Source organism: Manduca sexta, chromosome 21 (genome assembly GCF_014839805.1).
Source record: "Manduca sexta isolate Smith_Timp_Sample1 chromosome 21, JHU_Msex_v1.0, whole genome shotgun sequence".
Lineage (NCBI taxonomy): Eukaryota > Metazoa > Arthropoda > Insecta > Lepidoptera > Sphingidae > Manduca > Manduca sexta.
The window spans coordinates 10,730,292-10,852,187 of NC_051135.1; the positions used below are offsets into that span (position 1 = coordinate 10,730,292).

General features: G+C 34.1%; 1 protein-coding gene across 1 annotated transcript; it reads left to right on the forward strand.

Moving 5' to 3' along the window:
• Positions 1-16,207: 16,207 nt before the first annotated feature.
• LOC119190092 lies at positions 16,208-120,572 on the forward strand. Its single transcript, XM_037441147.1, has 10 exons — positions 16,208-16,275; positions 43,584-43,765; positions 69,364-69,549; positions 73,630-73,755; positions 82,706-82,929; positions 86,091-86,246; positions 109,792-109,920; positions 112,014-112,168; positions 120,178-120,295; positions 120,537-120,572. Exons 1-10 carry the CDS (start codon positions 16,208-16,210, stop codon positions 120,570-120,572), a joined length of 1,380 nt encoding a protein of 459 aa, XP_037297044.1.
• The last annotated feature ends 1,324 nt before the right edge of the window (positions 120,573-121,896 follow it).

Below are 121,896 nucleotides of genomic sequence, written 5' to 3' on the forward strand. Positions count from 1 at the left end.
TTTGATTTTGTTCATTTTTTAATTAGTAATAGCAATTAGTACAAAAAACTGAAATCCTTCTGTGAAAACAGCATTAAAATTCGATAAAAAGGAGGTAGTAATTCTAAATTCAAATATTGCTACGTGCAGGAGTGGGCGTGGAGTGGAGATGTTCGCTGACGTCACATGCTAGTATTCCGTCTTTTGTCTGTTTTTTAACACTCACCCTACTACCAAACTTCAATAAATTATAAATTGTGGATTTTTCATCAGATTTCATAAAAGTTATAAAAAAATAAGTCAAATACCCTATAGTTAGAAGCGATTTTGATTAAAATAAAAAGAACTATCACTGACTATACAAAATACTTTCACAAGGACTTTACCAACCTACCGACCGGTACAAGTGTCAATGACTAACCGCCTCGGTCTTTTTTTGCCTTAATAGACAAACAAGTAAGCTGTCCGCCTGATGGTAGGCAGAATCCGCCGCACATAGACTAAATCAATACCAGAAGCACAGGCAAGCCGTCACCTACCTTTCTCGGGTCTGGTAAACGTTCAGTGTTTTTATAGCAAAAAGTGATAAAAAATACCCTCACAATAACATTTAAGTGTTTTTATAGTATAACTGTAAAACTATCATAATGATTTCTAATGTTTACGTGAATGTTAGACATTAAATTTAAACTATTTTTCGGCCTTCATGGTCCCGGGGGGGACGGCTGAAAAGTCTTCGAAACGTCGGGAGAAAACTAAAATATTAAAACCGCGATAAAATCCGAAAAATTGTTTAATTTTAATGTAATAATATCAGTTACTTCAACCAAATTAATCAAAAGTTGATCGGTTGATAGTTGTTTCAACTATACTAAACTAATTAACAGTTGATTTGTTGACAGTTGTTTCATGCATACTAAACTGATTGACAATCGATTGTCGCTTCAACCAAATTCCTAAACTGATCAACAGTTGATTAATTGAAAGTCACTTCTATAGTTCATTAGTTTACGGTTGCATCAATTAAGTTGACCTGCGGCAGCGTTTGACGCTCCTCTAAATTTGGATGAGTTTTATTCGAAAAACAAGCTACGGAAGAAAGGCAGAGTTGAGTAACCAATTCTTCGCCAATCTCTGTATCTTTTATAATTATTTTAATAACTAAAAGACATGAGTATATATTTTAGTAGTAGTCTACATAGCCCAGGCAACTGGTAAGGTCACAAATTAAATTTGCGTAACTTTTACAAACCAAAATATAAACTTCAATTGACTAGGTTTGAATTATTAAATTATAATTTAAATCGTCTCCCGTCTCAGTCTCGTCTCAGGAAGACGCAGCGTAGGCAGGCCTCCTACGAGATGGACCGACTATCTGGTGAGGGTCGCCGGATTCGATGGATGAGGGCGGCCCAGAACCGGTCCCTGTGGCCCTCAATGGGCGAGGCCTATGTCCAGCAGTGGACGATTCCTGGCTGAAATTATGAATTCAAATCGAAAAACTCATAGCGTTCATTCAACAAAACCTCGGGCTCACAAGAAGATCTATTAGGGGCAAGGATCTTATCCTCAATATCACTTTGCCTTCAAGCTATAAACAGCATAACATAGCCTGTAACTCATCACAGGGGAAACTAATCACCGGTAAGTAATTCACATAAAATGTATGAAAGCCATTTCCACGCACTGAAACTCTGTTATAAATAATCGTGTTAGCAGCGCATCCGGCCGTAGTGATGGGGCTGTTATTTATAGAAAAATATAGGCTCCGTTGATCATAATGCGTTTATTTGTGCGTGATTGATTCCTTGTGAAGGATTAGCGTTGTTTATTGTGCTTTTATGGTGGTTTGAAATAACCTCATATACTTCAAAGATTATACTTATATCACATTTGGGTTGTCATACACACACTAACCATTTTTATCCCCGTAAGGGTAGGCAGAGGATCTATTAGTGCACTCAATTACACTACGTCAATTCCCTCCCATCATGTGATAGAAAAATCTTTCGCGCTGTTTTCGGCAAACAAATTCGTGAGGTTTTTCAATCCCTTTGGTCGCCTGGTAACCGCCGCACATTACATCGATTTGAAGTAAATTCATCTGATACAAGATGTATCAAAGCTTTTAGAAGCCGACCTACTAACGATGTTGTTTTGATGTAAGCAATGTTTTTTAGTTATATTTAATTCGAATTTGTGAATACTGGATAGTAAAGGGACATCCGAATAATTACTTTATGGGGAATATATTATATGACGTTAACCGTATTTTAAGAAGCTATTCGAAATTCATAATACTTGCAGAAAAAAAGTTAAACAGCATGTTTCAGGAATATGGTGTCTTTACATTAGCTATTTATATTTTTTATGTTTAATTTGCTTATTGTTTCATTAATTTCGTAATGAATATGCCATTAAAACGTAATTCCGTGCATCTTTTCCTCAAGTACGATCATTTAATTTTGCAACCAATATTATTAGACAATGATATCAAGGAAAATTTTGGTAGTTTAGAATTTACAAAAAAACCTAACATTTATTTTAAAAGGAAATTATTCCTACATTTTTGCATATTCCCGTAACTCGTGCGCTGTAAATATATGGACGAATGCTCAAGGCCATTTGTTCGGGCGAAGGCCTTAATTACAAAATCAGTTCTTCCCTTTTTTATAAAATTGGGGTCACTTTGCCGGTATAAAAAGAATATTTATTCCTCAGAATAATATTACTTTTTAACATTCAAAACAGTATTATTTCTAACTTTGCATCTTGGCCGCTCGAGTTGAAAAAGACATTAACTGACTTTCCCTAAGAACTCCGATCAATAAGGTTCAATTTAAAAGATATTTTTCATAACGCAACAATACATCAACTTCTAAAGTCCAACAAAGCACGGAAGCTAATATTACGTGTTATCAGAAGGATATTTACGAGCACCTATTTTATCAAGGAGGGCGAGCTTGGGCACGGCTTACAATTAACAATCAATAACTTAGGAGTTTATGTTCAATTTGTAATCTCGGATTGACATTGATTATTTGATTCGCCTTACTTTGAGACTTTACAGACAATGTCTCAAGGCGATAAGGCCGCTGTTTACGGACAGGCGTGGCCAGTCGAGCTACCTTTTTCTTACGTTATTTAATTGTAAATGACTAGTTCTTCTCTTTTTATATTATGGCTTCGATCGTTACAAAACTACTTATACATTGTGTCTAGCCGGACACTAGCATACGAGATACCTAACATCTAGTAATACAAAGAATATTTCAATTTACTAAATCAATCAGCCAAAATAAACAGCATCCTTCCCAATGCGCAAATGAATTTCAACTGATCTAATGCGGATGTCCAAGTTTCGGTCCGGTTACATTGCATTAGCGTTGTCGGCAAAGACAAATGGTGTTTGTTCGACAAATTCCCGACGTTTGATACTTTGCTTAACTCTTATGTGAATTGTTTGACTTGGCCAACCGCTCTTAGTTTAAAGTCTGAGTAATTTCTTTGTTCCGCTTAAAGCTTATTATTTTAAAATTGTTATTATCGGTTATAATATTTTTAGATTCTTCAGTTTTTAATTTATGAGTGTCTAGTTAAGACTTGCGCATTTCTCTGTCTGCAGGGTCCTAATAGATCATTTGAGTAGATACCTGGATGATTTTAATTACACCATAAACATTCCCTATTTTAGAGATCGTCATGATGTTACAAAAAGGAAGAAACACAACTTCAATAATATTGACCATTTTTAAAATTATTTTTTGTTGTAAAAAGTAAACATATTTTAAAGTCACACCGTCCACGATGAACTTTCATGAAAATGTTAATATTATGTGTACTGCTGGCTCTAACGTTGGAACATCCTCCAGTCTTAATTTTACTTAGTGGACTTCAGTTAGTTTATTTTTAACGGGAGCTGTGTACTCGCAGGTGCATCTAATTTCATTTATTAAGTTTGCTCTTTTGCTACTACGCACATGTTAAACACGTTATCCTTTAACACAAAAGGCATGAAATCATTTAAATTTTCTTTCTGTGTTTTATTATTAATTTTATAATCAACAACTTTAGTTTTATCAGAGACTATATAAGACTGATTTAGAATTTAACTACCTACCTATTTCATTTACTGTCAATATGTCTAACATTACGGTGATTAATGGTTGATGATGAATTGAACGTGGCATAACATGTTCTACAGTGGCGAAGGGTCCATATAACTGGTTTCCTGCCATCTTCCTTTTCGTAATGTATGTTAAATCTAATTATCATTAGAACGATATGCAGACTGCATTTATGCATATAAGTACCTAAATTATTTTGTGTCGGATTCCCTTTCGTAAAATTTCACCACTCGCCACTGATGTTCTATATAGTGACGCTTGAGAGGCAATCATATGTAAGTGGCAGATTTATGCGGAAAATGAATAATATAAATATTTGAGTCACCAGATTTTTCTGCGTCATTTGATCTAAGTTTTGTAGGTCTAAGACAATTTTAATGTCATTACACTATATGTTTATAAAATAAAAAGTTGAATTGTTATGAATTTTCATAATAAAATAAGAACATTAAAGCACTCTGCTAAACAATTTACTGATTGTCGCTTAGCTTAAGCGTCGATAGGAATATAAAAAATCTTCACAAAATAGGTATGACTTGCCATAATTTATTTATGCTCGAGTACTTAACAATGAAAACATGATATTATTAAATTATTTGAGGAAAGTTAGTTACCATCTTAACTAATACTAACGTTTGACGTAATCCTCTCCGGCTTATTTTCGTGTTACTGTAACCGTGCCTCGTTTGGTGCAAGTAAAATTAGTACGAGATTACGACTTTGGTAATAGTGATAGCTTAGTAAGGAATGCAACAGACTGCCTTGACGGGAATTGGGGTTTCAATATGAAAAGGCACTTATTACTTCTAAATAAGAATTTAAGAAGCTAAATCGATTGCAGATGCCATTATCATCAATCGTATAGATAGAAATGGAAATAATACAGACACGACTCGTCAAGATATATCTGTTCCAGTTGACTAGATACATAACAGTAAGGAAAAATTTGTGCTCCGGTTTGAAGGACATGGTAACCAGCGTATTATTGGGCATTGTGAGGCTTAACATCTAATGTCTCTGGGTGATGAACGCAGTAAAACACCACACAGTACTTTAAAATTAAATGGTCTGGATAGTGTTGCTACTGTTTATGGGTCGTATTGGTTACCATCAGGCGAGCGACATACTCGTCTAATCTTTCAATTAAAAAAAAAACTCCTATAATATTAAGAACTTAATTCTCGTCCGCTGCTCTTCTATAGTACAGATTTCAAAACAAAACCTTTTGGTAATTTGACACATTCAGATATGCAAAAAAGGGTGCTCCAAGTACCAAATGGCCCTACTGAAATAATTATGTGAGCCCGTTTGATGTACTACCTCTGTGCTTGCCCCACTTTAACCCAGATTAATGGTTGGATTTGCGACATCAATATTACTTTTGGAGTATAATTTGGATTTGCGGATTTATATTTTAATCAGTTATTTAGTGTTTTTAACTTCAAAGTTATTTATTTTAATTTAGCAATGAAACGAAAATGTTGTTCGCTTGATGGTAAACGACACGACCATCATTATCAGTAGCAACACTGTCAAGCACTATAAATTACGGAATACTACGTGGCCTTCTATAGCGTTTAACACCCTGAGACATGAGATGTTAGGTCAAATAATGTCCAGTGAATAAGCTGGCTACTAAGAGTAGAATACTTAACATTGGATAAAAATCTTAAATTTTTATTTGTCTACTCCCACACATTTCCTTTGTGTTACTATTAATTTCACTTTAAGCCTCCTTCTGAACATTATTTGTCCATAACAATATAGTATTTTTTATACAATTTTTAGATTGTCATTTACCTAATGTATATTAAAAATTATCCAGCGAGAGCACAGTATGATTTTATGTTTTGCTATAGAAGTAGACAAAGCCGTTTATCCTATTAACACTCCTTCCACCTGTTCTTATCGCACTCCGATGCGGGCTGGACCCCCTTTTTCAATCATGGTTCAGAATCGTTTTAGCTCAATGTTTCTGACTGACCGTTAGCCAGGGTAACCTCATTTATAGATCTAGCTAAAGGTGAATTATGTTAGAAATACCTACTAAAATAAAAAAAATAAAAAAATTGCCACTTGATCTGAGATTTGAATCCAAAACCTCTTTATTCATAGCCATATTTTCTGCCACTGGATTTGGCGGCGACAGTTTCATATTGAGAACAATAGTAAAATATAACAACCAAAAATTCTTATATAGTCGTAGCAACAACCAAATATGTGTTTATCTAGTGCGCTTAATCAAAAAAAGAGTTTTAGTTTCAACACAATATAGTTAAATTGACATTAAATATGGCCTCAGTAACATGAAGAGTTATATATTTCTCCCAAGGGCAAGGAAATCCTAAATCCATCACCGTACCGAAACTCGGGCTAATCGTGCGTCAACCAATACGGGTCAAAGGTCGTTCATACTTAATCGAGGTAATCCATTTGGCAGACAAGTTTTATACCCTGTCCAATATACATTGACCTCCCGACCCCCCTTGGAAGTAAACACGACACGCGGAGAAGGAGCAAACCGATTTGTCGCGGGAGGTCTAACTATCCGGTGATGTTTTATCAGGTCGTAAATTTGAGCGTATCTGGCGAGACGTCAACTTTTGAAAGGTTAGTACAGAAGGTTAGTTGAAAGACGTAGTTGGTGAATATAAAGAGGATTACGAAATCTATAGTATCTATAGTACTATAGGAAATACTAATAATGCGAAAGTTTGGATGTTTGTTACTCATTCACGCCAGAACTGTTGGACAGATCTCGATGGGATTTGCTATAGAGATGGATTATAGTCTGGAATAGCACACAGGCTAATTTTTATCCAGGCAAATTGTAACGGCAATTTTATCCCGCAAAAACTTATTCACGTGGGCGGAACCGCAAACAAAGGCTAGTGAAAAATAAAATATCTAACAAGATACCACCAACGTAATTCTGTGGATTATTAGATATATTTTCCTTTTTCAATATTAAAGGAAAGAAGCTTCTTACCTACGTCTATGTTTTTGCTATTATCCTATTTAGAGAATCTGCGGGTGGGGATGTGGATTTATTGTGTTTTATATGACTAAGAATTCCTAAAATAAAAGAATCAAATTTTCTCAAACATAATATGATATTATGGTTTTTTATTAAAGAAAAATAAAATACAACATAATAGCAACAGAATAAGCTCAAATTCAATGCAAAAGAAATATAAACACTCGGTCGAAAATTCCTTTGAACAGAGCTCAAGTGTAAAATAAAAACTGAATTTACACTAACTAAAAATCGCCATAAACTGCTTTGGCTTGGTCGAAGCGGTGAAAACCGCAGAGGGCGCTCGTCTGGCATTTTATACCTCAAAAGGGTGTGAAAATTAGTGCGTTTCACCGCACTAGACAAAGTCTAAAGTGGTGCTTATCTTCATAAGAGTGTGAGGGTTCGAAAACACGGTAGAGTGTTGTGCGCCGGCGCGCTTCTAAAAATTTACGACAGTTGGTGTTGTTTTACAAGTTTTATTTAAAGAATTACGGGCTTAGTTATGCTTTTATTTTGAAGTGGAATATGCAGAGATTTTATAGTCAACATTTTTGTGGAAATTGTGTTCGAATAACCGATGTGGAGGCATAAGGCTACCCAAATATATTACTTCATCCGCTACGCATTCACAATACAAACAATATATTGTATTCTGTATGTAGTGTAAACAATATTGCTTTAACAGAATAATGTCTATAACATAAGCTCCTTCATAAACATAATCTGATGAATATATTATTATGAGGCACAATATATTGTTTGTTCGTTACTGTACTAACATGTTTTGACTAGTTGTATTCTTGTATAGAGTAGCGTAACAATATTAGTACAAAGTTTGTATGTTTGTGGCTAAACTCCTTAAACTTTCCTAAAGTCACTATGGCGTTCTAATCATACGTAAAATTATCACAAATAGCTGCCACTTTGATTCAATTTTATCATTAAATTAAGTTTAAATAAAATTCACTGATTTTTAATCAGATATTTTTACATTATATAGTCTTTATTTTAATTTAAAATTTGATAGAATAAAACATATTATGAAACGATTAAAATATTCAAATTTATTTTTATTTCAGTACTTACAATAACAATTTGCAATTACCAAAGTGACTTTAACTTTATTCATACAGTTTGGAGTCTCTATATGCTAGTTGAAGTTCATTTGACCAACTAATTATACAACTAGAGCAACTACTCTGCACTATAACAGCCAACTAGCAAAGCCATCTTAATGCTCTTACTGAAACAAGGAATTTAGTTATTCCCAACACAAACTATACTAAACGTAATTGACATGAATAAGTGAATATACCTTCTGCAGATAGGATTAATGATTTCTTATGTTACAGGAGTTTCTAATGTTGTTATAGGACTACTTAAAGATGGTAGAACCGTGGTTTAGCCAGTTTTTTTACAACACTAATAGCATAACCGCGAAGTGACACTTATTACCACTGAGCACTCCATATTTCAGTTGCTTATTCTTGATTACCATAATGACCCATTTGCGTACACCTTTTGTCATAAACAACACAGCGTCTTAGAAACTTTAAAATATATACACCTGCGGCCATGAACATAATACCGACCCGTATGTTTCCATGTGTGTATTAAAGTTTGAGTGTGGCGGCGCATTACGGCACCGAATGCGCGGCCTAGTTTTTATTAGTATTCACACGTCCTCAGCGGAATTCGTAAAAGTTTTAAGGTCTTCGGAGTTAATAAAATATAATTAGGTCAAGTGGTTTAGTGGGTAGTTTGGAATTTTAAGTTTGCAGGCTCATTTAACATTAGTATGCTTTGGTGGTGAAACGTGGTAATCAAGGTATTTCGAGGTCTCAAAATATTAACTGAGTTTTTCTCGTCATTCCCAAATGAAATCAGTGAATTTTGGCACTCAAAATAAAATCAATGAATAGCATTAATGCAATATATTTTAAAATGAAAGAAAGAAACAAATGAAGAATGAAAGAAAAACGACTTATTACTAATGCCATTTAATCCCAAGGGCGTTATTAAAGATGTAAAAAGATTAATTTCTATTGAGGCCACTATTAAATTTATACGGGGTTTGGCGCGATGTAACCATTCTTCATTACGATGAAGATAAATCAAACCATAATAGAGTTAAATCTATAGAAAATTTAGAACCTTACCGAAGAACTCTTCTTAAAATATAACCCACCATTTATCATTAAAACATTTTCAAATTAGCAATTACGAAAAACATCAACACGCTGACAACAAATTCCGTTTTTAACTTCAAAGTTACGGAACCATTAGGCGGAGAGGCAAGAGTGCTCGTACTCCGAGGGTCGGCTCTCTCAGCTAATTAATAAAAGTGTCGCAAAAAAGTTGTCTCATAAATTGCGACACTGCCGCTGTTGACTTTACAAAACGTTGCCTTAAGCAATACATAGAGATCATTGTTTTATTTGTTCATGGTGGTAGGTCTCTGAAATGTGAGAGTTTATTTATTTATTTATTTGTAATAAGGTACACCAACAGCACTACATATTACATCAATCAATATTATAAAAAACTATAAGGTACAGCATCTGATATGTGTGCTACTAATAGGTGAACACAGCATTTACCACTAACAACATTATATACTAAATAATTTGTCTATAAAAACTATTGTAAACTATTGAGAGTTCGCTTGGGTTGGTGTCACCGCAATGTCTATTTCTGCCGCCAAGCAACGGTATGTAGTGTCTGTTGTGTTTCGGTTTGAAGGACATTGTAGGCAGTGTAACTACTGGACATAATAAAACTTAACGTCTCATGTCTGAGGATGGCATGCGCAGTGGAATACCAAACAATACTTTCTAATTCTAGGTTTTGGATTGTGATTCTATTGTTTATGGATTGTCGTACCACTTACCATCAGGCGATTGCCTCTCATCTCGTCATTTATTTCAATAAATAATGTGCCAACCTCACAGTTAAGCTGTTTAACCTTTTCCATTCGGCCTTATTCCTCTCCAAAATGGGGTCAACGCAACAGTTTTCAAGCACATTGTAGCAAGGATTTTGCTTTAGTTTTACAGGCCACCTTGCAGAAGTCCTCTGGAGGAATACAGTCGCAATATACTTAAATCAAAATCAAGACCCCGGAGGGAAAGCTTGGAACAAAACTGAGCATTTGCGCTCTTATCTCGCTTGTACATGGTATTGAGTGACCCAATATGGGAATTTATGATGTGCAGTATCGAAACTGAAATACCCTGAGAGCCCTGTGGTAGTTTCGTCATTTATGGGAACGTGTAGAATATTATTTAGTTTTTGCATCGCTCGCATCATTGCTCAAAATCATTTTATTATTATTTTACGGGTACAAAATTGAAAATAACAAGCTGATACTGTTTTTTTAAATAAATGAACATTTTTAAATCCTTATTTATGTCGTAAAATTAATCTAAATCCATTTAACGATTGTAATCAGTCGAGAAACATCCAAACATCCCGAAAACTTTGTGTATGTTAAACATGAAATTGAAAACAAAATTCTCATTAAACTTCTTACAACGGAAACCGTCAAGGTCTCAGACATCCTGCGTCACTTTTCCTGTTCTGAAGTAAAAGTAACCTATCTATTTATTCAGTGAATGGTTTTATGCCGATATTAAAGTAAATATAGTTCTCTATAGGAATTTCGAAGGTGTGTGAAGTCTACCAATCCGCACTGGGCCAGCGTGGTAGACTAAGACCTAATCCCTCTCAGTAGTAGAGGAGGGCCGTGCTCAGCAGTGGGCAAGTATATAATACAGGGCTGATATTATTATATTATTATTATTAAAGAAAACATAAGTAAATGTATTGTATATTTATTATTTCATAAAACTTGATTTACACTAAAGAGTTTAAATAAATAAATAAATCAACGTACGACCACGAAGTGGACAGATGATCTCATAAAAGTCGCAAGAGGTTGCTGGATGCGGGCCGCTTACAATAGTCGATCTGGGAATCTTTGGAGGAGACCCATGTTCAGCATGACATTCTGCGGTTGATGATCATTGAAGTAAATCAATTCTACAATTTTAATTAGTTGACATATTCAAACATCTCCATTCTGCGGCTAGTGATGATAATGATTATAGTAAATTCTTTCCACAATTATAATTAGTTGACATATTCAAACATCTCAATTCTGTGGCTGATGATGATTATAATTAAAGTAAATCCATTCCACAATTATATTTAGTTGACATATTCAAACATCTCAATTCTGCGGCTGATGATGATTATAATTAAAGTAAATTCATTCCACAATTATAATAAGTTGACATATTCAAAAATACCTCAACAATGTTACGAGTATGTTTAACCATTAAGAAGCTTTGCCTCGTAAGAAAACATTCAAAACAACGAAACAAAATTCTCATTAACTTCTTACAACGGAAACCGTGAAGGTCGAAGAAATCCGCTTCATTTTTCCGGCTTGTTCAGAACAGTGGAATATTCACGTCACGGCGTGGTCTTTGATGGCCTTGAGCTTTTATTCTGACAAACGTCTTAAGCGCTCGCTTATTCTAGAGTTGCATATTTGAGATGTTTCTGTTTTTTATATAATGGTGTTTAAAAGTATTTATTGTCGGCTTTTTCGATTTGGATCTACATTACGATAGTGTTTTAGGAACGTAATGTGGGTATTGCGAGGAAAATTTTCACTGGAAAAACCATTGAGTTTGGCTGGCTGGCCGTTTACATAAATTGCATCAATTTCGAGGTAAATTGTAATAACCAAATTTATAATTAAAATCTGCCAATAAAGATTTTATTAATGCCGCGGTATACCAATTCACACGTACATGTCTTGAGCATTATAGATTAAAATTTGAAATAATAAAAAAAACGATTTCTACAAAAAAAACAGAATAAGTACAAAATAAAATTTCCCCAATCAAGAAATTCTCCAAATAAACTCATTATCCAAACATTATAAACCCAAACACCATATAAAAACATTGCAAGAAAGATGGCTTAATTAATTATCTTTTCATGACTCCACAGTTACCGCTGTATGGACGCCTTATATCCTGGAACGTAGCGAGTAAGATCCCCGGGGCACGGACCCGCACAAATTAATACGCGCAATAAATTTTATTGACCGACCCTAATGTGTAGACGGAATATCTTTGGACCTTACCGAAGGCTAATTTTGTGTTCGCCTTTGCTGTATAGAGATGTCGTAATATTAGTGAAAGACGAAACAGGTTAACTGTTTTTTCTATGTTAAATAATTTAATTATTAAATAATAAAATGCCCACATAACTTCTAACTAACCTCTCTTCCATAATAGACTATCGCCAAAACAGCAATAAGGTCATCATTAAATGTTAAAAATCATCCAAAATACCACAAAAATCACGGATCAAATAAAATTATAATGTCATTGAATGAAAATACAACAGCAAAATCATTACGTACCGTGTTTTGACATGTAAATGTTTATGTATTCTCGTACAAACTAGTTAGGGAAATCAATCTGTAAACAATTTTGTTACTGCGTTGAACTGTCACGTGTTATTTATCCATAAAATATTATTATTCAGCAATATTCTGTATATTTAATAATGTAATATAAGTAGCATAATTAAATAAAAATAATTTTATACCGCCGCATTACCCTTCAAGAATACTTCCTTAACATTTTTTTGTTACTCATCCAAATACCCAATACCATAAATTACTTGAATAACTCTCGCAGAAAAAGAATTGGGTCCCCAAATGTTGATTACGGCCCTGCCGCGTCATTACTTTCACCCCGTAGGGTACTTTTGTAATATGTGTCCTCAAAAGGGGGCCGCAATTTATGTTTTACCTGTCTTGCACAGCTGAGCGCGGCCCCTTATTCAAATCCTTATATTAGGGACCTTAATCGTTTATCACCTATGTGCACTAGGGTTAAGCATGTTTGGGTTAGGGCTTTTTTGCTTGTTTCTTTAGCGAAGGGTAGAAATTTGATTTTTTTTTGTGTAAACCCGTGCTATTGAAGTTTTAATCGTGTGTTAAAGTGTTTATTTGTTAATTGGTGTATTTTTTGTGAGGGGAATGCTTTTTGTACTTAGTTTTTTTTTGGTATAGAGATTGTTATTATTCAAAAATAGAAGGAAATCTAAGGACGTATGGAATCAAATGGAACCATCATAGCGGATTAAGAGCTTGAAATACGTAAAATAATACTTATTATTATTGTTATTCATGTAGATACAAAACCCAAATTAAGTCTAATATAAGCTAATATTATACTTGCGAGGGAACACTGTCACTCAATAAAGATTAAACCTAGTTTGGTTGCCAGGGACCAAAACTTTGTTAAGTAAAACATTTTTGTGAAATAAAAAAGAAATTAATGAATTAATCATTCTTAATAAGTAATTTATGTGAATTTTGTTTAGATTAATATTCAGGTAGAACCACATCAGGTTTAGAATGTCTAAAGCTATAAAATCTATTCTACAAAGTAACTCTAAATTATACCTTTTATAGAAATTAACTTGATACTAAACTTTATAATGATTTCTTATGTTACTATACCGCGAATGTCAGATATTAAAATAAAATTATTTTGCGGATTTTATCGCGTTTTTACATTATAATTTACTCCCGACGTTTCGAAGACTTTGCAGTTTTCGTAGTCACGGGGCGCACTAGACACTGTGAGCTCATTCTACGTAATTAGGACCGCCAACAGTTGAATTTAAAAAAACAATATTGTGTATTGTAACTTTTGATTTTTTGTACGACCAACGCTTTAATCCGTTTATAAGTAAGTCAATGTAAGATTTAAAGTAAAAGTCACAGGAGTTACCACAGGACAGCCATCGCTAAAGTAAAAGCCGTAATTGCCACAACATCATAATTAGACAAAATAATCGTAACATCACTGATTGATTAACAAAGAAAAATGACCGCTACACAAATATATCTAACAACGTAAATCGTATGAAGCGACACGATAAAACGCAATTCTAACCAACAATAGAACTAAATCCCTGAAAAGCGATCTAAATACAAGCGTCCTTTCAGATTGCACTGTATTATCTTTCTTCTAATACAATGGACAGCTAACAATTCCAATTAGACGTTCTCTACAATGGACCCGTTCGATCACAAACGTTCGAGCATTGTATCGGGTCTACCTTAATGGAGTGAACTACACTGGTTATCCGAATGAATCCGATTTGGACGTAGTAATCTATTGTGGACTAGAAGTATTTGGAAGGACACTTTTCTATTGAGTTTGGGTTAAGTTGTTTGGAAATATCTATTTTTATTTTTTGGGATAGGCCGTTTACATTTTATATTAATATGAATAACAGCCCTGTATTATATAATGTCACTTTGCTGAGTATCTCTATTGGTTTTAGTAGATTATTTTAATACTACAAAAATATGTCAACACTTATGTTTTGTATAGCTTTTGTTTTTAACACACCTCTCTGCTGTCATGTCATGAAAAAAATATCAGAAAACGCGACGCTGTATTTGGCACGCGGCAGACTTGGAAAGCTTGCTTTGCTATTTGGTTGATTTTTATCTGGTTACTAAAACTGCAGTAGTATAAAACTAAAAAATAAAACTTTAAACCACCAAAAAAATAAAACCTACGAAGCAAACATGAATTATGATTAAAATTAATTATTTTTCGGATTTTATTGCGGTTTTTATATATTATTTTGATTTTCTCTTGACGTTTCGAAGACTTTACAGCCTTCGTGGTCACGGAGCGGACTGAGGTTTTGGACATCCGCAAAGTCTAACATTCGCGTAAACATAAGAAATCATTATTAAATACAATTGCCTATAAGATATCCAGTGTAATGTTTACGACAAAATTCCAATTAACATAGGCTCACACCACTTCACTATTAATGTAGGTATTTCACCATAATATATTCTAATTGATTTTACGTTGTTAATTACAAAAGGCTTCCACAACTAACCGCTTCATACTATCATAAATCGAATTTGTTAATTAGCACAAACATTAATGAGGAAATCGCGAGGGATTCTTGTTAATCACTGTTTCCTGGTGATTGTTTCTCCCTCCCGCCCCCCCTTATTATCCCCTGCTACGGTAATTTACACCGAACCTTCTGTAACTTTACCCTTTTTATGTCTTTTTTACAACGATTACTCAAAACTTCCGAAGGTACTGTCCCTTAGATGCCTTGGATCTGATGATTTAATTTTCAGTAGTTCAAGAGTTTGAGTTAATTTCCTTTTGGGATGAGCTTATACTGTATTTTTTGAAGGATACAGTCTATTATAGAGTACTTCGTACATATTAAGGACCTGTTTCATAATGTCCAAATGAATGTTTTTCGGGAATAAGTGAATAAAACAGTAAGAATATTCTTTTGTTTACTATTTATCTGGGAGCATGGCTTTTGTATTTGGTCACCTTATATTATTATTCGACGATTAGCGATTACTTAGACATCATGGAACAGGCCTAAAGATTTTAAGAACCGAATAATTGTGTCGTAATATGTAAATTGATATTTATATGATCCATCTGAGAAATAAAAAATCCAATAGGGTATTTGACTTATGTTTATTTATAACGATTATAAAATATGTACATCGTATTAATTCTAAAACAGAAGAAGGCATTGAAATTTGGTGAAAAATCTATAAGTTAAAAACCATTGAAATTAGGTAGTAGGGGTGCTTGTCAAAATACAGAAAAGGGACAAATACTTGCATGTGACGTCAGCAGGCATTAACCTGCGTGTGAAAGAAAGAGATGGCGCGAAATCCTCACTCCACACCACTCCTTCACGTGGCAATATTTGAAATTTTAATTATTACTACATATCTCATCGATTATTAATTCTGTTTTCACAAAAGGATTTCTTTTTGTATGAAATAATGCACAAAATCAAACATAGTCATACCTATACCTTATTATAATTTCAATAAAATATTACTCACATACAAGTTTTGCATATCATGTAGGTACGGACATAAACACAAGCCACAACTAACCGACGTGCTTGTTACAGATTGCGGCTTGACGAGGCAATATCCTGCGTGTAAGGAAATGCGCTGACCGTTCACATCATGGCTGCGGAAACGCTGATACTCCTTGCTGTGCAGCTGGCGTTGGCCAGTGCCGGGAAGTGTACCACGTAAGTATTGTACTTAGGCCGACTCAAATAATTATAAAATGTATTGTACACTCACACAACACCACGCATTTATCTCCGAAGGGATATGCAGAGGCGCAACCAGGGCACCCTTTTCGACAAGTGAGTTTCGTACCATGATGAGATAGCGGGCGAGTCTATCGCCAAATCGGACACAATTCCAGACTCCGGGTTGATACTAAGCAGAAAAACCCAAATACCACTTTGCCCGACCCAGGATTCGAATCCAGGACCTTAGAGTGCTGTCGTACCACGCATGCAGTACAACTACGCCACCGAAGCAGTCAAAAAATTTCTTGTAAAAGTAACAAAAATGTCAATAACAGCCTAGGTCAGTTTTATACAGTGTCATTTTGACATTGCGTTACTAAATGAAACTATAAACTCGACTTTACCTTTGCTAAAATTGTTCCAAAATCATTTATGAATAACGAATATTATTACCAAAAGTTCCAGTTTTACTTTTCCGTTTTTTTATTATTTTGTAGTTTAGTGCCAATACCGCGTGTGCCTGAGTGTATTTCTGAATGAAAATGTGATTTTTCCCGTGCAACGAATTCTCTTAGAGCATTAGTGGCATTAGTGCGTGTAAAATTATTATTTATTTTGTTCAAAATTGATCCTTTTTTGTTTTACATCTATAATTCGAGTAACTTATTTTAAGGCGATACCTCAAGGTCCATTTTCATACATTTTGTTTCACCTTTAATCTGGGTAACTAAACAAGTATTGGCAAGTAAAGAATTTAAATTCACGTCTAGTTAGTGATTAGTTCTCGCAGTTGAAAGAAAAACGTAAAAATAATTAATAATCATGGATATTTCGGCCTTTAAAATTTCGTCATATTAAATTTTAGTTTAGTTACCGAGATTTAAGGTGAAACAAAATGTATGAAAATGGACCTTGAGGTATCGCCTTAAAGTACTATTTCAAGAAGATAAGGAAACGGTTTCATTTAGTAACGTAATATCAATTTAATTGTGACTTTATATATATATGCCATACTCTAACTAATCGAACGAAAAATGTGATCCGCACGCAAACATACAAAATAACATCACGTGTCATGTGAAAAAATAAATACAAACCTCAGTTATTATTTTAAGGTATGTTAATTGTCATTATTATTTAATTTGAATAGCTTTTATTCTATTTAAATTATTAATACCCGTCCTTAAATAAGTCATCTTAAATCTATTTGCTGTATTCTTACATTAACGTTCAAATTCCAACAACTAAGCTACACTAAACTTCTACAGCAACATAAACTGTAATTAATATTTGAACTGCAAGATTGCTATAATGTAGGTAGCGATCATACTAAAATAACTAAGGAAGAGATTCAGGTCCGTTTGAAAACGAGGCCATATTGTGATCGTCAAAGGAAACACCTCGATGTATTCCAAAGCATCGTTGATTCGCTGGCGTAGAATTTTATCTGCAATATCAATCATTATTGTAAGCATAAACTACAACGCAGAACTTTCGTGGGTTTTCTAGTATTATTTGACTAGGACTGGATCTACGGGGAGTTAAATTTTGGCGGCCATTCGAAAAACGTAGCCAAAATCATTCTGAGCATGCATAAAAAATATGTGTTGCGTCACATCGAAATTTGGTAATGGTAAGTTGAAAAAGATTACAACTAACAAAAGCAGAAGAAGATTTCTATTAAAAAAATAACAAACAACTGCTAGGCACAGATTTCCTCTACTACAGAGAGGGATTAGGCCCTAATCCACTACGCTGGCCTAGTGCGGATTGGTAGACTTCACACAACCTCAAAATTCCTATAGAGAAATTCTCCAGATTTCCTCACGATGCTTTCCTTTACCGTTAAATGGTGGACAACGCACCCAAAATTCCTCAGTCAGATTACATATTCGTAAATGATCATTCTCCAACAGGTCAAAGAACACATCGACAATTCTGTCTATAAAATTCTCTTACCTTTACAATCAATAAGTTGATCAGCCAAAATAATTTGCGCTCCGTACATAGAATTAGCAGTTAATTCAACCAAAAATGCAGGAGTGAAGACTAAAAATATTTCATAGATGGCGCCAGTAAGAAATTCATAAATATAAAATGTTTCCTGTAAAATTAATTAAAGAATTTCTTTAATTCCTTCTTTTCTTCTATTCTCTCTTATTAAAGAGAATTCTTTTATTAAAGAGATATTTACAAAAACAATATCTGCTCTTAGTTAATCTTAAACATGTTCTGCATATGGCGGAAAGGGTTTTAAAAGAGTTTAGAGCAATTTTTAAAAAATGAACCTGATATTTGTAACCAATATAAAGAAAAATCATCAATCATTAATAACATTAAGTGTAAAATATGATTAATACCAAGTATACTATCAAATGATTTGACAAAATTTCGAATATCGATGCTAAGAATCTATAAAATAATACTTCATTAGCAAAATGATTACTTACCGTACTTAAAACTTCTGTTAAAATAAAATATAACCATAAATAAATCCTTAAGTTTAAAAACACAAATGGAAAGATTATCTGCAAAAAAATATACAATTATTAGTCAAACGAAACCATTCAAATTAGAATTCCTATAATTCATAACATACCAATAATAAAAATTAAACTATTTTCGGATTATCGCGGTTTTTATATTTCCACTCCGTGACCACGAAGTCTGCGGTCTTCGAAATGTCAGGAGAACATTAAAATATAAAAACTGCGATCATAAAATCGCTTAATTTAATGTCTAACATTCGAGTAAACATAAGAAATCATTATACATACCAATAATTTAAGCATTTTTGTTGATCTCAGCGAGTTATATAGATATTCATAATCGTTTATAAATGTGGCAACAATAGCAACCTTTTCTTCATCTAGCGCAGTTCTATTTAAACCGTTCTTTAACGCATTTTTAAACTTAAGGGTGCTAAGATATATCCAATAGAATATAAATATTATCGGATATAAATTTGCGGGAATTGATAAATAAAAAAGGAATTCACCAAGGTTTTTTACATGGAAGGTTTCAACGAACGTATCATCACTCGAAATATAGAAAGCAATAACCGTTCCCAAGAGCCAATATATGAATATTAATGCACTTCTCGGTTCTTTGCCTCCAAAAATGTTTTTAACATGCGAATGGAATTTGAAAACATAGGTTTGCTTAGTAATTAACGAAATACTATAATTTACTAATATTTGTAACAAATTGCACACACACTCTATTACGTCAATAATGGATTCACCGTAAAACATTAGCCATATCCACAACATTACCACATGAACGGATAAATAAGCAACACAATACATTTTTGCTAGAAATTGAATTGTTTTTGAATCGCTAATGTCGTAGTAATAGCCAAAAATAAATCTATAAATCATTGTAAATTTTAATGAGAATAGAGAATTGATTATTTTCTTCATAATATTTCTGTCGCTGTTGTTCGTTTCGGTAAACATCGCGCGTCCGATTAATATTTTTTTTAATCTTTATTTAAGGTGCTTGGTCGTTGTTTCACAGCTATATCGCTCCGTATGTCCACTTTTACCCGTGCCTACTAACTTTTGATGAAATCAAAATATTTTTTTAATAAAGCCTCTTCTGATACAGGAACCGACAAAAACTATTTATGCTGCCCACATTAAAGCTCAAAGTATGAGGCCCACTCTTCACACACTCCGACAAAACATGACGTACGTCATCTCTTACTCCACAGTCAGAGCAGTTTGGGCCGCTTGATATTGACTGCAATAGAAACTTACACATCAAGGTCTACCGCTCTATTTTTATCTATAAATAAACCCATAATTTCTATTATATTTCTTATTATATAACACTGAAGTAAGTTTGTTTGTTCTCTAACGTTATTTAGTATGAAACGTTTTTTATACTTTTTTATTTATTCTACCTAATGGAGTATGTTTGATTTTGTAAAGTTTAATCTCTGAATTGAACTTGATGTTTGATATTTGTACATCTTTATTTTGCTTTGTGTTTAATCAAAACGAATTTGATATTATATTTACTTGTCTAAAAGTAGGAATAATTTGTGTAAAATTAAGGTATGTTACACAGGTATTTATGTTAATTTTATTTGATTGTAATAGAATTTAACAGCTAATGTAGATAGTAATCATTTATTACCATTCATTTGGAAGCATAGATTAGCATGTGTATTTCGTATTTGGTCAGCTTATACATTTGGCATGGCATTTGCTCAGAAGTTGGTATAATAATACCAGCCCTGTACTATATACTTGCCCACTGCTGAGCACGGGCCACCTCTACTCTACTGAGAGGGATAAGGCCTTAGTCCACCACGCTGGCCTAGTGCGGATTGGTAGACTTCACACACCTTCGAAATTCCTATAGAGAACTTCTCAGATGTGCAGGTTTCCTCACGATATTTTCCTTCACCGTTAAAGCGAACGATAAATTCACAAAGAATACACACATTATGATTTTTTTTAGAAAAGTCAGAGGTGTGTGCCCTTGGGATTTGAACCTGCGGACATTCGTCTTGGCAGTCCGTTCCACACCCAACTAGGCTATCGCCGCTTACAGAAATTGCGATACAGGGCCATTATTAAATATTCTAATTTTAATCACTTTATACAATATCTCTCAGAAGTCGGGTCGGGAGAAGTTATATTGGGTACTCTGGAATTCGTGCCCGATGTGGCGATAGGCTCCTGTTCTATCATGGGATGGAATATACATCATAAAGAGGATGCACTAGTAGCTCCACTGCCTACTCCTTTGATAAAAGGCGTGAGTGTCTATCGTCGAGTTACTGCAAGGACTCACTAATTGCAAAAAATCAAGTACAGTTTATAACGCCCTGAACATAATATAATATTTAACATACTCACTCGATTTTCAGAATAAAATTTTTATCTAAGATGATATAGGGAAAACAATATAACTAAAAGTGGCTTAATTCATACTTTTGTATTTGTCAGTTAATGAGTTCTTGGAGTAAGCCGAGGTGTGTACCTACTGTCAGAAGTGTTTTATGTCAAACAGGCTTTTCTAAAACATTCTTCAAAAACTAACCCGCATTATAAGGCGGACTGCGGGAAAAACTTGTATCTAATAATTAAGTTGTGTTGTATTTCTGTTGAATATTACAGCACTAATGTATTGAAATAAAATTAAGGATAATTGCACGTATATTTTTATGGAGTCGATAGTGTTCTGTTTATAAAACCTTGAACGGTTTCTGAACTAAATACCAGTTATTTTATTGAATAATTTTGGCCAAATTAAGCTTAAAATTATAGTTTCTTATGTTTATGCGAATTTTATGCACTGAAATAAAACAAGTTATACAGATTTATACATTATTTTGTCATACAAATTAATTGTTGAGTAATCTTAACCGTTTACTTAGCAGATAGCGCACGCAATGGAGGCTCTCATAAGAAATAAATTTTCCCCGTTTTTGCAACATTTTTCATGAATGCTCGGCTCATATTGGTGATAGCGTGATGTTATAGAGTCTACAGCGTTCCTCCATAAATAAGCTAACTGAAATATTATTTATCAATTCGAACAGTAGTTTCTGGGATTAGTTCAAACATTGAAATTAAACTAATTTTCGGATTCTATCGCGGTGCTGGTATTTTATTTTCTCCCGACGTTTCGAAGACTTTGCAGCCTTCATGGTCACGGGGGGGACTGAGGTGTTGTTCATCCGTAAAGTCAAAGTTACAATATCTACCTACATTTTACAGTTATACAACTTTTTTAAATTTTTTAAAATTTTAGCTGTTGGTGGTCCGATCTACGCAGAATGAGCTCACAGTGTCTTGAAGTCTGGCAGCCGGTCTTTTGATAAAATACCAGCACCGCGATAGAATCCGAAAATTAGTTTAATTTCAATGTCTAACATTCGCGTAAACATAAGAAATCATTATTAGTTCAAACATACAAAAAACAAACTCTTCAGCTTTATATAAAAGTTTAGATTATATAATGTTATTTCGAAAAAAATTTACAATAGAAATAAAATTACTTTAAATTATAAATCTTTTCACACACGATCTAATCATCAGTTTAGAACAAATTCATTTGTTCGAATAATGGGAAATTTGACGCAATCTGCAATTATCGAACAAGAAGTAATAAATGCGTGAGTTGAAGATGTACGAAGACCGTAGATGGTTTCATGTTTGTTAGTATTAAATGCAGAAATACCCGAATTTGCTAATTAGAATAGATAGACCACATTCCGAATAGTCTAATTGGAAGAAATAGACACCGTTCCGAATAGTCACATTTATCTTTGATTTTTTTTACGGGCACGCTAAAATATCCCCTCTGTACCAGATAATAAGGAGTGTGGTATCCATATCGACGGTTAAAGGCTACCTAAGCGACATTATTTGCGACACTAAATTTCATACATATTCAAAATCAGCTCTTTTTGCTTTTTTAACTTAATTAAAATTCTTCGAAATTAAATGTCGCTTAAGTTAATTAGCCTTTCAATCGTCGATATAGTGTTAACTAACGAGAGATCATTACTCCTCGCCAGTAAACTCAATTATGCTGACCTGTTTGAGACTGGATAAACTCTAAGATCTCAGAACGCGACACATCGATGTTACATCTTGTATGATAGTAACTATCTGCGTTTACAAGTATCCTATCACCAAATATAATTATATTTTTTAATGCTTTGAATCACAAGACGAGCTTGCCGTTCGCCTGATGGTAAGCGATATGACCGCCCATAAACAGTAGAAACACCATTCAACACCTTGAATTATAAAGCATTGTTTGGTATTCCACTGCGTTCGCCATCCTGAGACATGAGATTTTAAGTTTTATTATGTCCAGCTGTTACATTGTCTACAATATCCTTCAAACCGGAACACAACGGCGACTACACACTGTTGCTTGGTGTCAGAAATAGACATTACGTTGGTACCAACCCAAGCGGACTCTCACATATGGAAGACCTGCCACCAGTAATTATATAATCGGATTTTTATTCCAGTAAAGCTTTTCCACGAAAGCAACTCTTACTGCTTAAGCCCTAAAGATTAAAAAAATCTAAACCGTATTCACTTTCGTTAAAGTCGAGAATAAAACCCACTTGACCTTTGTCGAATGCGGAACACCTACGCGTGCGGTTTCATTTGGCCAGTGGGCCGCGGGCGTGGTGTGAGGAAAGTGAAAACGTGTCAAGCGTTGCCGGTAGCAAACACTGCTGTAAGTGCAGTTATGCAGTGGTATATACTGTTTGCGCGTTTTTCACTTCTATTATAAGGTAAATTGAGTTGAATTTTGTTTGTTTTGTATTGGTTTTTGGATTGTTCTGCCTGTCTTGGACCAGCGTGATGGACTAAGTCCTAAACCCTCATAGTAATATGATCATTGGCCAGTCTGTAATATAGATATAGTTTTATTAATTATTGCAAGCCTGCTATAGGAAAAATATTTTAGATTACTTAATGTAAAAATATTTTTATCACAAATCATAAAAAAAATATTCATCTGATATGGATATAAATCAAATATCTGGCTAATATCGAATCTGAATATGAATCTGAAAAACTCAGAAAACTACTGAACGGATTTCGATGAAATTTGGTATGGAGATAGTCCCTTTAATGGAGATAGATTATTTATTCCGAGGAAATATATTGCAGTACTTTTATACCGGGAAAATCTACGAAAGCGTAATTATTATATACATGAACATTGAACAGTCGTAACGCGTTCCACCAGGCGAGCCAATTACTCGTCTATTTAAATATAAAATAACTCTTCTACCTTCAATCTAAATACCATCACAATATAATTAGACCACTGAGTCAATAACACAATACCATAATACATTTTTTCATCAACATTGTGTAAAGAACACTACTGTAATTAAACAAACAGTTGATAGTGAACAGTGAATCCAGTTTCGGTTGAATCATTTCGGATTATAGAGTAGCCGTTTATTTATCTGATATGTTATATTTGTTTCCGGTCATCTTTACTGTTTATATAATACTAGCTTTTGCTCGCTGCTTCGCCCGCGTGAATAAGTTTTCCGGGATAAAAGCCCGGCTATATATTTTCCCGGGATATAAAGTAGCCTATAACCTTCCCAGGGTCAACTATTTCCATACAGACAGCAATTTTTTTCCGAGTTATTTGATATGTATCCTTGTATAAATTGTAGCCTATGTATTATACTGATATATAAAAAATGTTAGTGTAAAGTCTCATCCAACCCCGTTTAGTAGTTTTTTTGTAAAAGAGGAACAAACATACATATATACATACTTTGGGTCTTTACGATACAGGCTTGCTCAGTATGAAGACCATGGGTATGAGTTCAAATGTAAAAAAATGTATGAACTGACGATTTCATGATGAGGATGATAAATGATATTGGAATATATGATATACAATCATTGAATAATGTATCAGTAAAAAAATATTTAAAAAGCCAATTCTAGCATCAAATAGGTGATCGTTTCAAAATCGGCAAGTTGAGAGTACTCATTGAAATTAAACTAATTTTCGGATTCTATCGCGGTTTTTAGTATTTTAATCCCCCCCGTGACCATGAAGGCTGCAGAGTCTTCGAAACGTCAGGAGAAAAATAAAATACTAAACACCGCGATAGAATCCGAAAATTAGTTTAATTTCAATGTCTAACATTCACATAAACATAAGAAATCATTAAGAGTACTCACCGAAAATGCATGAATGTGGAATAAACAAAAAAGCTGTGCTAGGATCTTTGTAGGTTATGGCATTTTGTATTTTGTATAATTTTTGACAAAAACTGACTGACCAATATTTGTCTTCCTTTCTCCTTCCCTTCTTCTTTTCCTTCGCTTTCTTTGACCACATGTTCTCTTCTTGTATATCAGTATTTTGCAATAATCATAAAAACATGTTCTTCATAAAACAGAGAATCATTTTATGCCTTATACATTGCAATAACCAACGACGTATTTTGTTAGCAAGGATGCGATTATAGGATAAAATTACAGCTTATGTGTCACAGATTATGCCAAATTTGAGATTTTGCATGAAATCAAAGCCTATAGGTTTCCGTCGATCCACTGTTATAAAATTTTGCTAAAAACTATGTCAACAACAACTATTCTTCGAAAAGTTGGTAGAAAATTATAATATAAAAACCGCGATAAAATCCGAAAAATTGTTGCCTCGGTGGCGTAGTTGTATTGCACGTCCGGTACAATAGCGCTCTGAGGTCTTGGGTTCGAATCCCGGGTCGGGCAAAGTGATATTTGGGTTTTTCTGCTCAGTATCAGCCCGGAGTCTGGAATTTGTGCCCGATATGGCGATAGGCTCGCCCCCTATCACATCATGGGACGGAACATACTTGGCGAAAAGTGGGTGCCCTAGTTGCGCCTCTGCATACCCCTTCGGGGATAAATGCGTGATGTTATGTATTTATGTATGTTTTATTTTAATGTTATCATTCGCGTAAACATAAGAAATCATTATAGAAACTATGTCTTACAGAACGTGTAAGGGGCAAATCTGAAAACCGTAAATATGTACTTACATACTTCTTACCTACAAGTTAGTACGCGAATCCAACTCGCACTTGTCCGGTTAAAAAATCTTATAGTACAAATTTTGTAGCTTTCTTTAAATTTGGGTTTTTAGAATCGGTATAGTACAAAAAAAATAAAGCGTTCAAACTCAACATCAACAGGTTTTGAAATAACAACTTTATTCAGCTCTACAGGGTCATTGTGACATTGCGTTACGAAATGAAACCACATATTTATCTACTTGAAAATAATTACAATAGGTTAGCCGTAGATGTAAAATAAAAAAGTGTTAGCCACAAACAAAATAAATATTAATAAAAAGTAATTTTAATTTTACGCGCTGTAATGCCACTATTACTACTCCAAGACAATTCGTCGCAGCGGCAAAATCATACTTTCAGTCAGAAATACACACACGTACACGCCATATTTGCATACTATAAAATGGGCAAAAAATCAGAAAACTAAACCAGGCGAACCAACCATTTTTGGCGAAAGTATTCTTTATTAATGGATTTTTGGCACAATGTCAATACTGAAGACGAGTATGTGGCTTCATTTAGTAACGCAATGTCCAAATGACCCTGTATAATTAAGATAACATTATTTAGTTTTTATGTTTGTTTCGCGAACGTATCGATGTCCTAGTTAACGTTACGCCGTGATTGATGGATCTCGCGCTAATGATTTCGCTGCGAATGTTACACAGTGAATCCAGTAAAGTAATAAAACATGGATGGGTTGTTACATTGCAAAGAGATCGCTGGCTTAATGAAGTTGTAAGTATTCTAAAGTTGAAACATAACATTGAGATAGATATAGGCGGTAGTGACCTAAGAGGTAGACAGAATTTCGTAGGACATAAATGTAAAATTAGAGATACATTTTCATTTTATATTCTGGGGCCCTATTCGGTCTATGGGGTAATCCGTCTTTTTGCAAATACATAAAATTCTAATCGAAGTACAGCTTAAATAGTCATAGAGGTATAAGAGACAAAAAAAACATGTTTACCTAATTTGTCAAAACTGTCCTTCAAAAGACGAATTTAACGGAATGGATTAGTTGGAATAGGGCATTGACGGAATAGCGCCTTCTGACTATATTTACTACTTTATGTAGCTTCATAAAGCTTCAATAAACTCGTAACTAAGAAAATAATAAATTTATCTATTATAATATATGAATTTCTATAAATAGTTCTTATAGTTATCATAGTTGGTTGCTATGCATAATTCTTATAGGAATAAAAAATACAGGATCCTCAGCGTTGTAATCTCAAAAATGTTGCTAAAATAAACCTGACCTACCATTCCAATCAGTACTGTGTCAAGAGAGGACAATTTCTCATCTGCTAACTCATTATGATAAGTCCATTTGATATTTGCTTCGAAATAAACGGAATTAAGAAAAATAAACGACGCCCTGACGAAATAAAGGAAGAGAAAATCGAACTAGAAATTTTCTTTTTATGATTTTACAGGTCACGCAATTACGAGGGATTTTTAAATAATCTAAATTGTCTAATATTTGAATTGATTGTTTAAACCTGATTGGGAATGATTTTTAAGATTTTAGAAAACAAAATTTTCTTATAATTTAATATAATTTTACACTTAATTAATAATTATATATATTATCGAACCTATTCGAAATATTTTGATGAGTTTTAACTGACATTTTCTTTAAAATCGATTTACACCCGTTTTCTAAAAACGATCATAATCTTGATCTTTAATCTGAGTTCGGAATTAAACCAAACGAAATTAACCATTTGTAAGCAAAAAAACTTCATTCTGATTAGTCAATTTTTGAGATAGATCAAAAAGCGAATGGAATCGTATATTGAAAAAGGCTGATAGTAAAGAAATGCCTTTTCTCCTCATAATATAGAATTATCGATAACAGATGAATTAGTTCCACTTACCTCTGGGAATACACGGACTGAACAAAGGTTAATTACATAGAAAATTAAAAAAAAGTAATTAAAACGAAACTTTATAAATAATAGGCAATCCAAGAACACGCAGAACCATTTATACGAGTCGAAATGGAAGTTTATTTCGCTCACTATAAAACGAGGTCAACGCGAAACCGCGTTGCTTTTGCCCCTTTAAATAATTTCTAACAATTCAATTTACAACGCTTGAGCACATCTCGTCTATGGAATTTAACAGATAAATTAATTACGTCAGAATAATTAGAAAATTAGATGAAACACTCAATTAATGTCTTACGTTTAATGGAAATTTAATTAATTGAATATCTTGGAATAGGTTTTTTGTAGCATAAGGTTCTTTCGCGGGTTTATTTTGAAAATTCAAAATTTCAGAAATTTTAGTTTTAGGTCAGTGAGGAAATCCAAACGGATTAAACTTAGGCTACATTTTCATTTAAATAGAGCTGAGTTGTGAAAGCGTTTGCTGTTTCTACAAAGGTGAAGTAATGTGGAGTGGATATGTGGTTATTATAATGCAAAATTGCTTTTAATTTGCACATCTCGATTCCATTCAGAGGGTCTACCTTGGTCACCTTCGTGGCGATGAAGGCTGCAAAATCTTCAAAACGTCGGGAGAAAATTATTAAAAAAAAAAACGATAAAATTCGAAAAAAAAATGTTTTATTTCAATGTTATTATTAATAATGTCAAATAACTTCGCTTCACTCTGCTAAAACTGATTCTAAATTGAGAGCGAAGTGGGTGTAATTTTCAAAGGAATCTTGTGTATTCTTACGTATTTCGCATATGCTCTCAGCTACAGCGAAAAGTGATTGCAATTTATATAAAATTTTAGAGCAATTGTTACTCAGTCTTTGTCTACTATGATTGTTCGGAAGTAAAAGAACATTTTGTACCATCAGTAATTATAATTTAATCTACCTACTAAACATTATGAAGTTACAGAGATTGTATTTTCGTTTATAATCTCTAGAACTGAACCAATTATATATTTTCTTTTTCATTAACAAAATATTACTTTCTAATCCCGGGAACTTTTAAGCGGGAGAAATCACAAGGACATAAAAATATTTTAGAAGCAGTAAAATGTACACATAGTCCCTACTAAAAAACACACTGTCATCTCATCTCTAAATCATCCAGAAAATGTTGTTCGTCATTACACGCAACGCCTCAACACATAATATCGATTAATCATTTCGAAGGCGCTAATAAAATTTACTACTCGACGTCACCCGCTGAGGGCTTAGAAAACAGGATTTATTTTACAAAGTCATCTATTTAATTGGGGGAACTTTGCAACTTTGCGTAAAGGGCGGCAGTAAGACCCTAACGCGATTGCCGGGCCGCTCCATAAGTTTTTTCAACAGGATAACCCTTTTCGGGTTTCGGGTGTAGACTTCTTTGATCATGAAATGTGGTTGCCGGAGTGCCATTCGCTTTTTGCTTCGTTGCACGCACATTTTCTTTCATTAACTTATTTTAGTATACATTTGGTTGTGGGTTATGAACGGCGTGTAATTTCTACTTGGCTTTTAGGTTTGTTATTTGAGATTTATGAGTTTGGGGACTGTGTTCGCCTATCGATACATGTTGCGGAATGATATTCAGTAGTTTGCTGTGAATATTGGTGTAAGGGTTTGGTAATTTGGGAACATAATCAAATTATAACCAACTAATAACTTGCTTTCTATTCGATTGCATCTATTATATCGGAGATAAAGTAAACATCATATTATAATTCTTATTATTTATCTAAACAGGAATTCCCTATTTCAATATTTATTAAGATAAATTACTCCAAGATATATACATGATAGCTTACAGCTGAAGTCAACAAATACTTATAAAGCAAATATTAAACTTGTATGTATTAGGACTTAATTCCCTTTCTGCATTTCATCCCGTGCTACTTTAGGGAGCTGGATGTGGGCATGTTTTGCTTGAAAGGTGGTTACAATACGTTCCGCAAATAATTTTGTAGTACCCTCTAATGCTCTCAGCAGTCGATAGAACACGGATGGACAAACAATTATGACATGCTTGGATATATGTAAGTTAGATCGATTATTTACTCATTCGGAGACATAGGATCAGAATCACGAAAAGTAACAAGTGAGTACAAAAATCCATTTTCATTTTATAAATTATATTTCATACTTTTATTCAGACAAAAGACTCAGCTTTTTATTATCATGAATTAAAACGTAACTGGGAATTTCTAAAGTAAAAAAAAAAACAATTATTTTTTGTTTTTTTGTTTCGAAACTAGATACAGTCGGTATATATATGTTTTTTTTATTATATATAATAATACCGAAGTTTAGAGGGTAGTATTCTGAAATAAAAGTAAGAAGGAAATATAGGTGCAATTTTTATTTTAAAGTTAAGTAGTTAGCACTTATATTATATCTTATGTAAGAGAGAACCAATACTTAAATTATATTTTCATTATTACGCACAAAAACGCCATTATATTTTCACAAAACTTTCTGAATATAAATCTATAAAAAGCCTTTACATTCACACAGTTTACCCGTCGACTTTTATGATGTAAAAAATTGAAATATTACATATAAAAAATCGGCAGACGTCCGATCTAAAGCCTTCAGGTCACTGGGCTTGAAAGTAACGACGTGGGAAAGAAGGGCCTAAGATGACAGGCAGGTACCGAGGCCTTTGTGATGGGATATTGACCTCACCAACTAGTTTTTATTAAAATGTATTGAGTTTGCGTCCGTGACTTTGTCTGCAATCGCTAGCCAGTTTTAATGAAGCAAAGCCTATATTCTGCTCCCAATTATACTCTGTTCACCTGTGAAAACTACATGAAAATTGGTTCAGTGCTTTCGGACATGTGCGCTTACAAACAAATAGAAAAACAGATAAATTGACTGACAGAAAAAAATTCCAATAAAATTGCTATTTTGTGTTCAGTTACTCTTCTTTTGTCACCCACTTTTTTTATGACTGACTTTCAATATACGGACACACCGTGGTTTGCTGTTTTATTATATTGTATAGATATGCTTATAATTTTTAAATGTTATTAAACATTGTGGGACGTAATTCATTCTGAAAGTAGTCTATTAATCTATAATGAATATAACTGTTCTACAGCAATTCCTCAGGGGTAGAGTATAGTGAAACGGTGAGGCTCTTTATGTATTTTGATACCACTATGCGGCTTCAATTCTAATTCTTAATAAATCGCGTGTAAATAGAATAAATATTTTTGTCACTCAATAATTATGTACTTTTAAGTTACGGTTAAGTTATTTTGTCAAATGTATAGGTATGTACATCCAATGTATACACATGTAACATTAAACTGTATCCACACATTTACAAGTACATCCAAAATTTCAATTAATATGTATTTATAAAAACCTTAAATATCGGTATATAAAATAATTGCAAAACATTAAACATTTCAACATGAACATAAAAGACTTATTCAATCGACAAGTAAGTCTGAGTATAATTTTTGGCCCCGGTCCAACGCCTCAGTCCACCCCTGTAGCCGGCGCATGAATAATTCATTACAACGTAATGAGCCGCTGGCAAGCATTCAGTCACACTACAGCGAATCCATGGAAGAGCTGAACAGGCGACCTTAATGATTTTACGAAAAAAACCGTTGTCGCCTAGTCTTTGGTTTTTTAGTAGAATTCCAATTGTTTGTTCCTTTCGCTGTTGTTTTGATGTTTGTTTTCGCTTTACATATTGTTATGCCTTTTACGTAGAAATGAATGGATACAGACGGCTAGAATTTATATTTCTACTGGATTGTATCGTTTTTCGCCTCATTAACTTTCATTACTTTATCGTTTTGACTATTTTGTTGTTTTATGTTGATTTGATTTATACGTGTTTTTGAATAATGAGAATCTTCAATTTCTGTTTTCGATCACACAATGATCTATATAATATAATATATAAAAATGAATCCCTATTTACCTTGGTCACGCCATCACGCGTGAACAGCTGGACCGATTTAACATTTTTTTTTGTTGTGTTTGTTATTGTCAGAAGTATCTTATGAAAGAAAAAAAATCAAAAAATGACGCGGAAAATTAGAAAATTTATGAAAACTTAACGAAACTATTAATTTTATATAACTGTCAATTGTTTGAAATAACTGTCAGCGAATGACAGAATACGCGCTGCAAATTCGTAGTTAAGACGGGACAACGTCTGTCGGGTTAACTAGTCCTTAATAAAAATAACACTATACAAGGCCAGAAAGTTGAATACATTCGAACAAGTCAAGTGAGACAAACCAAGCACTCCACGGCAACAGTGAATTCAGTAATGCAACAGCTTTCCAGAATTAGTTGCGTCGTTGAAGCCAGCTTAATTGCTGGGCATTATGAGGCTATATCTAATGTCTCGCCGTAACGGGTACTCCATGCAGTATTGTATAATTCAAATGTGAGTATTGCGACTGTACACAAGGTGTATAACCAACTATAGTTGCCGTAAATGTTGCTTTCCAGGTCCATACTGTGTACAGTGAGCCACATGTGTTTGATAAATTCCGAATTTCAGAGTACGCGGGAATTTATTTTTTTATGTAAAGTAAAGCCTTTTTTATTTATCGAAATAAAACTGGTATTCGGATTTTATCGTGTTTTTTTATATTAAAGTTTTCTCCCAAAGTTTCGAAGTCTGCAGCCTTCATGATCACGAAGCGTTACGACTTACAATATCCACCTACATTATATAATTATTCACACAAATTGTTTTTTATGTTAATTTCATAACTTTTATTTAATTTTTGTGAAAAGAAAAAAAAATGTTAAATAAACAAAACTGTATTAGTGTTTCAGAGTTGCGAATTTGATCAGCTACTTATATGGCTGACTACATGATATTGTACAGACCGGCAGTTTGTGTCTATGGGTGAGAGATGATAATCATCTATCGTCAGCGAATACTCTATCTGGACGCCGCTCCATTTATTATTAGATGCAGGCAACTTTGTTATGGCCTATAAAGGCAGCAGAAGCAGCAATCAGGGACTTACTTATCTGACCATTTTTTTATTGCTTTTAATGACGAAACGATTTTCCCGTTCGTCTGATGCGATGCGACCGCCCATAAACAGTAAAAACACCATCCAAGACCTTTAATTATAAAGTATTATTGGGTTGTCCACTGCGCTCGCCATCCTGAGACATGAGATTTAAATCTTATTATGTCCAGTAGTTACACTGGCTACAATGTTCTTCAAACCGCAGCACAATAGTGACTACACTCTGCTGCTTAGCGTCAGAAATAGACATTGCGATGGTACCTACCGAGGCGAACTCTCACATATGAGAGACCTACCACCTACACCTACTACTTCACTGTATGCCATTGGGATTGAAAAGATATCGTGGATTCATCCCTTACACAATCTTGATTCTTGACATACTTGGTTTCATCTACTTTTATGAATCACCTCGGGCATTTTTCTCGTCGTCATTCAGTTGTAGAATGTTTCAAAGAACATTTTGTGTAATACAGGTCATACTGCATGAGATTTCTAGAATTTCCATTTCCCACTTGGCTTAACCTCAAGTCATTTAAATATATTTTAAGATCATAAAATGAAATGAGGATTAACACTTTACTACTCGAGGTATTAGGCCACGTATTTTTTAGGTTCTGACACACAAATATATTGTGAAATAGAGAGCATACTGTGTCGTATATGGCAATAGGATAGCTCCTTGTAATGGAACAAAATACAAACGGGTGAGTTTACGAATTGCACCTCTGCCTACACCTTCGGGGATAAAAGACCTGAATGTACATTACAAACTATAGTGTAATAAACTATAAAGCAAGTTAATATGGCCGTTCAGTTAACGGCAAGTGATTGAGTTATTAACCGTCAAATTGCTAATATTGAAGCGGCGGCGTGAGCAAAACCGTGTGATATTTGAGTTTCTATTAGCCCTCGGTCAGATTATGCTTGTTGAGCGTTGTCAGACAAAATAAGGGTAGTGACTAATTGCTGCTGTGTTTCGCCAAATATATCCAGCAGCTCAAATACCTGATAGGAAAGAAATATGAATAATAATAAGTATGTCCGCTTTAAGAACATGAACTCTTCTTTCATTTAAAGGCATGAAGTTAATGATTTAACCTACTAGTAAAGACGAACTTTTCGTCACAGTTACACTTCTGCAGCTCTTCTCGTAGAATAAGCGTAACAAATACGAGATAATAGCATATGTGACTGGAAGACAGTAAAGCATTCTAAAAATCTAGTACATTTTCCCAAAAGTGATCCAATTGGACCTCCATAGATCCACGGGAGACTTGACGGGGTATACGTTGGCATGACCAAAAAATGGTGGTCCACGAACTTTTATTGGTTTGATAGTAAAGTACTAAAATTTTAGCTTGAATTCACCTATCAATGTGCCTACATTGATAGGTGAATTGAATTGAATTGATTATTATTGAAGCTAAAATTAAAGCAGATACCATTGATAGGTGTCGTAAGAGGCACGGTGACTTCAACATAACTGTCCGGACGCCCCTCAAAACCTAAAAAAAGGTCCACCGGAACCAGAAAAAAATTGAAAGGGGTTAATGACAAAAAACAGTATTAGCTATCATCTATATGGTTCACAAACCAAATAATTAAGTATAAATGAAGACGCAAATTCGGTGATATTAATTTACCAATACCATAGATATTCGGTGGCAATTGCAGAAATAATGGTCTGGTTTAATCAGAGAATTTGGTGCGTACACCAGATGGCACCACGTGTTGTCCCGCATTATTGTATCGTACTCGATACGCTTCTAATAACACTCTCCCCCTAGGGGAAACGATATTAAATCGAGGAAATATTAGAGCTGCGCGTCGTCTGAGTAAATTATTCTATTGTAGTATTCGAGGGAGTTTTGTGTGTTCGTGCAACAGCGTGAATCGGAACATGTTTAAAATATTAGACGATGTTCAATACAGTTTGATTATTATTTTTTTTTTATTTATTTATTACAAAATAGTTTATGTACAAAATGGCGGACTTAATGCAGAAGCCATTTTCTACCTTTAGACGGTGTAGTGACTAAGGTAAGTAGATCTGCACGAGATAAGGTACCCAGGGAACAAAGCAATAACATAATAGACACTAGTATAATTTATAAATATAAAACTTGATCAAATTTAGCCTTTGATCTATCTATAATTTTTCTTCGTGTATAATAAGGCTACAGTTATTATTATTGTAGACTTCGACTTCAATTTTACAATAGATGATGTAAGTCGTTATGCGTTGCTAGAATAAAAAAATACAAGATATTAAATCCTTTGTATGCGACTATATGTATAGCTATACAACTGATTTTTATACATCTGCGATCAATTAGTATACATGTTCTAAGTTCCGTTTCGAAAAACATTGTACTATTGAATAGTAAAATATATTTTGCTGGCATTGCTAACGGTTCATCTATGGTATAAATAGGGTTGGCATAAACAAATATGTCTATATCTATCGATCTCATGGCCGACATAGCGTAAGCATCTCACGAAAGCAACCCTACATAAATAAGACGCCGCATTACATACGGTTGACAGGAGTGTTGCCCAATTGGGATATCACGTATGAACCATTATCATTTGTATTTATTTGCAGCTGGGGCCGTTTCGAACTGAATCAAGTATAGGGCTCACAATGAAGTCACGCGCGGAGACCACTTCTCAACCATTCCGAAGGGTTTAAATATAAACACAAATATATTATTTCACATACGTTTGATCGGTTAAGGAAGTGTTTTGTCCTGCAGTGACCGAGTCCGACCTACTTTTTTAAATAGGGTTGTCACGCATGTTTTGAAAATTTATTGTGTTTTATTTCTCAAATAATATGGCTAAGGTAATTTTATACTTTTAATGAGTCAAGTTAATTCCTGCTTCATATTTTGTCATTTGTTTTTAATTTTTACATTAATGTCTGACTTGAAACTTAACTATGTTTTAAATAATAAAATAATTTAAATTCTACTATTAGAAAATTCGTGAACCGTTAATTGAAGAAAAAAGTGCAAATATAACAGCTTACAGACTCAAATACACAATATATCTTACCTTATTTTATTTAAACTATTTGGCCCAGTCTAAAAATAAGCCAACAGAAGCAACATAAAAGACCCAAATAAAAACACTGGCGTAAGCCTTAAACAGGCACAATACAAGTCCAGATCCGCGACAAAAACAAAACCGCTGGAGAAAGAGACACACTTTTTACACAACACGCTTTGTCACGTGTTCCGTTTAGCGTTGTAGGCTCGCTCTCATTAAACGTTGCATGTTGATTTATCTTTTGAAGCTAAGAGTTAAGACTATTTCTTACGCATTTAGCTATATTATTATTTTTCTCTAATTCTTTGTAATACAATGGAATATGTGAAATATATCTATTTACCTTTATGTAGATAGCTTTGTTATTTCAATGCATACTATGATTTTTTTTTGCTTTGAATTAGACAGATACTGTATATTTGATAAAACCGTTAAACTCAATAAGAGAATATTAAAATAAATCGACTTTTTACTTTGGCACTTAATAAACGACATAAAAAATACTAAGTATAACTGGCATAAACCATTATTTATATTTATACGAGCATGGGAAACCCTGTACTGCACCGAATAGTAAGTTGAGTGGGGTCCAGATACCAGTGGCGAAGTGTGAATTTTTTCAAAAGGTAACCCGAGGCAAAAAGAATTAAGCCTTAGTTAATATATCGCGCCGAATTTACCAGAAAACAAAAACTAAGTCCATCTATACTTATAATAAATCTGTAGGGAGGTCAATTCTGTACATGAAATATATTTCCAAAATAACTATCAGGGGGTTATTAGGGATCGATACTGATGCCAAAAATGCAATTAGTAAAATTTTTGTCTGTCTGTCTGTCTGTCTGTCTGTCTGTATAACCGTTATAAAAACAAAAACTACTCGACGGATTTTAACGAAACTTGGTACAATTATTTGTCATACTCCTGTGCTGGTTATAGTATACTTTTTATCACGCTACAATTAATAGGAGCAGAGCAGTGAAGGTAAATGTTGGGAAAACGGGAGAAGTTACTCCATTTTTTAAGCTTCCGTCGCGTGTGCAGCCTTAATGGTTAAAGCTACACAGAAATCATGTATGACGGAAATGTTCTCCTTAAAATTATGTAAAAAATATCCCACGACAGCATCTGTCTATCTTTTATGGTTGACTCACAATAACACGTGTAACTCTCGATAGCTTAGCAGTTCGAAGCTTTCTCATTATATTTGTCTACTCTTACGTTTATAAATACTCTCAGTCATCCCTAATTAAAAAAGTTAACATTATTAAATATTCCATAAAAAAGAATCATAGAAATCGGTATAGAAACACCAAAGTTATACATGAAATACGCTAATAATAAGCCATCATGCGTGAATACTGAATCATGCTATAAGGATTATTTTTGTATATATATAAGGTCGCGAAAACACAGGCAGGCCGCTTGCTTGGCACCTAGAGGCTAGCGAATCACCTAGCGAGTAGCTTCGTAAAACGAACATTCTCGAACGTTCGCGACCGGCTCCATTTTTGAAGTCCGAAATCCACGCGGGGAAGCTACGGGCGGAAGCTAGTCGGAAATAAATCTAAAAGGGAAGCCGGTAGGAATCGGGTTATATGGACGCTTCGCCACTGCCAGATACAGCATCCAACGATGAGATACGATTATATCTGCGACACAATTATGCCAGCCTGTTCGTAATTATTTTGATTTTTGACCATCGCTTATCGTGACGTGTGCGCTGTTTGCCGTGACCTTCGTCCCGTCCGCCATATAGGACTAGTCTAAGCAATCTTTTCTGGAGCGTGTAGTATCGATTGAGCCAAACGAGCTTTGGCAAGTGGCCATTTGCAAGCCTTTTGTTATGCGAATATCTTACAACGTAAACGAGGCCGTGTTTATTTTACTGGCTGTGAGGAGAGATGAGTTTTTTTTAAGTCTATTAAGGTGACGTCTTATTTATTGTAACATTTTGTGGTTTCAGGTCTGTTTTTATCGGGAGTATAAATATATATTGTTTAATATTGTTTTACTGGTAGGTCTCTCATAAGTGAGAGCCTGCCTGGGTAGTGTAATTTGCAATATCTATTTCTGCTGCCAAGTAGCAGTGTGTTGTTTGTTGTGTTCCAGTTTGAAGAAAATTGTAGCCAGTGTAACTGCTGCACATAATAAGACTTAATACCTCCAATACCAAACACACCATAATAAATACCATACAATACTTTATAATTCATGTTTATAGGCGCTAATAATAAATACCATACAATACTTTATAATTCATATTTATAGGCAGTCGTATCGCTTACCATCAGGCGAACGGCAAGCTAGTCACGTCATTTAAAGCAATAAAAAAATTACAATGAGCCTGTCTAGGTTTCGATTCCAACTTTAATATCAAAGTCTTTTTACTGTCTCATGAAATAGGTAAGGAGTAAGTAGGAAATAATAGTGAATCTATTTTGAAAACATAGACTATGATCCACGTAAATTAATAAATTACAAACTATGTTATTACATCTTACCTACCATACAACCTTATTAATGTAAATATTCTCCATATTTGCTTCCCCCAGACTAGAAACACAACTAGAACCACAGAAAACAATGAAAACTAATTAATTATTTGAAACTTCACCTGTGAGGAAACCTTGCAATTAGGTTATTCATCGCATATGCAATATATCGTGTTTCAGTTGAATTATAGTTTGTTTGTTTCATCTAAGGATGTTGATTTTATGTGTTTAAATGTTTCTTTAAATCTAACCTTTTTTGGATATCACCATAGACAGTTACTTATTACTTGAAGATAAAAATAAGTCCATTTTAATTGTATTTCTGACGATCAGAAAATAGGGCTCACAATTCGAATACGAAAACATTCTGAAATAGAAGCTCTACTTTTCAACTTCTTTCTTAAAATACATATACATAACGAAATAATTTTTACGAAATATTCTGTCTCATTTGTTGTTGTTTGTTTTAATTCATTTATTCTTCCAAATAATATAAAGTATGACTGAATAACGAAAAATAAAAAAAAATCGTGTTAATATGTTGTAAGAACTATTTCGTTAGGCACATTTATATTCGGAAATACTCATCTTCGACACAGGCCTAAATTTTTGTATTGAGATTTAAATAAAAATATACTTTCATTAGCTTAGTTTACGCTAGCGAGTTCTTGAAGCAACACATTGCTTTATTGTAGATGCGTTTGCACTTGCTGCAATATAATCAATACACGTGTGACTTGCCGCAATATAATCAATACACGTGTGACTTGCCGCAAGCCCTGCAACATTAAAAAATTGCAGAACTCAGCTTGCGCTGATTGCTTACACGGTAAAAATAGCTCGCGAGAAACGGTTTCTGCAAGTTTTCTTGTAATAAAACCCCGCTGTATACCGATACAGCGTGGTTTTCCACTCCGCTCGCCATTCTAAGTCGTGAGATGTTAAGTCTCAGTAGTTACACTGGCTATAAGTTCTTCAAACCGGAACATCACCATGATTACACACTGTTGCTTAGCGGCAGAAATAGATATTGCGGTGGTACCTACCCGGGCGGACTCTCACATATCAGAGACCTACCACCAGTATACGTTACAGATTATAATAAAAAGTATTTGTATCGTATTGTATTGTAAATAACCATAAGTAAGGCTGACAAGTCAATATGACGTAACAGCTCACTCCCAACTGCTACAGCAAACTCACTTTGTATCCAATGTATATATTACTCCAATTACAATGTAGCACATCTCTGAACCGTCGTACAATTATATCGGTCGGTTAATTACTCGGTGTTGCAAGGAGCTAATACACGAACGTCTGTACCGGAAGTTGTGTAGTTGAGGACGCAATACGATTAATCTAGGTTCAATTCCGGGTCTACATCTTTCGAGTAGTTGTGTAATATTGTAATGTTATATCAGTCCTGTATTTCTTATCTGTGCCCTCGACTTACTTCTCGTGAATAATTTATTTTAAATATTGGATTTATGAAAGCTTTTATTCTGCTCCCAATTATAATCTGACAACCTGTGAAAACTGCATGAAAGTCCGTTGAGCAGTTTTCAAGATGGCGCAACAAACAAGCAGAAAAATACTCAATACGTCTGTACTCCTCTTGAGTGACCCAATGACTTCTTAATACTTTTCTCTTAATATACAAACTCACTGGGTTTTGCTATTTTATTATATGCATAGATTATCCCATAGCTGGTCAAAGACCCCATCAACAAGTGGCGCATTTTATATGAAACATAGAAACAAGTCTGTTTGTGCATTACGGAAAAATGGAAGGAAAACACCGTGAGGAAACCTGCATACCTGATAAGTTCTTTATAGAAATTTCGAGGATGTGTGAAGCATACCAATCCGCACTAGACCAGCGTGGTGGACTAAGGCCTTATCCCTCTCAGTAGTAGAGAAGGCCCGTGACCAGCGGTGGGACAGTATATAGTATATGGCTTATATTATTTATTATATTAATGAATAAAATTACATTTAAATACGCTGCATCACGTTATATAGAAAAATTGTGTAAATATTTTCTTTCAGTAAATAACACCTTAAAACTGGCTTTCTTTTTTTTCTGAGCATTGTCAACATCGTCACAATCATACCGCCTGCTTGTGACTTGCAATCAATATTTTTATTTTTCAACATCGAAACACAGAAGGCAATCGGCACAGTCCAACACTTATAAAGCTTTGTGAAGCTTCGCACAAAGCTGCAAGCAAATAAACCGGGCAAGTTGTCCCGGAAACCGCGCCACTGCCTCCAAATAAGTTGCTGCCCGCTAGTTCGTTCTAACTTGGTTTCTGTGTATGGCGTTTGATGTGTTGTTTGACGTATATATTGGACTTTATAAGTTTGTTTCTAACTAACCTATTACAGTTTCCTGCTGCTGATTTGCGGTTTTAACTATTAGCTTTAACTTTGTATTGTTTTTTGTATAAATGGTTAACGAAATGAATGCGATAGTGAAGATATTTGGAAAATTGTTAGTAATCGGTGTACGGATTTGAATAGGATTTAACATACGGATACACCGTGTAAAGGATTAAGTTATACCTAAGCTACTATTTTTATAGATAATTTATTCCAGTAGATATTTTTTATATTATAATTTTTGAATAGGTGATACTCGCGTCGTATAGATGGCGTTTTAGGTAGCGCCGTCGTTTAGCAACTTGTAGCGAGGAAGGATTATCATCTGGATGAATCCACAAGTAACAGTTTTTTTATATATCCACCGCTAATGCACATTATCAGAGGATTTTTAATTCTAACTTTTATAAACTAGAATGAGAATTTAAAGGCCTGGAGCGTGCTTTGATTTCCAACAATTCTACATCATAACTCAAAACTATAAAATCGAAACCAAATAAACTAAATATTTTTAAAAATAAAATTTTCTCCAAACTTAATATAGCCTAATAAATAAATATATTATATATAAAATATAAAAGTGAACAAACAGGATCTAATGAAAACTAAAATAATATAGATAACTTAATATTAAGAAAGAATAATATAAAGCTTATTCACCTAGATCAAAGAGAATTTACACCTTAAACACTAGATTACGTCAGCTCCACACAAATCTCTAGATATATAGACAAGTCTTACACTTTGATGGAACATTCGAGAATAAAAGATTCGAGATGGGTAAAATCCTCAGACAGATGTGCATTGGACACATCGACTTACCCTTCTCAAAGTAGACATTATGGAGCCATTTGTCTTGTAAATAAAATACGTAAAATAGAGCTTCAATACGTCTATAAAAGTTTATTTTTATTATAATGTTTAGTGGTGGAAATGAAACTATTTTTCGTATATTATCGTGGTTATTAATCGAAGACTTTACAGTCTTCATGGTCACGCGGGGACTAAGGTATTGGACGACCGAAAGTCAAAATTACAATATCTACCTACGTTTTACAATTATACAACATTTTAAATTTTAAGAATGAAACACCGGTGGAAAATGTAATCGAGCCACTGACAAAAGTTAGTGTAACATATTTCTTTATATAATAAAGAATATCGACAACGTTTTACAACTGTTTGACGATTGACATTACATTAAAGATAAATAAAAAAATAAACAAAAAAATGTATAAAATTTCACATTTAGATCACTTGTTAATTTAATTAATAATCATAGCTCTTTAACGTCTCTTCTATAAATTTTACAAACTCTATGGTTTGAATTATTATTGTAACCACAAACTACACACCTATACAGGGTTATATAGTAAGTATAGTACCATGAAATCTGTTGTGTAAACGGTTATTAGTTAATGAGCTAACCGCTAATCTATTATTTGGAGTTATCGTTCATCATTAAACGTAATAAAGCTGGCTAATGGATATTTCTAATTATGATAATTGTTTATGGTAAATTCTAATGCATAAAGAACCAATATTGAATTAAAAATGATTATTAATTTAAGTGAATTTATGGTTTGATAAAATTTATTATCTATGCACATGACTATTCTTAAATGACTTACGACGTACTTCAAAAGACAATGAAGACGATGTAGTCGAAAACTGTGCACTTACACACAAACGTGCGCCTAGAAAATGCGACGAGACAGCGCGTATCAAAAACACCGTCTGCATAAGCCCGACGTTAGATGCAAATTATTATACAACTTAATTATGGGATAAGCTATACCGCTAGACTGATGGTTAAATCACTGTCCATAAAGAGTCTGAACAGAATTTGGAATTACATATTACTTCTATGAACTCAATACAGCGGTTATTCTGACTTTTTAATGTTAAGTAGTCACTCCATTCATCCAACCCCATGTTGATATAGACTTATCCCATTTCGCCTTACCTATTTAGTTTGGTATATGACCAGCTACAGATTTGCCATCATTAGGGACATCTATTCCCACTAAAATCGTATAAAATATACAAAATCTTCCTCGTTGGCAGAATAAAGACCAAAACTACCCCCCAATGTATGTTGCCTCGACAAAAAAGTAAATAAAAATGTAATAACAAATTCAATTTGAGCGGTAAAATAAAACAAAACGTGACCAGCCACAGACGAGTATTCTAAGCAAACAGCGCTCGACCCCCTCCAGGCTCAGTATTCACTTCACACGTACGAGAATACAATAATTCGAACGTGTCCAAACGATTTGTCGCACTGCAGCCACGCTTTGGAAAGATTTCAATTTCCACGCTTTGATGTTTTGCTTATTCTGCGAGTATTGCACTCTCTTCATAAATATTTTGACATATAATTTGCTTTTCCTATGAAAGGCAATGTGCAGATAAATTTTAGGTTCAGAACTCGCGAGATAGCTCAATACTTATAAGTTACTTATGGAGTAGATTTACGTTTAGACTGGTGACCTTAACCTATTATCACCGACGTCAGAAAATCCAGAATATTTGTGGATATGATCATTTAGAAAAAAGGGTAGGGATTAGGAAGGGATAGGTTTTTGTTGGACACCTCGAAATTTTGCTGATCCCAACGTATTTTAAGATCAAACCTGTGACAATGGTTTCAACCTGATTGATTTAGTCCGTAATCCATTGAAGACGTTGTTACTCACTATAATTTTGGCTGTACCTCACAAATGCTACTAACGTCGTTTAATAATAGTCGAAATTCAAGATGAATTCTGAAATAATTCTATATAAATTTTATTCGAGTACGTCATTAATAGCTTCCTTTCTATTCCCAGGGGATTCTCAGTAGTGGCTCCAGAGGTCGCTGTGCCTGGAAAGACGACAGCTGTACTAGTGACCCTTCATGGCAGAGCTGGTGATGAAACTCTGGATCCACTGAACGTCACCGTCAGGTTGGAGACTCAAGATGATGACAACGATGTCAAACTGCTGACTACTGCCAGCCAGATGATTACTGGTAAGTTTGATGAAATAGATATTTAGTGAAAGGAACATGAATTGAATGTAGACGTATAGGCAAAAAAGGATGTACGATAACTAAAAATTTTAGCAATATCTTGGATTGTTGAGAAACACAGAAATCCCTAAAAAATGAACATTCGATAGACAACAATATTTCAATAATTTTTGAATTGCATTAAAAATTGTACCCTCATTACCGATTATACCTTTTGACAACTGTAGCAAGCAGCAAAAGTAGACTTCAAACGGGAGTATAATTTATCTAAAAAGTCGCCTGATTGGCGTTCCTTAAATAGTTGCTACAAACATTGCTGTAACGAGAAAAGTTACTATTTATTACAAACTGGAAACATTTGGAGACTAGTAAAAGAATGACACTAAAAACTGTTTAGCAACTGAAATACCTCTTATGTTACTAACTGCTTATCTTCTGTCAAATCAATTTCAACACACATCAAATCAAATAAATGATATAAAAAAGCCTCTAATACAATTTCAAAACTCCTCCATCCGGCGAATCGCGCTCCAGATTCGAGTTATTACTACCGTAGTAAAAATCTCATTTCGTGCGCCCAGACGGCACCATTGAAAACTCGACTTATTTCCAAACAGACAAACTGTGTTCAAAATGCACGTAATAGGAAGAATATTTCCTTGCAAGTATCGAGGGTTGTTCGCCAAGAAGCTATGCAAAGCCTTTGAAGATAAATTGTGTATTTTGTGAAGTGGTGAGTTTTCGAAATTGCGAAGTCATCTGAAGATGCCGTTATATTGTTACAGATATTTATTGTTTCCTATATGTAGTTTAAGGCGTCGACGTGTTTTACGAGATCATCAATTTCTGTTCTGTTCGTAGACTTTCCAATTTATATTGATGTATTCAGATAGTGGTGTAGCGGAGTTTTAGAATTATGAATACAGTATATTCATATTGTAAGTCACTGCAGTGAGTAGACTGTTGTCTTCCAATTTAAAGTATTTTGAAGGTAGTGTAATTATGAGGTTTAAAAATTCATTTCTATAAATTATGAACGCATTTCAGTGACATCTGTGGATACTGACTACATCGATATCTTTCACCTTTCTCTATTCCAATAGAAAAACAAAATATTACAACTACATTTAATAGTATATTGAGAAATTTTAAGGATTTTTATTATTAGTTTCTGGGTGTAGGTACGTACTTATAATGTGCCCCTCCACCTTTATTTTTATATACATGATATAATATGTGCAAACAGTTGTGTGTAATGTGTTGTTTCATTGTTTTTAATCTATAAGTGTTATGCTTTTTCTGTAGTTTTCCAAATAAAGTAAAATAACAAAATATGTTAGTTGTTCAATGTTTTGAATATTGTCATAGTTTGTCAGACACTTATCATCAGGCAAGCTATTAGCTCGTCTCTACATACTTTTATATAAGAGTATAAACTAGTGAAAAATTGGCAATATCTACGGGTTGTTAACTCAATCGTTAAGTGACACGCATTGCGACTGCACAACAATTTTTATATCACAAGTCGTTAAAGTAAGATCATATCAACTCACTCAAGTTTTAATACGAAAACTTTTATATAACGATTGTATACTACGAGCTAGCGGGAGTATAAATAGATGTTATTTTTGCAACTATTTTTAGGTAACAACTGTGGTGGAGGTGGGAATCCGAATGAATAACAATTTATGATGTCTCCGGGAATCATAAGATATTTCCGGTATACGAAACTTCCGGAGCGTTATTCTACCAATATATAATAGTTACTTCCCCCAAGTTTGCCTGAGTGAAGAGATATAATATAAATTATATTGCTGTAATGACAAACAGTTTTTTCTTTTTTGTATTTCATTTATCCAAAGTAAAGGAAATGCACTTAAACGTAGAGAAACTTTAAAAAAAATTTGGTGGGAATCAATTTTGGTCTAATGACGTTAATTAAATACGTTTAAATCAAAACTATTTACTACGTCACGGGAAGAGCAGGGTTGGACGCTCACCTGCAAGATGTATGGATGACTTGATAAAGGTTACGGGAACACGCTGGAGTAGACCAATTTTGCTAGATCGTTCTATTTTTAGGAGGGGAGGTCTATATTCAGCAATGGACTTCACGTGGCTGATGATGTTGATGAAAAGTAGTGAAAGAATAGGATATTATGAGACTAAAGTACCTATCAAGGTAACAAGTTAGTACAACGTCTCTTAAATACCAAACAAATTTCCAAACATCTTTTTAGACGTTCTTGAAATATCAAATTTCCAATCATTGATTCTAGGCTAAAACTAATTCAATAATTAATGTAATTATGAGCTGGTATAACAAAAATAAGAATATATATATTTAATAAAAGGAAAAAAATAAACAATTGTCTTGTTTGTCTGCCTCTCCTTAATAAGTAACGTTCGTGACAAAGTTCAGTTAGTAGGGCTGACGTGCAAATATAAAGAGTAGTAATTTTGCGCCATTCGCCGTGTCGTTTGTTAACTGCTATGATATTTAATGTTTGTAGGTGGGTAAGCTTGTTGAAATGTTGCTGGTTGCTTCCTAACTTAACTCTTCAGTCTTATGTCAGAGTCCTTTGATGTTAAAAAAACTAAATACCTATCGAGATAATCTAGGGCCTTTTAGAAAGCCTAAGACTCTTTACTGTCTGATACTGTAAGTCTAGATTAGACATATTTGTTCTTATATCATTGCGCTATATTTCTTAGCTTTTTGGCCAAAAAAGCGCCCGACTCTAATTATACCGTTTCGAGACTAGAAAAAGGAGGTTTCTTAAATAAAATATTTTTATTGAAGAATATGAATGGTTTTAAGAGAAAGAACAATATTATTGAAACAAAAATAATTTATTTCTGCATTTTCTTTATAAAGCAAATAATCAAAATCAATTTATAAAAATCCGACAATCATTTATTCACTGAATTCCATATTCGAAAAGAAATACAATTCTGATGACGTATCCGATCTAGCCAGCATGAAATTAAACGCGGCAACCGTCACGGTGAAACAATCTCGGGCGGCACATTCATCCACGTCGAGATAGCCGTCACTGCACCGGCACGGTTTTGTTATTACCCTCGGACTAACTTTTTAAATTCTATGCTCTTTACTGGTATATTGTCACGTTTTTTCACCGAAGTAGGTTAATAAACGGCTAGTTCCTTTTTTAAAAAGGTTGGTTGCATAATGGATATTGTTTTTCTTTTTTATAGTGGCCAGTAATATTATGATTTATTAATATCATTAGACGAATAACATTTTAATACAATGATCTTTACTATAAAATAATGTATCTCACTGTTGAGCAAGTCTCCCTCTGTTTAGATCATGAGTGACCTTGTCTATAGGACCTTATATTTCAATAAAACATATCCTACAATTAACCTCGTTAATAATTACCATTAAATTATATTTATTATGCACGCTAAATTGTACGTTACGTACATCACACCAAAGCGCTACATTAGTTTCATCATCTGAATCATTACCCTGATTAGCGTCTAGTTTGTGGAACAGATTTTCATAGCATGTTCGCATTCAGAGACGCTTTACCTTAACTAGGTTAGGCTGAATCTAGATACGGAGCGTCCTACATTGCGTTTTACGTTGCAAAGCTTTATGGAACCACATTGTATACGAGGTTAATGGTATCAAAACAATATAATCTTATCTTAGTAATATTATGAATAATAAAGTTTGCGAAAATGTCTATTACATTCTGCATCAAATGTAGTAGATATAAGAATATATTATTATGTGCTAATTGGTCAAATGTTTATTTGAGAACATATTTAATACTATAAGGAGAGAGCCTGGATTAGACTCTCACCTTGGACAATATGTGAGAAAAGTCACTTTTTATAAAAGCCTTGTAAATATATAAGGTCATTTTAACATTTCAATAATAAATCAAACTGCATAGTCGCCTTTACCTCTGCTTACATTATACCAAATAGTAAAGAAGAACGAGAAAGTAAATTAGTACTTTCTGAATTTTTGATAATTTTGTATTTTAGTGGGAATATGGCATGTGCGTGTATAGTGTGTGTGTGTGTATATGCGACGAATTCTCTTAGAGTAGCAGTAGTGGATTAGGGTGCGTAAAATTAAAACTACTTTTTATAGATATTTGTTCAAAACTTAAACATTTTTTATCTTACATCTACGATTCGAGTAACTTAATTTAAAGTGTTATTTTGAAGACGATAAGTATGTGGTTTCATTAAATAACGCATTGCCAAAATGATCTTGTATAACAGGGAATGAAAACATACATAGTAAACATCAGATTTGATAATAAATATTAAATACAAACCACTAATAACGCCGTCTAGTAATATTGTAACTGCAATCGTGAATATTCCACATGTATTAATTTGTATTTATTATCTGTGGCCACTCCCTCACTAAAAAAAAATACTATGTAAGTAAAAGGCCTAATATCTTTTTAAATTATATTTGTCACACTGTACATAGTTCATATAAAATAATAATACGATTAAACAAGTAAGTGAAGTTCTCATCAAGCATTCGGAAATCAGTGTTAATAGCTCAAAGGGATCGCCTATCCCCTCAAAGATATCGGATCTTGCCTTAATGAATCGTTTTGGCTGGATGCTAGTGATGGAGGAATGTCGATGTTAATACTGCAGGATATTGATATTAAGTTTGGTTATAATTTTAGTACGATAAATTTAAACATTATTCCATAATGTTATGTTTCCTTTCTATTACTTTCATATTGAATAGTTATAAGAATGTATTTTATTAATTTAGAACGGAAAATATAATTCAATCAAAAATGAGTAAATAATTAAACATGTTTAAAGTCAAGTAAAAAGGAATCAACAATGATATTTTTAATCACCAGTTTCTTTGCCTAATCGACTGGAATTTTGATGTTCCTTCTTAGCCATTATACCTTCTTTTAATAAAACTATTAACGACATATATTAGCCATCTACTTAACAAGTTTACTGTCAGGTATAACAGAACTTACAGCGTTAAAATAAATAATATTACATAAAAAAAATCTTATAACTTAATTCATCAATAAAGATATGCTTTTGAACACTCATCACCTAAAAAGTAAAGTTCTTTAGCACATGGATAACCCTGATAAATAATTATCTAAAATCAGACCGTTTGCAGCTAAACCTCATTTGCAACATAAACATTTCAAGATAACCGTCAGGTGTTAATGGTACAAAGCTGCTAATTTTGTCTCAAAGAAATCCGATTGCCCCTCGCCTAGCTGAATTTAACGAACCATGCAGTCGGCATCTGCGCCGTCTCATCAGATGAAACGGAAAAATTAGATCTCGCACTACGTAAAAGGAAAGCGTTCCTGTTAGTCACCTCGTTATGTTGGTAGGATTATGTTTGTTTTTTTATGTTAAGGGAAGCGTGGTGTGGTTGATTGTGGCATGTATGCCTGGCTGATGTTCTTGTTTATTAATTATCGTTTTGTTATGTGCTTGTTGTGATTGTGCTATGAAGTTTGGTGGATAGCCGTTTTAAATAAACAATCCCAATCTCAATCTTTAATCCATTCCGATAATGAATCCAACCAACCAAATAGATTTAAGTATTTTGTTTTTATAATTATTATGTAATTTTGCTTATTACAAATAAATATTTTCTTTCTATTTTCTTTCAATCAAAATGACTCAGTTGTAAACATGTCAAAAAAATCTAATTGGAACATTTTTGGATTAGAACGAAAATAGGGATTGCGATCGTTTATTGAAAATGGCGGTTAGTTTTTCACTATCAGGGTAGTTATTAAGATTTTAGATTTTAAATTCATGACACATGATATGGTCTGTTAATAAAAGTCCCTAAATTCTTATTTATGTATTTTGCCACTTTGATTTTAGATATTAATATAGACACATCTTAGTTTTTGCGCCCTAGGCATTGCCGACGTCCATAGTCGCTGGTGACCATTTACCATCATATGGACCGTCACCTCGTCAGCCTTTAGAAGCAATAAAAACCGTCATATAGGCCCATATAAAAAAATTGAATACCAAATCATTTTCAATTCTCTTTCAAAATCCAAAACTGCGTTTTCACTGCAAATAGAAGACTCGATTAAATCCACAATGACGGTAACAACACTGTTCTAATTGACTCCGAGCCCCAAGTGAGAGGGACATTAACATACAGAGAGTCAGGGGTCCCTAATTTCAAATGAAAATATTTCACTGATTACTGCGAAATATTTTTTTTTCGGAGCTAGTCAATTGGCATTGTTATTCCTTTGTCACGTAAATTCTGTATTTTGATATCCGAATTGCAGATAAAGTTTTAAATTAAATAAGCGATGGATTTCGACTCTTTTTTATTGTATGACATTTTTTATCTTGATTTATTGTGACGTCATTTTTTTTTGTGACTGGCTTGATGGCGTAGTTGTACTGCATGCGCGTTACGACAGCGCTTCGAGGTCCTGGGTTCGAATCCCGGGTCGGGCAAAGTGATGATGATTTGGGTTTTTCTGCTCAGTGTCAGCCCGGAGTTAAGAATTTGTGCCCGATACGGCGATAGGCTCGCCTTCTATCACCCTATCACATCATGGGACGAAACACACATGGCGAAGAGTGGGAGCGCTGGTTGCGCCTCTGCATACGCCTTCGGAGATAAATGCGTGATGTGCGTGTGTGTGTGTCAAATTATTCTTACTACAATAAGATTATAACTCATATAGAACTATGTTAAATTGTGAAACTGCAAAGTGCAACAAACACAAAAATTTTAATGTATCTATGCATAAAATGTCTTTATTTGTTCAATCGAGTGGAAAAACGTAATAAATAATGATAACTATAATAAACGATCATGAAAAGTCATAACTCATTTACCGCGTAAGAAATAACCAGCGGAGGATATAAACAAACGCTAAACAATAAAAACAGAGCGGACGATAATCCGCTCTGCATGATTCTCGGGCTAAAATAGGCTTTCATAACTTTCATTCATTCAATCCAATCGTTTCCTGTATTCAGTGGATGCCTTTGAATTCAAACTCTGGTTGTTTGTGCCTCGGTACAAAGCCAATCTCTCAGTCTATGCAAAAGACTTGTCCTGAACAAAATATTATTGTATATTGTTACTTTGTGCTTTGATATTTTTGTGTCGCCTTGAATAAGAATTGGGACTTGAAATTTTATTCCCCTAATTTATGCTGACACCTTCAATGAGATTTATGGTGTTTGAGGGGTCGGGGAACGAAATTTGAAGAAGTTATGTTGTTGTTATTGCTTGATTGTTATTTTAAATGGATAAATTAATAGTTTTTGTTCAGTACACTATTTCAAGAAGTGTAATACATTGCATTTCGATTCTCAACACGCGTTACAGTCAACTATAAAATGTTATTACCGATAAAATAATATATCTATTAAAACATCGTTAAACATACCAAGAAGTATTGAAATAAAATTATTTTTCGGATTTTATCGCGTTGTTTTATATTATAATATATTCTTCCGACGTTTCGAAGGCCTTGCAGGCTCAATGGTCACAGGGGGGTCCGAGGAACACCTCATTAAATTCGACTTTCTAAACGACCAATAAGTCGTCTGAAAAGTCGAATTTACAATATCACCATAATTTTTCAATGTCTAACATTGCATAAACATATAAAATCATTATACCAAGACGTAATAAAAAAACATTTTCCCCAAATCCACAAAACGCAACCCAAACATTTGCGGTCGACCAAACCCTTTGCAGACAAGCTGAAAGTAGCTTTTCAATTTATATTCAATACTCGAGTACTTTTTGTGCAATGTGCAAAATCTTGCTGAAATGTAGTAAATAAAATTCCCCTCGAACGTACCAATTTTCCGCGGCACAGACGGATTCGTGTTGTATTTTCCAATGAAATCTTGGCACCAGTTGTAGAGTGGGCAATATTTTTCACCCTAAGAGTTGCGTCACTTCAATGTCAATAGGGGACGAAATATTTTGTATTGATCAAAGGCGAAACGTCGTGGCGAGGAAGTGTGAAATTTCCACTTGTGCAAAACGTTTAAAAAAGGTTTATCGAAGGACTGTTAAGTGGGTTTTGGGACAAGTATTAGAAACTAGGATTCGCTCGTGGCTTTACTCGCTTGTTTTTTCAAGCTTCGTAGACCCCTATGTTCCTTAATGTTCGAAATGTCTTCCTGTTTCCCTGTATAAGCTAAAAAGGGATTCGCTACGCAAAATTTCAGCGTTCTAGGCTGCATGTTGATGAGTTCGTGAAACTTTGGATTGTTCTTTTTAAATATAGATATCGCAATGGGAACACCTAGTCATACAATCTCTTCAAGAGGTAAAAACATCGAAAACCATCTCCAATGGTATTGAAATTCACAGGCAAACCTTAGAAAAAAAAAATGATTATTTGCAAGTATTCGGAATCACAGAATCTTCAGCTTTTCCATGATTTACGTGTACAAAACGTGAGGAAATCCACAAAAATTGTTTTTACATTTTGGCTGAAACAACGAAATAAGAAAATATCGCAGTGTTTTAATATGACTGTCTCCGTTTTAATATTATGATCTTCATAATACTGTCGTCGCCTCGCTGAGATTCCATTCTCGACAAGTTATGTATCGCTGTATTAACTCCTTTATATTATCTCTCATACGAATATTAAAATACATTTGATAGTTATATTTTGGCGCTCCAAAGAGTTTCTTGCGACATTGATTGGTCTACGAGTAAACGAGTCTAGTAAGATGATGGTTTAAAAGTAAATAATGAAAATAAATTTTTAATGTTCTATTTGTTCTGACATTAAATACTACATCAAACATTTTCTTTAGTAATTTATTTTTGTTTATCTTATATACCTTATAGTGTACCTTATATACAGAGAAGTATACGGGCGGACTTAATACCAAATTTTCTACCAGTCGACCTTATGATGGTGTAAGGATAAACAAGGCAGGTATATTTATGTATCTATAAATAGTTAAATAAATATATTATAGCTTATTATAGTATTGAATAATTCGTTAACATTAAACTTAAACAATCTTCATTTCTGAAAATCTGTAGGTAATTTCTTGCTATATATACAGAAATTAGTTCTAATAAAATAAAGCATAATTCTCAGCTGGTAAAACGAACTGGTCCGCCCCGTGACCACGAAGGCTGCAGTCTTCGACACGTTAGGAGAAAACTGTAATACAAGAATCCGCGATAAAATCCGTAAAATAATTTTATTTCAATAGTAAAACAAAGTCAAATAAATAGAATGCATATACAATCTCTGGATATAACGTAGCACGAAACGTATAAATCCAGTTTATCTGAATTGAGACGTTAATAAACTGAAGATAAGCTTTATATTTCAGACGCTGAGCTTTAAAACTAAATATACTTTACTGGACGAGAAATTTTAAATTTCATTTTATTTTGTTTACCATTTTCCTCGGTGGTGTAGTTGTACGGTAAGACTGTAGTGCTGAGGTCTCGGGTTCAATTCCCGGGTGGGGCAAAGTGATATTGGATTTTTCTATTCAGTCCTGAAGTTTGGAGTTTGTGCAGGATTTCGAGATAGGCTCAGCCGTTATCTCATCATGGAACGTAAATACACATGTCAGAAAGTGACTGCGCCAATTATGCCTCTGCCTACCCCTTCCGGTATTTGATTTATATATTTTATTTATGTTTGTAGCATATCAGAGTTTAAGATAACTTACGTCACGCCTTCTACCTTATGACATGCCAATATAGGGTCAGCTGGACACATTTATTTAAGCGTATTGTAAAATGAACATGGCATAGTTCTATTTTCTGATCTTAATCCCCTCTCGAAGATAAAGATGTCAACTCCTAATAACTAGTAACTACATTGGCTACAAGTTCTTGAGACCAGCACACAGTTGCTTGGTGACAGGAATAGATACGGATAGATCCTCTACCTACAACACATATTAAGCCAATAATTAACTTTGAAAAAACAATACTTGATATAAGCTTAATAATAAATATTCCATACATTGAATGATATTATATTTATTTAATTATTTATTGTACACATCTACAAGAAGAAAACCACATACCTCCTTATTCATAGACGTTTTTTTATCTAAGGACGGAGCATTGCTGTGATAACAAGTCTGTTTCTTAGCTTTGTTTATCTGATGGCTTGCTGTTTGTTCAGTTTTGTTTATCTGACAACCTACTAGATTCAAGTTGTATCTCAATATTAGTCAATCACAACAGCACTATATCTACGCACCGCGAAGGCTGCCATGCCGTCAGCACTGAGAAACAGATTTGTTATCACAGCAATGCTCCGTCCTTAGATAAAAACGCCTACGAATAAGGGGGTTAGTATATTCACTTATAATTAATAGAGTACTGTAGAGTTGATTGTGTATTTGATGTAATGTATGGGAGTCGCAACTCTAGCTATAATGAAACTCCAAAGATGGCACTGTATATATTGTATATTTCAAAACTCCAGAGTACGTTTAATACACAGAGGCGTACTTAGATGGTAATAGTAACAAATCGTAAGACGTACTAATTAAACAAAGACGCGCGTTGCTTTTATACGGGAGGTATGGTGTGACACAGCGTTCTCGCACAACTACGCACGTGCACTTACATAGCTGCGCAAGTGTGTGTGTCCCAACACCATTCCCCCCTTTTACAAAAAAATAACGCAACGCATAAAATCAATTTTATAAAAAGAAGTAACTACACATAAGTACAATAAAAACAATATGTGACGAGTACAAATTCATCGCTGACTAATAATAACGCTAGACACTGGACACTGATGCTGTTGTTGAACATTGCGATAAGTTCGACGCGTCAACAGGATACAGCTCGTATTACGCGTAGCTGTCTGCAGGTGGCGAGGTATTTGTTTTCGTTGCAGCGATTGATACCTCTTTTCTTAACCACTTTTTAACTTTGCGTCGACATTGCAACCACACTGCAGTAACTAACACGATGACTAGCAGTGATGCTGTGACGATCAATGTTATGTTAAATTGATTAACTTGCGTTTCAACTGCGCTATTCTGGGCTATAACTACTTCTTCTTTGCTATAAGTTTTGCCCATTGTTACGATTATTCGTAAAGTGTGGATTGTCCGCGAGGTCTATAACGTATGAAGTTATAGCGCTATAAATGCTTCTTATACCTTATGACAATGTCCAAGTAAGCAAATAAAATGTTACAAATAATTTAAAATCTAGGTCATCGTTACGCAGTTTGTTCGCGATGGGTAACATTTGACAAAGCAATTTGTTTTAAAATAATTCAAAGTTATAACGTTAATATTATAAAAGACATAAAATGTGTACAAAAACTGTCCATCGCGAACGCTTTGCTGATCGAGCAGAAACATGAGCAGGCATGTGCTCGACTCGATACCGTGCGTTGTTTACGATCTGATGCAATAGTAATGATTCGAAGAATTGTTTTGCACATGATAAATTTTGTAAAATATAAACACTGTGTATATGAACAAAAGAAAAAAAAATGTAAGAATAAAGTAAAAATATGTAAAAAATGTATATGCTTATATATAATGTGAGTCCTAATGAATCCATAAATCTTACAGGAATATTGATTACTCGACCACTTGTAGTAATATGTTGTTGCCTGTCCGGAGGTTGTGCCAAAAAATAGATGTTATAACTTCCTTGGGCATGTGTCGTCGCTCACCTTCTGCGGTGCTAAGGTGGCCTCAATCCGGATGAACCAGGCGCGAGGTTCATCTACCCAGAAGTCAGGAATACGCGCCTGAACGGATACTCCCAGTAGATCCGTTTCTTTTGTCTGTGTATTTGGAGCTTTGTTGCCATCTTGAAGATCACGTCGGGTGAATCACGTCTTGTGTATCGCGTCGGATGAATCACGTCTTGTGTATCGCGTCGGATGAATCACGTTTTGTGTATCGCTTCGGATGAATCACGTCTTGTGTATCGCGTCGGATGAATCACGTCTTGTGTATCGCGTCGGATGAATCACGTCGGATGAATCACGTCGGGGTCACCAATGTAGAGTTGTCTGAGTTTTTGATGTAATGTATGGGAGTCGCAACTCTAGCTATAATGAAACTCCAAAGATGGCACTGTATATATTGTATATTTCAAAACTCCAGAGTACGTTTAATACACAGAGGCGTACTTAGATGGTAATAGTAACAAATCGTAAGACGTACTAATTAAACAAAGACGCGCGTTGCTTTTATACGGGAGGTATGGTGTGACACAGCGTTCTCGCACAACTACGCACGTGCACTTACATAGCTGCGCAAGTGTGTGTGTCCCAACAAGTACAATTGGCGGTTTTATCCCTCGAGGCAATATCTTACAGACTACCATATAGCATGGATATTGATATAGTAAGAGTTTCAACAAGATTTAAAACCATAACTATTTCAAAACATAACATAAATGCAACTAGAGCGCCATCTATTGTGTTTTTTTTTCATCTACATGAGAAACGACGTCGTGCACTGGAACCGGGTTTAGAAGTATTCCCTGCAGCCCATAAGATTAATGACAGCCTTGTAAATGCGGGAAATGTTTGCATCCTTTATATATGCACGAATTCTCATAGCATGGGCAGTGCGACGGTGAATATAATTTTTTGATTCAAAACTTTTGTAACAAAAAAAAACATAAAAAATAGGGCAATGAAAAAAAAAGATTTACTTTTCGTAAGGGTTATTAAAAATAAATGATAGTAATATATGTTATATATAATTGCCATGCGAATATTTATATATAATAAATAAATATAGAAGATCTTTTTTTTTGTCGCTTAAAATCATATGATTTTAGGAAAATAATTATATTATAGTACATAAAAATATTAAGAGCAGTACATTACCTCTGGCATTAAGTCCGCCACTAAATGTTTTGTATGAAATGCAATAAAAAAAAAAAAAAAACAAATAAATTACGACAACAAAAAAATCATCAGTATTACAGAATGGATGGGGAGAAATACAATCAGAGCATCGATGGCTTGCCGATCTTTTTTGCACTCCCATGCAGTAATATAGGGAATAACTGCGATATTAGCGAATCGAAGAACAGACATTTTAAAAGACAAACCAGGTTATTAAAGCCAAAACTTCCTTCATACTTTACGGATCAGAATAGTCCACTGTGTTTGTATAAGCCGACCCTTGTCAGGCTTACAAACGTGAAGTCATGTTAAAAAAAACGACACTAATGATAGAAAAAAGGTATTTAATGCATTGAATGAATGTTTTATTATAAAGCATTATCTAGTTAAATCAATTTTATTTTGATATCATAAAATATTTTTTTTCCGGACTTTAATAATAATTATTTGTATCTATTATTAATTTATTTGTACACTTACCCCCTTATTCATAGACGTTTTTTTTTATCTAAGGACAGCGCATTGCTGTGATAACAAGTCTGTTTTTCAGTGCTGACGGCATGGCAGCCTTCGCAATGCGTAGACATAAGGCCGTTGTTATTGGCTAATATTGTTATGCAACTTGAATCTAATTAGCTGCTGGATAACCAAGCTGAGAAACAGACTCGTTATCACAGCATGCTCCGTCATTAGATAAATAACGTTTATGAATATGAGGGTTATTATATATTAAATAATAATGTAATTAATAATAAGTGACTAACTAATTTCATGATGTCGGTTTTTCGTGTTTACTCTCAATTCAAAATTTACTCTCAATTTTTCCCTAACGTGCAAAAATAAGTATAACTTCAAAAATTCATAGCAAAATATGTAATTGAAGTCTAAAAAAATAAGGCTAAAACCGACACCGAATTTATTTTCTCAAAATCTTCACTACGATCAGCCCTAGTTATAGTACATTTGCGTCTAGATTTTCATAAAAAACGACCGTGCTGGTTATCAGGCAGTCCGCTCGTTCCATTGTGGTTTGTCTTTTTTTCGTCCGAGTGCGGTCTTCAAACGTATAATTTGTTACGTTCATCTCCCGAGGATTCTCCTCTGTCAAGTAAAAAACTGTGACTTCATTATTTCAGCGACCTTTTTCTTATTCTGAATGAGAATCCTTTGTGTAATACGGTTTTGGTTTGCTGGTTTCACTTGTGCAGTTTAGAAATATGATGTGTAAAGGATGTGAATGTTTTGATCAAGCAGAATAGTGTCATTTTTTAATATTTTTTTTAAAATTTGTGGTTATTGAAAACAATGTATACCGAGAATTGAAAGATAAAATAAATTAAAATTTAGAATGTGTATTTTTTTTTTAATTATTGAAGTAAAACAGCAATGATAGAAACAAAGTGCGAATAACACATACCACACAAATGTAAAGCTCGCGACATTACTATAAGTTCTCACAGATGACATCGCACCTACGACACCCCTTGCCCCCCAGTGCACTGAGGGATGCTTGACAGCCTTAGACACACAGTTCATGGTTGTAACGACACATTGAGGCTTATGAAGGCTCGCGAAAATTTCTTGGCCTTCATCCCTTCGCCGATCCTTTCAGGAGGTTTTCTTCTTTAAATGAGCGCTCGTTTCCTTCCCCTACTTTCTACCCCCAGCTATCCCGTCCCAACTTACCTCCAGACCCCTGCCGTCGCTGAACTGATTCTAGTATTCCCATTCACAGAATTCTGGTGTTGCCGGATACAATACACAAAAAAAGCCACGTACGGGAAATTCGTCGTATACGAGCCGTACGCGTTACAGCAATGCGGATACAACGGTCCCGCAGTTTTATCTGTTAAACAAACCTAGTTGTGGAATCAAGTTCCGTACATCAGACGCGTTGATAAATCGCCCGATTAATCTACCGCTGGCAAGTTTCGTACGAAATAAACTTTTATTTCCGACTGTGGTAGATGTATTCTCGATTGACAACTTGTACTGATAGGGAGTTCGGGAAATAAATGAGTGGCGCGGACAGTGTGGTTATTTTTTTTCGGAGCTGTCATTAACGAAGGGAATATTGTTGGCAGTATCATTATTTTTCTTTTTTATTGCGCGGCCATTTGTTGCCAGTTTGTTCTGTTAATTGCCTCTATGTTTATGAACATGTGGAATTGAATTGCTTATCTTTTTGTTTCTTTCGGGTCGTATTAGAGGCAGCTCTGTTTCGCTCAGAAGTACGATATCAACTGAGACGCTGTCAAATTACTTCAGCATTTTAAGGTCATCGCTTTTTAATATATACATAATATCTCATATGAAATCTTATGTCATATGACGGAGTTTGTTGAGAACCTACTCAAAGGTGACATTGATTTACTAATATGACCCTAAAATACTAAGTTAAGATGGTCGATATTGGGCTGTAACACCGGTGAAACCAACGTAGTTTCACTCACTGAGTCACTCCCCAAGTGGTGGTAACGAATGCGTTTTTCGCCGAGAAGAAAAACATACCGTAAACAAACACAATATTAAATCTCACCTTTTTCAGCCTGAAGCCTGAAACCTAAACCATAATGGGAGAAAACCAAATTTAATTCGCCCTCACGGGAAACTTTTAATTGAATCCAACTTCCTGATACTTTTTAATTACTCTGTGTATCAAGTTAAGGCATGACATATGCAGACATATTTGGGGTAAAGAAATTCTTTTAATATTTAATTTATAACTTGAGAAGTTGTTTGTCTTTGAAATTTTTGACGGTTCAATTTGAATCATGCGATGAACTTTTTTCATTATACCTGGCCTACTTAAGTATATATGTGGATATACTAAAAATGTTAAATATAATATTGTTTTAACACTTATTTTGCATAAATTAAGTGTGGTTTTTAAACTATAAACATAAATATTTTTAGAGAATGAATACCGTTCGTGACGTCATTATCGAATCAGCCATACTGTCTTCATAACTAAAATATTCCTGATTCAATAAAGAAAATATTTTTTTCACAGGTCTAAATTCAAATATATGTAATTAGGAACACTAATTCTCAAACTTCCGGATCCTCTTCCCTTATTTAACAATATGACTCGGCATATTCAAGTCCTACCTCAAGCCCTAAACGAGGTCAACAATTTAAATTTCGAACCCACGCTAGTACTTAGTAACACGAGCCGTACTCAAACGGCACCCTCATTATTTTATACTAGCTTCCGCTCGCAGCTTCGCCCGCGTGGATTTCGGACTTCAAAAATGGAGCCGGTCGCGAACGTTCGAGAATGTTCGTTTTACGAAGCTACTCGCTAGGTAATTCGCTAGCCTCTAGGTGCCAAGCAAGCCGCCTGCCTGTGCGTTCGCGACCTTATATATATACATAAATAATCCTTATAGCTGCCTCGGTGGCGTAGTTGCACTGCATGCGCGGTACGGCAGCGCTCTGAGGTACGCATGATGGCTTATTATTAGCGTATTTCATGTATAACTTTGGTGTTTCTATACCGATTTCTATGATTCTTTTTTATGGAATATTTAATAATGTTAACTTTTTAAATTAGGGATGACTGAGAGTGTTATAAACGTAAGAGTAGGCAAATATAATGAGAAAGCTTCGAACTGCTAAGCTATCGGGAGTTACACGTGTTATTGTGAGTCAACCATAAAAGATAGACATATGCTGTCGTGGGATATTTTTACATAATTTTAAGGAGAACATTTCCGTCATACGTGATTTCTGTGTAGCTTTAACCATTAAGGTTGCACACGCGACGGAAGCTTAAAAAATTGAGTAACTTCTCCCGTTTTCCCAACATTTCCCTTCACTGCTCTGCTCCTATTAATTGTAGCGTGATGAAAAGTATACTATAACCAGCACAGGACTATGACAAATACTTGTACCAAGTTTCGTTAAAATCCGTCGAGTAGTTTTTGTTTCTATAACGGTTATACAGACAGACAGACAGACAGACAGACAGACAGACAGACAGACAGACAGACAGACAAAAATTTTACTAATTGCATTTTTGGCATCAGTATCGATCCCTAATCACCCCCTGATAGTTATTTTGGAAATATATTTCATGTACAGAATTGACCTCTCTACAGATTTATTATAAGTATAGATTAAAAGGAAAATATTATGAAAATAAAATATTTAAATGAAGTCGCAGTTTTGCTCACAAATGACGCGATTCATCCGCACTCTAATGAAGACGTTAAAGGCTCTAATTTGCTAAATTGTGCAGCTTGAAATAAGGCAACATCTGCATCCAGGACAATTTAGCTCGCATAACGGCATCATATGGCTATATACTGAAAGCATTTTACTCTGTTTTAGAACGTGAGATTAAATGAGTATTTTTGTATCATTTATCTACTATACTGATGGTTGGTAGACTTTTATTATACGTGCATGGTAGTTACTTTATATTTAAAGCTGGGCTCTGACGTACTCACACAATATTTTAATTTTATTTTTATTTTTTAATAAAATTAAGACGCAAAACAGATTACAATCAAAATTAAAGCTAATTATAAAATACACAAGCATAAAAACTAGACTGTATTCCTAAACTAAATTGTAAGTACTACAATATGTAGAAGTAACAATTTAGTGAACGTATTGTTTTTTTATACGATATGACAAAGTGACCCTACTACTACCTCTAATGGTAAGTAAAGTGGGGTCCAATATAATGTCGACTGACAAGAGATGTTTCCCCCTCGGCAGTATACAATAATGTCGGCCTGTTGGAACCAGATATACACAGGCTGATCCCGGAACGCGTCACACTTACGTGGGCCACTATGACGAGTTTTAATACCTTGTGTACGGTGGACGTTATCCGGGCGGATATAGATATGTTGTCAATTATAAAACGGGAGGACAATTCATGTTATGAATATTTAGTAGTAGATTTGCTCGCGGCTCCTTTTGTGAAAAAAAAAATGTTCTGCCACCAGCATACACTTTTTACTTTTCACAATAACTTTTTATAACTCAAAAATACTGACTTAATTTTAATAACATGAAGACCAATTACAGAAAAAAGCAAAATTAAATAACATCTAATAAACCTTAATTTAATTAAATGTTGTAAAACCAAGGCAGCGATAAATTAGACAGGGCTTCATCAGAGGAAGTTGTACCTAAATACGACGAAAATGAGTGGACTGCCGGAAGAATATTCAAGGTGATTTAATTACATCTACTCAATGGTACGAGATTAGCTCCGGGATTTGTGACAAAAATTTTACTTGATTAGTTTGTCTTATATTTAATTCGAAATGTAGGTTTTACTTTATGGTGTTGTGTTTAGTTTGCTGTTGGTAGGATATATTGTGTGTCCGCTCGGATAGCGACCACCGTAATAATTATATCAGCCCTGTATTATATACTTGCCCACTGCTGAGCACGGGCCTCCTCTACTACTGAGAGGGATTAGGCCTTAGTCCACCACGCTGGCCTAGTGCGAATTAGTAGACTTCACACACCTTCGAAATTCCTATAGAGAACTTCTCAGATGTGCAGGTTTCCTCACGATGTTTTCCTTGACCATTAAAGCGAACGATAAATTCACAAAGAAAACACACATGATTTTTTTAAGAAAAGTCAGAGGTGTGTGCCCTTGGCATTAACCACCGTAAACATTGTGTTAAAACCCAAAGTTGTCGCGTTTCGGGATCAGCCTGTGTATATCTGGTTCTAATAGGCCGGCACAATTGCGTCGATTTCTGTCGGTTAATCAGCTCTCGGCAGGGGTTTTTCTATTGGACCCCACTCCACTGACGATCAGGTGTAGTGGGGTCACTTTTCCATTTTGAAAGAAAGATGGTGTTTTCTTATTGTTTATGACGCATATAAAGAATCGGAACCATACTGTTAAAGGAACGAAACAATAAAATAATAATCAATCAAATCAATTTAACATTCTTGGAAATCTCTAATACTTTATACGCAAAGTAATACAATTTTTCTCCCGAAAAATGCAAGGTTCATATTAAAATTCCGTTCTCAGAGAATACTTTCACACTCCCGAAGTTCTAGAAATATTAAGAAGCAAACTACTCCTGAATATTTCTATTGAAAATCTTGGTACTTGCTGTACATTGTACAACTAAGTTAAAATCTTGCTCGCTCGATATCAGTTCACACTCGGCTGCGTTTTGCCAACATGCTTTGAATTGCTTCAGTTACAGTTGTAACAACTTCACTTGTGAACTCTTATTGTAACATAATTGTAACATTTGTATTGATTTTAATTATTAGCTACGTAGAAAAGATTATATCCTACAGTTGTCTGGAAGAGATCGTTCTTAGCGACAATACCGCTTATTGTTACACTAGCTGTAGTTATGCTTCAGTTACAGTTGCAACAACTCGTATTGTAACATAATTGTAACATTTTGTTTGATTTAAATTATTACTTCTTTAGAAAAGATTACATCCTACGGTTGTCTGGAATAGATTGCACTTAGCTACAATACCGCTTATTGTTACACTAGCTGCAGTTAATAAGTATAGGTTGCTTTTACTTTTACTTATGTGGTGTTCCATATAGAATTATCGATCTATTAGCTGTTAGGTTTGGTTTCAAACTTTTTATTTTTATTTTCGAATTTTTCAAGACAAAATATTCTTTACGTCGTATTTATAAAAACACACATCACGCCTTTATCTTTGAAGGGTTAAAGTAGGGATGCAACGACACCCATTTTCTACATGTAGGTTCCGTCCCATGACACAGAACGCATAAACTCAAACATTCATAACAAATCATAAAGAAACTTTTTCATATATTGCTAGTGATTTATATATAGGTTGATTAATACTGAATACCTTTAATGTAAGATTATCTTTTAATTCAAATGTAATTTTAAAGTTAACTACTTCAGTAACGTTTATAATAAAAAGAGAAAAAGCTTTAATTTTTATGAGGTTTTTCCCCCATTCCATTAAACAGCTAACCTTATAAAGGTTATAGATGATCTACGATTATATGTAACTGCAGAAGGCGTAATATTATGAAGAATAAATAATATCATGGTAAAGGAAATCAAAAGGTATACCTTTCTTATATAATACTTGCTGAGGATTTGACAATGATACCTATGTATTTTTTTGTAGTGTATGATTGTGACATAAATGCTTTGAACTTTTTTATATTATACTCTTGAAGAAATTGTAATTTTGCATACCATCTTTTGGTTAAATATGGTTATTTACCCATATTTGCAGAATAAATATACCTTTATGTTTACTATATTCAGTTTTTTTAAGCCGAATAAATTTAGATATCAATTAGCAATAGAATAGCAACACTACTCAAAACTGTTTATAACAAAGCATTTTGTACTATGATATCAAGCCATCATGACCAGTAAACTAGAATTGACCTGAACATCGTTGGAACACCATGCAGTGAAATTCGACGCTTATTTAAAAATATTGAGATATCTTTAAGAACGAAATTAATCAAACGGAAAGCGAGTTGGATATATAAATTGTAAACACTATCATAAACTCATAAAATGTTGTGTTAATTTAATATCAAAGATCAAACAAGTCCAATTATTTTAACGGAATCCTCAGTTTCTGCCTCTATTGTTTTGAAATAATTTCACAACAGTTAGTTGGAGCAAACATTTCATAGTTTCTCGAAGAAACAGAACGATGCCGCGGGAATGGCGTCTCGTTAAAACTCATAAAGCTTTGTTCGAATGAACTTGTTTTTAAATGTAATCTAGAATAGTGTTATCTTTTGTTTTTAAAGGTTATTGTTTTGTTTATGTATATGCTTTCGATTTGTTAAATTATAGTGTGAAGTATAAATTTTATTATTTATGGCGTAGACACCTTTCGAAAATAGTTTAAGGTTTTATGACAAATATAAATTATGAATCGAATACCAATTTCTTATGGCGGTAAAATAATATTAACTAATAACAAATCTTATTATAAGTTACCCTTATAGGTAATAATAGCGGCGATAGCCTAGTTGGGTGTGGAACGGACTACTAAGACGAATGTCCGCAGGTTCAAATCCCAAGGGCACACACCTCTGACTTTTCTAAAATCATGTGTGTATTCTTTGTGAATTTATCGTTCGCTTTAACGGTGAAAGAAAACATCGTGAGGAAACCTGCAGATCCGAGAAGTTCTCTATTGGAATTTCGAAGGTGTGTGAAGTCTACCAATCCGCACTAGGCCAGGACTAAGGCCTAATCCCTCTCAGTAGTAGAGGAGGCCCTTGCTCAGCAGTGGGCAAATATATAATACAGGGCTGATATTATTATATTATGATTATAGGTAATAATTATGATGATGTGAAATAAACCCTATATAATCAAAATCAGCAACCGTAATCCAGTTACAAAATCAAATATCAATTGTCAATACAAAAATTTTCCTCATGCGTATTTTTATGAAAAAGAATCACAACAAAGGGGAGATAGTGCAGTGAGCCGGAACCGGAACATTCCGTAGCACCGCACGTAGCGACCGTAGCACGTGTATTCACCTACGCCGTAGCCGCGTAGCGCCGTGAAATATTTTGAATAGAGATTGTAAAATATTCTAACAAACGATTTCTGCTAGTTCTCTACTCAGATATTTTTATTTGAACGTATGAATAAAATAAAAATGTCACAATGATAATTCCATACCGTTTTATTACAGTTGGTTCCACACAGTATTATTATAATTGGATGTGTTAATATTATCCTGGGATAAAATAATATTTTATATCTAATTTATTGTTATTTTATTCAAACAGGCCTTAACAAATAGAGTTCGCTTTCGTTCTAAATCATTACATTGTATCACGCTAACCCTCTTTTTTAATTTAAAAGCCTCAAGAAAACAACTAAAGATATAAATAAGGTAGTCTAAACCATTTTTTGTTTCAGAAGGTCTCCCTGTTTATTTTATTACTCTATCTCGCGCCAGATTACTTCCACTTTTTGTTTAGTTTTTTAGTTTTCAGAAAAACAGTTTCACCGAGGATTAATGCACATTTCTCTTAATTATAGAATGTTTTAACAGGGCGAGTTTGAAAAACCTATTATACAAAACTATTTTAAAAACAGTTTTATAATAAATACTACAATGAAATACAATAATTGATCTTTGAATTTACATACATACATACATAACATCACGCATTTTATCCCCGAAGGGGTATGCAGTGGCGCAATTAGGGCACCCACTTTTCGCCAAGTATGTTCCGTCCCATGATGTGATAGGGGGCGATCCTATCGCCATATCGGGCACAAATTCCAGACTCCGGGCTGATACTAAGCAGAAAAACCCAAATATCACTTTGCCCGACCCGGGATTCGAACCCAGGACCTCAGAGCGCTATTGTACCGGACATGCAATACAACTACGCCACCGAGGCAGTCAATCTTTGAATTTGCCAGACAAAAATCGAACTTAGCTAAAGGACCTATAGCACATAGAAAGAAAACACTCTCCTTACCCGAACGTTATAATAACTCTTACCTTTTAATTGTGTCTGGTTCTTTAAGTGCTTGCTTGGCGAAGTCTGAGAATGTTTCTTCTACATCTTTTCCATTTGGATTTGGTCCAAACGGTTTTATTGTCAGTATCGAGGACTCGCTGGCGATTTGAAATGGAATGCGCAAGTTACATTTATATATATTTTTTATTTCTCGCTGTCCAACGGATTACGAACAAATTGCTTATTAGTTGTAGCATATTTATGTCACATGTTTAAGCAGAAATATATTTTAATAGTCTTATATATGGAAAGTTAAATTGGATTACGATCGAATCTAAATTTTATTCATATCTATAGCTATTGATTTTTATATTTATTTACATATATTTAATTTTAATGTTAATACTTTGGCAGTATACGTATAATTTTATCATTTAGATAATTTTGATGAATTTAAAGGCTTCATTGATAATACTTCGTGCTTAGGTTTCTAAATTACTTTTTTTGTTATTAGGTTCCAGACTTTTATCTTCTTAATATATTGTTTTTTATAGCTTTCAATGATGTTCGCCTGATAGTAAGCGACCGCCCATAAACACCATCCAACATCCTTGAATGACAAAGTATTATTTTGAATTCTACTGCGCTCGCCATCTTGAGACGTGAGATGTTAAGTCTTATTACGTCCAGTAGTAGTATACTGGGTAAAACGTTCTTCAAATCGGAACACAACAGTGACTACACACTGTTTCTTGACACATGTATATAGCCCTTATTGAGTAAAAACTTTTAACCACAGGTCCAATGCCATTTTATGATCGGATTGATTTATTTGAAAACAATCATTATTTTTTATGGATTGATAACTTACAAAATATTTAGGTATAAAAAATGCTCAATTATATTTCAATTTCACCTGATTTTTATGAATTAGTAAATCACAAAATATTGAGATATTTAAATTAAATCCTTGTTCATATTCAGCTTAACTTTTCTCTAACTGAATCTCGCTTACTTGCTTTAACCAAACTGTTACAGAAATTCCCCTTTAATTCCATAATCGATCTAGTACATACCAAGACCTATTGTATCTGTTAACCAAGCCCAATTAGTAGTTCAATATGCTGGAGATAATGATGATCTAAACACTATACTAACATGACTGTTTACTAACACAATAGACGTGGCAGTTTGTTGATATTATCATATTTACTGTTAATTAATTAACGATTATGCACATACAAACATAAACAATCATGCTCTTATCCCATAGGGGTAGGCAGAGATTATTCAGCGTCATATGCTACGATATTGACACACCTTTTTTGTCGTCTATATTCATAGTTTTCGCCAGTTAAGCTGGTGGTAGGATATATTTTATATCCGCCTGGATAGCGACAACCATACCATAAAATCCCAATAGTGGCCCACGTAAGTATATCGCGTTCCGGGATCAGCCTATGTATATTGAGTTCCAACAGACCGGCATAATTGTGTCGACTGTCAAGGGGTAATCATCTCTCGTCAGTCATACTCTATTGGACCCCAATCCACTAACCATCAGATGCAGTGGACTTACTGTAACATGCCCGTATAAAAAAAAACCGATACAAACAAAAAGACAACTAATATTTGTCATAACCGCGATATAAGTGAACGTCGTAATCAGAACAATACCGACTCTTCAGCGTCTAGAATATCTACTTCTTTATTACACAAAACGTAATCGACTTTACAAAGAATAGTTAAAAATTCAAGCACATTACGCGAGATAAGCGCCGTGTAACAGCTAGAATCTGTTTAAATGAAGGTAGTGGAAGTTTTCTGTGTTAGCACTGGAATGCTCACACGCCGAGATCTAATAGGGCAGCGGTGTTGGCAATCCGCACTGCTTTAATCGACGTCATTTGTCTGTTCCAAAGTGCTTTACTTGATTATAGAATTTTATGGAGTTGGATTTAAGATTGAAAATGCAGTGTATATTTTTTTTTCTTTTACCACATCTCTTAAGTGATAGATATTTCGTGTGATAAAATTAATTCCTCGGTGCAGTTTTCCATAAACATTTATTTGTTAATCCAGATAATTATAATCTATTTGTCCTTCAATATTCATACAAATACATATTATTTATACCTTTGCTTCTAATAAATATTCGCATAACTTCAATTTTTCAATGTATAATATTATTTAGACAGTAAAATTTAGTTTTTTAATCTCTAACGTGCCCGTTGGGATGGCACCTTTTGGGAAATGAATTTTCAAAACTCTAAGACCCAACTATGTTATATAAGAAACTCTCGTAGGTATACTTTATGCTTTTAGATTGACTTGTATGAAAAAAATTGTGGACACTATAAATAACTCCAGATAGTAGATCAGATTAGAGGTAAATATGTAAGTATAATACTGTTTTAGTATTTCATTTACTTACTGTAAACCTATCTATATACAAAGCGGCTGGAATGATTTTAATGAAATTTGGAGGTAATCTTTAAGCAGTCATCCTGTGTTTGGTGGCGATTGGACGACTAGAAGTCCTCTAGGTATATAGCTAATACTACCCGAGCGAAGCAACCCGCTAGGAAATAAAAAAGTCCGTATTTTCTCGTTAGATAACTATGGCCATTTGCTGATAATTGCTGAAACTGCTATAGTTACTGACTATTTCACAGTAGAGTAACAATTAGTCAAATGACGACGTCTACGCGACGCCTAAGCTGTAACAACAAAGTTGTTTTGATCCTATTATAATGATATGTGTGTGGCCTCGGCGATGATATATGTTACTTGTCATCGGCTAACGGAAACATGTCTTCGAACTGCCCTGACCTCTGTCATTTATTATATATCCCAGTATCTTTAATAAACAAGAATTTGCGGATATCGAAATAATTTTTTATGATATTTTTGTCGTAAGACATCGTAGGAACACATTTATGGATGCCTTTGCTGGTAGGCTAACAAATATATTCGTTGTTTTTTTTAAGATGGATATTTTGTTTTTCATGTCATAAGTAAAATATAGTGAATACCTTCTGGGTCAGTAGCAGAAATGCGATCGATTTTGGATTTATTCTTTCTTTCTCATTGAATATTATCCTAAATTAAATAATTTGTCACTTTTAGAAAAAACTTTAAGAGTAACCTCATAAAGTATAAATTCCCAAAAATCAGTCTATCATTAAAGCTTACAACGAAAATTCGTACTTAGAACGCAAATTCTATACCATTAAATTTTGTTTCAGGTTACGGCATCATTCCTCTCAAGATACCGTCGTCCCCAGCGACTCACTGCACGCTTCACACGACAGTCGGCTGCGTGGGGAACGACGACTGCACTGCGAAGAGCCACAGCGTCATCCGACTTCTGGGACCTGTGAGAGATGTCATCGTGCGACCTGCCAGGCATTACTATCGACCTGGCGAAACAAGTAGGTTCATTTATCAATATTATATTTATTTAAAACTTTATTGTACACCATATTACGTTTTCTCATTGCAAGTTTATAGGAATAACATCTCATTCCATAATCCGATGGTTCGTAAGTGCTGTTCGTATAATGACTTGGCAAAAAAACACAAAAACCTTGACATTATGAATGGCAGATTTGGATCATTCTCAAGAGGTCTAAAACAATTAATATTTACCCGCAATAGTTAGTCATATATTTTTAAGTTACACTTATAATACTTTCTTGTTTCAATTTTTTAACTATACACAGTACTTAATTGTCTTAATTTATTTTAGTCCGCACTTTAAGTAATTAACTAGTATAAGGGCGCAATGTTAGGAATACAGTCTAGTTTTTATGCTTGTATATTTTATAATTAGCTTTAATTTTGATTGTAATCTGTTTTGCGTCTTAATTTTATTAAAATAAAATAAATATTAAACAAAATACAAATATATTATATATGTCATAGGTACACTGTCAAAGCCGTGATATTACAATGTCACTAGTATATGACTGCCTCAGTGGCGTAGTTGTAATTGTACACAGTACGAATAGGACTACTGCGCTGACGTCCTGGGTTCGAATACTGGGTCGGGCCAAAATAATTGTGACTGGGTTTTTCGTTGGATTGCCGAATTATAAGAGAGAAGGAACAGACAGCGCATCTGTCTATTGCGCACACACTTATGCAATATAATATCCCTTGCGTACCTGACTCATCTCCATTAAGTTTGGCCGCAATGGCCGAAATCCTACCAAGAGCGATTCATTAATTTAAAAAGCAACGTGAACAAAGAATAGTTTGTGTTGTTTCTGTTGGCCTACAGATAATAAAATTAATAATTCAATAACATATGTATTGGCAAAAACATAATAATAGAATGGTATAATAGTTAAACAATTGCGAGCTTAGGAAATATTATTGCTAAGGATCAAATAAAGGTCTTTGAGACCTAATAAAGTTATTACGGAAAGTCAAATTAAAACAATATTCATTTAAAATATTTACTTTCTAATAAAACCTAATAAATATTTTATTTCTATGAATTATATATTAGCTTATGGATCATTCAGTATCTCTTCAAGCAATAACGGAACAAATATCTATTCTGTTTAAGTCCAAAGTAAGTTCTTTGAGTAAATAAAAATAAAATACGGGTTTATTTAGTCTTCATTCAGTCAGATAATTAATTTGTGCTATTTTATTTAAAGTTTACAACCTATAAAACGGAGGAACGTAAACATTTACGTTTAACGTTTAATCCGTCTTTGTTAGAACGAAGGAGCAAGGTACCAAGTTTATTTCAGTTTTCGAAGTATTTTTTATAAGAGAAGGTAAACTTTTAGATAGATTACCTGACGGAGTGATCATAGATTATCTATAAACATCAACAATATTATAAGAATAAAGGTAACGATATGTTTTTTTATTTATTTATTTATTAAGTTTTCCAACAGACCTAACACTACGATTAAAATAATTTAAATATTATAACATATAGCTATAATGTAAGCACAAGTAAGAAAACTCAACATGTATATAATTGTTTCTAAAAGTGACTTCAAGCGCAGCAAATTAAAGACAATATAATAAGGAGACGGTCAAGCAATAAGTTAAACTATGTCAGACTATATATATTCATTTAATACCTATGTATATACTTTTATTTGTAGGTAAATTTGCCATTAATTGACACATCGAAAAAAAAAAGATTTAATTCTCCACCCCTCTTCAACTTCTTACTCCCTTGGGATAAAGATCAAATTAACCATAACAAATAGAGATTCAAATGCACCTTACAAAAAACGGTCAAAACCGTCGCCAACTACAAACTTACTGTCCAACTTGTTATTAATTACCACCCATACATTTCACTAACATCTGCTTCAACCCGTATAAATCTTCGAATTTACTTCAGAACCCTTTAAGTGACATTCCTAAATTGATCATTAGGGGGACTAAGGTTTCCATTACCTAATGTTACACTTGACTTATAACCTCATGCCTATATTATAAGTGAAGACGACGTATTTGCAATTAATCGCATTATCTTAAGTCGTGGAAGATAAACAGACACAGAAAATAGCCTTAAAATAAAAGCTTTACTTTTGCTTATCATACTATAAAAGATGTTGTGACTGTTGTAGGTAAAATAAATATTTCTTTCCCATATTCTTTAAATTTTAAGGTCGAAAATTCTCTTATTGTCTTGAATGACGAGACGAGCTTTCCGATCGCTTGATGGTAAGCGATACGACCGCCCATAAACAGTAGAAACACCATCCAACACCTTGATTTACAAAGTATGATTTGGCAATTCACTGCGCTCGCTATCCTGAAGCATGAGATGTTGAGTGTTATTATGTCCAGTAGTGACACTGGTTTCAATGTCCTTCAAACTGGAATACAACAGTGACTACACACTGCTGCTTAGCGGCAGACACAGACACAGCGGTGGTACCCATCCAGGTGGGGTTTCTCATATGAGAGACCTACCACCAGTAAACTCTGGCAATATTATTGAACGGTGGTGATAACTTACCATAAGGAGACCTTAATAGTCTAGTTATCTCCTGCCATGTACTCTAAAATTCAATACAAAACTGCATATTCTGAGCTTTTCAATATCATTTTCATACCAAAATAAATAAACGGACGCAAAGTTTATTTCATTAATTAATTTATTAATGCTATTTCAATTCAATTAACTGTGACACAGAAAGCTTTAAAATACTACAATTCGAATATTGTACACAAAATGAAACAAAAGCTTGTGCCGACACAATATATCTTATTAATGACCGGCCATCGTAAATAGCTCAATACATAAAACCATAAACCTTTGTTCACACTTACATAACAATGGCGTGCGGTTTACAGTAGAATACATATCCTTTCATATTTTCGTTTAATATTTGTGTTAAATAAGTTTTCATTTTAAAGCAAATAAATTTAACATTTTTATTTGGGAATAAGTTATAAAATATATTTTGTAAGTAATGATTTGTATTAGGTAGCGTACCGGACTCAAATTTTCTTATTGAGTGAATTTCTGACCCTGCTATATAAAAATCAACACATGAGTCATATTGCTCCCGAATAACTAATTTAAAATTATTGTTGACCTTTATTGGCCTGCTTTATTTTAGTTTAGCATAACATCATAAATATTTCTCATTGACAAAACGCACTACGCATTATCATTTACAACGTAACCATTGCTAGAAATTCCAGATTTATTTCGCTCCAATAAAACTACCAATAATAGAACCGTATGATTACTCGTCGTTCGAAATCGCGGCGTTTGGTCCCTTAAGTGTGGACGCCGCTTAACGACCTGTACCTGTATCGAATATCTCTGTTTTATGTATTTTCTCGAGCCCATTAATTTTTACGGAATTCTGTATTCGCTTTACGATTTTGTTTTATGTTTCCGCGACCCTAAAACCCAGCTTACATGTTTATGGTGGCCCAAATTAATGTAGAACGGAATTACTTTTTGGAATTCTAATTTCGAATTTTTATTACAACGTTCATTAACAGTTCCGTTAAATGATCATTAATTATGTGGTTGTGTTTTCTTATGAAAGAAAAATAAAATTTCTTTTCCCATTGAAAGTTGTGGGTGTAACAAACAATTTATTTCTATATTGTCCAACATTAAATCAAAATAATAAAAGTGACGTTGAGTTTTTAACATATTGCATCACATTTTATTTAATTACACTAATTTCAATACCTAAATATAACTAAAATCCAATTGTTTATAGGTAATTCATTTTAATGGCATATAAAAGCCACAACAATTTGATTACTTTACGTCTCACAAATTATAAATCCCTAAAGGAATTCAATTCGAAACAAATTAATCGAGTTCCAATTTTGAAATTTGAATATGTTAATGGCCGTTCCACACCGTCCGTTCGGATCGCTCAGTAGCCTCAAGAGACAAATCGGTTGGTGTGGACATTGACTTGTTTAAACTGTCGATGGAACTGTTTTAGAAATTAGAACGTTATTTTACATTAATTAAATGTCAATATCAATTGTTTCAGTAACTTTCTGGATCCTGGCTCTCGACCACGATCTCAGATTAGTTCGGGGCGAATTAGCGTATGTTGCGCTGAGTGACCCCGCAGGCACCAAAGTGGCGATATGGGAGGAACTGTCTATGGATGAAGGTGAGTTTAATTGGTTTGATTAGTATTCCATAAAATGAAATACCCGTGGGATACACATATTATTAAAAAAAAAGAAATATACTGTATCATAAACCATTTAATATAACTTGTTTTTTATGATAATGTTATATTCAGTTTCTCAGTTCGAAATTTTTGCCTTATTTTTCATTGCAAACATTGCCCTATACATTAGACATATTGCTAAGTAATAAAGACCTATGTATATAAAATGATTTTGTAGGTCGTTGTGTCTTAAAATTATATTTCAATGTACTGTCCATTTGTATTCCAATTTTAAATAACCAACGGTATAGTTCTTAACAAACATCAAAGGGCTTTGTAAACCAAATGCTTATTCCGCATCTTGACATTTGTGCGTCTGTTAAGTTTCCTTTCAAATCGTAGTACATTGATGACGTCACGCAAACAATGCCGACTGTTAGGTTATATTTCCACTGAAGCAGAACGAGGTGACGCGGAAAAGTTTGGATTTTAAAAGGAATTGTTAAGGGAAGTCATGTGGAACAGTAATTCGAATTTTAAATAATTTATTCATACATTTCTGATTTTTGTAAATTCTTTTGGTCATGATTGAGTTGTTAGAATTGACTATTTAAATTTTATAAAATTATGCTCAGTTGGAACCATAGGTCTAGGAAATAGATGGACACTCCTATACCACTGTCAAGCAAATACTAGTAAATAGGTAATAAAAAGAAAGTAATCGTGCATTGTCTACAGGAAACCGCCACATACCGCTCGCTTAATCGCGTTGTTTGTACAAAGTAGTCAGCAATGTAAAAGCATTCAGTCATTTTTACAGGGAAGAACATAGACATTTTACTCATAAAAAGGTCTAGTCCTATCTCTTTTCTCACAAACTTGGAACGAAACAAAATCTTGTTAGTTCCTACGGTTCATTTCTCAACTTCAGTGTAGAAGCACCTTTACATGATCCGTGAGAGTATTCTCCTGTTACGTCACTTTCGGATTAGACCTCATTTCCTGTTTGACATTAAATTTTCATATACAAAAAGTGGCATTATGTGATGTAATGTTCTGTACTTCGTACCTCTGCTTAGTAATACGACGTAACGTGGAAAATTAAATTGTATGCTAATTGCGTAGGTTGATTGTATTTGCCGCATTCAATTTCTTCATTTAGTGTCTTGGAGCGTTTAAGCAATTTAGAGTTCAATACATAAGTATGATAATTTTTAATATAATTATGAATAGATATATAAATATTTTTATTAATTTGATGAACATCACAAAAAACTTATTTTACCAACAAACGAATATAATCTTGTACGTTTTTTCAGTCATTTAACTAATTGCGGATTTCTCTGAACTAATAAGAGCTTGAAGTGACTTTGGTAATTTCGTTTTAGCTCCGATTTCTACTAGTGCCCACGAGCAGATAACCGCTTCTCGTTCTAAATTTAAATTAAGATATAGATAAGATAAAGATTTCCTTTTCTTGTCTTCAGATGAAATGTCATGGTCTTCAGTAATCAACGACTTAATTCCAATTTTAAATTTAGCAATTCTTTTTTTATTGGCCAGTATTAATTATTTCCATAAAATAGTTTTATTTTGATGTTATATTACCAACTTGCCCTTTTTCGTAAAATATTTTTGAACAAATTCTTAATATCAATTATCCACTTTTGGAATAATTTAATTCCTTAAATTAATATCGATTTCAATCATGCTTATAGTTGTAAGATTTGACATACTTAATTTTTTCCACGATCTGCACTCTTTAACATACTATGAAGCTCTTGCATTTCATCTACAAGGTATTTATGTTGTTACAAAACTTATTGTATGTAGACTTAATAGAAAGGAAGGAGAATACGAACTAAAAAATATATGGCAAGTCTGCAGACGTGTGGCAATTCGTTAAAGAAAAGTAAGCGAATACGACTAAAAAAGATGATTATTGATAAAATTTAAAAAGAATAGTGATAAAAAAATAAACATAAATAAAGGCACATTAAGAAAATGACAAGGCATTTGACATGAAAATAATAATGTACTCATAAAACCAAAACCGTAACAAATTACAACAAAGATATGAAATTTTAACAAGAAAGCAAATGCTCCCAGAATTCCTATCAAAGCTCGAAGTTAATTAACCCAGCGTTCATTAACTTTGGCGCTCCGCAAATGAGCTCGCGAAGTTTAAGTAACAATTTAAAGTAAAATAGTTTTGTGTCACACTTTACAATACCTTTAGGTGTGAACTTAGTTGCATTTCGTTTTGCGATGTCACTGCGCTTGCTCGAAATTGAGTTTACTTTCCAAAAACTTTTTTATAAGTAGATAAAATGCTAGTCAATATATAAAGAGAAAACATAAATAATAAAGAGATAAATAATTATTTAAATAGTAATACGAGCAGTCTAATCTCCATTTTCAATAAAAGATCCCAATCCCTTTTTTCTATCTTAAAATGGACTCATGGATATAGATCAACATATGGTAGAATCCGAGCTGATGATAGAAAAAGCCAACATCACTGCCCTGTATTCGAACGCGGGACGACAGATTGGTGTTGTACCGGCCATATACTAGTAGTGTATTTACTGATGGTAGGTCTCATACGTGAGAGTCCGCCTGAGTAGGTACCACCGCAATATCTATTTCTGCCGCCAAGCAGCAGCGTGTCACTGTTGTGTTCCGGTTAGGAGGACATTGTAGATAAACTGGACATTATAAGACTTAACATCACATGTTTTAGGATGGCGAGCGCAGTGAAATACCAAACGATACTTTGTGGTGGATGGGGTTTCTACTGTTTATGGTCGTATCGCTTACCATCAGGCGAACGGCAAGCTCGTCTCGTCATTCGAAGCAATAAAAAAATACAACTACGCCACAGGGGCAGCCATAACTTTGGACGAACAAGAAACCGTTCAGTCAAACAAGACAAGACATAACGTGATTCCTATTACGGAATCATGTTAACATCATCTGAAACTGGAATTAGTTCTGGCCGAAATACATGTTTGACCGGTTAATTAATGTTTATTGATAGTATTACATATCTAAAATGACTTGTACTATGCCATAAGGTTGATTTATGCCTATTTATTCATAAGAGCCTAGGTCAAATAAATATTATTTCTGGATTTATCTCCAAATTAATGTTAAAAAATATATTTTAGATCTCACAATAAATCGGATTTTAGAGATAATATAATAGGTATTACTATAGATCAGTAGCGAAGGATGAAATTTTCTGAAACGGAATCCGTCACAACCTATTAATTTCCTAATATACATTAATGCGGTCTAGAAATCGTACTAATGATAATGAGATTTAATATAAATTACAAAAGGAAAGCCGACAGGACGAGAATTATACCAACCTTTCGCCACTGCTATAGATTTATATACCTTATAATAATGTAAAGTTCAGTCATACATTGTTAGGTTCAATATAGATAAAGCCTAAAAATACATCAAGAACAAATAAGAGCGAAATTGCCACCCTCCATTATTTGCATCTCAATTCGTATGCATTTAAAGATGAATTGCAAGACAATCATAGTATGACCAATATAAGTTGAACTACATAATTATGAAGCAATTTCCCAGTGGCTACGATGTACAAAAGTGATTCGCGGGTGCGAAGATCAACGTTAACTGGCCGTTCGTGTAACAATCTCTAATTGCGAAGTTACTTTTGTTGTTGTTGCTTTTTGACTTGATAAGAGTTATGACTAGACGAAAATTTCTTTTGTAGAAAATGGATTCGCTAAGTTAAGTGATATAAAAATATGAGTATGAGAGTAATTACTTTGTTCTATATTTTTGGCATTTCGCCTGTACGTAATGCAATTAGTGTCAATTAGTTATGGCCGTTTATACCAATATTGTGTCTGAACAATTTGGTAGCGATGGAAGCGTTCATATCATGCTCTCTTAATGTGATGGTTGTGGTGAGCGCTGTTAACTGCGTCACAGTTAGTTTAACTCAAACACCATCACGCATTTTATCCCCGAAGGGGTATGCAGAGATGCAACCAGGGCACCCACTTTTCGCCGAGTGTGTTCCGTCCCAGGATGTGATAGGGGGCGAGCCTATCGCCATATCGGGCACAAATTCCAGACTCCGGGCTGATATTGAGCAGAAAAACCCAATTATCACTTTGCCCGACCCGGGAATCGAACCCAGGACCTCAGAGCGCTGCCGTACCGCGCTTGCACTATAACTACGCCACTGAGGCAGTCCTCAATTAGTCCTCAGTAGATTAACTCAAAGACATTAAACTATATAGTTAGTTATAGACCGCAGAGCCAAATTTTTGCTCCAAAAGTTATTACCAATTAGTAATAAGCCTACCTTATTTGAAATGTCCGTATGACAAGATGTCACAGCGTCCTTATATATTAAAAAAATATATATATATATTTACAGAAAATATAATATTCGCATTAAAAATGTGCAATTCATGATATGAAAAAAATATTAAGTATTTTACATTGATGTTTTGCTGTTTCACGGTTGATTGAGTTACCATTGCATAAGCGCAAAATTTTTGTATAACAATCTCCCTAATGTCCGCTTTATATAATCGTAGAATTCTTTGAATTAACTAAGTACTGCAGTAAGCAACTATCGAACCATTTTCATATATGTTTTGTACATTATAAAGATTACTATTATTTTTTGTATCATTACTGAATCTCAGCTCATAGGCCAGGTTGCAGGATACGGACGGATTCAATTCTGCACCAGCGTAAGGCAAAATATTGGTTGTAGCATGAAAGGCAATATTATGTTATTGAACGTCCTTCTAAAGGTTCTAGTCTACTGGCTCCTCAGGATTTAGACCTAGTATTTGCTGATTCTATTTGTGTAATGGGGTAAAAATTTTCCGATCGTAAGTCAACTTATTAAGTAATCCATACCAACCAGACACAAAAAAAAATTGCGAGCATAGCAATTACGAGCATTATAATTAAATGAGGGCAAATAATTTTAAATATATCAAATGTCACATAAAGTAGTGTGGAGGAGAATAAATAAACAGATGGTACATAAGTAATTTTGTGTCTATAATTGTAAATAAATCGGCGCTTGAAAGGGACATATCTAAGCGACAATCGGTAAAATTTTGAGTAGAGTTCTTTAAAGTTTTGATTTTAATTTGAAAATTCATAACAATTAAACTTTTTGTTTTATAAAGATATAGTCTAATGATATTAAAATTTTCCTATACCTACACAACCTAGATCAAATGAAGCAGAAAAATATGGCGATTCAAAATATTTATACAATTCATTTTCGGTATATTTGTCGCTTAGATATAATTTTCTTTCAAGCATATAAATATTACAAATCAATACATAATTACATAATTCCACCAATACCTATATCAATAAACACAAACAAAGTAACTGGATAAGCAGATTCCAATTTTTATCTATTTTGAACAACGGCCGACAAGCGCCACAGAAAGCCTTTCCATGTCATATCGGGCTAACCCGCGTCAAAATTTGATAGATTGGATTCGCAGTTCGCGGTTGATTGGCTTGCAATGGACAGTTATTATTTAGTTGATATACTGGATGAACGATGATTTACATGCTTTGTTACATATGCAACAATTTTATTTCAATATTCAAAAACAATGCTGAACGTAAAATTATACAAATTACAAAACGTAATTGTAATTGTTATTATTTTTCAAGTAATTTGTAATCGTAATTCTAATTACATATAGTAATCGTAATCAGTAATTAGTAATCGAATTACTTTTTGCTCAACACCGATTTGTAGTTCAAGCTTAATTTTACTCATAATTATGAGCTGTCGTAACACTTACCATTAAGCCAACGATAAACTATTCTCGTTATTAGACGATATAAAAAAATTAAGACTAATGACGTATATTTCTTGAACTATAGTTAGCGAAGGAATTAGCTGTATAATGCCGGAGGAAATTGTGGGTGCTTAGACGATCCTTAACGAAAGGAATGGAATTTAGCGGAGGTGGCGTAGGTTTATAGTTAAACGAAACAAATAACAACACATTAGCCACCTTAATTTGCTATTTCTTACCTACAAATGGGATTAGGTATTTACTAGTCAAGGTAATACTATACAAATGATATTTTTTTTATCTGCGTATCCGACAACTGCCTGAACAGTTCAGTTAAATATTCTTTTGAGAAAACTATTATTCCTGATTTTAACAATATTTTATGTACAGTTGATCTTACCTTGAAAAAAAATAAGGTGAAAAATTTTATTATTCACTTTTATAAAAGGACGAGGTCACAAATTGCTTTTGCTGCAGAACATTTAGCTTTCATATTAATATTTTTCTCTTTGAATTTCTATATTTTCGATCGTAACTGTTCATACACACTTAGGTCTTTATTTCCCGTAGTGATAAGCAGAAACACAAGTGCATCTATTTTTTCACCAAGATTTCCCATGATGATATAGAGGCAAGACTATATCATAATTATTCACTGTAAGAAGTAATCTAACTTAGTTTCCCATCGGTTCAAAATATTTTCGCAAAACGTTTTCATCGAACTATAAATCATGCAGCCGGGGAGACATGGAAATTCTTTTAAGGAAAGATGGTTTAACTTTACCTGACATACCCTTTCCGACGACAAACTTGCCCTATCGATGATTGATTCGTTACATGACAAATTATTCTTGCAAATGGTTGGGGTGATGTGGAATTTTTCAGCGGAACTTTTGATGGATATTGTATGATATATTTATGGGTTGCTGGATATCGAATATTTCAAACAGATTCATCCATGTTTTTGTGAAAACAAAAATGAATAAGTGAAATAAATGACTGGTGAAAATGCGAACAAAAATAATTTTATTCATATCGAAATAACAAAAACACCAAGAAATTTTCTAATGGAATATCAAATGGAAATGTTTAAAAATTATACGAATTTCAATTTAATTACAATATCTTTAACTTTCACAATAACACTTCGTGAATTATTATCAGTTTGAACGCTAAAGTATAATCACTTAAGTCATGTTACAAAGCAAAAATTTTCCAATTCTATATTGTACAAATCTTTAGTCAAACGGAACGTGTTTCGTTACTCTCAACAAGACTTAAGTACTAATCTCAAATGGAGGAGCATTTCTAAACATTGGGCCTTCAACAACTCGGCTTTAGCAGAAATGAACTTCTGAATTATATTGAAATGTAACATCAAAGAGAAATTATTTGTAAAGATGAAGTTTAAAAGACACGACCATGTGAGAGATTAATGCTTTGCTTTCATTAATTTCACTGTAGTTTCAAAGGCGGTCGTGTAAAATATTTCTTTCTATTTTTTATTTAAAAAAGCCCGATGTTTAATCAAAGGACAACAAGCTAACACAGAGATTCTCTTTAGTATTAATTATTATAAGTATCACGGTACCGGAGTATATAATAATAATATCAGCCCTGTATTATATACTTGCCCACTGCTGGGCACGGGCCTCCTCTACTACTGAGAGGGATTAGGCCTTAGTCCACCACGCTGGCCTAGTGCGGATTGGTAGACTTCACACACCTTCGAAATTTCTATAGAGAACTCCTCAGACGTGCAGGTTTCCTCACGATGTTTTCCTTCACCGTTAAAGCGAACGATAAATTCACAAAGAATACACACATAATTTTTTAGAAAAGTCAGAGGTGTGTGCCCTTGGGATTTGAACCTGCGGACATTCGTCTCGGCAGTCCGTTCCACACCCAACTAGGCTATCGCCGCTTTTTTAAAAAAGCGGCGATAGCCTAGTATTTTTTTTTTCCGGAATATATATAACAACAAAATCCTTTTTAAAATTCATAAACATAAACTACGCTATATATAATCATGGAAACATAGTATAATATTTCTCATTTCTAATTTCCTTCATAACCACTAACACCCAAAACACGTAAGTCATCTCGACTTTCGCTGGCCAAAAACCTCGCAGACGTTAAGAGAAGTTGCGGCAAAGCCTGTCAGCCATGAGTCGGGTTTCACATACGACATTTGATTAATTACATAGCCCGACCCTCTTAAAAGTCAAATGTCATAACCGTTGACAAAAACTTGTGGCAGATGTACCCTTCAACTGTCCTCTTATATTGGATAAGTTGTGAAGAAACCGGGCTTCAGATTTTGCGCGATTCGCTCGATTCAAGTACGATAAAGTTAGTTATTTATCGGTACAAGGTTTTGTTGGAAGATTTATATATGTTATAAGCAGTCGTAGCAAAAATTGGGTGCCTTGGTTGCACCTCTTAAACCCTTCAGGCATAAACTCATGATATGTGTTTTTTATGTATAAGCATTATAAGTATGAAAATATTCTTGTGACGGCATTTGTGACCTTTTGCTACAGAAATACTGAGCGTTTGACAAACCGAGGCGGTTGGTCATTGACAAGTCATAAAAGGCGGTTGGTTAGCGAAATATTGGTGAAAGTATTTCTGTACTCAGTGATATTTCTATTTATTTTAATCAAAATCACTTCAGTTTCTAAATGTATAGTGAAACTTGGATAGAGAGTTGGAGACCAGCTGAGATATAACAAATATTCTACTATATCACAATGAAACAATAGCAGGGAGCTAATGATATCCAAACCGAAACTTAACAATAATAATAATTTTCCAAGTTGGGCAACTGAATGCATTAACTAGCGGTCCCTGTTTTGTTCGCAACTAGACTATCATTTTCTAGGAACATTGACAGAACATCATAATATTGTTCTTGGTGTTTCTTCTGTGGTTAGTTGGAATAATGAATCAACGGTTGATACATTTAAGAATGGCTATAATTCCTTCAGCGACATAATTACTAAATAAATCATTTAAATTTGAATAGTTCCTGGTTCGAAAGAAGCGTTATATCATTCCTCTTAAGTACAAATTGACTTAAACCAAAAATCTAAAAGTAATATTTTCTCCAGGTGTTCGCAAACTCAGCGCAATTCTAGCGACTGGCGCTCGTTCAGGCACGTGGCGTATCGAAGCTCATTGTGGTGGGGGATCAGCTCGGGTAGACCTGACGGTTGGGTCTGGATCTGTGGGCTCTGCAGCAGCAGCGCCGGCGGCTGAGCAGCACTATGTGGAACTGAGGTTCGCTGACAGCATGAGGAGACGGTACAAGCCTGGACTGCCTTTTGTTGGACGGGTAAGATTTTTTTATATAGTTTAACGTATGTTACTAGTTTTAAATTAAATGGATAAAAAATTACCTTGGTAATTATCGTTACAAATTGAACAACAAAAGATTTTATAGTTAGCTAGTGGGTTTGTTCTGGAACTGGTGAACCAAAAATAATTATGTTACATATTTAATTTTGATCAAGAGATCACTAAAGCTTCGTCTATTACCAAGATAGAGAATTTAAAGAAAAAAAAATTCTGACTTCACGAATTGATGATTTTACTATCTGACAGCTAGACTGATTTTCAGACTTTAGCAATTTGAAATTACCTAAGGCATCACTGCCTTAAGTACACTAAGGACACTTCGTGGCTGACATTTTAAGTTCATTATATCTCTTGAAAATGTCTATTCGAAATCATTTCTAAAGTAATTTGATCGAAGACCCTCATTTCTAAAATACGATAATAGCATGACAATTTTGATAAAATAGAATGATCTTAACAAATTACCCTCTATAAAAACGTGCCATACTACATTTATAGCATAGTTCTTCCATGACGCGTTATCTGAGGGTCGATTTTGAAGAAAGAGCTATAAATGGTTCCTCGTTAACTCATATTTCGAATGGAACGTTTTAGATGTGTTTTTCGGATAGTTTATACGTGTAGTTAGAACTTGTCCTTAGTCTTTTTTAGTCGCTATTAAGATTTATTATAATTGTAAGTTGTAAAAGATGTAGTAACAATGAAGTAGGGTAATTAGAAGCATAAGTTGTACTCGTGGTAGGTCTCTCATGTGTGAGAATCCGCTTTGAGAGGTACAGTGTAACTGCTGGACATCGTATCGTATCGTATCAGCCTATAATGTCCCAATGTTGGGCAAAGGCCTCCCCAAGATCCTTCCATGAATCACGATCCTGCGCTATAGTGAACCAGTTATTTTTAAATGAATCCAGTTCGTCCCGCCATCTCTTCTTTGGTCTGCCGCGACGCCTACGAGCAGTGTCAGGGCTCCATAAGGTAGCAATCTTGGCCCAAAATTCGTCAGGCATACGACGTACGTGACCAGCCCAGTTCCATTTAAGTTTAGCGGCTTTCTGTGCTACATCGGCTATTTGAGTTTTGGAGCGCAATTCGGTGTTTCGAACGCGATCAGTTAATTTCACACCTAGAATACTGCGCTCCATTGCCCGTTGGCAAACCTTGAGCCTGGACTTCTGCTGTTTGGTGAGAGACCAGGTTTGAGCACCGTAACTGCTGGACATAATAAGAATTAATATCTAATGTCTCAGGATGGCGAATACTATGGAATACCAAACAATACTTTGTAATTCAAAGTGTTTGATGGTGTTTCTACTGTTTATGGGCGGCCGTATAGCTTACCATCAGGCGGAAGGCAGGCTAGTCTCGTCATTCAAAACAATAAAAAAAAAGTTGCACCAGCGTGAGGGCATAAAATACCAACTCGACTATCCCGTGTTAATTATAAAAGGAGAAGAAAATTCATGTTATCAATATTAAGTAGTGAATTTATACATAAATTATAAATATATAAATAGTTTATACATATTTATAAGGTTATTAAGTAGTGAATTTACTGGCGGTTCCTTTTGTGACATAAAATATAGTTTATACATACATAAGGGATTTAGTTCGTGTTTGTGCCAAGTTTCTTCCAAATCTAAGAAAAATTCTGCAGTTATTGCGTTTGACTTTTACAAAATTCAAAATATGTCAACACGTTATTTTCAAAAACTGTCGCATTTACCATATCCGTAAGACAAATCCCGTCTCCCTTAATTCACTTACTAACGATTATTGTTGACGTTGACGTTTGCTTATTTTTTAAAATAATTTTAAGAGAATATTAATTAACATCTCCAAGATCCACAGTAACGTAACTAACAAAGTCTTGCTAGGGTTTTCCAGTATAATAAATTACGGAGCCGATCTAACTGAACACTCCATCGACGGGCTTCTTTACTTTTTTTATTTTCATCACTACTTTTTCCCTTTTAAATATTCCTGCAGTTAAGAGCAAGTAATAAAAGGAAATATTAACAAACGGTCTTTGTTTCAGCTCTGTATTTTGTGTTGTCGTTAATTTCAAAGCGAAAGATGTAGAAATGAAGGATAATGTTATTTCTCTGGTGAAAATAATTGTTTAACTTATTACATTAAAAAATTCAATATAATAGTATTTTTTTTATAAGCTTTATCAATAACTCGTTCTTTTTAGTCAGAATTAATAATTTACAAAATTACAAAAATAACTTACATAATGCTGACTGTAGTTCATTCAATTTAAATCTTACTATTCGGAATTAAGTAACATTTTGCTTAGATACAAAATGGCGTTTAATTACAACAGTATTTCATATCGGTTGGCTCTGTCAGCAGGTTTGGAGTTAAGCCAGGTCGGGTGGCTAAACTTAATGGCTTAATTAAGCCTTAGGTCGATGTCGCGACATTGCTCTCATTTCGGCTTATAGTGAATCTTTGTTACAAACTTACTACGCGGTAACTGTTTAAATCTAAAATACTTTGACTTTAGGTTTATCGTGGTTTAATTAATATGTTATAGAGATGTTTGTTACAGTTTTTAAATGTACTAACTTGATGAGATAGAAGCGGCGATAGCCTTGTTGGTTATGGAACGGACGTGCGAGACGAATATCCGTAGGTTCAAATGCCAAGGGCACACACCTCTGACTTTTCTAAAATTATGTGTATTTTCTTTGTGAATTATCGCTTGCTTTAACGGTGAAGGAAAACATCGTGAGGAAACCTGCATGCCTGAGGAGTTCTCTATAGGAATTTCGAGGATGTGTGGTCTTCCAATCCGAACTAGGCCAGCGTGGTGGACTAAAGCCTAATCCCTCTCAGTAGTAGAGGAGGCCCGTGCTCAACAGTGGGACAGTATATAGTACAGGGCTGATATTATAGTCAAGAATGGTAATGTAGAAAAATAATTTTAGCTGATAAAAGATTTCTTTCACCCATAAATCTAAAATATAGTGAGAAAAATGTATACAAAAAAAAAACACATTTCATTTTGCGGCATGACATTGAATTATAAAAGCTTTTGAAAAACATACACATACATAAATATATACTAAGCAACCTACATCACATTAATCTTTATTAGACATTACATTATCTAATTGCCTACTTTTCTAACAGGTTGAAGCAATGAGTACTGAGAAGCGAGTCCGTGTTCGAGTGAAGTTGTATGACGACAAAACAGACATTTATAGTCAAGATATTGACATGTCTACTGGAGAAGGTGGCTTCATCGTTCCAACTGTGATGGCGAATGCTCCATATGTTAATCTGCAGGTAAGTTATAGGATTATGATCAAACAACTAATACTCCGTTTATTTGGTTGAATTGTTATCAAATTGAAGACTTTACTGTAAACAATAAGATCAGGGAGGATATGAAATGATATAGTAAAATTGCTATTATTGGGAAATAATAAAAATTCTGGTTTACAAATAGCAATAAACTACGGAAACATAAAGAAAATCAAAATCATAAAGCGACTGAAATTTTGTCCCTATTTAAAAATAATAAATGTATTGTACGAATTCAGCGTTTGGTTTTCGAGTTGACATACATTCATTGCTCCCAAATATTGCGAAACTTTTCAACATCACGTAATTGCAAAATTTTAACCCATTTCCTTTGTATTCCAACTTTCTCTAGACTAGTTCCGTTTGGTTTCATTTTAACTTATTCTACACTAAATCATAACGTTTTGCACACATTTTACGTGTTAACTTTTAAAATAGCTTTAGTAGTATTGATGTTCCTTTTAATAAAATGCTATTATGAATCTAACTTTGTAATATTTTTTAATTTAATACCTAATATTTACATATAAATAAATTGTCGTTATGCAGATTGGTAGTCAAATAAAAAATAATCCAAATCTATTTGCAACATACTTATAAAGTACGTTGCCTTAATTCTACATTTGATTGAACTGAGGTGGAATAGAATCTACAGATTAGAAACATCATCAGAGACTATTCCATCTATATTTTTTTGTGTAACATTAATCATTTCAACAAACGTCGCACCAAACTTAAAACCTATCAGAAACAACGAATAATTAATCAAAAACTAAACCAGGGGACAATAGCCCTTGATACAATAGAACGTAACTTTTTTATTCATACGGGAATGTCGCGTACCAGGACAAATTGCAAATTTTTAGCAGTTCGTTCGGGAGTTGAGTTCCGGGACGGTTTTAAATTAACTACACATAAAACTGGCGCGGAACTACCGTCTGTATTTGTAGGTACATTTTTTTAATTAATCGTCGGTGTGGGTATTTTAAAAATTTGGAACAATGGTGCGAAATAGAATTGTGGGTGTTGCAAATTCACATGAGTTTTTTCATGGACACTTGCATTGAAGTTGGAATATTTTTTGCATGGATTTATATTAATATATTCTTCAGAGTTTGGAATAATCTTCTGTGGAAAGATTATGATATTTCGTATGTGTTTTTGCATTTACTGCTACTTTAAGCAAAAGTAATTAACGTTACCAAAACTCCAGAGAAACGATATACAAAATGGCTAATACCTACATCCAGTTTGTCACATTAATACTTATAATCCAGCAAAAAATTACGAGCGAAACCTACAGAAAAACTTCATTACCAACTTTACCGACGCTTTGAGGGACGTGGGGTTCTCAAAGTAAACACTACCGAAATCTAGCCATTTGTATTCGAAGTTCGAGCAACGATTGGCGTCCCAACGGCATCGAACTTTCCCAAGTTTCTAGCCCAATTAATGAGCCGATTAAACAGAATTAGCTCTGAGGCGCGAACGGCCTATTTAAACAGTGACGGATCTGCAGATACTGCGGTCCGACATTGATGGCTTGTGGGATTTACCAACTAAATTTAAACAGAATTAGAGGTTATTCATCGCTGGATTCTTGGTTAGATATCAATTCAATCTCAACGAGTTGAAGAGAGAAAATTCCAAATATGATGTTTATTCCAACTTGAATTAAGGTTGAAGCCGTATATGTTTTTAAAACAAATCTTATTAAAAAATAACATATCAATATTTTTCACTGTTAAACAAATTATCCAAACTCCAATTAAAACTACTCGTACGATAGCAATTACTAATAACCCTAGAGATCTACGAATCAGAATGAGTTCAACCATCGTCCATTCTGTATTAAATATGATCGCACCCGAGGAAAGCAATTACAAGGCAACGGGTGGTTATGACAGCGACTTGATGCAAATACATCTCGCGGCGGATTGCCAATCCGGCCAAAGTGCTTTTAGGCCCCTGATAACTATCTTATGAATTATGTGCGCAAACGTGACCGGTGACACACGGATGATTAGTTTTAGAAGTTGCTCTTTCGAATTTGTATCTTAATTAGATAGATTTTTGTAGTAGTGAATGGAGTATGATGGTTAAGTTGCTCTTCAATTTGGTTGTCAATCGAAATAGATTTCATGATTAAATTTATTTATGTGTTAGTTTAAGATTTTTACAACGCCTTTTAATTTTAGGTTACATAAATAGAGTGACATTTCCCAAAATTCTTCTTTTACTCTAATTCCACTCAAAAGCGCAATCAGCTAAAGTTTAGTTCGGCCAACTCGAAGAACAAAACTGGGATCTTCTGATATCTAGTTTACATAACCTACTAAGTGCCACTAAACCAACATTGTCCCAAAACTAAGCCCAATAATTCGCCCGGAAAATCCCACGCGCAACAAAATATAGTGGTGAAATTTTTCCCGTTATTTATCTAGCGTAATCTATTGACACAACGTCATGTCATATCTGTCACATGATAATCGCAGGCCGCTTGAATATTCATGGATAGAACACGAACGGGATTAACGAGCGCTGCTGACGTAAAATGTACATCACTTCCTATCACAATGGCCTAGTGTTGTATTTACTATGCAAAAAAGGGTTTAGTATGACACAGTGGTTGGTAAAGAATTTATGAAATAAGATTTTGAACTTTATGGGAGAAACTAACACGCAGTAGTTAATCATAAATACTATCTTTCATGTTTTTTAAACACAGAAATATTACGATTTTCGATTCATTAAGTAATTTCACATATGTTTACAGCTTTTTAACAATGCGAGCAGTGATAAAAACATTTAAATTTAATTTAATTTAATTCAAAATTTATAAATACATAAATTCACGCCTTATATCCCTGAAGGGGTAGCTGAAGGCGCAACTGGTGTACCCACTTTTCACCGTGCAGTATTCCGTCCCATTATGTGATAGAAGACGAGCCTATCGTCATATCATCCGAAAAATTCCATAAAAATTGTACATTAAATATATGAAAATCAAGCTGCAAATGCACTTATTGCTGAAATTTGTCGAAATTCACATCTGTGTGTAACATTTAGTGGCTAATGGCTTTGTACTCATCCCGAATTAGTCGGGTTATTGCTTCGTGAACATGTGGCAAATTTTAGTTTGGATTCAATTATATTGAAACTTTAGGAACATTATGTTGCGTAAGTAATCTCATAAATGTGGAAAACTTTGTTATGTAATGTAATTTGGCCGAGTGTGTGACGCGGGAAATGTTACGTCCAAAATTTTAAGTTGAAATATACACGTTGTTAAGTGGTTCTTAAATTAAGGTGTTATTAAAAACCTTATAATAAGAGCTATGCTCTCTCAGTAGAAGATTCTAGATGATGTTCATGACCGGAATTAGGATATTTTATTATATACAGTTATATAAAATAAATTCAGTACAAAACTTTTCCTGTCACGGTTCCAAAATTTTAAATCAAATTTATATTTTTATAAACTAAATTAGATATATACTAAAAACCTTTAAATCTACGTCATTGAACAAACATTCAAAACCGCAACGATTTACAAAGGGAGCAAACAACTTTCAAGTAATCAATACGTTTGATAAATGAAATGAAAACACTAGTTAACAAAGCAAATTCAGAACCAACCTTCATACTGTATTAACGGTTATCTAAACAATCCTTTACAAATATCTTCGCTGTTCAGTAAGTATTTGAATCAAATTCATCGACTGTAACACGGGACCAATTCTTTCACACATGGCTTCAAAACAGTTCAAGCGGTATTGAACTGGTATCTCACCGATATTTCATCACATAACTCAAAAACCACTTATTCAGCATCATTGCCCCTATTACATTTGAAAGCGTCTTTGTTATTTTCACAATGATTTTCATTATTCATATCCCGATTCTTTTTGTTGCTTTGTCGCCAAATGCCTCTTTTATCGGTGGCCATTTTTTGAGCGAGATTTCGCCGCCTAAGCTTAATTCGGGGAGATAAATTATGCCCAGATAGAGGGACAAATAATCCGGCACTCCATTAAATCTATAAAATGTGAACGCTTTTAAGAAATTAGCCAACTAATCCGCCCACTGGTTTTAGGTGGCTACGGTTTTGGGAAAAATTAAAAGCTGTGTGGTAATAAAATTTGGAAAATAAATTATATCCTGTTTAAGTAATTACTTCAAAAGCTCAAAGTAGGGACACTCGTAATCACACTACGTTCATTACTCTTCGTGGCGGTTTCGTGGTGAATTTATTATATCATATAAAGTATGCTTTAATTAAATTCTTTTGAAAAAACAAACCACATAAATTCGTATGAAAATTAATCATCTAATGTGCAGCAAGTAATAAATATTTCAATAGCAACTATTTTAATAACTATGAGCCAATCTATAAATTGCTCTTTCTCAATCTATTATGGGCCAATCTTATTGACGAATTCAAAACAAATTACAGCATCACCAATTTCAATACTACATATAGTCTCTCCAAATTAAACTAAACTAACCTTCAAATACAACCAGCATCATGTCGGATTCACAAACAACCTCATTCGGTAATGGAGTTTAGACATTCGGGTGGGGCTTAACTAAGATCGTTGCCGTTCCTGTCTCGTCAGATTACCGAGTCGACCATCCACCATCAGTAACTCTACGACTAATTATGGTAATCACTTTTACTGCACCATCGACATCGGATATACGGGATTAAAGTTCGCCGAGCGCAGCTTAAGTTCGACTTGATTGGCTAATTGAATTTGTACTGTACTTAAGAGATCTTGAGGAATTTGTAAGTTATTTTAATTAAACTGTTGGGTGGGAATTTGTTATATTTATTTTTCGATAATTAATAAAAGAAAAAAATTCGTCCTTCTTACCTATAGCTTAAATATAAAATAATTATATCTACGTCAGCTGTACGCAGGGTTCATATTAGCTAAGTTGTAACATGTTTAATTCAATCGCATAAAATTCATATCCTTGTTAACATTTAATAATTATAAAATTATGCAATTAAAAAAAATAAGAACGCTAGGCACATCCAAGACCTAAAAGTTAGATGCAACACCATCACGTAAATGTAAAGAGCGTTAGCAAATCAGAAATTTAGCTAGAAACCGATTCATTTGGCAGATTTGCTGTCTGCGGTCCGACTCCAGATCATTAATTGAAGTTGAAGTCTTGTTCGTCTAGATAGGTACTGGTGAACCTGTTTGCGGTTCCCATGATGGAAATAGTTGGATAGTTTGATTTGATTGGTGTTCAGTTTTGATTGCAAAAGCATAACTAATCTTTGTTGCGGTTAATGCTCTGATGGAGCATCTGTTTCATTAACTATGTTAGTTGTTCGTACCTCGAATTTTGAATAGTTGGAAAATTCATGATTAATACTCTCCCATATCAAAGTGATGTTGGTATGTTAAAGGTAACACACATTGCTGGACCCTTTTCATTATATCAGTTTTGATTAAAAGGGCCCTTCTTATATCTATCATGTTATATGCCTAGATAACCTATGTAAGACCTCACCTCTATAATCAAATAATCCAATAAAGACTTTGACGTAGATACTCTTTTTCACGCAGCTGTATAACTTATTCAATTTCATTTAGTTTCCAATTTTCTAAATTCATTCAATAGCAATTTGGCGCATCCATTCTTAAAAGGTCATTAACTCCTAAGTCCTCTCACCCAACCGCTATGTAAATAAGAATTTTTAGATAACATTTTCTCAGGCCAAACGAATGTTTTATTCATGTTTTGTCACAAAGTGATTCGACGTCTAGGCACGTAATCCTTTGAGATAAAGTACCTAAATCCGCCAATCAAACTAGCTGCGGTTTTGCCTATCGTTGTGAACCTAAGATAGTCATATCTCTTTTACACTATGGGTTATATAAATGTCATATGAAATACGGGTGGGTTGTGTTACTTAGATTTGCGGAAAGGTAGTTATTTTCATAATAGATAAATATCGTCTAGTCTGTCTGCCTATTGGTATAACGATAACATATTTAGACTTCGAAATCGGTCGGACTAAATTCGGATCTTCACTATTATCACAATTAAAATTTCTATGCGTTTCGTTCGAACAATAATCTGGTCTTAAAAGAAACCGATATATACAAAAAAAACGCTCTAAATGCGGTATATTCAATGACAACCACGACCCTCAGTCATGAGGGACCGACTATACACAGAGAGAAAGTATTTTGTGTTAGAAATTATTTAATAATTCTCCCTCAATCATATCATGATACGGAAATAAGATTATCAATTTATCGTGCATCAATTGTTTCTCTACCTTCCACTATAAAATAGAAATTATATTAAATTATTAAAATAAATAAATGAATTAAGGCTACCGTTTGCTAAATAACAGTGAGCAATCACTAGCTTTAATTCATTTGTTTATTTAAATAAGGTAGTAAATATGCATTTACGTGCTTGTACTACGTTCTAATCTTACTTAATATCTTCATAAAGTTAGGGACCTAGTTGATTTGAACGAATTTTGTAGCCTAATCTCGTTCCTACAATCTTTTATTCATTTATATTCGTTTTCAAAAATCAGATGATTCGTCGGGTAAAATATATATTGTAATAAAATTAAAAATGGCAATTGTAAGAATAAAATAGATTAACAGTGTTACTTCTCTGTCAAATCAGGTTTTAATTTACTTGATAGACAATTATTTTCAAATCAAAAATGGGCCACAATTTAAATATTTACCACTCTGTTAAATTCATTGGTGATGTCATACACCGTGGAGATGAATTGGAACCTGAATCAACACGGCATACATTTTTATCCCGGAATTGAATCTCGTTCCCAAGAGATAGCGTTCAATTTCAGCGAATTTTTCACTTTGTTGATTGTAAAAGGATTTTAATTTGGCCATGTCGTTTCATTTAACTTCATTTCTGTTCATATTAAGATTATTAACTGAACAATATACACATCACGTCTTTATCACTGAAAGGGTAGGCAGAGGTGCAGCCAGGCGCCCAATTTTCGGCTGTGTGATCCCTTCCATGCTGTCATAATGGGCAAGTATTGCCATATCTAAATAAAATAAAAATAATTTAATATAAAACTATAATTATCATATTTCATATCCAGGTCGATAAAAAAAAACATTCGTTGTTTAAAATTTTGTGAGTTAATGAGTTGGATAGGTAATAAGAGACCATTCAAACATAATAAAAAAATATCGCAAAATAATAAAAAAAAAACTTTGTTTTACAAAACATTGATTATTTTTATTTCGCTTAACGCATTTCTTCGCAACTCTAAAACCGTTTAAGGTGGTTTTCATCTAAAGAGCGATTTGCTCGTCTCGGCACTCAATTGTGTAAAAACAAGAACGCTCTGTAATGTAAATTAGATTCAGTTTCCAATCGTCTTCAGCTACAATAGTAAATGCATCGCTGTGGTCGAATATTTTTCATATTACCAATTTAGTTACGAGCTTCTTTCAGGCTAAAAGAAACCGAGAACCAACTTTCATATTACTTAAATAAATGCAAACTTGAAGTTTGTTCTACTTTCCGACCTCCGGTTATGAGGTGCAGAAATATTGAAACTACAAATTCTTATTGGCATAATATTTTGCAGTTCTTTTCCAATTATAATATGGAATAAAAAATTACCACCTGTCTTAAAGCGATATATAGTCACAAATCCTCGATATATCTAAGTGTTCAATGTTCATCACCTGTACTACTTACTCGATAGACTATCTTTTACCTTCTTTCAATCTGCTCTCATCACACCCGAAAATGCATCAGCTGCTACTTCATCCAGAATGTCGTAATGTTTTAACTTTAATTTACTGCGCTAACTCTCTAACACTAGCTTCTTCTGGGAGAACCCATCCTGTTTGTCTATCTCCTGCTATGAAACGTCGATGTTCTTTCCTTTTTCACTCAATTACTCATTCATTTTGTCTTGTCTTAATTATTGCACTATCTTCTACCTTCATTCCATCGGCTCTCACCGCACATGAAAATGAAGCCATTACTATAAACTTCATCCTATCCGTCTTTCATCTACTATAAAAAGTCGATATTCTTCCCTTTTTCAGTCGATTACTCATTCATTTTGTCCCAAAGGTCATCATATTACAAAAAGTATGGAACGCAGTCCACTACTCTATTCCAATGACCATTACTGTTATGAATATTTAATGTACCATGAAATTATGTTTTCCACGTGTTACGCACTAAAAGGTTTCTAGCTAATATTGTTAGCGTTTTTTTGTTATTAGATAAGTTGATATTGTATATTAGACTTTTTCTAAGGTACAATGTTGGGTTTGTTTTGCTGTCCTAAAGAATATTTAAAAGCAGAATGAATACTGAGAACTAAAAAGGATGAATAGTTGTCCCGAAAAAATCAAAATATCTGTAACTAGAATTAGAAGCAGAATTTTCTTCGTAATAGTACTAAATACACTAATTGCTATCAAGACTTATAATTATTACTTCATAGCCAATATTTTTTCAGTAATCAATAGAGATTTAATTTTACTGATGTTTACCTTAATTGAACTGAGGAACAAAGTAAAAATGATTACTTTTAAAATATTCTATAACGTTTTAGTCTTCTAACTGCATTATTTCGATATTCTACATCAAAAACCTTATGAAATCAACGGATATCCCATAAAGGCGCTTTAACATGACGTCTCGTATTCTCAAAGCTTTGGATGTCATGTATATTATCTGAAAAAACGCTTCGTATATCAAAAGCTGCCGAACCATATAATCTTGCATTGATAGTGAGGGCACAAAAGATTTCGAAGATCGGATAGGATTATGATAGAGTATGGCTCTTTGTTATATGAGAAGGTCGAAGTGATTATCATTACGATGTAGGTGTTGCTAAAAGGGTGGAAAGTTTAGTTCCTTGCAGAGACAAAAGTAATGCTAGCTAGTCTATGATTTTGAGATGACATGTGTTAGTAGCTCATCTAACTCTGATGACGAAGTGTATATGCTCATCATTTTTAGGCATCAGATGTTGATTATCACCAAGCTCTGTAGTTTCAATAAATTTGAAGTCCTTCAAACCTTTGGTGTGCTGCTTAACGGCATAATTGTAAAGAGATGGTGATAATCTGGGTAGACAGTTAGTAAGTAACTAACTGTCTACTCAGAAGGAGTGCATACGTAATTTACCGTGTTCAATGTATGTAGTCTTTCTTCTGACGTCGTTAAAATAATATAGATTCTAGATATAAGTTGGAAATATTAAAACCTCAATTTTCAAGCTAATCATATTGTATAAGCCGTAATACTATGGAAAATTGCATTTTAATATATTAAAGAAAAAATATTAAAATTTTACATTATACTTGCAAAGTAATAGAATTTGGAAATTCAAAACTGCTTAGCAACGTAACTTCTACTCCTACGACCTACGTATTAAGATCTAATATCCTGTGGTCATTTACGAAACTAAAAGCCAAGAAGGCAACCCGAGCAAATCCAATCAATTGGGAGATTAATGAAATTAGTCCGAAGCTGACTCCACTGAACTTGCTTGCGGTGATCTTCGGCACAAAATCGTTGCATGGTTAGAAGTTTATTTCTCGAACACTATGTACTTTCATTAAGTTTAGGTTTTGAATGGGAACGGTAATCTCATGTGAACTCGACTTAAACCCGTTTTCTCATTGACAGTAAAAGTCATATTTGCTATTATGGACTATTAAAGTTAACGAGGATGTAAGTTGTTAATGTTGGTCAGTTACTGTACTACCTGGTGTAGCGTATATTTTAGACAACACAAAACTGTTATAACCTATTTCTCAAACCTCATTAATATAATAAATAAGGTTTGTGAAATTATTCTTAGTTTTACGTTTATTTCTTCTTAAAACATTCATAATATTACATGGGTGGAGCCACATTAAGGCTATTTGTTAATAAGACTGTCCTACAAAATTTTCTCGATACCAAGAATCATTTTTGGTGAATTACGCTGGATATCCGACTCTCACGGCAGCCATTTCATGAAATCCAAATTTGCAGGAGCCTAATAATGCTCTGGGAGCGGCTCATAAATAAATTACTAGAATAATAAGCAATATAGTGTCAAACGTTAAGCACATCAATGATTACTAAGATACTTATATGAATTATATTAATACATCACACTCGTACCAATGTTATGTTGGAACGTTATTTATCAAACTTGGTATCACACGGCCAAATAAAATCCCTTTTTAATTTAGGATCGGAACGCTCAATACTAATCTAGTGGTTATTTCCTAGTCAGCAAGGACCAATACGACCCATTGAAAACTTAAAGTCCACAAGATATTAGTCGAATACCTTACCAACTAAACAAAAATATTTCTAAAGTTCCTTTGCAGAGATGCTTGTTTAAACATAATTATAAGTGTGACAACAATTTCCAAAACACATTAGCACAAATCGATTAACACTTAGCGAAACTAAACGGGAAGTTTGTCAGTTTTACAAGTTCACATCGGACCCGTAAGTTGAGACACCGGTCCGTAATGAGACTAATAAATCTTGGTGATTAGAAGATTTTGCAGATTCTGTTGTTTAAGATGGAATACGGATAATATCTTTGCAAGGTGATTATAATAGATTAAGGAATTTAGTAAATGATAATATTTTTGGCAAAATTGCTTAATCTATTTTCTATGCATTAAAAATCAGTGGAGACCAAGATGAAAAAAACACGAAAAATGCAAGACAGTTGCAATGCAAATACAACAGGTCCCAAAAAGCAACTACATATTCCAGGGATGATTTCAATAAAGAAAACGATGTTAAAATATAAAATGGCAATAGCATCCTTATTTACATATTACATAAGAAAAATAACCTGATCCACACTAAACAAAACACACTAAATAAAATCTCTAATTCCAATAAAGCCGTGTCACCATCGCGGTCTCGTCAAATTGTCAGTTTGGCAGGCGAAATGAATATTGAGTAGGCACGAAGAATCTTTGGAGCCGATGTATCTATCCATCTTCGGTCTCAATGTAAGCAACCGCTTAGGACAGGGCCCTTTGTTTGTATTCATGCTATCAATTGTGGAATATAAATTGATCACTTCTTTCTTATTTGTGGTTCCTTTTTTTTTCTTTTGTATTTTAGAGGTTTTTGGCGATAATTCCACCAGATCCGTCGTATCCTTTATTTGTATTTGTGGTCGGCAGATTGATAGTTTTTTTTTTGCTTTGAATGACGGGACAAACTTGCCGTTCGCCTGATGATAAACGATACATACGACCGCCCATAAACAGTAAAAACACCCTCCAACACTTTGAATTACAATGTATTGTTTGGTAATCCACTGCGCTCGCCATCATGAGACATAAGATGATAAGTCTTATTATGTTTAGTAGTTGACATTGTAGCTAGGGAAAACTTTTCACTTGCTACAATGTTCTTCAATCCGGAACTCAAAAATGACTACATATTGCCGCTCGGCGGCAGAAACAGACATTTTGGCATAGATATTTTGGTGTTATATTTTGATTTGTAATTTGTAAGTTTAATTTTACTTATTGAATCAAAACGAAAGGGTTCGTTTGTTTTGTCTATGATTACAATATTTTTCGTGTTTTTTTTTTATTAAAATCTAATAATTTCAGTTGTTAACTTCCAAAATAGCTTTACAAAATTTGTTCTAATTACTAAATTGTGCCTTGAAGTTCATATAAAGTTCGTAAGGAGTATCAAATTAACCGAAACTCAAATTTATATAGACCGTTTACCATTAAACGTACTCCGATTTGCAAGACACACTAATATTAGAAACTGCTGGCGAACAAAAACCGCAAGGTTCCTAATGAATATTGTAGGCTTTATTAATTGCTTTTACGTGTTAGGGCGAGCTCACATTGACACATTTAACGTGACAAATTTGTCGCTAGGGGACTATTTTTGGTCGAGGCTTCCACTATGCAATATTTCTTGTTAGCTATGCATAAATGAATTAATGTTTAGTTATTGAAATTTTATTATTTATATTTCATACATGATGACTTAGTCCCATAGGCAGTTTCTACGAGTCAATATAAAGTGGAATTTGATGCATGGACTATAAATAACCTTCATAAAACAGTGTTTGATCGCTCTAAATCGTTTACCCGTCAAATTTGATGTCCACACAAAATTTAAATTCACGAACATTTTCTAAAAAGCATAAATTGAAAATCTATGGTTTATGAGGTGCATGACTCGAACTGTGTGTAGACTGTGACTATGTTATAGGCCGTTTTGGACATATACAGATTTCTATTTATAACCGAAAGGTGTTATAAATATGGAAATAAACGAATGTGGGTTGACCTGTGTGAAAACTTTGTCATGTTCGAATAATACACGTTATGGAAAGGTTGCCTCTAAAATTAGACACCGACCACGGCTTTTGTTGATTTTTTCACCTCTCTTCTAAACAAAACGTTGTTGAACACTTTTTCAATTTATATGATATTTTTAATATGAACATTTCTATCCAGGAAATTGGGCGTTTTTTGTGAGATTTTTATTTGGAACATATTGCTCAGGAGGAACTGCGAGCAAAAGATGTTTTAAGCTATAAATTTGACACCTATAAAATAATAAGTATGCCCTACACTTAAAGTGTATCGCGAGTCAAGTGCGCCTCGCTTCTACCGAGAAGCAAACTTCATTTGTAGTTAAAATGAGCCTTAAAGATTCTTGACGGGAAACCTATATTGACGTTGAAAAGTTTCGTTACAATTTAATGTACGCCTTTATTAGAGAATATAGGTCAAGCATAATTTTGTTTGAATATAATTGATACAAAATTTGTAATAACATGATTATTTTTAGAATTTGGTTCTTTATCAAAAGCAATAGAATTACATGATAATATTATTTATACAGAGTGGAAAACATTTTTTAGTGTTTCGTAGCTTTTGAAAAGGAAATTATTCACTGTCGAAATACAATGCATATTCGCATAAACGAAACATGAAATATGTATTTTTTTTTATCTAATAAGAATAAAATCATCAATATTCACGTACAGACTGTATACATTTTCAAATGCCAAATATTTAATCTTTATCTAAAGACAAAATATCAAACCGAGCGTACCCTAGAGATATAATTTAGGAAAACTTTTCCCCGCTAGGATAAGCATGTTAAAGGGACAAGATGAAGGAACAATAGAAAGCAAATGAGTTGTAAGTTATTCACCGTCCGCTGCCGTAATGGCTCCGGGAAGGGCGGGTTTAGTAAAAAAAATAGGGAAGATATGGTTCCCTTTTTAGGGATCAGAAAATTGTGGCGCAGTTGACAATTTATGTAGAGGATTGATAATAAAGCAAATTCATTATTTTATATTGAAATTTCTGTGTCCTTCCTTCTTTGAATGGTTGCTGATAGTATGGCTGAATTGCTTTAACCTTAAACATGCGTCTCATTCTACCTTCTATCTACTACGTCTAGTTGTCCATTTTTTTGGTAATTATAGAAAGCTTCATAACCATTTATTACATAGTTACTTATAACAGAATATTTAATTTCAATAAGACGACTTTTATTCCAAGCGAAAATTGTTATCCATTTAGATCCGTTAACAACATCTAAAAATGTTTTTCCTTTTTTTATAAATTAAACATCGATTTATACCATGTTTTAGCAAAATAAATTGATTTTGATTTTTGATTATGAATAAATCTATTTAGACCACTAACTTAGTAAGCAGGTTACCTAATTCTATACAACCTTTCTATGTATGTATGCAATGTCGTAATAAGTTTGATTACCTAGCATTTCTAAACACTTTTGTGTACTGAAAATCACCTTCTAATATGTGCAAAATCTGTTGAATACAGCATCACAAAGCAAACATCAGCATCATTACAATTTTATAACCTAAAACCCGTTTTATTGGCGCCACATATAAAAACAAAATGGCCGCCGTATTACAGTTAAAGACATAATTCCATGTTTATGGGACAATCTGGTCACTATGGTATTTCACGCTCTGTATAAAATCCAATGATGTTTTATATTAATACTGAGAACGCGTTATCAAAGAACACGTAATTGTCCTAATTGGGACGAATGCATAGTGCATGTACTTCGTGTAAATGACAGTTATTAGCTGTCATTTTTTATTTTTAGTTACATTATTTAGTCTAGTTAGGACAGTTGTGATAAAATAATTAGTATAAAATTATGAGTTACTAGCTTTTGCTCGCGGCTTCGCCCACGTAATGGAGTTTTCCGGGATAAGAACCCCGCTATATATTTTCCCGGGATTGAAAGTAGCTATTTCAAAACAATCCTACGGTACATTATCTTTGTCTAACTCCAATGGTTTAGTCAGCGTACGCCAAGATAGCATTTTTTTCCGACTTACTTGATATGTATCGTTATATTGTGGCCAATTTACACAAAATCATTATAAATTGTAGCCTATGTGTTATTCTGATGTATAACCAAAATTACTGTAAAGTTTTATCCAACTACGTTCAGTAGTTTTTTCGTGAAAGAGGAACAAACATACATACATCCATCGTCTCAATTTTTTTTGCATTTATAATATTAGTAGGATAAAAAATTGCAAAACAATAGTAACTGCGAACCAAAATCATTTACTTAATTAATAATAGCAAGTGGTCTTGGATAATCCGATTCCGAGAATGAACCAATCAAAATAAGTCATTTTTAAACATGTCAAAAATACTTTGTTCTGGTTGGTCCATTTTGGAGATAGATCGAAATAAGCAATTAGGATCCTTTATTGAAAATTGCGGTTAGTTTAAAGCTTGTTTAAATGGATTCATAAATACAGTTCTGTTTCTGCACTTCCAGGCTCGTAACTGCAATATTATTAAGGGTCTCTGTGGTTATGGATTTTAGTTCGCTATAATTCAGTTTCTTTTAGAATATCTTGTTTAAGTTTACTTTGAACATTTTCATAAATAAATTAGTTTATAGTAAACTAGCGACCCGCCCCGGCTTCGCACGGGTGCAATGCTGATACTAAATACACTACAGAAAAACTGTGAACGTTGTATATAAAAACATAGCGGCCCGCTCTGGCTTCGCACGGGTATAACATAACAAAATAACAGTATTTCTCCACTATTTAATGGGTGTTATTATTATATATATAAACCTTCCTCTTGAATCATTCTATCTATTAAAAAAAAACGCATCAAAATCCGTTGCGTAGTTTTAAAGATTTAACCATGAGCATGTGGTCAAAAAATGTAACAAGAAGTATGAGGCAGGGTATGACATACTGGGCACGCCACGATAGCGGCGGTAAGTCCCCTCTTCGAGGTGTGGCTGACGAGACGTCACGGCGTCCTCTCATTCCGGACGACGCAGGTACTGACCGGTCACGGCTGCTTCGGCAGGTACCTGTATCGGATCCGGGTGGAGGATACGCCCGCGTGTTTTTACTGTACGGATCGGCCAGAGGACACGGTGGAGCATACGGTGGAGGTGTGCCCAGCTTGGGCTGAGCACCGCCGTGTTCTCACAACGGCCATCGGTGGCGGAGACCTCTCGCGTCGGGGCCTGGTAGAAGCCATGCTCCGGGGCGAGAGAGGGTGGGACGCAGTCACCTCCCTCTGCGAGGACGTGATGCTCGCAAAGGAGGTGGCGGAACGGATACGGCGCCAAAGCGCCCAACGTCCCATCCGCCACGGCAGACGCACAAGACGCGGGCGTCGAACGTCTGCTGAGGATCGTCGGCCTCCATAGGCGCGGACCGTCGGGTGACGAGCATTGGGTAGCTCGTCGCCCGAAACACCCCTAACGGCCCGTGTGTACGGCGCGTAGTGTTCCACGCGCGCCTCGAAGAGCAGTGTCAGCATAATTTGCGGGGCCCTTTAGGGCCGGTGCCTGCCTAGGTCTCAATGCCACCGGATCTTGGACCTAGGCACATAGGCAAAGGATGGGAACACAGTAGGTTCTTAGTCAGTAAAAGTCTGACACGCTCTCCCGCCCATCCCAAGGCGGGAGATAGTCAACTGACGATTTACCTACGTAAAAAAAAAAAAAAAGGGTATGACATACCCCTTAAAAAAATTGGCTGTAAAACTTGTTTCTGAAGAAGTATTATACTATTTATTTTTTGGTATAATAAGACAATACCATCATAACGCATTGGAAATAAAACAATCGCGCCATTTTAACAATTTTATTTTTTTACCTCGATGGAAATAAGTCACTTTGAATTTCAAACAAACACTTTCAGTCTCTTAAAAACTAAAAGAAACTAAAGTAAAACCAGTTTTATGATAAAAAAAAACTTAATCGTATGATAGAATATGAAATAATTTTCTTTATAAACTAAAAAAAATCACAAAAAAAATTAGGAACATCTTAGGAACTGGAGATAAAATCTGTGCAGTTTTTGCAAAAAAACATTGCATGCTCCACACTAATAGCCTTTCCTCAGCTTTTTCATGAGTATTTTGTCTTATGATTATTTTTGTTGGGGTAATCTCTACATCTAATAAAATGACCAGGAACATTTTGAGTCGATGAAAGTGATTCGTTGATCTGGGAAGAAATTCTCTGACGTATATAAATCGAAATATATATTTTTGTCATTTCACATCTTCAGGTGTTCGTAAACTAAAGCCAAGCCTAAGTTACGGATGAAATCGGTCCATTTAGTGTCTTTGCCCTGATTTTCACGAAACATAGGACCCCTGGGGGCCCGTGGGCCCCTCTCAGGGGATCCGCAAGTAAAATAAAAGTTAAAAGAAAAACTATAAAGTGCACGCTTTTGCACTCTTGTATATCTAAAAAATAAATACAGAAGTAAACTGCTAGTAAAAACAAATTTAAGAATCCAACTGAACAACATCAACCCAAACATTACGACTTTGGTCGCAAAAAAGGTCGCATAAGGTGGCATTAGTGGTCCGCACTAAATAAAAGTTTGCGAAACCTTGTTCTAGTAAGTACATCTTCTATCATAGACCGAAGTTGTTTTTTTCTATTTTCAACATCCATTTTCTATTAAAATCTACAATTACACAAAGGAAATAAGTTAAAATAGCAGAAAAAGCAATTTTAGTTTTTGTCACACCAGCTATGAGGCGGGGTATCACGTACCCGAACTCAGTTTGCAAGCGTGTAACTCGAATGCAGGTTGCCGCGACACTGTGATCACCCCACTATTACCTTCCGCAACCCTGTAACTCCAGCTACTCAAAGAGACTATAAGTTTGAAAGTCAGGCACAAAAAATATACGCCAGTAATTAACATGGGGGGTATGACATACCCCGCCACACGCTCGCCGGGTTAAGCATACATAAGGACAGAGAAAGCGACTTTGTTTTATACTATGTAGTGATTATTTAAATTTTATTTAAATTATTAAATTAGTTTATAGTTTATAGATCGGACCGCCAACAGCTAAAAATTTAAAAAGTTGTATAATTGTAAAATGTAGATGTTGTAACTTTGACTTTACGGATGTCGTATACGCTATTCTCCGAAATCGCCTAAACGATTTCAATGATTTTTTTACGAGAGTTTAATTCATTCTATCTTGAATTATGGGATAATTTTGGAATCGATAGGTGGCGCTGTTGTAGAGAAGTAGAAGATTAAAGGTAGTCTACATAAAATGCGACTTACGTAGTAGAAGGGTGGAAGGACATCTGCCGGCCTCACTAGTAATATATAAAAAGTCTAATATCGGAACTACTATAAGTTAGGTACTCAATTCCAATTAGGACTAAGTTTTAATAAACTTAAATAATCCATAGTGTAATGTACTGGATTCCAATTATATCACATATAGTTACCATATTATGCAAATAAAACCAAACAAAAATAAACTTTAAAACGCACCGCGACATCTTCCAGAACGTTCCATCTTAAACTTCCACCATACACGAACTGTAGTTCGAAATGAAACCCCGTTACACTGTAGTTTTATCTCGCATCGCGGAAACTTCCGTTGTTTTTACAGCTTCCGTTTCCGAAATGACCGTCGCACATTTCCTGACGTGGCCGCACCAAACAGATTTCTTTCGGAGTAGCTTTCCAGTAAATTTGGCACAAGCTCCTTACTGATGCGCTTTGGCCCAATTTTTGAACTGTAGCGTGGTTACGTAACATTTGAATTTATTGAATAAAACTGATTGTGTAGCACTTGGTGGTATTTGAAAACAGTACGTAACATTATATGTACTAAAAAATATGTTTCGATTACTGCATAGCACTTGATGGTATATGGATACAATGTTACTCAATCTGCCTTCGAAATCTAATATGGAGTCAGCTCAACATTCTTTTACAGCCAATTTGTAGAAAGAATTATCTTTTGTAGATTATAATACCAATATAATGACCAAAGATAAAGATGACACTGCGTTCCTCGAAGGTCCTTAGGTGACTTTAGAATCAGCTGTCGTCAAACTAGCTGTTCTTGTAGAATATCTGTCCGTATGTAATATGGTAGTCGCTGATCAAAATGCAATATTTCTTTTCACGAATTAGTTGACTTAAAGTAATAGCATTAACCTTATTTTCAATAAACAATCCCAATCGCTTTTTTTATCTATCTCAAAAATAGACCAATCCAGAACAAAGTGGTTTTTGAAATCCTTACAAATGACTTATTTTCATTGGTTTACAATCAAAATCGGATTGAAGATTCAGATTGAGATCATTTATTGTAAACGGCCGTTAATAGCTTAATATTATGATTATATGAATGCTAACACATAATAGAAGAATTAACTTCAAACCAATAGCAATAAAGTCAAACCCACAAAAATAAAATATTTCCTCGCTAATGCTTACTATTTAAGCAGAACTCATAGCGAAAGGTCTCAATGCCGGGACCTTTTCTATTCAATAATAATTGTAGCAAGCCTATCGGAAATTGTTTGGCTAAAATATTATTATATTTCGGTAAATGTAACTTACGATATTGAATCCAATAAACTAGGCAAATACACCGACCGGTTATATTTTTCATAATAAAAGGCGAGTTTATATTGAAGCTCGTTTGTGGAAATATTATGTGTATTTTTGTTGAAATTTTATTTTGGATGATGTTATCAGCTTTATCTACATTTATAAATGAGGTAAAGTTTGTGAGATGTTTGTAGAACAGAAGAGTATGAAAAACCTTTCGCTATCAGAAACAGCGGTAAACATCAGCTGGATGGTTTTTGTGAGTTTCTTTATTGTTCTGAAGAAATAATTTGATTTTTTATATGTCCCTGATACCGTCATGGACTTGCTTATAATTTCGATTGGGCCCATTTGAAATTTTGATCAGTAAAATGAACTCTATGAACCTGTCTAAAACAATTAAATACATGTCGGCAATAAGGGCGGGATAGTCTCAAATTTGTTATACTTTTTCTTTATACGGGCACGTATTAAGTGGAGAGAGTCCAATAAAATGTCGACGGACGAGAGATGATTATCCCTTGGCAATTGACACAATTATGCCGGCCTGTTGAAACGCGATGTACACAGTTAATATATCCATTGATATGGATATATTCATTAGTGCTACAGTAATATTAGAAGTCATAAAAAAGGATGATATGTCAAGCGTTATAAAGACGATGTACTTGCTACCAAAATAGCTATTAATCGAGCAGAATATATTGAATACAAACAAAACAACGTTTATCAGAACCGAACACGCCGTATTCAATATTTATGACACGAGTTGAGAATGGTTCTCATAATACTCTATTCCTTATTGGATATAAGTTTTATAACTCATAAAATAACATAGCCCTGTATATAATAAAATTATCAAAATACCGCATTCTTGGGTTATATAGTCGAAGTCAAATCTTTGCTTTGTCTAAAGGCAAGTTTCTTGAGGCAAGTCTCGCCTGTCAACGAGCAAGAATTGTCTCAACATTATGTTCAGACTGGGCAATTTTTTATGTCCTTTCTGCGAGGCGAGAAAATTGCTGCAATTCCGGGTTTAAATAGTTCACATATAGATTGCAATGAGCCAAATATTGAGACCGGTGGCTGCTGAAGTACGTATAGTGAAAATTAGATAGGTTTGATGATACACGTATCTGGTTAAAATTAAACCCATTTATTTATTTATTATAAGAATAATACGAGGAATGCTTACAATATATTGTATCTACTCGACTAAATTTTAAGTTTGATTGCGAGACGCGTTCGTTTTCAGTAGTATTCTACTTTAGGAATACAGAAATACAAATATTTGATTTTTGAAATATACTTGAAAAAGTCATGCACTGACGCTGCAAGTGGGATAACAGTGGGAGAAGCAAGAAGAAATTTTATAAAATCGTACAGGTCTCCTAAAGGATGAAGCCTTTATCTCCCAGCAATAGTCCTGAGTCGAACTCCACACCGCTGTAGATTGATGCCCTCGGCATGGTTGTCCTAATTCAAAGGCCAGGTTACCATAAAGTCAGGTATAGCTGAAAAAGCTGACTCTCATCAAACAAACAACGTACAGGGCTTGCAACGAAGAATTCACTTCATGGCATTAGACTAGTAACAAGTCGCCTGAAAGTCCTTTAAGAATGCCTAGGTTCACATTAAACATCATATAACAAATAAAAACTGTATAAAATGGATAAAATGCCTCTAAAAATAAGCACTTATTTCATACATGTAGTTAATATAAAAAAAATACACGGCAAAATTTAATCATCTACGGAAACGCAAAACCAATATATTTTTGGCAACAACTGATAAATCACGTCGCGATTCTGCGTATGTATCACATTTTAACATAAATATTATATACAACCAAAATATTTGAATATCAGTGATTTACGTAGAATGTAAGTTGAATGTGGTTCTAAAATTGCCAACTGAGTTTACTGTGGTGTTATTACATACTATTATGGAAATGTGTGCAGTCTAGACGAATATGTTACGTTGTGTTTGGAGCTATTTAGACCATTATTGCTTAATGTTATACTGTGAAATGTATCAGACATGAAGCTAAAATTTGTCTTTCGGTAATATAAAAAAATATACATCAAATTTAAATATCGTCAAATAGTCAAAACATTAATTACTACCTTACATTCGAAGATAATGTTTTATTAATAAAATTACTAAAATTAAATAATCTATAAAAAATAATAATTTAATTACAGTTACTCTTTTATACATAACTATGAGTGTAGTTGTAATTTAATAACAATATATTTTATTCCAACGAAATAAATTCTAAATTGCTTTAGTACTCGAACATACGACCAATTTATCTGGTATTCTATAAATCTAGAAATAAACATGTCACACTTAAGTGACTACCTAATTCCCCTTTTAATGTAAAAATAAAATACTAGCATTCATTTTTATAAAATACGAAGAAAAAATGCACCAGACCTGGTACAAATTCAAGATTACAAACCGACACTCTTGTTTCTATAAAAAGGTCCATTAAAGAATTTAACAAAGAGGGATTAGAGAAGGTTAAAAAATTCATTAAGCTTCTGTAAACGGGGGAAACGGTTTGCTTTTATAAAAGAAAGAAGATTGTATTCATCGTCTGACTAAATGACTTAAGATTATAATCACAATCTTTAAAAATATATCTTGACAATTAAATGAAGGGCCAACAAGGAGACCATGAAGGCTGCACAGTCTTCGAAACGGGAGATAATAACAATATTAAAATCCGCAATATAATCCGAAAATTAATTTTGTTTTAATGTCTAACATTCACCAGAAACGAACCAAGTCCGAAATCTTACAAGCATAGATTTAAAATAAATGAAACCGAAATTGTCTCATTTTAGAAAAATTTTCGAATCACAACTTTTAGTACACTTTGTGGACCTTCATGAAGCTAAATCGATATAATATAAGATATTTGCTTTATTCTATAGGTACTTAAATACCGTAAATATAAAATCTATTTTCAGTACAAAGATATCGCTATTGACTCAAGAAGACTCGATAACACGATGATAGATCGACCCTAGCTTACGAGATTCTTTGTAATCTGCTAATGCTTTTTATATCAATTGTGGTGATGGATCGGCTGTATTATTCTTTTGAGAATTTTCTTTTTTTTCTGGCACTTTAATTCGAAGTGATTAATGGATGCGTTATTGTGGTATCATTGGGTGCTAATTAAATTTTATGTTTTCGTTTTGTATCTAGTGAATATTCTGTTTTTGCTTTGTTAAAAATTTCTGAATCAATTATTCCGCCGTTTGGTGTAATATTTTCAATTTCAAATTTAGATATGACTACTTCGTAAGTTACTTGTATGAAGACTATAAAATATTTTTTTTTATATAGCTTTGCCTTCATAAAAACCTCACACATACTGACAAGTTTTATTCCCGAAAGGCTAGGCAGAGACACAACTAGTTCAGCCACTTTTCGCTATATGTATTCTGTCTCATTACACACGGCGCCTATATCTTCGGTTACAAATACCAGACTACGAGTTGATACTGATCATAAAAAAACGAATATCACTTTATCTGACCCAAGATTCGATCCCAAGACCTTACTAGGGTCGGTCATAAGACTACTATGCCATAGAGACAATCTCATTAATCCAACATAAAGAAATATTAAAGAAAACTTTTTACTCCCTTTTAATTCTCGTAGGGAGTCATTTCTAAAATATAATGACTTGTTTAATTTTTGTTCTAAAGTACTTTTACAAAGTTCGCGTTAATAAAAGCAATTAACAATATTTCTTTCGATAAACTTTAAACCTCTTAATATTTTTTCTTAAAACGTCGTTTTAGAATATTAAAATTGTATGAACTGCTGAACAAGAAATTTTTATAAATAATGTTATATTTCGAAAAAAGATTAATCCATAAGGGGCAGTTCAAGTATTACGAAACGCAATGTAAGGGGGGGTCTTTTAAAATGTTACGATGCGTTTTTATTTATTTATTATTATAATTCAATGAAAGTTTACAGCACTTAGCCAAAACACTTACATCTAACAATATAATCTAACTCTAAATCTAACAATATTATGACAGCGATAACAATAAAATAAAATTCAAACAAATAACAAAATAACTAAAATTATTTCCAACACTTAACTTACTAAGGAACATTTTGAAGCGTTTCTAAATATAACTTAATACTATTGTAAACATGACAAGGTTTGTTATAAAATATATCCAGATCTGTGTGATGAGCGTGCACGGCATTGAGAAGTGCGACCGCCCGGGCGGTAGGTGCTGACGCGTTATGCGTTACAGGAGGGGAGGGGGGTTTCGTACAACTTGTTACGTAACATTGGTTTTTCCATTTTAAAACAATAAAAGAGATATTTTAGCGACTTTCCGTAACATCATTGTGAATATTACATAAAAAAATGACACTATAGTGTTACGTAACTTTTAGGGGTACAGAAAAACGTTACAGCGCGTTACATGTGGGGGCAGGGGGTTCAAAAATCTTCAAAAATTGCGTTACGTAATACTTGGACGACCCCTAATCAACCGAAGATCTACATTTTTTGTGGGAAACTATATGAAATAATATTTAAAATATCTTTTGTTACAGGCGGAGTTAGTAGCTGTGGAAGGGAAAGAGATAGAAACTCACTACGTCCTAGCCCGGGAAAGAATCCGAAGATGGAATTCAACGTCAAAATGCTATCTACTAGTCGAGAACTTGCCCACGCCGCTGCAGGTAACTCTTTAAGAATGCTTTGTTGTTTCCACGGTGAAATACCTTCTACCGAATATTCTGTTTTTGAAATAAATTTAAAACCATAATATTGAAAGCGGCGATAGCCTAGTTGGGTGTGGAACGGACTGCCAAAACGAGTGTCCGCAGGTTCATATGCCAAGGGCACACACCTCTGATTTTCTAAAAAATCATGTGTGTATTCTTTGTGAATTTATCGTTCGCTTTAACGGTGAAGGCAAACATCGTGAGGAAACCTGCACATCCGAGAAGTTCTCTATAGGAATTTCGAAGGTGTGTGAAGTCTACCAATCCGCACTAGGCCAGCGTGGTGGACTAAGGCCTAATCCCTCTCAGTAGTAGAGGAGGCCCGTGCTCAGCAGTGGGCAAGTATATAATACAGGGCTGATATTATAATAATCGTTATTTCGACGGTAAATGCTTAAAATACCTCTTATTTAAAATTCTTTTTATTGTTATAATAACATTTTGTAAAAATACCTTATAAGATGATTATTATTGGTCTGAAATTTTGGAATAATGCTTTATAAGATGATTAATATTGGTAACAATATAGAACAAGCTCTTAGTTTGTATATTATCCCCCTTATTCATAGACGTTTTTTATCTATGGACAGAGCAAAGCTATGATAACAAGTCTGTTTCTTAATGCTGACGGCATGGCAGCCTTCGCAGTACGTAGACAGGGCCGTTGTGATTGGCTAATATTGAGATACAACAATAAAACAACTCTGTCTTTGGATAAAAAAATCTTTGAATACGGGCGTATGTGTTTTCGTGAAATTTTGATGTCAATTAGGATTGGCAATTCACCATCGACTGGTTCTTATTTACTCAAGAACTTGCCTTCACAACTCGGAGACGTTCACAATGTTAATTGCTTAGCGTTTTGTCCTACCTCATATAACTCAAGTACGGTGTGGAGTTTCAAACTGGCTGGTAGGAAAGTAATTATTTGTTTTAACGTAGTTAATAGAAAAAATATAACTTCAATTGATCTTTGTAATTTTATTAAGATTTGAAATATAGTCAACAATTTTTATATTTCTAACCACTAATATATTAATAAAGTTTAGGATTTATAACCAAAGTACCCTAGTATAAGTGACTCTAGTATACCTACTATTCATGCACTGTAGTATCTTGCAATGCTTTATAATTTAAACCTCTGGTACTCTTTATGGACAAATAACACTTACTATTAGGAGATCGGGTACCTCATTACGTCATTTATATAATATATAATACAGCTACATAATAATGAATTTCTGGTAGTAGGATACATTTTATATCCGCCTTGATCGCCACCTAATATAATTAAGTATAAGTACCATAAGCTAATTTAATTAAGTAATAATTAAATATTCTCATGGACCTTGACTTATCATAAGTGCAACTATGTTCACCTACGTGATGAATAAAGCATTATATTTTATTTTTATTTTATTAATTATTTTATGTTAATATATTGATATTTCATAATATTTAATGTGTATAAAAGTATTATTATATTCACAAACAACAACAATAAATATTGTTCGTGATATTCGAGGCTTAAATATAATAAACGTCAACGTTATACAAAGGTATCAAAAACAAAAGTATCGTACATGTATGTAAATCAAAACAATGGGCCTATTAAGTAGGAAGGCAATATCGACAGAATACTGTAGAGAAAATTATTTTATATTTGAAATTTACTGATTCGGTGGCGTAGTTGTATTGCATGCGTGGTAAGGCAGCGCACTGAGGTCCTGGGTTCGAATCCCGGGTCGGCAAAGATATTTTGGGTTTTTCTGCTCAGTATCAGCCCGGACTCTGGAATTTGTGCCTGATAGCGATAGGCTCGCCTCCTATCGTATCATGGGACGGAAAAACACTTGGCGAAAATTGGGTGCCCTGGTTGCGCCTCTGCATACCTTTTCGGGTATAAATGCGTGATATGTGTTTGTTTATTTGAAATTCTTTAGATTTTTATAACAGAATACTAATACTGCCTCAAGTACTAATGTCTCGTACAAAGCTAAATACCATTTACAAATAGTCTATAAATATTTAATATTTTTCTTACCCAGGCTGGAGGCATAGCAAGTGCAAGCGTGTGGTCATCGTGCGGCTGTCGCCAAAGGTTGCTCGCAGCAGTCACCAGCGGCGGTAGAGCAGTCCACTGGGCCGCGGTACCAGCCCCGAGCCCCGCCAACGACTCGGATTTGTGCAGATTTAACTACACGTAAGTACTTTGGAGGTGTGGAACGGAATGCCGAGACGAATGTCCGCACGTTCGAATCCCAAGGGCACACACCTCTGACTTTTCTAAAATGATGTGTGTATTCTTAGTGAATTATCGCTTGCTTTAACGGTAAAGGAAAACATCGTAAGGAAATCGGCATACCTGAGAAATAGGAATTTTGAGGGTGTGTGAAGTCTACCAATCCGCACTAGGCCAACATAGTGGACTAAGACCAAATCCCTCTTAGTAGTAGAGGAGGCCCATTTGGGCATATTTGGACTATACAATACAGGACTGCATTATATTATACAATGTAAAATATACGCAAAAAAAATTATTGAGAACTCATTTACTTTTTTCGACAAACAGAAAATACTTTTTTATAACTACACTAAGTCAAACTGCTGAAAAAGCCTGAACATCATTCATAAAATGACGCAATAAATTACCCGTATAAGAAGTTACTTTGATTTTTCAAAGAGCCTGACGACTATATTTTAGTAGCACAGCGGGCGATCGAACACCTTCTCTCAAAAGAAAAAATATAGGCACCGCGTACGTATGATTTATCCGTCCAAAATAAGAAATCCCTAAGGACAAAGCCATTCCTTCCATAAATTCTCAAAATAGCTCCATTATCATCAAAAACGACAACAAACCCATTACTTTCACAACCCAAAAACCATAACACTTCGCCTGATCTGATACCTTATGTATGAAAAATTATCCATTAACATTTAATTCCTATACAATAATTAGTCTGAAAAATCCATTAACGAACCACAAAAAGAGGTATAAATAACAGTAATTAACAGAAAAGCATCGTTCGCTGCAAAACCGCGAAGATTCGGCAAGGGTTATTAGCTGAAATATGTACAGACTAATTGGTTGGTGACAGAATATTAAGTCCAGAAAAAAATTAGAAAGAAAGAATAAAGTTTTATTAGTGGCACAAAATGCAGTTATAAAAAAAGTTTTTTTTTTTATATACAATTAAATTTATGTGACAGCATAAGCTACTCAATGCTTAATGCCGTTGCAATACAGCTGCAGTTGGTTTTCAATGAGAAGCCCAAGTGTCACACGGATTTCTATTTGGTATACAAAGACAAACTGTAACTTATATTTATTGGCAATAAAGACGTATATGGAATCCTGCAACGTGCATGAAAAAGTGTGTGCGTCAAATTCCACTACTACTAATATTATAAATGCGAAAGTTTGTGATGATGGATGTATGTATGTATGTTTGTTATTCTTTCACGAAAAAACTACTGAACGGATTTGGATGAAACTTTACAGTAACATTGGTTATACATCAGAATAACACATAGGCTACAAATTATTATGGTTTTATGTATTTGGTCATAATATAACTATACATATCAACTTAGTTGGAAAAAAAAATGTATCCCGGAAAATTCCTTCACGCGGGCGAAGCCGCGAGCAAAAGCTAGTCCAAACTAACAATATTAGCATCCAATGTGTCATGGCGTCGAGCGCAGTGTTCTGTCCTGCAGTTGTTTGTAATTTGAAGTTCTGGATATAGTTGGTAAGGATTATTGACAGCCGTGGCAGTGGATAGGACACATAGTTCACAGAACTGACAGCAGATGGAGCAAAAAAGTTCTCGAGTGGAGACCACATACCTGCAAACGTTAGACGTATACCTGCAAGGTGGACAGACGATTTAGTAAAGATCGCAGGAACACGTTGGATGTAGACCGCTTTCGACAGGTCTGTCTGGAAATCTTTGGGGAAGGCATGTGTTATAGAATTGTATTTTCTTATTGTTTTTTATCTCCTACCTCATAAGAAGTTTAATTTATTGTAAATGTTTACCACCCAATCTGTGGCCAATAAAGTTCTTTCGAAAGAAAGAAAAAAAAAGTTATTAACAAAGAAATCTTTATGGGGCTGATGTTGATGATGATTCACAGCCGGTCTTATACTATTAGAGGAGCGATTCGCGTGACGTCATTTCCATTTATTAAATACTTTGTGTTACTCCCGGCTTCCGTTGCTTTAACGACACTCGTATACAAAATAGTACCTACTTTAGAAACAGGCTCTGTACGTCTATATAATATATGTAATATCCCAAAAGAGAATGTAAATAACGGATTAATAATTTAGGTTAAAAGCAATATTTTTAGGGGTCACTATATTAGATTAGAACCTGCAGATTGACCTACTCAAAAGTGGATCAATGAACGTATGAAACTAACAATAAATCAGAATAAATGTTATTTTAAATCAACTTGACAATTGATTTTATCTTTTACAATAGTCAATGTAAGTCTACAACTTGAAAATGTTTTAAATTGTTCAACACTGATGCTAGTTGAAAAATACTATAAGATTAATAAACAGATATCACTGGCTTTTACAAGGTTCGATGTTATTTTGTTGCACAAATTGAATTATATTTATCACATAATACTTTGCTTTTTAAGTAAAAATTACAATAATTCTAAAAGATAAACAAAGGAGGAACCAACATTTATTGTATTTTCAAATTTTTACTAACATGAAAAATTTATTTATTTTTCCAACATAAGTAAATAACATAGGACATAACATAGGACCTTCTAATAGTGAGCCAGCGATATCATAAATTAAAAATAATCTGTACATTATCCGTTTCATTGCACGTGCCGTGCTAATTAATTAAAGCCGTTGCCGTGTTAATTAAAGCCTAGTTTCATTCCTAGCTCTATCGAAATTGGCATTCTTCCCGAATAATAAATATAAAGAAAAAGTATCGCTCAATGTCTGTCGAAACGGAAACAAGATAATGGTGGTTTTGACGAATGACCCTCTTGGGTGATGGCGGCGTTGTGCCGAATCGCCCGCCGAGCGCTTTTTTACTTAGCATTGCAATTTCGTTTAAATTTAAATAAATTTGAAATTCGAAATAAAATATTGTCCCGCAACGGATTTTTCGAAACTTAATTAAATGCGTGCGCTGTCTGCGAATAAAATATTCTTATTTTAATCGTTTTAATTTAATGAATCCGCCGATACTGTTGCTAAATGTGCAATTATATTGCATGAAACGGAACGTATTAATGCACCACATAGTTTTATTTCCAATTTGTAACTTAACTCTTTTAAAAAATTTGATGTTTTATATATTTCAAAAACATTTCAAAAGGTACCGATTTAAAATTACATTTGGTTAACTTAATTAAAAACCAAAATATTTTATCACCAATATACTTAAAAGCATACAAATGACGAAAAACCTTAGATGATATCCATAAACTAATGCTTTTTATACATAACAATTGCGAATATCAAATACGCGACATATTGCTTCAAGTTTCGAAACAATTTGTGATCCTGTCAATGCGAGGATGGGGTCGCTTTCAATATATAATTGAATGCGATATATTGAAAACGATGTTTGAATGTGAAGATAGTATAATACACCCTTACATATATGCAAGATTGTGTCTGGGCATCACTATAAAATAAGATGCAGTTTCCAATAGCCGTGGTCTGTGTTCCAATATGAACATTGTAGTACCATTATTAGGAGTATTGTGTCAATATGAAAACGCAATGAAACAATGATCTGGGTATTGTTTCTATTGTTTGTGGGCGGCGGCGGCTTACCTTCAGATATGTGCCTAGTTATTCAGCAGATCAACAAATCTTATGAGTATTAGAAACTATAAGGAACTTTCCATCCAATAAATTAAATATGTATCAAAAGTGGGATTCAATGGTTTCTTATATTTACGCGAATGTTAGAGATTGAGACTTTGCAGCCTTCGTTGTCACGGGGGGCTACAATAAAGGTTCCAAACTCTTCAAAACATCAGGAGAAATAAAAAACCGCGACAAAATCCGTGACATAGTTTTATTTAAAAAAATTGGCTATATTAAAATTTGAACCCAATGCGTTATTGTCATTAGTTTGAAAATCACTTTGTAATACCAGGACACGATATAAATCTTTACGCCATCACCTGGCCATGTCCCTGAGCGAGATTATGGCCGGTTTATCAATTCAAAGTTTGAAAGTCGTTTTTGCAACGGTGTGTTTTTCCACCATGTTTGTTTTGATTGCGCCTTTTGCCTTCGCAAATCCTTTTATTTATCCCTTTTGTCAGATATAAATATAGACCGTGAGTGATTTACAACGGTTTTGGTTTGGAGATTAGTTGAATCGGTGTTGTGTGGGGTTTGTGTGTTGTGTTGGACCATTCGTACTGACTCATGACTTTATTGTGTACAGCGTCTTCCTACCATTCACCATATATTTTAAGGTTTACTTTTCAGCACAAACATACTGCAGATTATTTCTCTGAGACAATCAACCTTACCTCTAAGGGATCAGGTGCCAATGAGATCGTGACCAAAGAATATTGCTTGACCATGGATTCGAATTATAAACCTCCCAGTTAACAGTTCTTAAGCTCTCACTAGAACAAAGGTAACCACTAAAATAAGTGTAAAAAAAATATAAGCAACAAATTGAGAACTTGATCTTAATGAAGTCAGATAATATAAAGCAAAATATGCATACAATGTTTACAATTCTAATTCTAAATTGTATTAATTTGAACTTTGTGTAGTCATGTCTCATCTTGCGGTGTCTGTCACCGTTCCGTAATGGGATAACTTCCCGATGCTCCCGGGAACATTGAATAATGTCACCCCGTTACGTCACAATAGATTGTTTTAGTTGGGAATTGCGGGATCTTCTGACATTTCCCCGTCGGATCTGGTTCAACGTTGTCTGACCTTTGGTATCAAATCAGGATGATTTGTAATTTGAGTTAGCTGAAGTATTCAATGTTTATAGTATTATTAAAATTGACTTTTGAAGCCTATAGTGGTGAAAGGTGAAATTCTTCGAGAGGGAACCCCACATAACCTGTAGATACCAATTTGCATAAATGCGGTCTGCAAACCTTATGATAATTAGATTCTACATAGAAGGAAGCCAGTAGAAATGAGGTTATATGGACACTTCACCACTGGTAGCCTATTCTACTTCTCTTTCTGTATCTTTCTATGAGTAAGTAAATGTGCAACCGATGAAACCTTGGCAGTAGAACTCAAAGGATCAAATCCAAGATTACTTCTAACAAGGCCAATACAGTCCCATTAATACAATAACCATTAAACAAAAAACACCCTTGTCAAAATAAACAAGCTCTTATGTTTTATTCAGCACAGACGAGGAAAAACGAGACAAGAATAAAAACGAGTTAATATTTCATCAAAAGTAATAATTCAAAGTGATAATCTATAGCACGAAACATAATTAACGAGGTAGCTTTCTATTCCAGTGACAGTATTTTATTATTTAACTTAAGCCTTATAGTACAGAAGTTCGTTGTAAGGTACATTTTTAGATAACGTCATAGTAAGAGTGATGGATATATTCTAAATTTTGTCAGTACACATAGTGAATCATCAGTATGGTCGTCTATTTGGAGTGTCTTACTTACTGTTTGTCGTCACTTAGCTTTTGCAGCACCTGGTTTTTCACACAGGAACCCCTACACTATACGCCTCCATCACTTTAACAATATGATGTCCCTCAGACATCGCCGACAACTACACGACCTAACATTCCTGTATAAGCTGATCAACTCACAAATGGATTGCTCTGCCATTTTGTCACTTATTAATATTTCCGTACCTGCCAGGGTTCCACGATACGTTATTACTGATACATTCAGATCTCTTCCCTGTAGAACTAACTTGGGCCGTAACTCTCCTATTTCGAGACTGTGTACCACATATAATGCTGTATGTAAATCCGTAAAAGATATTGATATTTTCCACGACTCGCATAACAAGTTTAGACAAAAACTGTTGAAATATTTTGAATCTTATGCCTCCGATTGATTCCCTTTTAATTTTTGTCCTTTTAGCTTTTTAAGTATAACATAATATAATTTTAGTTAGTTCTAGTTATATATTCTCATATTATGTAATAGCATAATTTAACAATGTACGCATTACTTTAAAGAATGTTGTGTACTCCTTTAAGTTGGTTGTGCATCAGAATGTGACCATCGTTATACTACTTCTGTAAAAATTCAATGTATAATCTGCTGGAGAACCTAAAATTAAATAAATAAATAAGAGTGTCTTGCGCCTTCAATGATGTCTGTTTTCAATAACTCCTTTTTTAATTTTTTGTCCGAATAGCGACTGAAAGCAAGATAAACATCAAAGGCGCAGTCAATTCCGAATCCCGTTCCGGTATTAGCCTTCTTACGGCCAGTACTACAGGCTGGCATAATTCTGCCGATTTTTAAAAGACATCATCTGTTAGTCTAAATTATTTTATACCACTTTCTACTTATCAACGATCCAGTGCGGATATTTCTGCCTTGACATAAAATTTGTGAATATCCTTAACATTTATTGATGGTGAGATATACTTTATATCCATTCCGATAGTGAACATCTGTCACCAGGTGTTAAAACCCACCATAGTGGGCCACGTAAGTGTGTCGCGTTTCGAGATCAGCCTTTGTATATCCGGTTCCAACAAGCCGACATAGTTTTATCGCCTGAAGGGGTAATCATCTCTCGACAGTCGACAGTCTATTGGACCCCAATCCACTTACCATCGGCAGTGGGGTTACTTTACCGTACTCGTAAAAAAAACGCCCGCTACCAGAGCTGCGCAGCTTGTTTAACTATTTGACCATGCGTTCTCTGATATATGAGCTCTGTTACACAATGCTATCTCGTTTAATACCCATTTCACTGCCTTACTTGACTTACGCACAACCGAGAGTCCAGACCGCAGTTCTGTTGAAGCACGCTTGAAGTTGTGTTGATCTGTATTGATCGCTTACTGAATAGCATTTTAACATACGTAATGTAGACCATAAAACCCATGTACAAAGAGTAACAATCCCTTTACGATCAACCCCAACAAACATAATCCTAAAAACCGACGAGAAATCAAAATAACAAAAGCCATTGTAATAAATATGAATCACACGCAATCATAAACAGAACAAAAAGGTGAATAAACAGCCCCCTGTCGGACAGCAGCTGCGAAATTTATAACGACAAATATTAGCTCAGTCGGCGCCAATTTTTGATTTGTGATCGCCAGTTCGGGGTTTTCTAACCCCAATAGCATTCAATCGCAATGAAATTGAATACTGGACAGAGAGTTAAAATGAAACAATACGCTGTCTTTGAGCCTTTCATGCTATTGGTGATCTTAGTTCAGTAAATTTATCTTGTCATCTCACAATGTTATTTAATGCTTAAGTGCGTCATGATTTTGGGATGTTAGAATTAAAGCAAAAATTGCTGTACAAATATAGACGAAACAGACCTGACGACCGACTGATATATTCTGGATTAACAAATAATATTATTTATTAAGAAACTATTTTCTTTGTCGAGTTTAACCATGGAAGTATTGACAGAAATTACTAGGATTTTTTTTAATAGAGCGATAAGACTATCCCCCTCACACTTGCCACTGGAACTTCTGTAAATTGGGATAAGCAGTAGTATGCATTTTACGACCCAGAGTGGTGAAGTTTGGTGAGTCTCGGGGAACACTAATTTGTCCTTAACCCGCAAAGTAATTTATCAAATAGAAAGATAGTAGGGAGTTGAAAACGTTAAGCTGGCGCCACAAGAAATACTTAGTACATAATATATTCTCCTAATATTGGATTCATTTACTAATAGCGGCGACAGCCTAGTTGGTTGTGGAATGAACGACAAATGTCAGCAGGTTCAAAACCCAAGAGCACACACCACTGACTTTTCTAAAATCATGTGTGAATCAAGGAAATCATCGTGACGAAACCTGCATAAAAGAAAAAATCTCTATAAAATTTTTGAGGGTATGTGAAGTCTATTCAGCACTAGGCCAGCGTGGTGGACTAATGCCTAATCCCTCTCAGTAGTAGAGGAGGCCCGTGTACAGCAGTGGGATAGAATATAATACAGGGCTGAAAGTTTATTTATATTGGATTTATATTCTTTTTCTTTTCTTACAGGTTCCCTGTAACAGCAGATATGGCGCCTGTCAGTTCTCTGCTCGTGTACTACGTCACCGAAGCAGGCGAACCCGTGAGTGACGTTGCTAGCTTCCACGTCCGTCTATTGCATAAAGAGGTGAGGCTCAAAATTGTTTATTTCCTTCTTATCAGTCAAAACATGTTTAACATCGAAGATTATTTTGAAGTTACCTTTTGCTAACTTGACATGGAGTAGATACTCTGCTTTCAAGCATTAACTAAGACAGCGATTTGTCTTTAGAACATTGTTGCCTAGTTTTTGAGAACGGACAACAAAAGGGGAGATGAACATATTCAGACATCTTAGAAATGGTAAAAAAATAATCTTTTTTTTTAAGTGCCTCGAAGAGCTTATAGGCTACATTTATGATTAAACTGAACCTTTTACAATGCTTCAGACACGTTTTATTTCTACAGCCACAAAAATACCTGTCATATTACGTGTAAATAAAAACAAAACTAAACATGTACATAGTAGCTAGTACTCGCATGTTTTACAAAAACATGGCTCCACCCCATTTTGCCATAACAGAGTTAGGCAGAGATATTCTGATACATTTTATGAACGTGCCATGTAATAGAGATCAAATCTTTTATCAATAAATGCGATGCTAGGTTCCAGTCTAATACTGAGCAAGAAAATTCAATGTCATTTACTCGATTAGGCATCGAACCCGAGACCTTATTGCGATATTTAAATAAATAAATAAATCAGTTTATTGTCTTATTACACAAGTGATAACATACATATTCTTACACTTATACTATAATAAAGACAAAAGGAAGCGGCTCAGCTTGTGCTGACCGTGACAGTAGTTCCGAGCAGCGCTGGTTTTCAGCCTCTCCTAACTTCCTAGGATGTTATGCGGAAAGTTGGCCTTCCAAGTGACAAATAACATTTTATGTTGTTAATATTTGTACCGCAATACTATGTTACCGAAGCAATCTGTGTTATATACGACCACACGTATATATAAGGGCTAATAAATTAGTCTGCACGAATTATGAAATTGAAATAACATACGCTGATTAGCATTCTGTTTACTAATTCCAGTAATCCCGTAGGTTTGTTTGTAATAATATTTTGTATGGTTGATTAATTATACTAATTGAAATAGCGTTAATAAATGCTTAGAGTGCAAGCCTATAATTTGTAGTTCTGCAATTTAAAACATGAATTTTAGATACAACTATTTAATGCATTTATCAAATCTTGTATTTCTACATAAGTTTAACTTTGCCCTAACGGTTATGAGTCCCTTGGATTTGAAGAATTTATCTATATCCTATTATAAATAAATTATTGTTACGTCAGAGGATTTTTACCTGTCAATGCAAGCGTGAATTGCCATAACTAGCAATAGCCATTTCTAACCGCCATTTTCAAAAAAACGATCTCCATTTTTTCTATCCATCTCAAAAATTCACCAATCAGATCAAAATTTTTTTCACCAAAGGACTTATTTTAATTGATTCATTATCAGAATCGGTTTGAAGATTGAGATTGTAAACTTTTTTTTATTTATTGTTTTGAATGACGAGACGAGCTTGTCGTTCGCCTGATGGTAAGCGATACGACCGCCCATAAACAGTAGAAACATAATTCAACACCTTGAATTACAAAGTATTGTTTGGTATTCCACTGCGCTCGCCATCCTGAGACATGAGATGTTAAGTCTTATTATGTCCAGTAGTTAC

Coding starts and splice junctions, on each gene's coding strand:
- LOC119190092 (XM_037441147.1), top strand. CDS start 16,208: ATGGCTGCGGAAACGCTGATACTCCTTGCTGTGCAGCTGGCGTTGGCC. Junction 73,756..82,705: donor GGAACTGTCTATGGATGAAG/GTGAGTTTAATT, acceptor TATTTTCTCCAG/GTGTTCGCAAACTCAGCGCA. Junction 112,169..120,177: donor TTGTGCAGATTTAACTACAC/GTAAGTACTTTG, acceptor CTTTTCTTACAG/GTTCCCTGTAACAGCAGATA.